Below are 144,179 nucleotides of genomic sequence, written 5' to 3'. Positions count from 1 at the left end.
AGGTGTTGGTGTGCCCCAGAGGAATGCCATTCATTTATGACATGCTGGGGAAAAAAGTACTGGGCAGCCCAATGCTTAAATCACATGTGGGACCTGATCAAGTACAGGTTGAACCTCCCTGGTCCGGTACCCTTGGGACCTGACTGCTCCCAGATGAGGGAATTTGCCGGACAATGGGAGGTCCCTGACACCAGCCCCTCAGCTTGCTACTCTTCCCCACTGCCAGCGCTTTTGGCCTGGCCGGGCTGCCTACTGGTTAGCCCCAACCCCTGCTCTGGTGCCAACCTGGCGGCACACTGCCTGATTGGGCTGTAGCAGCTCCAGTCCCTCTGCCACCAGGCCTGATTAAATGGGCGAGAGGGGAGGGAGCAGGAAAGCCATTTGGCTCAGGCCTCAGGAAACAAAGAGGCCTCAAATTTTGACATTTTTCTACCAAGTCCTTTTCATTTATTATACACCTTGCAGTTATAACAGAGACAACAAAGGAAGCTATATATACCTGCAAAAAATAGATTTAAATAATTGTGGGACTTCGGGCCTTTGCCAATGTTTTGGTCACATCCAAGTTTTCATCTGCATGACTGGAGACTGGAGTAGCTCTGTGATTAGTGATTCTACGTTATGAAGTGTCACTTACAGTCTTTGCATAGTTTAGAGGTTTTGAAAATTGTAATTAATTCTGTCACTGTAAAGTGATTTTGCTCGGTCTGAGGGTGAGTTTAACCTTTAAATTAGATGTTTATCTCTGCATAGGAGATTTTCATATTCCTGTTTTGTTTTATGTGGCTTCATATACAATAATCATATCGGGCTCAACTATAAGCTATCTCTTTATCCAGTTTTAGATTCACCTTTAAAAGCTTTTGTGTGATAATGAACTTTAAATTCTAGTTGTTTAATAAACTTAAGATCTAATCTGGTAATCTCCCCATGTTCATATTCATAATAACACACCAGAGGAATGTAAGAATAGGAATATGTTAGCAGTTGAAATTTCAAGACTTTGAAATAGGGCTATAATGGCCGTAGTAAATAACACCCCCAAACCGTTATTATATAATATTAATTGCAAAGTATATACAAGTGTTTCTCAACCTTTTTTTAAAAAGTACCCCTTTTAAAAATATATATATAAGTACCCCCAGTACCTACAGTATTCAGACACACAAAAATTTTTCTACCATTTCTTTAAACAACTTAATCGTAGCTGGGTGGGTGTTTTTGGGTGTAAAAAGTACAAAACCAATAAAGCACTGTAAAACTTAAAACAAAAATTCATTTTTCTCCAAATTTCAGTTGTGTTGGTGTACCCCCTAGACTTCTCTTGAGTACCCCTAAGGTACTCATACCACTGGACGAGAAACACTGGTATATATGTTTAACATTTTGTATAATCAATAGCCTTTAGCGAATTAATTTATTGTGTATTACTATTTCTTAAAAGAACCCCTTTATAAAAATGAAGCAAAGATTTGAAAATGATGCAAGAGACAGCAAAAGCAACAGAGTGAAACAGTAGTTAAGAGTTTAAAGCCAATAACATAATTTCTCATAGAAAATACGCATAAGCAGTACAATTGAAGACTTACCCTTGAGTAAAATAAACACAGAAATTGATAACTGGAAAAACTCCTTGAGCACATATTGAATGTCATTCTTTTTCTTTCTGAACAGGGATTGGCTTTGTTTGGTTCCAGTCAATGTATCGGTGACCCTACAAACAGAAACTTTCTTGGTATACTTGAGCTTCTTAGCAAGTATGACCCACTTTTATCAGGCCATATTAAGCATGTTCGTGAATCACAAGAGAGTGGAAAATGCATGCAAATCCATTATCTGTCTATCAGAATACAAAACGAGTTTATTGACCTGTGTGGAATGTTTCTGCAAACAACAATTCTTGAAGAGATATGACATGCAAAGTACTTTTCAGTTATTATTGATGCAACTCCAGACTGTTCTCATAAAGAACAGATGACCTTGGTTATTCAATACATTAAAATTGCAGGAAGTTCAAAGGTTTCAATTGAAGAACAATTCATTTTATTTGATAATTTCACACACACACACACAAAACTGGAAAAGAAATTGCTGCTCGTGAATTAGAAATTCTGGAAGGCTTCAAATTAAATTTTCATGTCTGCTTTGGCCAGGCCTATGAAAATGGCTCCAAGGTTGGGAAGTACAATGGAGTGAAAACAGTCCTCGTGCAAAATCCATACTGTTTTTTCTCCAGTTGTTGCAACCACACTCTAAATCTTGTCAGCATTGATTGCTCTGAATCATGCAAGGAAGCAATCGCATACTTTGGAACAATCCAGCAATTGTACAACCACTTCAGTAGCAGTCCTCAAAAGTTGGAAATTCTGAAGCAACAGCTGCCCGTTTCCATTCACGGCATGTTGACAACAAAATGGCCAGCACAGATTGATGGCATTAAACCAGCTGCATAGAATTTGTACTCTGTGTGAAAGGCTTTAAGTGAGCTTGAATCTCTTACTCTCATAGCACAGGCTCGTACTGAACTTAAGAAAATTCAGAAGTAAACATCCAAATTTGAATACATTTTAATGTTGTCCATGTGGCATTTAATGTTGTCCATTTTAATGTTGTCCATGGGGTTGTGTGAAACTGCTAAAAATGATCCACGAAACTAATCTTTTATAATTAAAGCACAATGCTACATTAGATGTTGAGAGGGATAACATTGAACGACTTCTTAAAGATATCATTGTAGTTGAAATCAATATATTTGAAAATGTAGATAAACATCTAAAATACTTAATAAATTTCAGTTGGTATTATATTGTTTAACAGTGCAATTAACTGTGATTAATTTAAAATCATAATACATTTTTAATTAATTACATGAGTAAACTGAGATTAATCATCAGTCCTACTTTAAAATAATGTGAGATTTTTTTAATTTCCTTTTGTTAACAAATTTGATAAAGCAGCACAGTATTTCTGCTGTATTTGATGATCCATGCAGTAGTAAAAACAGTCTGAAGCATGGGCCTGGTGTAAGGCCTGAGGCCTGAACCAAAGTGAGCCAAAGATGTACTGCAAGTAACAGTCAGGCCCTGATAAAAGCAGATGCTTACCTGTAAGACAGTGTCTGGGACACAAACTTGGCATCATTATTGCTAGTGCTGCTAAAACACACTAAGCACATCCCAGCAGGACAATACAAAGATGCCCCAACCTAGTACATGATAAAGTGGTTTGACAAAAGTGATGAATAGTGACATTTTGTCTGAAAGATCAGGAGTGAAAGGTTTGACCTCCCTGGTCCAGCACCCTCGGAACCTAACTGGTTCGGGATGAGAGACTTTGCTGGATCAGGAAAGGTCATTTCTGCCCCCCTTCTCCCTCCCTGACCACCAGTTCCCCCATCCGTGGCCTGGCTGCCAGCCTCCCAGCTGCTCCCGCTTGTCGCTGGCCATTCCGCATGCAGAGCTCCTGTCCCCACAGTGGCAGCCCCACCACCGCACACACAGCCCCGCTGCCAGGCTCCTAGCCTCACAGGATAGCCCCCCCTGCTGGGGTCTAGCTGAGCTGCTGGGTGGCAGCCCTGCTTGGGCATTAGCCTCACTGGGCAGCCCCACTGCCTCCCGGTTTCACCAGACAGCTCCACTGAACGGGAGGGGGCACTTCTGGGCTCTTTACTGTGCTGCTGGGCAGCCCCACTCCTGGGTTCCTGACCCCTCCTCCCCCAGGCAGCTCCATGGTCAGGATCCCAGCTCCATGGGGCAGCCCTACTACATCCCAGTCCCACCGCTCAGCTGTGCTGCTGGGCGGCAGTTGGGCTGCTGGGCTCCTGGTTGTGTTGCCAAGTGGTCCTGCTGCCGGCTCCCAACCCCAGAGATGGACAATTCTGCTGCCCTGGGTCAGCCTTAGGGCCAGGCACTCTGAGCCCAGGCCCAGGGTGCTGCAGTCAGGGGGGCACCATTAAGGGCTCTGACCCCACCCCTCCCCTTCGGCTTTTTTTCCTGTCAGTTGGCTTTTCTCTTCCCCTCCCCCCTGCTTCCCTGCTAGACAGCAGGCTTTTCTCCATCCCTGCCCATACAGCCCCCTCCGTGCTGGTCCCTTCTTCCTCCCCACCCCCAGGCTTCTCCCTGCCCCACCCCTGTTGCCAGCTGGAAGCTCCCGTTCCACTCAGCCCCACCCTCCTGGGGATCCCAGCGCTGTTACAGTGCCCCTGTCTGCCAGGAACAAAAGTTTGCAGCATGTGAGTGAGCCTATGGGGGCTGGGCAGCACAGGGGAAAGGGGGAGGTGACCTCAGGGAGTAGAGCCAGGCATAGGGACTTCAGGTAACAGTGTGAACCAGGCTTGAGATGGCTGTGACAGGAGTGGGGCTGGGAAGGGAAAGGAGGGGAGGCATTGTCTGGCTCAGTGAGCTAGAAGTGAATGTGGCAGGGCTGCTGGGGAGCAGTCTGGTGCCCCTGGGGGTTGCTGGGCATAAGGGGTTGTGTGATACTGGCAGGGAGGCAGTGTGGTAGGCACACTGGCAATGCAGGGCTGGAGCTGGGGGTGCAGGTGGGAGGGAAGTGCAGGGGTTGGGGGTGAAAGTGACAAAATGTTGGGGTTGGGGCACAGCATAGGAGTTAGGGTGCAGGAGAGTCAGGCGTTAATGGCAAAGGGAGCACAGGATGGGGGGTCCAGGGTGGAGGAGCCCATGGCAGCCAAGGGAAATGGAGGGGGCACCCTGCCCAGGGTAGGGGGAGCCAACATACAAGTTCACCCAGGGTGCCATTTTCCCTAAGGCCATCCCTGCCACTGCTTCCTGGTATTCCTGGGCACTTTTGTTGCCAGGCAGTAGTTTTCCAGGTGGCATCCGTGCTGCTGGGCTCTAGTCCTGCTGCCGTTCCCCCCACCCCCACTCCTCACAGTGTCACCACCAGGTCGCAGCCTTGCTGCTACCCTCTTGGTTTTGCTGCCACAGGGCAGCCCTGCAACTGGGCTCCAGCTCTGCTGCAGGGCTCCCAGCCACCAACTCTCCATGGGACTGTCTGGTCCTGAACATCTGTGGCCCTTTCAGACCCAGGGATGTTGCCAGACCAGAGTCCTGGTTAAGAGAGGCTCAACCGGTATAATGACAGGTGGTGAATAAGATTGTTTTGCCTGAAATATCAGGAGGAAAGTCCAAAGGGAGATTAAAAAAACATCCCATAAAAGGCATAAGATGATGCACAAGTTGTGTATCCCAGATTTTTGTCTAAGTCTATAATTGTTGGGATACCTCATCTTAACTCTTTGCCCAGACTAGAGGGCAGTGGATAGTCCCACCACTAACTGAGATGGCCCATTGTCAGGAGGCACACATGCACTAGCAGAACAGTAGACATCTGATCAGGGGAGCTAAAGGTTGTGCTCCATTTGACAAGAAACCTGGCCAGGTGCCTCCTTCACACCTTATCTGATTTTGTGGTCCTTGGTGGTTCTCTCAAGGTTTGCTAGGCTGGCTATCTGCACAAAGCAAGGAGAGCCCTTAGAGGGTGAACTCACACACAAATGGTTATTGGTATTTGCCAGAGAAAGATGTCTGACAGAGCTCCACATTGGTAAGAAATGTCAACACTGACACTGTATCTGATGACAGAGTCCCCATTCAGAATCAGAATGAAAAATGGACAATGAGGTGGTTTCTCCCAGGAAGTTTGCACCAGTTTTTAATGCCCATATTTAAATTGAGAATATGCAGGCAAATGAGGTGTAACCAGGAAAAAGATAGTGGAATGCTTTGGGACTTTATTCCTCTGGAATATGATTTTAGGTTCTCATTCCTTGGGCCTTCTTTTTCCTTCAGACTGTATAGTGTTTATAATGTTCTAAAGGGTTTTAATGCAATAGCTCTGACTAAATTCCCTTTAACACTGGGAGTCAAAGAACCTTGTCTTAACTGGATTTCTGCCAGCAGGGTCTCTAATCCAACCTCGTTTCCATGGAATAAATTCCCCATAAGACGTGAATGTAACCTGTTGAGACATGGCAGGCCTTTCTGTCTGTCCATCTGCCAACTGCCTCAGCCTGCAATCTGCTATGTCCCCAGCCAGGAAATAACAAGCCTCAAAGAATGGTGTCAAAGTCGTCAAATATGCTTAGAAGCAGTAAAACTACACAAAAAGTATTTTTTAATGTTCACATTGGCCACAACATAAAATTAAACATAAATAAAAAGCTCTGCATTAACCTTTAATATGTTAACAGATAAAATACCCAATTACTGTTTAACATTCACGCTGACACGTGCACACCAGTAAATGTTACAGCTAAAATCCCTCAACAGTTACAAGAATTGGAATAAGCATTTAAGTGGAGTATATAAATAGCCTCCCATATGTTCCATATGATCTCTTAAATAAATATGAACATCTAAAACATTATATTGGAGATTTCCAAACCAGCCTCAATGATGCCCTTGAACATCTGCCCAGATGTATGTACATTTTTAACTCCACCTTCCTTTGTTTATGTTTTAGTGTCGTATGACATGGTCACATCTTATTGCTCAAATAATACATTAGTAATTAAAAAAAAACATGTATACACTTGTGGCCATGGATATAGGAGCTGAGGTCCCAGACTACTGCATAAATTATACAGTACATTGGGGGTGGGGAACCTAAGGCCCCCCAGCCCCCAGCTTTCCTGGATCTGGCCCCTGAAACTCAAGGCTTCACTCCCAGCATTGGGAAACCCTTGCTGGTGCTCCAGCCTCCCTGCTGCCCCACCACAGGGCTGGAGCATACAAAATCTACCTGCCTGGGCCCCCCAGGCTCTGTTGTGCAAGGGGAATGTGGAGAGCGTCTTTCTCCTCAGTTGGAGGCCACATCAGTGAGGGTTTGTTTGTTTGCTTCTCACTTGTGTGTGGCCCCCGACTGATTTTTCTGTGGGTCAGCAGCCCCTCACCCAAAAAAGGTTCCCCTCCCCTGCAGTACAGGTTTCCTCCTACAGCCTTATATGCAAACTGTAGTATGTTCGGTCTTGTCTACACTACAGAAAATGTCCTTTGCTGACACCAGTTAGTTGGACAGGTGCTGAATCCCTGTTGCACAACAGCAGAATGAGTGAACAGAGTTATAGCACTAGACACAAAGCAGACCTTCTCCACCCTGCTCTTTGGACAATTCTGGGTTCTACTAGTTCCACACTCACCTAAGCACCAGAACAATACACATCCGCAGGATAAGCATATGTCTACACTGCGGAGTTTTTACAGAAAAACAGCTGTTTTTCAAAAAAACTTCACTTACATCCATGCTGCAATCACGTTCTTTCAAAAAAAAAACTGAAAGAACAGAGGCATTTTTCCAACATTGGTAAACCTCTTTCTATGAGGAAGAAGCCTTTTTCCTAAAGAGCTCTTTTGGAAAAAGGCGGGTGTGGACGGGGAAGAGGGAGTTCTTTCAAAAGAAGAGGAAAGAAGAAAAAGCACAGGTGGCCTGGTGGCCACTCTGACGATAGTAATCACAACTTAAATGCGAGATAAAGTCCATTTGGTGTGGACGCGATCTTTCGAAAAAGCAGATCACTTTTTCGATGTGCTTTGGCAGTGTGGATGCTCTCTTTCAGAAGAAGTTTTTTCGGAAGATGTCTTCCAGAAAAGCTTCTTCCGAAAGAAGCCTGCAGTCTAGACGTAGCATAAGATAGGCATTCCCAAGCCTGTAGGTATGTTTGGAGGCCATCTATCAAACAGGGTCCTGTTCAAAATCCAGCCAGAGGAGGAGCTGGTGCACACCTTTCAGCTCAGTGGTTAGAGTACTCACTTGGGAGCTGGGAAAATCAGGTTGAATTCCTTCTCCCTCATTGGTGAGAGACAAAGCATTTGAACACGTGGCTTCCTACCTCTCAGTTGCATGTGCTAACCACAGAGCTATGGAACACGCTGATAGAGGGCTCTCTCCTGGTGCACCTATTCCACAGTGAAAGGAAGACCATATAGAGCAGGGGGACTGCAAGTGCTTCAACCACTAGGCTATAAAATGTATCTTTCCTGCTTGATCTCTGACCCAGTGATTGTTCCACTGTGGAGAAATGTGCAAATAATCACTCTTTTTATCATTATCCACACTAGAACAGCTTCAACATGAGAGCCTGAGGGAGTCCCAGCATAGTTCAGGTATCAAATCCTGGTCTAGAAGTGGGAGACCCATTTTCGAATACTTTCTTCCCCTCCAGCAGAGAGGGGGGTAAATGAACCTGGGTTTCCCCATCCCAGACAAGTGCTCCAACGGCCTACCAACACTTGAACAGGTAACTACTCATGTGGTCCTCATTTTCAGAATGTCACCCCTGTGAAAAGTTGGGCCAGATTTTCAAAAGTGCTGCACACTCACAACTGCAAGCAAAGTTACTGGGAGCTGCAGGTGGCCTGTACCCAAAGCAGGGTTGTCTGATAAATGTAGTTTGGGTTAGGAAGCAGGGACTAATAATATTCTGCCAGCTCCGATAAAGGTAGGGAGATAAAGACATGAATGTCTGTAGTGCGCAGAAACTGTGCAGTGGAGCAGTTGCTCATTTTAAACCTTGTCCTTGTGGGTATGTCTACACTACAGAGTTAGTTCAAACTAACGAATGTTAGTTCGAACTAACTTTGATAGGGGCTACACTAGCGCGCTGCTAGTTCAAACTTAATTCGAACTAACGGAGCGCTTAGTTCAAACTAGGTAAACCTCATTTTACGAGAATTAAGCCTAGTTCGAACTAGCTAGTTCAAATTAAGGGCTGTGTAGCCCCTTAATTCGAACTAGTGGGAGGCTAGCCCTCCCCAGGTTTCCCTGGTGGCCACTCTGGCCAACACAAGGGAAACTCTATGCCCCCCTCCCGGCCCTGGACCTCTTAAAGGGGCACGGGCTGGCTACAGTGCCCGTGCCAGGTGCAAGCCTGCCAGCACCCAGCCAGCAGACCCTGCACCTGGCACGGATCGAGCCAGCCACCCGATGCCCCCCAGCCCTCCCCCTGTTCCCGGGACCAGGCTGGCGGCTCCTGGGAGCTTGCCCGGGACCGCAAGAGACGGGCACCCACCTGGGCTAGTGCGGACATCGTGGACCTCGTCCACGATCTCCGCACTAGGCACAGGAAAGTGGCCGTCTAGGGCAGGAGAGCTGCCAGCCTGGCCACCCAGGAGCAGGTGTGCATGAAAATCAAGGGGGTCCACTGAGACCCCCGACCCTGGAGTCCTGAACTTACAATGGCCGTACTGGGTCAGACCAAAGGTCCATCTAGCCCAGTAGCCTGTCTGCCGACAGCAGCCAACCCTAGGAACCCTGGAGGGGATGGACCGAAGACAGTGACCAAGCCATTTGTCTCGTGCCATCCCTCTCCAGCCTTCCACAAACCTTGGGCAGGGACACCACTCCTACCCCCTGGCTAATAGCACTCCATGGACCCAACCTCCATGACTTGATCTCACGTCCCTTTAAACTCTGTTCTAGTTGTAGCCTTCACAGCCTCCTGCAGCAAGGAGTTCCACAGGTTGACTCTTTGCTTTGTGAAGAACAACTTTCTGTTACTAGTTTGAAGCCTGCTACCCATTCCTTTCATTTAGTGTCCTCTAGTCCTTCTTTATGGGAACTAATGAAGAACTTTTCTGTATGCACCCTCTCCACCCAACTCCTGCTTTTAGAGACCTCTATCCTGTCCCCCCTCCGTCTCCTCTTTTCTAAGCTGAGAAGTCCCAGTCTCTTTAGCCTCTTTTCATCTGGGACCTGTTCCCAACCCCTGATCATTGTAGTTGCCCTCCCCTCTCCCAGCCTCTCTCTTCCCCTCTCACACCTCCTTTTCCCAGTCTCCCCCAGTTTTGTTCAATGAAGACAGATTCCATTTTTGACCACAATTGTCCTTTATTTTGTACATCAAGAAAAGGGGCTAGGGAAGGGTAAGTGGAAGGAGGTGAGGGAGGAATGGGGTACGAGCCCCCGATGGGGAGGACTGGGCTGGCTCTGCAGGCTTCTGGGGGTGGAAGCTCTCCTGCAGCCCCCCAATTACCCCCTCTCCCCAGATGGCAGCCTGCGGCAAGTGCAGCCGGGCTGATGGCTGAGTGGTGTGATGTGTCCAGTGTGGGCACTCCGGGCACTCCAAGCCAGGTCTGGTTTTCAAGCGGGGCACCCCTGAGAACTGTCTGTCCAGGGTGGGGGTCAGGTCTCTTTAAGCGCAGCCCTCGGCTAGCCTGAGACAGCATCTCCACGCTCTAAGTCCTCCTCTGATGCCCTGCCAGCACTGCTTCCGGCCATCCTTAAGCCCTGTTCAGGGTCCACTTAATGTGTACATGCTAGTTCGAATTAGCAAAACGCTAATTCGAACTAGTTTTTAGTTCTAGACGTGTTTGTTCGAATTAGCTTAGTTCGAATTAACTAATTCAAACTAAGTTAGTTCGAACTAACTCTGTAGTGTAGACATACCCTGTGACACATCATTAGGCTATACGTCAGCAGAGGAAGTTACCCTCATCAGTGTGTTATTAGATTCAATTACCCTTTTGATCACCCTCAACATTGCAAGGTCCTTTTCCAGATCAGCCAACTGGTGGCATAATTGTACTGGTCTACTTGTATTCTTATACCTTGGCATGTGTACTGTAGAACATTTTGTTGCAGTGAAGTCCTCATGAACTGGAACTACATTAGGCAGTACTTTCATTACCATCTTTGTTGAGAAGTGGGGAAGCCCCCCCATCTTTGTGTGTGTGAATGGTAAAGTGGGAACTGGTGAAAGGTAAGGTAACAAGGGTCTACTGTAGCAGGCTTATACTAAATAAGGGTACATCTCAATTAAAACTTCAACAGAGTATGTAAAAATGTGTCCAAATAATTATAAGGATAAATTTTTCTGCTATTTCAAATATCTCTTATTACCTGATCCATTTTGTTTTTCTCTAAGGCTGCTTCTGAATTCTTGTAGGAAAGCAGAAAATCTGAAATTCAATCTGTTAAGGTTACAAATGCTATCAGATTTTCTATTATAGTTACCACTTTGGTTCTGGTCTTTAAAACGTGACTAATGCTCACAGTTACCTGCATTGTATTGCCTTCTGAAGTATAAACACACAGAGACAAAAGTGCCATGTGGAAGTTGTACTGTGAACAGCAACCATACAAAATGGCACTGTGACATTTCTAAGTTTATTGTGTCTCGGTGACTGTAACAAGTTTACTCAGCTCACAAGAAAACATGTAATTGCCAGTCTCGGCAAACTCAGCTCATTATCTGAAAGTTCAACTCTGCATTTCTGGCTCCCCCATAATCTCTAGTAATAAAGATTCTGCAAGCTAAATGTGCTCAGTTACTTGTGCAATCCCATTTTTTCAAAAAATCTGCACAAGCATCAATGTTGATTTATGAGCAGAATCTGGCTAGTGGAAACTGGGAGTTGGACCAAATCCAGCAAAATACGTAAGGATGTACTTTAAATATGTACTTCCCTTTGATTTGAAGACAAAGAGGCTCCAAGTCAGTGGTACTACTCATGCACTTAAAGATAAATGTGCCCTTAAAGGCTTTACTGGATCACGGAGTTAGTGTATGTCTACACAGGAAAAACACCACTGTGGCAGTAAGTCTGAGTCCAGGTCAACAGGCTCTGGCTCATACTACAGGGTTAAAAATAGCAATGTAGATATTCAGATTCAGAAAAAGTGATGTGGAGAAAGTAAATAAGGAAAAGTTACTTATTTGTTCTCATAACACAAGAACTAGGGGCCACCAAATGGAATAAATAGGTAGCAGGTTTAAAACAAACAAAAGGAAGTACTTCTTCATACAACGCACAGTCAACCTTGCCAGAGGATGTTCATAGAATCACAGAAACAGAACACTAGAACTGAAAGGGACCTCGAGAGGTTATTGGGTCCAGTCCACTCCCCTCACAGTAGGACCCAGTACTGTCTAGACCAGTGTTTCTCAACCAGTGGTATGAGTACCCTTAGGGGTACTTGAGAGAAGTCTGGGGGGGTACGTTAACACAACTGAAATTTGGAGAATACTGAATTTTTGTTTTTAGTTTTACAGCGCTCTATTATTTTTGTACTTTTTACACCCAAACATTTCATTGCCCACCTGGCTATGATTAAGTTGTTTAAACAAATGTGTCGCAATGGCAGAAAAGAAATTGTGCATCTGAAAACTGTAGGTACTGGGGGTACTTATAATATTTTTTTTAAAAGGGGGTACAATTTTTTTATTTAAAAGAGTACTTTATAAAAAAAGGTTGAGAAACATTGGTTTAGACCATCCCTGATAGATGTCTATCTAACCTGCTCTTAAATATCTCCAGAGATGGAGATTCCACCTCTTGAGGCAATTTATTCCAGTGTTTAACCACCCTGACAGGAAGTTTTTCCTAATGTCCAGCCTAATCCTCCCTTGCTGCAGTTTAAGCCCATTGCTTCTTGTCCTATGCTCATAGGCCAAGGAGAACAATTTTTCTCTCTCCTCCTTGTGACACCCTTTTAGATACCTGAAAACCGCTGTCACATCCCCTCTAAGTCTTCTCCTTTCCATACTAAACAAACCCAATTCTTTCAGTCTTCCTTCATAGGTCATGTTCTCTAGACCTTTAATCATTCTTGTTGCTCTTCTCTGGACCTTCTCCAATTTCTCCCCATTTTTTTGAAATGTGGTGTGAAGAACTGGACACAATACTCCAACTGAGGCCTGATCAGCAAAGAGTACAGCGGAAGAATGATGTCTTGTGTCTTGCTCCCAACATTCCTGCTAATGCATCCCAGAATCATGTTTGCTTTTTTTTGCAACAGTGTTATACCATTGACTCATATTTAGTTTGTGGTCCACTATGATCCCTAGATCCCTTTCTGACGTACTCCTTTCTAGACAATCGCTTTCCATTCTGTATGTGTGAAACAGATTGTTCCTTCCTAAGGGAAGTACTTTGCATTTGTCTTTATTAAACTTCATCTTATTTACCTCCGATCATTTCTCCAGTTTGTCAAAATCATTTTGAATTCTGTTCCTGTTAAATTCTGCAGGACTTGTCCATAAAGGAGCTGTCATCATAACAGGAGGCATTTTCCTCTTGGTTTAAAATTCCATCCCAAGCCAGTAGCAGGATTGGAAGTATATGGAGCAGGAGAAGGAATCCTGGAAAACACTTTTGGTGCCTCTTGGAAAAGTTTCATCAGAAAAAAAAATGCTGTTGTCTGTTCTGTGTATGGAAATGGACATTTAATTTTGATCTCTGGGTAATAAGAGAGTGGGAAGGAAGCCGGCATTCCCATTCCTATGCAGTGAAAATCCCAAATTTTCAAATAGAAACACTATTTTCTGGAATGGAAGGAAAAATGAAACTTCCAATGTTCCTGCAAAGCAGAAATTCTGACAATTTTAGAAGTTGCCACATTTTGTTCTGACTTTTTTGGAAAACCTCTGATGGTACCTGTGGTATCGAGAGCCCCTGCAGCCACCAAGGTGAGGAACATGGCAGCCCAGATAATCTGGACACAGGACTGCCAGGCAGCTTGGAGCCTAGGAGCCCTGGCTCTGGGACAGTCATACTGATGGGCTGCCCTAGAGACATGGTTCCTGGAAGCCCTGACTCCCCTGCAGCCCACTTTGACTACGCCTACACTGCAGCAGTCCCGCGTCTTAACAGCAAGCCCATTATTTCAAAATATAACAGGCTTGCTATTTCGACATCCCTGTGAACCTCATTCCATGAGGAATAAGGGACATTTCGGAATAGCGTCTTATTTTGAAATTTGGTGCTGTGTAGATAGCACCAAATTATGAAATAAACTATTTTGAAATTAACTCGAAATAAGCTACATAATTTGCATAGATCAAATTGTGTAGGTTATTTCGAGCTATGGGTGCAGTGTAGATGCACCCCTACTGACCTACCTTGGTGTTGGGAACCCTGAGGCTATGTCTACGCTACCAGGTTATTTCAAAATAAATCATTCTGAAATAATATCTCCCAAAATAACTATTTTGAAATAAGGTTATTCCTTGTCACAAGCAGGAGTTATTATTTTGAAATAACGGGCTTGGCCATGTGGACGCTCTGCTTGTTATTTCAAACTAAGAGGAGTTATTTTGAAATAACTCCCCAGTGTAGACATGCCCTAGGAGTCCAGGCTACTGAGGAGCCTGAGAGCTGAAGTCCCCAGGGCTGGCAGGCCCCTGCCTCTCTGCCAGAATGCAGGCAGGCTATCAAAGTGAGCAAGCTGGAAGGGTTCCTGCCTGGTTTCTGCCAGAATTCCAACAAAACTGACATGGTCCTACCACACATTTTGATTTTGACTAAGTGGCATTTTCTGACAGAAGAATGTTCCAACATTTCTGATCACTTCTAGTAAATGTGCATAGCCTGTCTTCTCCATTGTAACAGCTAGTTTGTTGATGACACCGTTCAAATGAGTATGTATTCACTTTCACAGCACAAAGCTATCCATTGGGAGGTTACGGAAATGATCACTTATTTGCAGAGATGCTTTCATACATGAATCGTTTTACTCAGACAAGTAGCTCTGTTCATGCCAGTGGGACCTGGCTGGCCCAGCATTTTTATCAAGCTCTCTGTGGCTGCACAGTGAGCACAGCTCCCATTCCTCCAGCCCACGTCTGAAGTGTAGCTCATTCCTCAGCTACACGGGGAGAGCGAGTGCAGTGTACAGGTGAGCAGCTGAGGAGAGGGAAGTGTTAGTGTTGAAAATTAGGGTATTGCACCGAGCTGCTCTGGCTGCTGGGTCCGTCTCAGTGTTAGCAGCAGCTCAGGAGCATGGTGATAATGATCCCTACTTCAGAAGTTTATTTTTCTCACACATGATTAATTTAAAGGGGGGCATGTTCAAATGTACCTGAACTCTTTGGATTGTATGAATGGCAATAGTATAACTGGTCTTCCTGAGGGATAGGTTCACAAGAGGGACATAGACACCTACATGCCACTTTAGAAGCCTAAGGGCAATCTTTAGTTGTTAGTGAGATCTTCAACCCCCCTATTCAGCTGCTATCTAACCTTGCAGGTCTAAACTCCCTAGGTGCCTACGTTTCCATCAGTAAGCTCCCCTCCCTGCCTAAATTTCTGCCACTTGGCAGGTGGACAGCTGGCACATTCTGTCACCACTGAGAAGCTTGGCATTTAATTCATATCCAAGTCCTAGCTGGAATTACAAGCTACACATTCCTCTCCCATCACACCGGCAGAACCCAATCTGATAGGCATGCTCAGAGGCTTCCTAAAAACACACCTACTGGCTTTCCCCCTTCCCCAAACACAGGAGGGAAATGTGGTGTCCCCCCCCCCATAACCCTCGGGTTGGAATACTCACCAAGACCGAGGAAAGCATGCGTTCAAATCCCCACGCACTGTACCTCAGTGTTTCTCAACCTTTGTTTTTTATAAAGTAGTCCTTTTCTTGAAAAAAAAAATCATAAGGTCTCCCAGTACCTATAGTTTTCAGATGCAAATTTTTTTTCTACCATTGCAACACATTTGTTTAAACAACTTAATCGTAGCTAGGTGGGTGACGAAATGTTTGGGTGTAAAAAGTACAAAAATAATAAAGCGCTGTAAAACTTAAAACAAAAATTCAGTTTTCTCCAAATTTCAGTTGTGTTGATGGACCCCCCAAGACTTCTCTCAAGTATCCCTAAGGGTACTCGTACCACTGGTTGAGAAGCACTGCTCTGCCTGATGTAAGACAAGGATTTAAACCTAGCTTGTGCCCACGAGCACACTAAGCGCTGTGTGATAGGGTACACTGGCGTAGGTCTAGCTCTGACTCTCTTGACTGAAGCTCTCCCCATTTGTATAAAGTATTTACACATTCATTAGAGCAGAGACTAACATCTGAGTCTCCCACATGAATGTGCTAACCAGAAGACTGTAGTCATTCTGATCGTCCCTCCCAGGCCCAATTCACTTTCTCCTCCTTGGGCTTTTTCACCCTTGAGATGGACGTAGCTTAGGCTCTTAACTCCAGGGGAAGGTTCACAGCTGTGAATCCCAGGAAGAAAGGGGTGCCATTCCTCTGCCTGGTGGCAGATACCGATTGAGCATTGAGGCCTAATGTCACGCTTTGGTATTTCCTACTAGTTAGCTTAAGTGGCTCCCTGCTCATGTTGGTGGCTTTTTTAAGCACCTGTCTCTCCATCTTGTTAGTCTTTAAAGTGCGACATAGTCCTGTATTTTGTCTCTCCCCAGGCATTGTCTGAGGTCTAATGCTAGGTTATGAATTCAACTAGACAACAGGCCACCTACAGCTTAGGCCTTGTGACTCTCAAAGTCTGTATTGCGACTTCCCCTTGTGAATCTAGCCATAGTTCTCACCTCCACCCTTATTGGGGTCTGTGCTTTCTAATGAATAGAAACACAGAAATTGGAGACGAAAAAAAGACTTCCAGGTCAGCTAGATCATCCCTGTTGCAGTGACTACTTCCTCACTGCCATCTATTTGTTTTGCTTCTACTCCTTTGGTCATTGTCCCTCTAATTTGGGAAACAATTGGCTTTTACTATTTATGTCAAACTCTCTTAATAATGTGCTGATTAGCTGTGCTTTAGAATAGCACCCTTCTTTTCTAGCACGCTAGCTAGTCTCTGGAAGGGGCTCTAAGAAAGAGCAGATACTACCTCTTACTAAAATATTATAGATCTATATGTTTGAAGTAGCCCTATTTCAGGATATGAAATTAGTGCATTCCTTGATTCAGGAAAAGTATATCATCCCACAGCCTTTTGGCCAAGGAACACCGTGACAGGGAGAGCATACCCTGCACTGACGAGGCGGGGGATGAGACCCTGTGGGCGGAGAAAGTCCCACCCCTTTACCCAGATTGGGCATGCTCCAAGTGCTGGAGCAGTATGAGAGGCAGCAGAGCACCTCAGTTTGGGCTGGCCAGCGAAGAAGGACCTCTCGCTGGAGCTCCTGCATGTCAAAGCAGGCTCTTTGCTGGCCAGGCCTCTCGCGCGTATTGCCATCCAAGCAACAGGCCAAATTCCCCTTGATGGGAAAACCTTACACTATGTAACTTAAATATCAGCGAAGAACAGGAACCTAAACCAGATATGAGAAGTTCATGTAAAGGTCATGCTGGTTGTGCTGGCTGTGCCATGCCTGATAAGGCAGAAAGGGAAAAACAGGAAACCATCTCACCCTCTTTCTCCTGTCAATTAACAGACAGGGTCTGCTAGCCTATCACAAAAAGCGCACAAAAGCTTTCTCTATAAAACAGCTTCCCCTTCTATATCAAATTGAGGAATCCCGAATAAACATTGGAAGACAGAATACGAGCCAGTTCCGAGGACTAATCACCCGAGGGTCACCTCCCGCTCACCGAACCAATGAGTTCCTGTAGAGCGTAACGTATACCAAACATAATGTATACCAAATATGTTGTTGTTGTTGTAGTTTGTGTGTCTGTAAATGTAAGTATCGTTATTTGAAATTGTTTAGAGGTATTGTTAAGTAGTAGTGTTAAGAGTTTTAGATAAATGATTTGTCTAATCAGTAAGATTGATGTAAATGTAACTGTTAATTATCCCTGGTCCCTTGTTAACAACTATTGGGATTTAGAGAAACCTCAGGGAATTTTCTTTACTGTATTGCATTTTGCTTATTAGTCATTCTAATAATTATTTGTACAAATTGATAAAATAATAATTTATATGTAGAAGTCCTTTAATAAAAGTTTAAAAGATATTTAGTAATAGTTTGCCTGTTTCTGCACCTCCCTGGGACTAGCCCCATTCCCGAACCTTTTACTTTATGACACACTGCACTGCTGCAGCCAGCCACCCCGGGGTGAGAACCAGAGGCCTGGGAGACAGCCACAATGTGACCCCTGTGGGATTCCAGGGAGAAGCGGCTACTGAAGAGTCAGAAGACCCAACTATCATGTGGGACATTGATTCAAACAATATGGTAGGAAGTGACCCAGGGCAGGTGCAGGAGCGCGTTTGGGCCGGATTCCCCACTGAGGGAATGGCAGACTATACTGCTGCTTCCAGGACTCCAGGTTGGGACTCAGTGGAGCAGGGAAGGCCCAGGTCCCTCTACAAGGGCATTAGCCCTAACTGCACTGACTCAGACTAATGGGCTATACTGCCCTGGACTAGCAGCGATTTACTGACTGTGGCTAATAAGCCGTACTGCCCTGGACTGTGGGCGATCATTGACTGACTCTGGGTAGTGGGCCATATTGCCCCAAATTGAGGACTATTCACGTACGTGGGCTAGTGAGCTATATTACCCTGAACTGAGGGATATATATATATATATATATATATATATATATTGATTCTGGCCATTGGGCCACACTACCTGGTGAGCAGGGCCTCTTATAGACTCGGGGTTACCCAGAGACCGGCGAAGTCGTGCGGATTATAGAGATGGCGAACTCCCTTGGAGCCAAGGAGGTGGTGTGCACATCCCGGAATGAGGTCACCCCAGTGACAGGGAGTGCTTATGCCACCACAAACACGCTATATGCACCACCTGATTAAAGAACGAGAACACGTTTCTGAGATTTGTACCAGAAGCAACTGCTGCATACGTTCCTTTACTTTTGTCTAGCTCCACCTTGTGTCAAAGGAAAGTTATGAAACCACACCTTTGCAATGTTACCCATATTGCTTAAAATGCACGGCCACATCTTTTCTCCTTTCCCCTTCAGTACACCATTTCAGTCAGGTTTCTTCTCCTTTGATGGTTTGTAGTATGTTCCTGGAAGTTGGTGTAGTGTAACTGGAAGAGGCTGACTCAATTCCTCTGGGAGTACTCACTCACTCACTCACTCACTCACTCACTCACTCACTCACTCACTCACTCACTCCAGGTCCTGTTGTATGCCATTGTGAAAGCAATGGATGGTTTGCCATAGACTTCATTAAGTATCTGGCAATTGTGTAGCCTTCTAGAGTTGTTGTAGCAACTGACATGTCCAAGTAAGTAGTAATCGGCATTTGTAGGATGCGTCTACACTGCACGGCTTAACTCAAAATAAGCTACACAAATTGAGCTACATCACTTGCGTAGTTTATTTCGAAATTGGGAGCATTTACACAGCACTTATTTCGAAATAGAGCACTTTTCCTCCAACTTTCCTTACTCCTCATACAATAATACGTCTACACTGGCATGATTTTCCGAAAATGCTTTTAACGGAAAAGTTTTCCGTTAAAAGCATTTTCAGAAAAGCATGTCTAGATTGGCAGGATGCTTTTACGCAAAAGCACTTTTTACGGAAAAGCGTCCATGGCCAATCTAGACGCAGTTTTCCGCAAAAAAGCCCCAATCGCCATTTTCGTAATCGGGGCTTTTTTGCGGAAAACATTACTGTGCTGTTTACACTGGCCCTTTTGCGCAAAAGTCTTTTGGAAAAAGACTTTTGCCCGAACGGGAGCAGCATAGTATTTCCGGAAAAGCACTGACGATCTTACATGAGATCGTCAGTGCTTTTCCGGAAATTCAAGCGGCCAGTGTAGACAGCTGGCAAGTTTTTCCGCAAAATCATATGATTTTGCAGAAAAACTTGCCAGTCTAGACACAGCCTAAGAGTTACAGGAGTCAAAGTAAGAAGTCCTCCAGCTTGACAGTATTTTGACACTATCTGAAAATAATTGCCTGCTGTGTAGATGCAGACTAAGTTATTTCGGAATAGCACTAGTTATTTAGAAATAGTGTTGCAGCATAGATGTACCCAAAGTCTCAAAGGAGAAGAGAAAATGGCTCTCTTTTTTTGCTTATCACTGTGTTTATATTTTTATTTCAGATCACCAATCATGAGTCACATATGCAACATGAAGTGTGATTCTGCTCTGAAAAGTGACAAGGTAAAAATGGAGCAGTCTTAACTCATCAGATTTGCTTCCTCTGGGCATTTGGAGTCACAGCTGCTTCCTTTAGTGACCATGTAAATGTTTTCTGTTTGTTCCCCTGCAAACTCTACACAGCCAGCTTGCCAAAACACACAAACATCCCCACGTGTTCAGTTCAGCAGCACATAGTACTGGGAGAACCTTGGACCTGCCATTTCTACCTTGTCTCTCTAACGGCTGGGGAAACAAAGCTGGACTGGGCTCTGTCCCCAAACTTAACGTCTGGCCTGGCCTAAGCCCAGCACACTCTCCAGGGCACCACATGGGGCTGTAGCTTCCCCAGTTCCCAGGTGTGGGAGAGAGAGAACAAAATTGCCAGACTGGGCTTCCCTGCTACCAATGCCTTGGACCTAGCACCTGAAATCGTTCTCATTCTCCCCTGTGGGATAACAACCTTCTTGTGCAGCAAGTAAAGAGAGTTCTGTAGTTCAAGTAATAGTAGTCTGTGCTGCGATGCTGCAAGTTTGAGATCACTACCCATGGTGCACCAGACTGTGCATCGACACAAGTACACAAGGTGAGTACATGCAGTGCCAATGAAAACAGCCAACTCTGCACACACATGATATACTAACTGCCGCAGCTTTATGTTGACATTATGCATATTGATCAACATCAGTAGTGTAGACATGACCTAAATGTTTTATTTGCCAGACAGAAAGGAAAAAAAGTCTAATGGTGGAGAAATAATGGTGCATTCAGATCCCCTAATACAGGAAGGATGGGAAGAAGAGGGATGTTAGCAGAGACCCTGGCTTGGGACAGAAGGGAATGGGAAACACAGAGAGCCTCTGTTGTAGGTGGAGGCAGTTTAAAGGGGTCTATGAAATAGAGGCGGATAGGAGAGCAGCAAATGGGGAACTTGCGCAGGGAAAGTAGAAATGCAAGATGCCTCGGAATATGTAGAGTGCTTGACTTACAGAAGCTATGAAGTATGTCATGTCCACCACAGGTGCTGAATCTGTGGATGATCCAGGGCTGGAGAACCCCTGGGCAACATTTTGTGGAGCAAAGCACCCATTGGTGTTTGTCACATAAAAAGTCATATGTGGGGCCTGCAGCTCAGTGGGCTAAGATGGAAGTTTCTATCCTAGCTGTACACAGCAAATGCAAACAGCAGCTGGGCTTTATCAGCTTTAACCTAGGCCTTGAGCTGGGAAACTACTAAGCAGGAAACAAGTTTGACCTTGGTTCCCAGCCCGGTGGAAACACTGAGAGTGGCGTTGGGACAACTCATGGACACTCGGTAAACAACTGTAATATAACTAGTGTAGGGAATCCCATGCCCGGTGAGTCTCACCAGCGACCTAGATCTCGGAGGGTGCCCTGGATTCTTCCAGCTGGAGCCACATCCACTGTGGCCTGGTGCTTGGTGGCAGGAATGGGACTCCTCACAGACTGAAGGGGCGTAAGCATTTCTAAGTGCCTGTTGCTCTCTTATGCATTGCTCTGCATGTGCTTATTGATGTGTCACTTTGCAGTAGTTGTGTAACCATCTGACAGTATTAACTCTGTAATAATAGTGACGTAGTGAGATTAATAAAGGCAACTATCCCTAATCGACTCTGTTTTGAAGCGAATCCATAATCCTGTTTGGCTCTGCCCCTGTGAGTTGGGGTGTTAAGTGTTAAGATCTCCCCTTCTGCCACTTTCACCCCCATGCATCTTGCGTGCCAATGGCCCCACTGATCTACTCCTCCCCTGCCCTCACAGTGCCTCCAGAGTACCATGAACAGCTGATCTGGGATGTTCAGAAAGTTCTGGGAGGCAGGTGAAGTGGAGACAAGAGTGCTTGAGGGAGGAAGTGGGTCAGGGGCAGGAAAAGGCAGGGCAGTGTTGAGGACTTGAGGGGAGTGGTGGGGTGGGAGTAGAGTCTGGGGTGGGGAAAACGGGGGGTTGAGCACCCTCCCAGCTAGAGGAGAAGCCAGCACCTATGCCCCCTACAATACCTCATTTAACCTATTGGGGAACATGGGTTGGGAGAATGCTATTGCTCAAGTGGGTAGGTGACCAGGTTATGAAATGTGACACCTGCAATACATGCACATGCAAATGCCACAGGATCTTATCTAGCCACAAGTGAGTTGTTGCAGTTCAATTGTATCTTTGGGTATGTCTACACTACAGCACTAATTCGAACTAACTTAATTCGCATTAGTTAATTCGAACTAAGCTAATTCGAACTAGTGCATCTAAACCTAAAAACTAGTTCAAATTAGCATTTTGCTAATTCGAACTAGCATGTCCACATTGAGTGGGCCCTGAACCGGGGTTAAGGATGGCCGGAAGCAGTGCTGGCAGGGCATCAGAGGAGGACTTAGAGTGTGGAGCTGCTGTCTCAGGCTAGCCGAGGACTGTTCTTAAAGGGACCCGACCCCCACCCCGCCCAGACAGTCCTCAGGGGTTGTCTAACTCGATGAGGGACAGCAAAGCAGTCCTGGCTTCGAGTGCCCTGAGTGCCCACACTTGGCACATCACAGCACTCGGCCATCAACCCAGCTGCACTTGCCGCAGGCTGCCATCCGGGGAGGGGGATCAATCGGGGGGCTGCAGGAGAACTTCCACCCCGAGGAGCCCGCAGAGCCAGCCCATTCCTCCCTCACCTCCTTCCACTTACCCTTCCCTAGCCCCCCTTCCTGATGTACAAAATAAAGTACACGTGTGTTCAGAAATAGAAACTCTCTTTATTGAACAAAACTTGGGGAGACTGGGAAAAGGAGGTGGGAGAGCGGAAGAGAGAGGGTGAGAGAAGGGAGGGCAACTAAAATAATCAGGGGTTTGGAACAGGTCCCATATGAAGAGAGGCTAAAGAGACTGGGACTTCTCAGCTTAGAAAAGAGGAGACGGAGGGGGGATATGATAGAGGTCTCTAAAAGCATGAGTGGTGTGGAGAGGGTGCATAAAGATCAGTTCTTCATTAGTTCCCATAATAGAAGGACTAGAGGACACCAAATGAAATGAATCGGTAGCAGGCTTCAAACTAATAACAGAAAGTTCTTCTTCACAAAGCAAATAGTCAACCTGTGGAACTCCTTGCTGCAGGAGGCTGTGAAGGCTAGAACTACAACAGAGTTTAAAGAGAAGTGAGATAAAGTCATGGAGGTTGGGTCCATGGAGTGCTATTAGCCAGGGGGTAGAAATGGTGTCCCTGGCTTCTGTTTGTGGAAGGCTGGAGATGGATGGCACGAGACAAATGGCTTGGTCATTGTCTTCGGTCCATCCCCTCCAGGGTACCTAGTGTTGGCCGCTGTCGGCAGACAGGCTACTGGGCTAGATGGACCTTTGGTCTGACCCAGTACGGCCATTCTAAACTCAGGGCTCAGGGTAGGGGGTCTCACTGGACCACTTTGATTTTCATGCACACCTGCTCCTGGGTGGCCAGGCTGGCAGCTCTCCTGCCCTAGACGGCCACTTTCCTGTGCCTAGTGCGGAAGTCGTGGATGAGGTCCACGATGTCTGCACTAGACCAGGCGGGCACTCGCCTCTTGTGGACCTGGGCAGGCTTCCGGGAGCCGCCAGCCTGGTCCCGGGAAGAGGCGGAGGGCTGGGTGGCAGCGGGTGGCTGGTTCGTGCCGTGCCAGGTGCAGGGTCTGCTGGCTGGGTGCTGGCAGGCTTGCACCTGGCACGGGCACCGTAGCCAGCCCGTGCCCCTTTAAGGGCTTTGGGGCTGGAAGGGGGGCAGAAGAGTTTCCCTGGTGGTGCCCAGAGTGGCCACCAGGGAAAGCTGGGGAGGGCTAGCCTCCCACTAGTTCGAATTAAGTGGCTACACAGCCCTTAATTCGAACTACTTAATTCGAACTTGGTGTTAGTCCTCATGGAATGAGGTTTACCTAGTTCGAATTAAGCGCTATGCTAGTTTGAATTAAGTTCGAACTAGCGGTTTGCTAGTGTAGCGCCTATCAAAGTTAATTCGAACTAACGTTTGTTAGTTTGAATTAACTTTTTAGTGTAGACATACCCTTTCAGATGAAGAGCAATGCTTCCAAGAGCATGCCACTATAGCCCTGAGCTGGAATGGTGCTTTTGGCCTAACTTCGAAGGAAGAACTTCACTTATTGAACCATTGTTTGCAGTGATGGTGTAGCCAGGTTGGTCCCAGTATATGAGAAAGACAGGCTGAGGTAATGTCTTTTATTTGATTACCTTCCATGAGTGAGAGAGAGACGCTTTCAAGTTATCCAGGGCTCTTCTCCAGGTCACAAATCACAAACTACTGAATCATCTAATACAGTCTTCTTGAATGAGAGGAGTAAGGATATAACTATAAACCATACCGTGCCCAATGTGCATTGTGAAGCAGAAGTGCCAGTTCCTCCCAATCTCTCCCCCACTGTGTATGTTTGTTTAGTGAGGCAGTGTGAGCATCTTGAGTACATGCCAGTCTCCTTGAAGGGAAGCTGTAATCCACTGTGTTAATCCTCCAAGGAGGAGGACAGTTGCAGGCAGCATATGTGAATCCCCACACACCTAACACTAATCTTGCTATAAAACCTGGCCTGTCATTGTTCCTGCTAACAGTTACTGGAGGAATTGTTGTCGATGAGTAACATCCTCCTTCCCTTAGGTATACTTTGAAAGATTACATTGATTGAAAAATAACCTTCTTGTATCACTTTCCGTATAAAAAAGAAATGGTAACAGAGAGGGCCAGTTAGCATTAGTCCTTGTAATAACACCGTGAGATATGAACGCCTCTACAGTGTTTACTGCCTGCAGATCCTGGCAAGAACATGTTGACCTACCCCAATGGCACCCAGACAATTGTATAGTGATAGCACGTAGCGGTCCCAAATGGTTATTTTAATGGAATAAATGAGCCCAGAAAGTCAAAGGCTTTACCATGACCATCTCACTGCAAAGCCCTAAACAGGTAAGCATGGCTTGGAGGTTTGTATACAGAGACAGCAGCCTGCCTACTGACATGGCAAATACTTCACTGAAAATCTTTTCAACTTTTTATTAAAAACACAGAAGAAGAAGAAGGAAAACAATTAAAGCAACTGGAATATTGTGTTATTATACCAGGCTTGCATTTTAATAGTATCCCATTTTTCCTTTCTCTTGAGCTGCAAAGAGATTGTCTTAAGGAAAGATCCAGATGACACTTTATAGTTAGTGTTAGAGATGGTAATAACTGTTCTTTTTTTAAGGGGTGGGGGCAAGGAGTTAGTTAGTTAGTTGAGACTGTCTGGCACCCTTGTTGTTAAAGTCCAATCTTGTTTCCTTTAAAGGACAAACAACCACAAAAGGAGAGAGAAAAGAACAGCAAAAATAAAAAATGGAGCTTCTGTCTTTTATGTTGACTTTTACTTAGGGAGGCCCAAGTCCAAAAATTCCTTCTGTCTACATACAATTCAGTGTAACTCAGGCCTGGGCCCAGGACCTTGCAGGGGTGAAGAGTTCAAGATAGGGTCCCATGGAGATCCAGGCCCAAACCAACATTTTGCACTGTGGATGCAACTGGAACCTGGGACCCTCAGACTCATATCCTGAGAGACCATTGGACAAAATTCCCACCAGGGATTTGTATGCAGTAATGAAAGATGCTGGGGGAAGTGGGATAACTATATAGTTCTTTGAGAATTCATGTTATTGTGTGTGTTACAATGTAGTCCCTGCCTAGATGCATTCAGAGCTATAGGGACTCAGTTTTACATGGGGACATTAAGGGTATGTCTACACTACATGGCTCCATGGACGGAGCCATGTAGATGAGCTTTGTAGACATAGGAAAATGAAGCGGCAATTTAAATAATCGCTACTTCATTTACATAAAAATGGCTGCCGTGCAGTGCCGATCAGCTGTTTGTCGGCACAGTGCAGTAGTCTGGACGCTCTGCGGTTGACATCAAAAGCCTTTGTTGACCGCCCCGGTAAATCTCATCCCACGAGGCATAACAGGGCGGTCGACAAAGGTTTTGATGTCGACCGCGGAGCGTCCAGACTACTGCACTGTGCCGACAAACAGCTGATCGGTACAGCGTGGCAGCCATTTTGATCGCCGCTTCATTTTCCTTTGTCTACAAAGCTCATCTACATGGCTCTGTCGGCAGAGCTATGTAGTGTAGACATACCCTTAGGCTACGTCTAGACAGTGGTGCTATTTCAGGATACTGGAAGTATCCTGAAATAGCTATTCTGCATCTTTAAATGTGTCCGTTATTTCAAAATGTATTTTGAAATAATGGGCATGCTATTCCAGCATTCTGGTAACCCTCATTCCACAAGGGCTAAGGGACTTGTTGGAATAGAGCTTTATTTTGAAATGACTTCAAAATAAGCTACACAGTTTGCATAGCACAGATTTTGTAACTTATTTCGAGGTAAGGGTGCCTTGTAGATGCACCCTAACATAGCATCCAGTTGATTCTCTCATGAATTCTGATCCAATCCCAGCCGCTGATAGCCACAAACTTTTCCTTTAGTAGGAACACCAGATCAGTTGTGAACTTTTGAGCAAAAGCACATATCCCAGATGTTCCTCTGGAAGTCACCAGCCCCCTCCACTTGTTACCAGACATTTGAATTCTTTGGCAGACACAACTGGTTCACTACAGATAGCTTGGAATAAAAGCTACCTTTGCTGATTTGGAACTTCAAAGATGAATGCCAGAAAGTCTACAGCAGGCTTATGTGGTAGGCTGTGGTTCTCCCTGGGCATACCCTACCAAAAAAGGCTAAGGAGCTCTGCAATTTTTAATAATAAAGAAAAACACATCTATAAACTGTAATTTACCATTACCAGTCTAGTCTTTTCACTGGGCTAAACTGAGTTTGGTCCAAGGAGCTTCCTGAAGCTGAGCTATGCCTCAGAATATACTGCAGCTCAGTTTTACACAGTAAAGTTTACCATGCGCTGTGTGAAGAAAAGCTTCCTTTTGTTTGTTTCAAACCTGCTGCCTATTAATTTCATTTGGTGACCCTTCATTCTTATATTGTGGGAACAAGTAAATAACTTTTCCTTATTCACCTTTTCCACACCAGTCATGATTGTATAGACCTCTATCATATCCCTCCTTAAGTCTCCTCTTTTCTAAGTTGAAATAAGGCTCAGGTCCTTCACAAGAAGAGAGTCCATGAGATTCTTTTACCTGTGGATGAATGGAGCCTGCTGAGAAGCGCTGAAACATTAATGCACTGCTCTGTCTGCTTTTGGGCCCTACGAGCTCTGATAGGCCTGCAATCTTGGCAGTTTGGGCCCCCTGCAGCAGATCCCTGGGATGCAGAACTGTCACCGGCTGTCAGGTCTGTGGTGAAGTTTCCCTCATATAGAGAGGCAGACCTGCCTCTTTCCCAGCCAGCCTTGAATTAAATCAGGTTCTCGCCTTTTCTTTCCCCTCCAGACCTGATATTGGCCACAGGTATAGCAGAGCAGGGCTAGCTGGGCCCATAGTCTCTCTTTAACCCATGTTCTGTGGGTGTGAGGTTTCTCTGATCCATCATGAATCCCCCCACTCTTATGATACCATTTGGGGTACATTCCTTCCCCATTAGCTCTCCCATCTTATGAAAATAAACTGACGTTCAGGTGGGCTCCTCTGGCTCACTATGGGACATGGAAACAGAAAGGCTGGAAGGACTAGTACAATTGAATAATTTGTGGGTTAGTGTCCTCCATGTAGAGAGCCATGGTTCATGACTAAGGCAAAGCAAGTGCCCAGGAAATAATACTGAAGTGAGTCCATAGGCCACTTGTTGTCTGTTCTTCCCTTTCCATTACAAATTAGCCCTCTCCCTGGGGAGCAAGATGTTGCTAATGTAAAAGGTCAGGTGCTGGAGTACGGCATTACTTGGAATAAGACAGCCCCCCTAGCACTGCATCTGAGGCATTGATCTGCAGCAGGAATTCCAAAAGCCTCTTAATAAACCTGAGTCCACTGGATCTTCTTTGGGCTATTATTTTTGAGGAGACATGGAAAAAGGACTGCATTAGTTGAGAATGCAGGAATAAACCGGCCATAGCATCCTGCCAGGTTTAAAAAACAGCATACCTGTTTCTTGGAGGAGGGCATGGAGGAACTGGACCTTGTTTCAGCTTAGAAAAGAGGAGACTATGGGGGGGATATGATAGAGGTCTATAAAATCATGACTGGTATGGAAAAGGTGAATAAGAAAAAGTTATTTACTTGTTCCCACAATATGAGAACTAGGGGTTACCAAATGAAATTCATAGGTAGCAGGTTTGAAACAAAAGGAAGTTTTTCTTCACACAGCGCATGGTCATCCTGTGGAATTCATTGCCAGAAGAGGTTGTGAAGACTAGAACTTCAACATGGTTCTAGAAAGAACTAGATAAATTCATGGAGGATAGGTCCATCAATGGCTATTAGCCAGGATGGGTAGGAATGGGGTCTCTAGCACTTTGTTAGAAGCTGGGAATGGGTGACAGGAGAGGGATCACTTTATGATTCCCTGTTCTGTTCACTCCCTCTGGGGCATCTGGCATTGGTCACTGTTGGATCACAGGATACTGGGCTAGACAGACCTTTGGTCTGACCCAGTATGGCCGTTCTTATGTTATTCATAGTGTCATACTGTGCCTTTTCCCAAAACATACCCAAGATAGGTAGTTTTGGCCTTGCTTGGGTGACATTTAATAGGATCTGCTGTTAGTTTGGCTCCCTTAGGGCACATCTATACAGCAGGGTTAAACTTGAAATAAGCTATGGAACTTGAGCTATGCCAATAGTGTAGCTTAAGTCAAAGCCACTTATTTCGACTTTTGGCGCCGTCTACACAGCAGTTATTTCAAGATAGAGCACTCTTCCTCCGACTTCTCTTACTCCTTGAAAAATGAAGTTACAGGAGTCAGAGTAAACAGTCTTCCAGTTCTCTGTTATTTTGACATTATGTCAAAATTACTGCTTTTGTGTAAAAGCAGACTCTGTTATTTCGGAATAACAGCAGTGTAGACATAGCCTTAAGGGATTGTAATATTGCTATTACATGTTTTAGATGGTCTTGCCAGTTTTGACTGTAGATTACAATGTAATTGAGGAGTAATGGTGGTTATGGGGTCCATCAGTCATTGGAATATAGCTGGGTCCCTACGTAATCTGAAGGCATTCTCAACAGGATAAGACAAAAGGGGTGGAATCCTTTTTTCCCCAGGATTCCCGTGGTCAGATCCATGGTGGTAATATATTCCACTTCATCTGCCCCTCACATAATTCATCAATACAAGCACAGGGTACACATCACATTTTGTTGCACTATTAACTTTCCTGACATTTATGCAGAAATGAATAGTTCCATCAGGCTTAGAGACCAGCATTCCTGGGCTCCTCCAGGCACTAAATGACCCTTTGATTACTTCCAGCCCTAGCAATAATTAGAGCTCTTGCTTCATGGTTTCCTTCAGTTTCTGGGGAAAAGGTCATGGGTTTTCTCTAACTCCAGGTTTGGTCTAAATATGATGGATAATTAAATGGGTTTGCACAGGATGGGCAGAGAATGCAGCTGAGAAGGTAGTGATCAACTCCTGGATCTGGGTCCTTGATTTACGATGAGGTTGCTTCTGATTTTGATCTTCCCTGTCTCCATGGTCCTCATGGCCTGCAGTCCTAATTCGAGTTCCATTAGGTAGGGAACTATACACAGGCTTTATTTTAGCTTTCCAGCACTTTAAAAGGTTCATATGGTAGAGCTGCTGGAGTTTTCATTTGTCCGACTCTGAGATTTCCTAATTCAACAGCTCCACCTATCGTATCACCTCATTAGGGTTGCCAGGTGTCTGGTATTTGAGCTTTCTGTCTGGGAAACAAATTGAGAAAATACCGGACATATACATTTCTGGTATTTTTGAATTAAGTAAATTTTATTATCATCATGTTATGACATGACTTGTGCGCGAGTATTCTCACCCACTCTCTAGGCCTGCGTTATACGCTACTATGCCGATTCGCCGCTTGGATATGAGTATCAGTACGTAGTTGCGTACTGCCTGGCTGGTAGATGTGCTCACACTTCGTGAGTGCATCTACCAACCAGGCAATATGCAACTATGCAGTAGTGCTGAATATTTTCCTTTTATACATGTACAATTTGCGACAGTATTGTCCTTTGTCTACCTTTCATCTTTCTCGTATCTCACAGCGCTCTTTCAAGATAAGGAATATTTGGCAGCTTTATCAAAAAAGGCAGCACAATCTAATGTAAAATATACAATGTAATGTAGATTGTCGTCAATAAACCTCCCATATCATGTATATTTTTTTTGGTCTACAGATTTTTATCAAGTGTGTCCAGTATTTTTGTTGAAATTATCTGGCAACCCTACACCTCATATAGCACTAGCAGCTTTGATTCTGCAATGGCCTATAGTAAGAGAACCCGATCACCAAGTTGAAACACCAAGATGTGGGCTTTTGCAATATAGGCTGCATTCTGGGTGTGTAAGAGTTCTCTCTGGGAAGTCTAAAGCTTCAGACTTCTCTCACGGAGTAAGAACGTTCTATATCACATTATTGGCTAACGGGTTTTTTTTTTATTCCCACATTTCTTGAATTAAATCTAAAGTCCCTCATGGCTGCCGCCTCTACTGCAGTTAGAATGGTTAGAAGCTGGTGGGAACCCTGGTAACTTTTGTGAGGCAAACAGGAGGGAAGGGATCACCTGGTCCCAGTGTTCGACATCTGTAATGACAGACCTCTTCAGATACTTTTTAGTGTTTTGATTATTCGTTTCACTGAACCGTGTGTTTGGGGATGATTGAAGGATGTGCTGAGGGCCTTGATTTTTAACAACGGACACAGTTGCTGCACCATCCGGGATATAAAGTATGTTTCCTGATCCATTATGATCTGCCATGGTCTGCAGCCCAGGCAAAGATGTTCTTAAGCTTGGCACTAACCTGCTTTGGCATTCATAGATCATAGCAGTATATTCTCAGGTTACTGCACTGCATAATCCACCACGAGTATAATGAACAGGTAGCCTGCAGCACTCTTTTCTGGAGGAGCTATGTCCTTGCAGATGCAATTTCCTCATCCTTCACGAGTTACAAAGGTAACATAGTGGTAGGAGTAGACTTCTTTTTTCTCTGCCATTCATCTTTGTTGACTTTTATAAGCTATTTTACTGAACAGGCTATGTTGGATGTTTGTTACCTTGGACAATTTAGAGCACAGGGCTCTGCACAATATGACCCCATTTTGTCAAGGAGCTGTGCAAACACACACACATTCTGTACCGCAAAGAGTTTACTACCCAGTTTAAGAAGAGGTGCCAAAAGTAAGTGTCAAACAAGTCTGAAATGGGGGAGGAGATATGAGGGTACTGGAAAAGAGCACATGATTACATAGGCTGCATGCAGGCATAGCTGCATGGGTCTGAGTAATACTTCTGTTTTCTCTCTCAACCCTTAGGCTAAAGGAAACCTGTAAATCTAGCTAATACTGGATTGTCTAAATTTGTTTGGGGCATGCAAATAAGTGTACATATAATAGATTATAGGTAGGCGAAGAGGCCATTTTGAAAATTTAACAGAATGGTTTCAGTTACAGTAGTGCTGCTGTGCTAGTGGAGCATAAGGACATCTGTGCTGTGGGGACTTGACCTAGCACAATTCCAATGCCTGCCTGCAAATCTGGTATAGAACATCATTAGTATTTTTTACAGCTAGTTTGGACTGTTCAAGCAGTTGAACAGCTGCACTTTGACTGTATGTTAAAGGGAAACTATAATATGACACAATCAAAGCCTCTATGCTGCCTCACTGGGAGTCATGAGGTGCACAGGAAGAGGTAGATGCTGTAAATGGCAGGGAAGCTTTTACACACATTCGTTTAAGGAGGAGCTGTGCAGTTAGCAAGGTGACCAAGCACCCATGCTGAACTTTGGCAGGTAATAGCTGTCCGGGTTCCATACAAATGTCGTTGTTGTACAGAAAATAGTACTCACCACTAATGCACCCCAGGCACACACATCAGTGACACAAAAACAAAAGCCAGCCCTTGCAAAAACAAGCATTAACCTATTGCTACATTATTAAGTATTTTCATAAGGAGGGAAGGAAATACACTCTACATTTGTACAGAACTTTGTCCCCAGAGCTGTGGTTTTTGACCTTTTTTCATTTGCAGATCCCTAAAAAAATCAAGTGGAGGTGCAGATTCCTTTGGAAATCTTAGACATAGTGTGCAGACTCCCCAGGATCCACAGGTTGAAAACCACTGCTATAGAGCACAGGTTGTTTAAAATATTAAGACATGGAAACTTGCAGCATATCTTTGAGACGGGCATGCTTACTGGTGGGGAAACTGAGTCAGAAGAGGTGGTAAGGCCTCCATTTTCAGAACTGTCCATAAATTATCAGTGCCTCTATTTTTGGCTGCCCAACATGAATCAGCCATAATCTGATTTTTAGACATGCTGTGCTGTGAAATAGGGGAGCACTAGATACGCAGTACCCCTGAAAACAAGCTACTCTTGTCTATAATTTTGGCATCTAAGTTTTAAAAAGTTGACCTATGAGATTTACACTGATGGCTTGTTTTCCCTGCTGAGTTAACTCAAGTCTTAACTTGGTGCCCCCCACCCCCATCCCAAACTGTTTGGGTTCCATACAAATGTTGTGGTACAGGAAATAATACTAACCACAAATGCACCTCAGGCACACACATCAGTGACACAAGAAGAAAGGCCAGTCCTTGCAAAAGGCCAGCCCCAGTCACACACAAAACCCTTTATGAAGGTGGAGGTGCTTATAACTTAAGTAGCTGGGCTGTGACGGGGAATAGGCTACCACTCAAGTTTAGTGCAGGCTAATCCCTTAAAGTGCAGCTCTTCATTGACAAGTCACTCCGTGAAAATGATAATTTGGTGCTCCGGAGTTATTGGCTCTCATACAGTGCAGAGGTGTAGTAAGAGTGTTATGCGCCTGGGGACAAAGGCAAAATTTATGCGCCCCCCCAATCATTTGTTACCTGTGGGACTTTACACATTCCAACCTGCGCTGGGAGGGGAACAGGGTTTGGCTTGGACCCTCCATGCTGCCCCTGTCCGGCCAAAGTGCAGAACGTGCCGCGTGGGAAGCAGGAGCTCACTGCAAGGCGAGTGGGGCCCGGCGGTTTGGGGTGACAATTAATCGCACCCACATGGGTGGCCGAGGCCGGAGAATTGCTTGAGCTCCATGCGGGGGCAGAGCGCTATGTGCATCTGGTGTGTCCGTGCCAAGCCTGGCAGCACGATGGTGGCTCATGGTAAGTTCGGGACCCAGGACTGCGAAGGAGGCTGCCGAGGCCGGGCTGCAAAGGGACTGGGGTTAAAACTGCTGTGTGGGTCCCAGGTGGCACTGCGTTGTGAGCAGTCGCTGCAGCGTAGCCGGGGTGGGAGCTGGTCTCTGTAGAGAGCCAAGCAATGTCCTCCACTTTGCTCATGTTCTTAAGCAGAGGGATGGTACATGTAGGGGGCTCAGGGCAGAGGGTTCCGGTGTCAGAAGGCGGGTTCAGGACAGGGGGTTGGTGTTTGGAAGGGTGCGGGTGGAGTTAAGGAGTCATGCAGGGGGTTGGGTTCAGGGGCGGGCTCAGGGATGGGAGTGAGAGTGCAGGAGTCAGGGATGGCGGTGGGAGGTGAAGGGCTTGTGGCAGGGTGCTGAAAGGCAGGGGTAGCTTACCGGGGCTGGCCAGTGGTAAGTGTGATGCAGCTCTTACAGCGGATCCTCACAGGGGCAAGGGACTCCAGGAGTGGAGAGGCCTAGCTCTAGGGGTTGGCCCTCGCCTGCAACTGCGCGCCAACCGCTCCCACAGCCCAATCAGCAGCCTCCCGCTGTGTGCCGACCACAAGGCTCAAGCTGCCGTGCAGGCTCTTGCTGTGCTGAATTGCCACCCCACATGCCAGTAAAAATTGGCTCGTGTGCAGCCCGTGGCACACATGCTGGGGGTCGCCGACCCCTGCTGCAGAGGGCAAATTTAAAGCATTTCCTCTCTGCTCCCCTTCCTCTCCCACTAGCTTTGAAAACCTGGCCAGTCAGAATGTGAAATTGGGGTCTTTCCCTTTTTGACCTCCTATCTAGCTACAAAGGTTGTGAGGCCACACGAGAGCCTTGTTCACAGCTGCCTTTACAACATGGTGTTGAAATTATGTTGCATTGACATCACTGAAAGCCATCTCTGGGTTTGCACAGGTGTAACAGATTTGGCTTGATAAGCAATTCTGTTAATGATGCACAATCAGAACAAATCCAGCTCTGCCCTCATGCCACTTTTCTGGCTCTGCAAAGCTAATGGGGGGCAAACCAGTTTTCTAGCACTAACGTCAGCAGATATGATTTGACTACACACCTAGGCTTACGCTGCTTTTTTATGTTGTCAGTTATATCTGTGCACAGTGAGTGCAAAATGCTATCAAATCAGAGTTCAGAGGTAGTGCACAGATGCAGGCCTGAAAAAGTGCACGATCAATGAACAGGGAGGTGCTATCTTTATATAATAGCTTTTCTAGAACTGCATTTTGTTAGCCTTTATTTGTATTACAGTAGCATCTAGGTGCTCTCATCACAGACCAGAATCCCCTTGTGTTAAGCACTGCACAAACACAGAAAAAGACTGTCCCTGACCCCAGGGGCTTAAAATCTAAACATGAAATGAGAGAACAGATGGTTACAGAGAAGGACATACAAAGAAAACAATGAGATTGACCAATACTATGTGAAAGGCAGGGCCTTGGCATACTAGCAGCCTAACCACTATCAAATATTACGTAGATATTTAAAGCAGAAGCAGGAAAATGACTTCTGGGTAAGGTTGCCTCTATTGCTTATTTGTAAAGGACTCTGTCAGAATCTTTTCATTCTGAGGCCTCCGCTCTTTCAAATAGTTAGCCAAAGGACACTTGGATTTTCAGTGCTGTAAAGAATGCTACACTGAGAATGATGACTTCTTTTAAAAAGTACTTGAATAGTGCCCCTGTGTGAAAGCAGACATTTTGCCAACTGCTTGGCAGTCTTTTTGGTAACAGGAACAGCAGCACATAAACCGGGAGGACTTTCAGTAACCATTGCAAACCAGTAACACCATCATTATTCTGCAAATTAAAGCAGGATTGACAGACGTGTGTGTGGGGGGGAGGGATGTTATGGTGAGAATGTTCTAGCTCAGTGGTTTCCAACTTGTGGTCCATGGACAGTACTGCAGGAGGTCCATGGAAAGTTTAAAAACAAGCATTGGGCCCACTGTTTTTCTTTTCTTTTTTTTCCTCCCGCAGGCCAGTGGGGGGAGAGGGGGAAGGGAGAGGGGTGGTCTGTGAAATTTTAATAGGTTGAAAAGGGGTCTGTATACAGTACTCGAAAAAGTTGGGAACCACTGTTCTAGCTGATGCATACTGTATATGCCTTTTTATTAATCTTTGCAGCATTAGTGTATTTTCTCCCAGTTAGCAGAATTTATTACTGGTAGTGAATACTGAGTCATTTGGTGTGTGTGTCCACTTCATACTAGTGACTACTCCTGCATCTCAACAAACCACAACAGCATTTGGTGAATCTTTACAATGAAAAGTAAAAATAAGGAGGTAGCTACTCCCCCCTTTTTATTAATTCCTCAATCTAGGAGAGGTTCATAGGTTACCTCTGTTGAGCACCACTGAATTCCAGCTCCTTCAGTCAGAGGGGCTGGGCAGTTGCAGGACTCTGCCTGCACATATGTCCTTGTAGGATCTGGGCCAAAATGTATACATGTTGCAGGGTTAAGTGTCCTGATCTTATAATGCCAAGCAGCATGACTCAAAGCAGTCACGTTTGACTCTAATCCTTGTTTGACTGTAATTCTGTCTGTCCTGGTTTGTTTATTATTACTCCATGTACGGAGATTAACATGATGGGGAATAAGCCAATATACTAAAGTAGAAAAACAAAACTTAACGTGGCTGGAATCAAGAAATTACTGAGAAACAACCCTTAAGTACATAAAGGATTAGCACACTAAATTGATATTGAATTGTAAATGAGACCTGACTCCCATGTAATATCATAAACTAGGATTCTCTGATCCCCAGATGAAGCCTTGAGAAATGGAAAAGCTACCACACCTCAGTGTGCAGAACAATTGAGTTTGCTAGGCCTGATATATTGTTGAACTGCTCCCTGTGTAGCCGTTTACACCAGAGCAAGTGGAATGTAACAACTGTATCAAATCAGAACACAGTAGTGGCTCATTAGTAGCAATCTCTTGGTGCCTTTTGCTATGTTGCTCCCACAGTTATGGGGAGCATTGATAATTCATGTTAGGGAAAGTGGTCCCAGGCGAAAAGTTGCTCAGAAGTGGCAGTTGCTCTTACAAGCTGTTGCTGCAAATAAGCATCTACTGTAGTAGCATTTTTGATGTAGCACTGTAATGCTAGGGATTAGCACTCAAATGCAGTCCAGGTGCTCTTAATTCTTCTGTTTTACCATTTCCAGGTTGATCTTTTATGGTTGCTGAGGATGTATGTTTCTGGACATTACCACCTGAACTCAGATAATGGAGACATCATAGTACTTGATCCTGCAATGGCATTTACAGGCAGTCCCCGAGTTACGCGGATCCGACTTACGTCGGACCCGCAGTTACGAACGGGGCCCTTCCTCTCCCTGGTCTCCAGCAGACCAGGGAGAGGAAGCAAAGCGGCGGAACACGCGGGCAGCGGACAGGGCTGTCCGCTGCCCACGTGCTCCGCGGCTTGGCTCTGCTTTGCCCCCCCGTCCCCCTGGTCTGCAGACCAGAGGGCGGGGGGGGGGGGCAAAGCAAAGCAAAGCAGAGCCAAGCCACGGAGCCTGAGGGCAGCAGGACAGCCACGGCGCGTCTGGGCTGTCCCGCTGCCCCCCTGCTCCGCGGCTTTGCTCCGGACGCCTGTGGTACAGCAGCTGGGGCGCTGCCAGTTGGTCCCGTAGTGCCGCTCTGGGCGCTACTGGACCAACCAGGCAGCACCCCAGCTGCTCTGCCCCAGGCGTCCTGATTCAGCCACTGCTGGTCAGTTTCAGCAGCGGCTGAATCAGGACACCTGGGGCAGAGCAGCTTGGGTGCTGCTGGGTTGGTCCAGTAGCGCCGAGGAGCGGCGGCGCTACTGGACCAACCCAGCAGCACCCCAGCTGCTCTGCCCCAGGCGTCCCCAAGTCAGCCACTGCTGAAACTGACCAGTGGCTGACTACAGGAAGCCCCTGCCCCGGGCTTCCTGGAATCAGCCGCTGATGAGTTTCAGCAGCAGGTGACTTGGGGATGCCTGGGGTTCTTAAGTTGAATCTGTATGTAAGTCAGAACTGGCGTCCAGATTCAGCCGCTGTTGAAACTGATCAGTTTCAGCAGCGGCTGAATCCGGACGCCAGTTCTGACTTACATACAGATTCAACTTAAGAACAAACCTACAGTCCCTATCTTGTACGTAACCCGGGGACTGCCTGTATTCCATAAGGAATGCCACTGAAATCAACAGGACTCCCCAAATGTGTAAACTCTCTTGGTAGGATCCAGGCCATATACAGTAGAGATGCTGTAACATTTCCTTACACCAAAAGATTTGCAGACTGACATCTGGAAGGGAATCTAGGAAGACTCAGCTTAAGTTCTACTGATACAGATTCCTATGCAAGAAAGCAGCTGGAATGTTCTGCACTTGTCACCTGCCTCCACTGGATAAAATCATACCAGTTATAAAAACACTGACCATCAAAATCAGTCATTCATGTTGTATACAATATAATGTATTTTAATAAAGTCTATTAACGTAAATATATGAACTCAGGAGAGAGGATTATTCTAAGCCATGATAAATAGTCAGATCACGCTCCATACTTTCCATCAATATTTAACTTAGAAACAATCGGCTAATGGTGAACCAGCAATTAGCATGCAAAATGGAGCCCATGTGCTCTAAAGTATAGGTTTCCAATGTGTATATGCTAAGAGCTGCTTGGCACAGCAAAAGAAGAGGCTGTGTGTTTAACAAATGTCCTCATAATGAGCTCAATTGAAAAGCTTATTTAAGGTTTCTGTATTCATTCCAGACCCCTCCAGCTGTCACATTTGTCACATCAGCAGTAGGCTAATGTTTATCCAGTTCTGGTTGATAAATCAGACTATATGGGAAAAAAATTCTCACTTGTGCTATTTGTTACAGTTTGTTCAGAGTAGGCACTGAGCATAGAATCAGCTTCTAAAGAAACTATTTTTTAAATAAGCCGCTCAGATTTAAATATTCTTAAAACTACAATGTAAAGGACATTAAAAGTGTCAATTCAATAAATGTATTCGCTGAAGTCTGAGCCCACAGTGCTCCATCTCCATGAAATGATTAAAATATCAGATCTCAGAGTCTAAAACTAACTACTCTTTTTCTCAGAAGGGGGCTGGATTAGAATGTCAGATATAATCTTAGGAATCAGTTTTAGTTGAATTATGTCTGGATTCCATTCTTGATATTAAAATAGATGTCCTGTAGATAACCAGAAGCTTGTTAAATTTTTAAACTGTTTATATTAACATTTTTTCCCTTTCCTTGCCTTAGAAGATTCACAGTCATTCACACTTACAATCATTGATTTATGCATGGAGCCCAAATCTTGCAGGGTGCTAGTGAATATTCTTATATACACCAATTCAAGCCAATGGGAGTTTAGGGCTCTGAGAAGCCCTACAAAGTACTCCACTCACTGTCTTCTTTCTCCCATCCTTCCCCTCTCCCCCATTCCCTGATTTATTCTTGGATCTGGACTTTTAATACTTCAGTCATCTGAAGAAGTGGGTTTTGCCCACAAAAGCCCATGATACCATCTACATGTTTTGTTAGTCTTTAAGGTGCTACTAGACTATTCATTGTTTTTTAAGTTTTTCCAGTTACAGACTAACTCGGCTACTCCTCTGAAGCTCTTCCACACATTATTATAGTAGTTGGCCATTTTGTCTACAATATTTTCTAATTAAAATCACTTTTACTGAGCACCAAAAAATTCAACTGGTGCAGACTCACTTACCCTTTAAAAAAATATTAAAATAAGCCCAAACTAAGCTATTACATTTTAGGCTCTTATCCCATCTCAGTGCAGAGTAACTACTCTGCTTTCAAAAGGGTTGATTGTGCAGCATTTCAGCGGCATGTGGCCCATGCTACTAGCCACTGACTTCACGGGCCTTCCAAAATCAGCTACTCCAGCACCAGACAGAACAGTGATGCTAATACAACTGTCTGTGGGCCAAAAGTCTGCACACCAGAGTAACTTTACTCATTTGAGTAGTTACACTGAGTTGCAGTGGAAAGGCAGAGGGGTCCATGGCAGTGGATCCTAAAACTGTATACGCTCACACTGCGTATCACCTCCTTAAAATAGTCTTTTCCCATGTGTCTCAATCCATCTTAGTACAGGGGGATTGGTTTTGACATCCATGTAGTAACTGCCTCTCACGATATAGCATTTTGAATCTAAATTCTTTCTGCTCCCATCATGCTACAATAGGCTACTTATTTCAATTACATTACAATAATAATACCTAGCACTTATACAGCACTTTTCATCACTAAATCTCAAAGCATTTCATAATCTTTTAGGCTGCGTCTAGACTGGCAAGTTTTTCCGCAAAATTGGTCGCTTTTGCGGAAAAACTTGCCAGCTGTCTATGCTGGCCGCTTGATTTTGCGCAGAAACACTGACGTTCTACTATCCGAAATCAATGCTTCTTGTGCAAATGCTTTGACGTTTCCGTTTGGGCAAAAGCCTTTTTCTGGAAATGCTTTTGCGCAAAAGGGCCAGTGTAGACAGCTGAAAACTGTTTTGCACAAAAAAGCCCCGATGGCGAAAATGGCAATCGGGGCTTTCTTGCGCAAAACAGCGTCTAGCTTGGCACAGACGTTTTTCCACAAAAAGTGCTTTTGCGGAAAAGTGTCCGTGCCAATCTAGACGCTCTTTTCCGCAAATGCTTTTAACGGAAAAACTTTTCTGTTAAAAGCATTTGCGGAAAATCATGCCAGTCTAGACGTAGCCTTAATGTATTTAGCCTCACAACACCCCTGTGGATAGGGACGTGCTATCATGCTCATTTTACAGCCAGGGAGCTGAGAGGCATGGAAAGGCACTGTGATCCACAAGTTAAACCAGCTTCTGACCAAGTGCAGCAAACCCTTGCATTTAACTTGAATTGAACCCATGGTTTTGAACTTCCAGAAACATTTGTTATAAAAAATTTGACTCCTATTAATACACACATAATTTAGTTTACTGAGAGTGCCTTGAGATGAAGTTACTTTGCCAACTGAATCAGCCAGAAGCAAGGGTAAAACCATTTTGCCACACAATTTTTGCTCACATATATACACACACATAATCAAGAGGACTATAAGATAACACAGGTGTCCTCAAATCCTGGAAATCATAGCTCACAAAAGCAATTTAAAAAAAATTCTGAGTGTATAGAATAATATGGGCTTCGGTTTTAAAAAATATACCTCAAATCCAACCTGGGAAGTAAGTATTGCATTACAGGGCTTCCTGGCAGATCACTTGCAAGCATCTACCTTGCAACAGGTTGGGTGTCTGCATTTCATACCCAGGTAGGCCTTGGTAGGTGTTGTGAGATCAGTACAGATTGCATAAATGATCAGCATCTTACTATGTCTGCCACCTCCAATGCTGCACCCTTGTTCCTGCCTCAGTTCAGTAGAGGTAAACAGATGAGTCTTAGATAATCTTCCCCTTTTTTTCATTTTGTGGACCCCTTTGTACAAAATGTCCTTTCCTCCCTTCCCCTTTTTCCAGCCTTCCAGTTCCAAAGTTTTTCTCTGATATTATAAAATATGGAGGAAAATACCATTTGCCAGATACTGTGTTGTGGGCTGAGGGGAATCAAAAGATACAAATGAGTACAGAAAAAGAAGCACCATCGCCACTTCATGCTTTCCATCCCATCCAAATCTATGGCAGATATCTAAAGAGATCAACATAATCTACATAGCAGTAACAGGTGTTCCATTACCATCCTCACCCCACTTCCCTAGAGAATGGTCAGTGGGCATGCAGTCTTACATTACTAGGGCGTCGGGGGCCTACCAAAAGAACTCAGAGCATCTAACATTCCATGGAGTTTTCTTCCCACCCATATCGGCAGAGCAGGTAGCCTGTCTCCTGCATGGTTCACAACTACAACCTGAGGAAAGGAATACTTAAAAAGTCACACAATGACCTTGTGTGGAATTACCAGGTTTTTCTGAGAGGGCCCTATACAACTCCATTGGAATACCAATGGTTTGAGCTTCCTTGCACACCCTCAATTATAGTAAAACCTGTACAAGATACCGCCTGTGAATGACAGGGGAAGTGTCCTGTGTTAAGAGACCACCCCAAATAACAACAGGGTTCAAAAAGAACTAGATACATTCATGGAGGATAGGCCCATCAATGGCTATTAGGCAGGATGGGTAGGAATTGTGTCCCCAGCCTCTCTTTGTCCGAGACTGGGAATGGGTGACAGGAGAGGGATTGTTGGCAGCAGTTGATTGATTTATTAAGAACTGATCACATGTGCAAGTTGGACTCCATTTTAAAATCACAAGAGACTCCATCTTGGAATTATAAATTCCATTTTGTTTTTGGGACTACTGTGGAGGTAAACAAGAACTGGCTCGAACTGTTTTTATGCGCCAGAGTCCATTTTACCTCAGAATGTGCACAGCATATGCTGCTGTCAATCATCTGTTTTCCTACCACAAAAGACATAAAAGTACCTCCCACTCAAGAGTGCAGGTCTCAGTCCTTGACTGTCCAGTAACTTGTCAAGACTGACATCAGTGCTGCAGCTGGTTCCCTCACATGCTGTGGCGAAGCCCAGGGGTTCAAGTTTTGAGGATACTGGACCAGAGACAGCTGTACTACAGTGGCGCTGCGGAGCCTCTGAACCACCAAGAGTGTTTTCTCCATACCACTTATGGTGAAGGCATAGGTGTGGTATTGGGGATATGCTACATTGGGGTTCGTTGACTTCCCCCACCACCTGAAGAGCCACTCTGACTCCAGACTTGTGGTGAAGACCCAGTTCTCTTTGGACAGTGCCATCAATCCTCACCCACCCTTAACAGCAAGGAACATCTGCTTTGGGATCAGGTTACCTAGAGTTCCTCCCCTTGGCTGCTAGGGTTGCCAGGTGTCTGGTATTGACCTGGATAGTCTGGTATTTTTGTCTCCTGTCCGGTAAAAAATTTCAGAAAATACCTGACGCCTAAAATGTCCAGTATTTTCTGATATTTTTCCCTGCTAGGAGGGGAAAATACTGGACACCTGGCAACCCTAGGACACACTCAGCAACCGGGCCCAGCCCCCTGGACCTTCCCGCCGGGTCTCCTTTATCCCCCCCCCCCCCCTCCACTTACCTGGTTCTGCAGGGGCTTTTCTTGTGGCTGTAAGAAAAACAAAATGGTCTTTTTTTTTTGCTCAACAACTTTGGCCTCCCCCCCCCCCTTTTTTTTCTCAACAGAATTTTTTTCCCAGTGTTTTTTTTTGGGGGGGAGGGATGTGGTTTGGTATTTTTGGTTAAACCATCTGGCAACCCTATTGGCTGCTTGCTACTGGGTAGAAGGTCCTAGGTCCTCTCCTCACCTGCTGTGTTAACATCTTGGCCAGAGACTGAGACTGTAAAGTATTTTTAACTTACCTGTTTGTTAGGGGAACTTTCTTTTCTTCTATTTTGAGAGTGTGGGGTTGGATTTCTAATTGGTGTAAGAGGGTTGTATTGAATAGTTATATGCTGTGAACTGTTACAAATTCTTTTAATAGATTTGTTAAATTTATACATGAGTTGTGTTTTCATTGGGCAATTATCCACTGGTGATAAATACAGTGTCGGGGAACTTATTCTTCTGGGCTGTGTCTACACTGCATCCAGAAAAGGATTTAAATATCCCCCGCGGCATTTGCATTTACATGGCTGCCGCTTTTTTCCGGCTTGGGGATAAGCCGGAGAAAAGTGCCAGTCTAGACGCGATTCTCCGGAAAATAAGCCCTTTTCCGGAGGATTTCTTATTCCTACTTAAAAGTAGGTACTTGAAAAGTAGGTACTTGGTGTCAGAAACAAAACTCCACAGATCTTAGTTTTAAATTTATTCTTGTTACTGAGTTCCTGGGTAACAGGATCGCTCGATGATTCCCTGTTCTGTTCACTCCCTCTGGGACATCTGGTATTGGTCACTGTCAGCAGACAGGATACTGGGCTAGATGGTCCTTTGGCCTGACCCAGCATGACCATTCAGAAACCATGAATATTTTACTCCATCTTATTGGGATTAATATCTCACCACTTCAGGCTTGTGAATTCTAGAATGGGCAAGCTGTCTGTTATGCATGTGATCTGTTCCAATGAACCTCATGGAACAAATCATGTCTATAAAGTTAAACACGTGTGTACATGTTTACAGGATCAGAACTTTAGACTGTAAACTCCTCATGGGAGGCTATTGCGATCTTAGTTTCTTTAAACTATCTTGCTATAGTATAAAGACTATGAATGTATACATCACGTTAAAGGACTTTAGAAGTTTTCTACTCTACTAATTATAAAGCCTTTTGCATTGAAGGAGAATAAAACTGAATCAAGTGCTATATTAACATGTTAAGTACCATTTCCTTTGTCATATCAATTTCAGACAAATTGCTGTATCTAGTTTCCAGATTTGCACCCCCCCCCCATAAAGGACTATTGAGGAGCTCCAGATAATCAGTTTCATAACTACCATTAGCACCTACACTCTATTAGACAGCATTTAGTTTTGTTTTAAATGATCCAGGAATGAGAATCTAGTCACAGGATGAGAAACTATTTAAAACTTTCCATCTCTTGTGCCAAAGAACCTCAATAAACGTCTCTAGTTTAAATGTTAATTCATTGCTTAACATTTTGAATAAGAATTAAATAACAGTTCAAATGTGTTGTACCCATGGAGAGGTGCACCAAATATATACCACAGGAGTGATTTTTATTGTTACACTAGCATGCTGGCAATTCTATTCCAGGAAATTTCTAACATTCATTTTGTGTTAACAGCTGAGCATCTGGATACTTTATATTGCACTTAAAAGGCTGTTAAAATGTGTTTCTTTAATTAAAATATATCCTGCAGTAGGAGCACAGAATCCATTCCTCGGCTAGGATTTTTTAAATTTTGGACAAGGTGGTGCTATGTGTGCCAACATGGACATCCAATGTTTTCTATACTGCTTCTATACAGAGTGAATCTCTCTAAGCTTACATTATTTTTCACTGTCTTGAAAACCGCTAAAACTATGAGTAACTTTTTGCAGCACATAACTACATCTGTCTAGAATATCTAATGGATTCTGCAAATGTTGTCTATATACATTGTATTTATTGCATTGACAGCCATCAGTAGGAGTTCAGAACTACAGCCATGTTCCTAGCTTTTAACATTAGGTTTGATGAACAGTGCAGTAAGTAACGTGTCAATGAAGCATGTAATGCCATCTCATTTTCCTAGACACAGTAAATTCCAAAGCCAATACCCATATACCACCAAATAATTGAGGAAGATGTACTGGCACAGGACAATGTCAACTGTTGACTGGTCTGTTAGCATATCAGCAATGTTTTAGGGCTGAGTCTTGCCAACATGCAAATAGTAATATTAAACATGTTTTACTAGTGCCTAAAGGCAAATAAAAAATGAGGTCCCATTGTGCAATGCATTGTACACAAAAAGTAGATAGTCACTGCCACAAAATGCAAGTCCACTTATGCAGATAAGTAATTCTATTGGCTTTAACAGAACCACAGTGTGCCACTACAACAAAAGGTATGTTTTAAAAAAAATGCTGAATATGCAAATGTTAATTTGAGTGTGACATTACATTCTATGTTCTTTATGAAAATATGCTTATATGACATAACTGAAATGTACTTTATGCAAGAAAACTCATGTCAGGTACTGCTGGAAAGGTTATGATCTACTGAATATGATTATCCTATTTGTATACATGTATCATTTTTGTATCTGAAATTAGAGATATTGACTAATGTATCTGTAGTTCAACTGAGCTGCTTTGGGTGACACCCACTACTAACACTTCAGGTACAACAATGGAAAAGCCAGACAGGGCTGATGGCCCATCAGTGAGGACAATGGACTGGGAAAAGCTTGGCTTTCCTGCAGATACTCCATAGTGCCACTGACTCATGGATGCTGAGATGCTACAGAGTCAAGTGACCTAGTGATCTGACACCAACCTCCATCCTGGACTACTGAATTGTTTCCCTGTGAGGTAGTGAATCAAACCTATGGAAATTCTATATAAGGTGGGGGAGAAAGGCCTTCAGTTTGCATCTCCTCTGCCTCCCCCCTGCACCTCCGCCCAAGAGACACACTGGAAAACACCTGGAACTGAGCAAGGGAAGAACTACTGGATCCAGGCTATGATGATACTTCTGGCCTGTGAAGGACTCAACCTAACACTATCTAGGATGAGGAATTATTATTTGTAACCAATTTCTTAAGTGAATCAAGCTCAGTTTATGGACTTTGCTTTATTTTCTTAATAATCTGATTTGCTCTGTACATCTTTTACCACTTAAACTTATTTCTGATTTATAAATATAACCCAGTATATGTAATTTCTAACTGGGGAAAGGGAGAGAGGAAATTGTGCATACTTTCCTCCACATTGAAGGAGACTAATTTAATATACATTTTGGTTTGTATTCCAAGGGCAGGAGGGGGAGGAGGGTAGACACTTGAGTCCTATGGTAAATTACTTAAGCTTAGCCTCCCCAGAGCTGATCTCAGTATCTGTAACTGTTCTGTAGCTGGGTGTGGCCCTGTCTGTGGCACTGGAGGAAGTTTAAAAGCCTGACTCAGCAAGACAGGCACAAAGAGTGCCCAGGCTGGCAGAAAAAGAAGATTCAGTGGTATCTTCAGCACATTAGGTGGTATCCCAGAGGGTCCTAACCCATCACAGAGAGGATGCTTCATCTTTAAAGCAAGTACAGTTCACAAATATCTTAAGATGAAAACAGTATGGTGAAGACAACTGACAAGAAAACATCCCTGCGTAAATTTTTATTAAATTTGAATATTTTCCCAGAAGCCCAAGAAATTTACAATCTTTTTTCATGTACAAAATGGTCACATAGCCAGACAACACTTTTTGTTGGCCTTCAGAAGATTTACATGAATGCAAACAGGACAAACTTCATTTCTATGTGCAGACTCTGAGGATCCCCACCAAGGATAAATCTTACTCACAATGACCAGAATTATTATTCCACTGAGAAAATGGTACTGTGTGTTTTTTTAAAAAATTTGTTTGCAATAACCAGCCACTCATAGAAAAATGACTTTATTTAGCTTGAGGATAATGGTTTAAAATATCATTTTTAAAGCTCTCTTCCCACTACTTTTATATGCTATTTGATTTTAAATCTAAATGTACTATCAAAGCCCTGAGCAGTCCAGAACTCCCAAGGTTAGCCAGAGTAGTGACTTCAATGTTGGTTCAGGTGGCCACGTTCCTTGAAGTGGAGTTCTATAATCCTGCAGGGTACTTCAGCCTGCTGTGTATTTATATTCCTTTAAAAATTCAAGTACATTTAAAAAAATGTAGGCTAAGTATTTTTTTTTTAAATGTCATGGATGTGTGGAGATTACATGGGAGGTAACTGATGAGGCTACTAATTTTGTGGTAGTGATTTTAAACTATGCAAGCATAAAAAGAGTTATACACACAGCCAGATCTAACCTTGACTAATCAGATTACTTTAGTTAAAATGGTATATCTTATCTGTAATCACCATCTGCTTGCCTGTGATAAAAAAGACTAGAAAAAACAGCAGACATGGCATATAACAGACCATGCACAATGATGTCATACACATTTACAGTTACAGAGAGTCAACATTTTAGAACAATAACCATATACTGTATTTAAGTTAAATGGGTTTACTCAATTCTATGAAGTGCTGAGTTTGCTGAACTCTCTCAGAGGGATGCAAGGGAGCTCAGTTCCTCACAGCACTGGATTGTTTGCACCTCACTGATTTACAACATACATTATATCTTATTGCTCATTTTATTTAGAAAGGCTTCACAGTTATGAAGCCCCACAAATACCAATCATGAACACACAGATGGGTTGAGGGATGCTGCTGCATAGAACAGGCTTCCCCCTGGTTTGACATCTTTCTCCCACCTAAAGCCATGGTGCTCCAAATGCACAAAGTGTACATGAAGAGCACTAGTGAGGTGGTGTAAGTTTGGAACATGGTGTCTTGAAGGTTCAACTAGATTCCACTTTTTTCCACTACAAAAAAAGTTTTTTTTTCACTACCATGGCTAAACTGAAAGGAGAGAACTGAAAGCCTAAGAAATATAGTGACATTTTTCCTTAATTTTTTTATCACAAATGTAGTGCAGATTGCAATGATTCTATAAAAATCAGACAGTCATATATTACAAACCTCTTGAGCAAATGTAAAAATTATTCTCCCCACACCAAATAAACCAAACACAACATCTTATATGGTCCCTAATAGGTTTAACATTAATGTTATCTCTGTTTTTTGGCTATAGCAATCAGGAATGTAATCCACTCATCAGATGAATGATTTATATTTAAATCTGGCCTCGGCAGTAACAGATTTATTACACTGCTAAGCAAAACTGAACTGGTTAAATTGAATGATGCTCTTGATCAGCAAACACACAGCAGCAATGCAGAAGGTTTTCCATCTGGAATAACAGAACCTAATGAAATCTCCACTTTTATGAAACCATGGAGAATTAAAGCAAAAGCAACATATATCATTTTTAAAAGCCAGTTTTATTGATTTGGTAGTGTGAATCCTAAAAACTCTGATCTCTTCTTTCTACACTGATGCAGGTTGGCTGGCTTTTTGACAGGGCTCACTTGCGAGGCTGGTGGATGTGCTGATTGACGTGCTGTGGATGAGGAAGCTTTTCCACAGAGGGATGAGGTTTCTGGTGAGCCACCTGAGCTGCAGCTGGAGGGAAGTCTTTATCACCCTGTTAAAGAACACACTGGTAAAATACAAAGGTTTAAAGAACATACCTATCCATTCAAACTGATAGTATTTTTTAAATTAAAGCAAAAAGTGTATGTGAAAAACACTGAGTCCCTCTAATTCCGTTTTTCCTTTGCAGACACACTGCCTGCATTTCATCATGGCATTTTTTAACAAGGACTTTGTCAATGTAAAAGAAAAATCACACTTATTTCTGAAAATGTTTACCTACTGTTTTTACAAGTAGCACTTAAAATGACTGTACCTGAGAGACTAGAGCGAGAACATTTTTCCATTTTTGATTTCTGCATACATCAGCACTTTGTGCAAAGTCAGGCTGTGTCTACACTACAGCCTATGTTGGCATACCTTGGGTCACCCAGGCGTGTAAATAAACCACCTTTCTATGAGACATAAGTTACACTGATATAAGTGCTTGTACGCACAGTGCTACTGATGAGAGACATAGCTCGCACACTCACTGAAGTCATTTTATAAAGTTGATGGGAGAACTCTCTTACATCAGCATATAGTGTCTTTACCAGATGTGCTGCAGTAGCACAGCTGTACATATAGACATGGCCTCCATTTCACTGGCTCATTATGATCAGTTTCCCTATTTGTGTGGATATTTTTCACAGAGTGGCAAGGGAAAGGAAAACATTTAAAAAACAGGAGAAAGTAGTTTGTTAAACCACACAAATGAATTCTTCCAGGGGAGCTGCATACCCAGGCTACTTTCAACTCGAAGTATAAACATGGATTAGATTTCAAGTTTAATATGTCCCTTTTAAAGATGCATTGGTCCCACCTGTGCCATCATCACATAACATCTGCTCCTCAAAATCTGGCCAGTTGTACTACTACATATTTGCTGTACATTCAGCAAGAAATCAGGCAGCTACTTATTTTTCTTTGTGAGGTTATCCCTGACAACCAGTCAAAAATCAATGGAAAAAATCATTAACTTTCAAAGAGGCAGGTACTAGAGAGAGAGCATCACCATATCCCTGTCTCAGTGCTGGAGAAGAATATAATTTTCTTATGTATAGTCCAGAAACATTTTAACTTCTGTTAACTGGCCGACTGACAATGTTGTACACAGTGACTTTGTACATAACAGAAATCAGATGTCTACTTTACTTTCCCTCGATTTTACCCTAAAATAGGTGCAGCAGACTCTCTTGAGTACTCTGGGGCTGGAGCACACATGGGAAAAAATGGTGAGTGCTGACCACCGTCCTGCAGGCCCACATCAGTGCTCCAGAGCCTTCTATCGATCAGTAGGCTCCATGGAACTGCACCCCCTCAAACATCTCTGGCAGCTGTTTCACGGCATTCAGGAGGTTGGGGGTAGAGTGGGAGGAGGATGCAGTGAGCTCAGGAGGCCAAATTGGGCAGGAAGAGGCATGGCAGGAGTGAAGTGGGGGCGGGAAGAGGTTTTGGGGGAAGAGGCAGAGTGGGGGTGGGCCTGGGACAAAGCAGAGGGTCAGGCACTCCTTGGCCCTTTGGGTGCTTGTGGGCCAAAACATTTTAACTCCTGTTAATGGGCAGAATGACTATGTACAAAACAGAACATTTAAGTCTGCTTTACTTTCACTACATTTTACCCTAATTCCCCTCTATATCTAATCAAGTTTTTCTTTGCTCTTTCAGTGCCATATTGTTAATTAGATCGAGGCAAGGTGGAAGAGGTGATATCTTATTAGAACAATTTATGTTGTTGAAAGACAAACTTTCCAGCTACAGAAAGCTCCACTTCAGACCTGGGAAAGGTACACAACTAAATAAAGGGTGAAACAGACTGTTTAACATAAAGAAACACATTCAAAGAAGAAGAGTGCTGTGTGACTTGAAAGCTAGTCTGTTTCACCAACAGAAGTTCATAGAATCATAGAGCCAGAAAAGACCTCAGGAGGTCATCAAGTCCAGCTCCCTGCCCAAGGCAGGACCAATCCCAACTAAATCAACCCAGCCAGGGCTTTGTCAAGCCGAGACTTAAAAACCTCTAGGAATGGAGATTCCACCACCCTCCTAGGTAACCAATTCCAGTGCTTTACCACCCTCCTAGTGAAATTGTTTTTCCCAATATCCAACCTAGACCTCTCCCACTGTACTTTGAGACCACTGTTCCTTGTTCTGCCATCTGTCACTACTGTTAACAGCCTTTCTCTACCCTCTTTGGAACCTCCCTTCAGGAAGTTGAAGGATGCTATCAAATCCTCCCTCACTCTTCTCTTCTGCAGACTAAAAACACCCAAATCCTTCAGTCTCTCCTCATAGGTCAAGCGTTCCAGCCCCCTAATTATTTTGGTCACCCTCCACTGGACCCTCTCCAATGCGTCCATATCCTTTCTATAGCATGGCGCTCAGAACTGGATACAATACTCCAGATATGGCCTCACTATAGCCGAATAAAGGAGAATAATAACTTCTCTGGGTCTGCTGGCAATGTGTATCCTAATGCACCCTTAATATGCCATTAGCCTTCTTGGCTACAAGGGCACACTGTTGACTCATATCCAGCTTTTCATCCACTGTAATCCACAGGTCCTTTTCTGCAGAACTGCTTAGACATTCAGTCCCCAGCCTGTAACAATGCTTGGGATTATTCCATCTCAAGTGCAGGACTCTACACGTGTCCTTGCTGAACCTCATCAGATTTCTTTTGGCCCAATCCTCTAATTTGTCCAGGTCACTCTGGACCCTATCCCTGCCCTCCAGCGTATCTACCTCTCCCCCTAGCTTAGGGTATGTCTACACTACCCTCCTAGTTCGAACTAGGAGGGTAATGTAGGTATACCGCACTTGCAAATGAAGCCCGGGATTTGAATTTCCCGGGCTTCATTTGCATAAGCGGGGAGCCGCCATTTTTAAAACCCCGCTGGTTCGAACCCCGTGCAGCGCGGCTACACGGGGCACGAACTAGGTAGTTCGAACTAGGCTTCCTAGTTCGAACTACCTAGTTCGTGCCCCGTGTAGCCGCGCTGCACGGGGTTCGAACCAGCGGGGTTTTAAAAATGGCGGCTCCCCGCTTATGCAAATGAAGCCCGGGAAATTCAAATCCCGGGCTTCATTTGCAAGTGCGGTATGCCTACATTACCCCGCTAGTTCGAACTAGCGGGGTAGTGTAGACATACCCTTAATGTGTCATCTGCGAACATGCTGAGGGTGCAATCCATCCCCTCATCCAGGTCATTAATAACGATGTTGAACAAAACCAGTCCAAGAACAGATACTTGGGGCACTCCGCTAGAAACCAACTGCCAACCTAACATAGCTGTAGATCACTATCTGTTGGGCCCAACAGTCTAGCCAGCTTTCTATCCATCTTACAGTCCATTTATCCAATCCATATTCACTTAACTTGCTGGCAAGAATATTGAGGGAGACCGTATCAAAAGCTTTATTAAAGTCAAGGTATATCACATCCACTGACTTTCCCATATCCACAGAGCCAGTTACCTCATCATAGAAGCTAATCAGATTGGTCAGGCAAGATTTGCCCTTTGTGAATCCATGTTGACTATTCCTGATCACTTTTCTCTCTTCCAAGTGCTTCAAAATGGACTCCTTGAGGATCCCCTCCATGATTTTTCCAGGGACTGAGGTAAGGCTGACTGGTCTGTAATTCCCTGGATTGTCCTTTCCTTTTTTAAAGATGGGCACTACATTTTCCTTTTTCCAATCATCTGGGATCTCTCCCAATCTCCACGAGTTTTCAAAGATAATGGCCAAAGGCTCCACAATGACATCTGCCAACTCCCTCAGTACCCTCGGATGCATTCAATTCGGGCCCATGGATTTGTGTATGTTTAGCTTTTCTAAATAGTTCCTAACTTGTTCTTTCCCCACCAACGGCTGTCCACCTCCTTCCCATACTGCGTTGCCTAGTGCATTTTTCTGGGAACTGACCTTGTCTGTGAAGACAGAGGCAAAGAAAGCATTGAGTACTTCAGCTTTTCCCACATCATGTGTCACTAGGTTACCTCCCTCATCCAGTTAGGGCCCCATAATGTCTCTGATCACCCTCTTTTTGCTAATATGCCTGTAGAAACCTTTTTTGTTACCCTTCATATCCCTTTCTAGCTGCAATTCCAATTGCGCTTTCACCTTCCTAATAACTCCCCTGCATTCTCGAGCAATATATTTATACTCGTCCCTAGTCATCGGTCCAAGTTTCCACTTCTTGTAAGCTTCCTTTTTGTGTTTAAGCTCACCAAGGATGTCCCCAGTAAGCCAATCTGGTCACCTAACATTTTTGCTTTTCTTGCTGTGAATTTGAATGATTTCTTCCTGTGTCTTTAATAAAGCTTCTTTAAAATACTGCCAGCTCTCCTGGACTCCTTTCCCCTTCATGTAAGCATCACAGGGAATCCTGCCCATCAGTTCTCTGAGGGAGTCAAAGTCTGCTTTTCTGAAGTCCAGGGTGTGTATTTTGCTAAGTTGGGCCAATACAAGACATTACCACACCCACCTTGTCTAGTCTAAGAGGTCATTCAAAGTAAAGTGGCCTATTAACACCTCTTCAATCATACGGGACAAAAAAGATGTTAGTGAGTTACATATTGTTGTAAGAAGCCATGAATCCAGTATCTTTAGTTAAACTGATATTTTGTGTCTATCAAAGCTATGAATTTGTTTGTCTGTTGAAAGTGTTCTACAGATTACCCTTAAGACAAAGACTGAGAGGTCAGATAGGAAATGATGTTTTATCAGAGTGTTTGCCCATGCGTGATTTGGTGTTTATCTTTTATCATTTTTTGTGACTTAATATGAAAAAATAATAATTGTCTGGTTTCACTCACGTAGTAGTTGTTGGGATATTTAGTATACTGGAAAAGGTACACCACAAGATGCGATAGGCCCATGCAGGATCTTGAAATATGTGTTGTGGGAGCTACTGGTTTTGTGGTGTATTTGTCTTTTAGAAATTCTTCTTCATATTGGGGAGCCATTCTAATGCCCCCAACTGTTCCCATGTCTTCAACAAAGTGTTTGTTGTTACATGTAAAATTATTATGGATAAGGATGAAATGGATAAGTTTGGCGATGTTCTTGGCTGACTATCTGAGTGTTGTCCATTGTTTTAAGGAAGGCAGTGATGCCATCATTGTGAGGGACGCTGGTATATAGGAAGTTGGAATCCTTGGTGTCAAGAATGATTTTCTAAGGAGGTTGTTCATGCTAGAGACTGTGGAAAAAGTTGGTGGTGTCGTGGAGGAATCTCAGCTTACAGAGTGGTTTGAGGATGATTTTTATGGGTCCTGATATTTCTTCAATAAAAGTGCCCATGACCAGATTTGATGGGTCTGCCTGGATCCCCTTGTATGTGTATCTTGGGAAGTATTCAAAGGTCTCTGGGGTCAGAGAGTTATTGCTTGGCTTCACTAATGAAGTTATCACAGATGAAGACTAGAAAGTCACACCTTTAACCTGCCGGTTTGATCACTATCTGGTAGCTGGATTTCAGGTGCAGTATTGCTGTCCTCTCAGCAGTGGAGACTGTGGTGGATGTGATGTTTTAGGATTTCAATTATTTTTTTTCCCTGAAGCTGTCATTGTTTTTGTCTAGCATGGGGTGTCCAGTTAGATGATTCTGTGTGGGTGAAACCAATCACTGTGCTCTCGCATGAACTTTTACAGAAAAATAATACATGACAAAAATACATCACCACCTGCGGGTGAACAATTTTCACAAAACAGTCACACCATATCTCACCTCTCTGTCCTCCTCCTCAAAGGAAACCCGCATAAGATGAATCTGAGTGTTTAAATATGGCTTATTATGACATTCTGTAACTTGCTAATTCCACCTTTTTTGGCCTAAGTATAAGGCAGCGTTCACAGGCACTTCACCTTGAATGGGTTTTTAGAACATGTGTTAACAACTTTTGCTAAACAATCTGTTCCACCTTGTATTTAGCTGAGATGCTCCTGGATCTGAAGAGCTCTGTGTAGTTTGAAATCTTGTCTCTTTCACCAACAGAAGTTGATCCAATGAAAGTTATTACTCCATCACATGGCCTCTCTAATATCCTAGGTCAACACAGCTATAACAATACTGCAAACATTAGGTTAACTATAATTTTCACCATTAAATTGCTTCATTTACTCCCCTTCCACACTATTTTCTTTTGAATATATTTTCTCTGAATTGCTATTTTCTCCTCTTTTTCCCTCCTCTGCTGTCATTGATTTTTTTTTTTTTTTGGTACTTCTCCTACTTCCCTCTCACATATACTCAAGAAGGAGGCCTGAATGCAGGTTTTATTAACACATTAAATGTGACTGGTGAGTGTTTCAGAAGGCAAGGAGTTGTCAGAGTGGGTCTATTACTTTCCTACAGAAATGTATCTCTGCCATGAAGAGAACTACTCAGTTGTCCAGCTGAAAGACGTGTTTGCCAAAGTGGATCAGAGTTCAAAGAAACATTGTTTCTCTTGGTGGAGGGATAAAATTTGAGGGTAAAGACAACCACAGTAGATCTATACCGTTGGTTGCAAGCATGCTGCAGATCACCATAGTAATGTACCAAGAAGCTAACTGTTACCTAAAGAGCAAGACACAAACTAGACTCTAGACCGGGGGTGGGCCAAATCCAGAGCAGGTTGCCACACGGCCGAATCCAGGCCACCAATCCACTGGATCTGGTCTGCAGCCATCTCGCCAGAACTCTTAGCAGAAAGCGGTTCACACTTTAAACAGCCAGCTGTTCCCTGCTCTGGACTGCTGGGGAAAGAACAGGGAGGCTTCGTACACTGTCCCCGCCTCCTTTCGAGCAAAATTTCTCAGCTCCCATTGGCCAGTTTCTGGCCAACGGGAGCTGAGAAATTTTGCTTGGGGCAGGGTTAGGGGAAGGAAAAGTAACTAAGGACAGGGCTTCCCTTCTCTTTTCTTGAGACCTGGATCTTTTAGACTTGCAAAGTTCATGTCCCTTGTTTTTATGCTCAGCAATGTGAATGGTATTTGTGTGTCACCAAGGTAAAATGTCACCATTTTAGAGCTGATAAAGTGAGACTTAAGCTTCTAAATTGTAATACAAATGTTTTTGGCTGTTAAAAAAAAACCCACAACCCAAATAATCAAAACCAAAACTTTTCTGGATGAAATCCTCAAAGGCACAGTAATGCTGATATTTATACAAGGGAAGGCCAGCACATCTATATTGGTGAAATACATACCCGGTCTCATTCTGATGCCAGCACTTTTCTGCTACTCTAGTTCAAAGATCTGAGCAAACGGCAGCTGCCCCTTCCTGGCACTTCAGATTTTGTGGCTAATCCCCTTTCCCAATGTGGATCCATACCAGGGTGTCTACAAGGGGTAGACAAATTATGGCCCATGGGCCTCATCTGGCTCATCAGCCATTTTAAGTAGCCCTCAAGCTCCTGCTGGGGAGTGAGGACTGGGGCTTGCCCAGCTCTGGATGAAGAATTTACTCACCCAGTGCAATAACAATGGTTATTTCAGATGTGTACTCCACTCAGGTGTCGGTGCATCCTCACATCGGCGATCAGAGATTTTTAGCCTAGCAGTGCCTTCCCGCACCGTGAGTGCACAGCAACCGTCTCTTAGCTGTGCGCACAGTGTGAGTGTCCCTCTGTTTCTTTTCTACTGGAAATCTTCTAACAGAGACCAAAGTACAGGGGAGGAAGGGATGATAGTGGAGCACCCACAGGGACACACATCTCGAAGAACCATCATTATAGTATAGGGTGAGTAACTTCTTCTCCTTTGAATGGTGTCCCTGTGGGTGCTCTACTCAGGTGACTGAAGAGCAATACCCACAGTATTGGGGGTGGGTCTGTGGCATTATCTGCCAGAAGAAGCAAGGATGGCATTGCTCACAGACGCGGTAGGTACTGGTCCTTGCTGTAATGCATAATTTTGTGCAAAATTATGCAAGGAAGATCATGTAGCCATTCTGCAGATATTGGCTAGTGGCATATTGTATAAGAAGGTTGTGAATGCAGCCATCGCTCTGGTAGAATGTGCAGTGACTGACTGCGGTGCCTCTTTGTATCTGAGTCTGTAGCAGGTGTTTATGCAAGTTGCTATCCATATGGATATGCATTTTTTGGAGACAGCATCTCCCTTGGTAGGGCCGGATGTGGATATAAAAAATCTTCTTGATTTTCTAAAGCGCTTAGTCCTATTTAGGTGGAATGTGAGTGCCCTTCTTGTACCAAGAGGGTGTAATATCGCCTACCTACGGAAGTTTTGTGGTTTGGGATGGTAAGTGGTTAAGTAAATGGGCTAGTTGATATGGAAGTCAGAAATGACCTTTGGTAAAAACTTAGGATGGGTTCTAAGGATAATCTTACCCTTGGTGAAGAGTGTGTAGGGTGGGCCCAACATAAGGGATGCGATTTCCCCTATCTTTCTTGCTGATGTTATAGTGACAAAGAAGGACACCTGGCTTAAAGGTTTGAAAGGTGGTCTTGTTAATGAGTCAAACACAAGGTTTAGGTCTCATGCTGGAACAAGCACATATATGGGGGGGCTGTACTTTTTATAGGCTGGCTAGTAACTGCTTGGTAATGGGATAAGTGAACACAGATACGTCATATACCAGCTCATGGAAAACAGTGATGGCCAAGAGATGAACTTTTATGGAGCTGATGGAGAGCCACATGTCACTGAGATCTATTAAGTATTCTAGCACGGTAGGTATTGAGGAGTGGTTGTAGATGGTGCTGACTGCACCATTCCTGAAACCTCTTCCATTTGTTTTGATAGGTGTATCTTGTGGAAGGGCAGTGACTGCTGAGGAGGATCTGTTTCACTCTCTGGAAGCAGGTAAGTTCAACATTCTGGAACCATGGAGAAGTGAGGTGGCAAGCTGCAGGTTCTGAGGATTTGGGTGGTATGTTCGCCTGTTGTTTTGAGTTAATGATTGGGAAGTGATGGAAAATTGAATAGGTTTGGTGACTGACAGGTAATGGAGGTAAGGAAACCAATGCTGCCTGGGCCAATATGGCCCTATTAGGATGACTTTCAATCGATCCTCTCAGGTCTTGAAGATTACCCTGGGGATCAGGAATTGGAGGGAATGCATATAAAAGAGGATCTGTCCATGGTATGGTGAACGCATCCCCTGAAGTGCCCAGCTTGTAGGCATCTCATGTGTAGTCTTGCTAGGGACACCACGAAGGTTGTGACTGTCTTGTGTCCTAAGGCCTGTAGGCATGTCCAGACAGTTGTCACCGGGGCCTGTAGAATGGTTTGTACAATGCTGCACACAGCTCACGGAGTGTTTGAAAATGGATCAGGGAGAATGCCCCGGCCACCGTAGAATCTAGTACTGCTTCAATGAATTCTATTCTCTGAGTAGGATCCAGAGTAGATTTCTGTATGTTTATTAAAAGCCCAAAACAGGTAAAAACATCTTGAGTAAGGGCTGTCATAATCACAGTATGTTGTTAAGAGGACCCCTTGATTAAGCAACCTTTGAGATATGGGAATATGGTGACTCCCTGATTTCTGAGGAAGGCTGTGACTATGACTTGGAGAAAATGTATTGTGCTGTCAATAGTCTAAAAGGGAGGACATGATTTTGGTAATGTTTTGTGCCCACCTGGAATCAGAGGAGCCTCCTGTGGTCCAGATGTACTGTTATATGAAAGTACGTGTCTTGAAGGTCAAGAGATGAAGACCAGTCCTTCTCGTCCAGTGCCAGGATGATGGTTCCAGAGTTACCATCATGAACTTGTTGTTGCTTATACACTTGTTGAGCTTTCTGTGATCTAAGACTGGCCTCCATCCCCTGGTCTTTTTCGATATGAGGAAACAGTTGGAATAGAACCATCTTCCATGAAACTCTGTGGCACTCACCCTATGGCTCCTATGATGAGCAATTTTTGAGCTTCTGCTTGTAGAAGGGACTTGTGAGAGGGGAACCTGAAGAGGAATAGGGAAGGAAGATGGGAAGGGGATATAAATAAGAAGGGAAAGGTGTAGCCAGTTCTTATCATCTTGAGGATGCACCAGTCCGTAGCGATGAGAGCTCTTTGGTAGTAAAAGGGCCTCAAACAATGATGGAACATGTGGATGGTACACACCGGATGTTCAGGGTGCTCACTCATGCCCTTGACCAAACCCCTTCAAATATGTTGCTTAGCAGCAGTAGATAGGGACGCTGACGCCTGAGCATGCTGCACCCTTGTTCTATTTGGCTGTTGCTTGAGCCTGTTGTCAAATGGCCTCTGATGCTGCTTTTCGTAGGAGGTGTCTCTTGTCCTCTGATATGGGGTGTATCTCCTCCTCTTATTGGGCAGCGAGTACATTCTGGCATGTGTCTGGAGGACTGTGCGTGAATTTTTCATGCAGCGGAGTACCTCATCTGATTTAGCCATGAATAGTTGAGCTCTATCAAAGGGCCGATACTCCAACTTAATTTGCAATTCCCTCAGAACACTAGATGACTACAGACAAGAAGCTTGGCGCATAACAATCACTGTTTCAGTTGATCGGGCCACCGTATCTGCTACATCCATCTATGTTGGAGTGTCTTCCGACAATGGACTGGTCCTCTTTCATAATGGACACAGTTGTGGCCTCTTTCATTCTGGTAGGTTACTGAGCAGCTCCTGAAGCCTAGTGTATTTAGAATAATTGTAATTAGCCAGGAGGGCTCTGTAGTTAAGAGATCCTAAGCTGGAGTGTAGCAGATGAATAGACTTTCCTCCCAAAAATATCAAGCCTTTTGTGCTCCTTGTCCCGGGGTGTTGATTAGTACTATGGTTGTCTAGATCGGTGACAGACAGAATCAACAACTAAAGAGTTTGGCTGGGCATGAGAAAAGAGAAAATACTTTGTCCCAGTGAAGGACATGGATTTTCTATTGACCCAGCGGTTGGTGGGTGGTATAGAGCCTGGCATTTGCCATATGGCTTCCAATGGCTCCATACTGGCCTCATTTATAGGTAGTGCAAACTTACAATATGTGGAAGGTTGTAAAATTCTTACCTGCTTGTGCTGGTTTTCTTGCACTTCTTGTAAGGGTATGTCTTGAGACTGTGCTACACTTTTGAATAATTCCTGAAATTGTTTCAGTTCATCTGCTAGAGGAGAAGAGGATGGGAACACTGCTTCATTGGGGGAGGACGAGGATTGCTGAAGTGGAAACTACTGTCTGAATCCGACTGTGGTAAGTCATCGTCCTCCTCTACAGGACCAGTTTAAGTAGTAGCTGACGGTGATGGTGGAGGATGGGTGGAGCGGATTGAGTAGTCTGTGGGGGGGACTTTGCTGGGGTATGTGTCAGGGTAGCTGCAGTCGAGCAATGAGATCGGTGCCAATGAGATGGTGGCGGGTGGTATTGGGCCCATGGTTTCCAGGGTGGTTACTGAAGTTGATATTGTTTAGGTGGGTACGACCATGAGTGATTGACCCAAAGGTATTAAGGATGATGGTATGAAGGCCTGTGCCTGCTTGGGTGCCAAGAGCTCACTGAAGCCATTGGTGATGAGTGCTGGGAGGAAAAACATCTGTCCTGCCCGGTGCCAGGTCCAGTACCCGGAGATGACAGCATCGGGGAGAATGAACTATTTTCGGAGGGATGCTGGAGTGCACTAGGTTCCTAAATCCTAGAGGAATGTGGAGGTGTCTTATTCATTGATCAGGAGGGAACTGGCAATAGTGATGGTTGGTGCCAGGGCTTAGGTCCACTCAACTTAAATCCACTCTGCTGCGGTGCCGAGGAATACTTGAGTGCTGCTGGGCGCCGAGACTGGTGATTGCACTGTCATGGTGTCCTTCAGCACCGGTGGAAGCAGCATCTTTGTGGGTGCCAGCGCTGTCAATGCCCTTTTCGGTTCCAGCTCGGCAACTGTTGTCAGAACCAGCTTTTGTTTATGAGCCATGCTGGATGTTGACGAACATGCAGCATGTGAAGTACATGGCACAGCTTGCAAGGAGCGTGCCGGAGAGGCCCGGGACTTATGGGAATCCCTTATGGGTGACAAGTTAGCCCTTTTTTTCAGGGTTGTGTTCCCAGGGAGCCGTTGTCTTGGCTTCTGGCGGCTGTAGAGATTTCTGCTAGAGCAAGCTTTTAAACCTCATCACCCGGTCCTTCTTTGCCCTGGCAGTCATACTTTGACAATGTGGGCACTTTTGCGCCACCTGGCTTTCACCTAAGTACTTCATACAGAAGGCATGACTGCTTGAAGCAGGCATCAAGTCTCTACAGGAGTCACAATTTTAAAAACCAGGAGAACCTGGCATAATGCTTAATTGGGGCGAAGAACTTAGAGTGGAAAATAAACAAGAGGAAAAACTGGACAGTAACTTTAAAAAAAAAACACAGTAGCTAACTACTAACATTAAGCTGAGTAAAATTATGAACAATTACATTTTCATCTCTCTCCTCAGCTGAGGAGAGCACTGCTGGAAACTGTCTACTGCTGAGGATGGTAGAAAAGGAACTAAGTTAGTTCGAATTAGCGCATCTAGACTTAAAAACTAGTTCGAATTAGCGTTTTGCTAATTCGAACTAGCATGTCCACACTGAGTGGACCCTGAACTGAGGTTAAGGATGGCCGGAAGCAGTGCCGGCAGGGCATCAGGTTAGGACTTAGAGCGTGGAGCTGCTGTCTCAGGCTAGCCAAGGGCTGTGCTTAAAGGGTCCCGACTCCCACCCCGAACAGACAGTTCTCAGGGGTGCCCCACTTGCAAAGCAGTCCTGGCTTGGAGTGCCCTGAGTGCCCACACTCGGCACATCACAGCACTCGGCCATCAGCCCGGCTGCACTTGCCGCAGGCTGCCATCCGGAGGGGGGGTCAATCAAGGGGCTTCAGGAGAGCTTCCACCCCGAGGAGCCTGCAGAGCCACCCCAGTCCTCCCCATCGGGGGCTCGTACCCCATTCCTCCCTCACCTCCTTCCACTTACCCATCCCTAGCCCCCCTTCCTGATGTACAAAATAAAGGACACATGTGGTCAAAAATAGAAACTCTGTTTATTGAACAAAACTGGAGGAGACTGGGAAAAGAAGGTGGGAGAGGGGAAGACAGAGGGTGGGAGAGGGAAGGGCAACTAAAATAATCAAGGGTTTGGAACAGGTCCCATATGAAGAGAGGCTAAAGAGACTGGGACTTTTCAGCTTAGAAAAGAGGAGACGGAGAGGGGATATTATAGAGGTCTATAAAAACATGAGTGGTGTGGAGAGGGTGCATAAAGAAAAGTTCTTCATTAGTTCCCATAAGAGAAGGACTAGAAGACACCAAATGAAATGAATGGGTAGCGGGCTTCAAACTAACAACAGAAAGTTCTTCTTCACAAAGCAAATAGTCAACCTGTGGAACTCCTTGCTGCAGGAGGCTGTGAAGGCTAGAATTATAACAGAGTTTAAAGAGAAGTGAGATAAAGTCATGGAGGTTGGGTCCATGGAGTGCTATTAGCCAGGGGGTAGAAATGGTGTCCCTGCTCTCTGTTTGTGGAAGGCTGGAGATGGATGGCACGAGACAAATGGCTTGGTCATTGTCTTCGGTCCATCCCCTCCAGGGTCCCTAGTGTTGGCCGCTGTCGGCAGACAGGCTACTGAGCTAGATGGACCTTTGGTCTGACCCAGTATGGCCGTTCTAAGCTCAGGGCTCAGGGTTGGGGGTCTCACTGGACCACCTTGATTTTCATGCACACCTGCTCCTGGGTGGCCAGGCTGGCAGCTCTCCTGCCCTAGACGGCCACTTTCCTGTGCCTAGTGCGGAGGTTGTGGGTGAGGTCCACGATGTCTGCACTGGACCAGGCGGGCGCCCGCCTCTTGCGGACCTGGGCAGGCTCCCGGGAGCCGCCAGCCTGGTCCCGGGAAGAGGCGGAGGGCTGGGGGGCAGCGGGTGGCTGCCTTGAGCCGTGCCAGGTGCAGGGTCTGCTGGCTGGGTGCTGGCAGGCTTGCACCTGGCACGGGCACCATAGCCAGCCCGTGCCCCTTTAAGGGTTCCGGAGCTGGGAGGGGGGCAGACGAGTTTCCCTGGTGGTGCCCAGAGAGGCCGCCAGGGAAAGCTGGGGAGGGCTAGCCTCCCACTAGTTCGAATTAAGGGGCTACACAGCCCTTAATTCGAACTAGTTAATTCAAACTAGGCATTAGTCCTCGTAGAATGAGGTTTACCTAGTTCGAATTAAGCGCTCCGCTAGTTCAAATTAAGTTCGAACTAGCAGATCGCTAGTGTAGCGCCTATCAAAGTTAATTCGAACTAACGTCTGTTAGTTCGAATTAACTTTGTAGTGTAGACATACCCTGGCTGCCTGCCACTATGTGCGCCTCTGATCATAGAGGCAGCAGCTCGGGGTGGCAGCAGCCCCCGTCCCCCTCGCTGCTGCACTGGGGGGGAGGGGTAGGTAGCACTGCAGAGCCAGTGCTGGGGGGAAACCAGCTTTTAAGCCAGCTCCCCCTGACACCAGCTCCTGCCTTGAGGCAACAAGGGGGGGGGGATGCGAATAGTTGACTAGATTAACGGATAAGCCTAGGCTTTATCAGTTAATTATCTACTCACCTCACTTGTTCACATCCATAGCTCCCACACCCCAACTGTGTGAGCATTCATGGCCCTTCATATGATTTCTGTACCCTGAGGTGGCCATTGGGCCAAAAAATTTGTCCATTCCTGATTTATGGCCTACTCCAATATCCCAATTGTCACTATCAGGTTGGGTTGCCATAGCAACCTTTCACAGTTCACACTGAGTGTGCTTGACCTCTCCACTGGCACTCACTGAAGTTCCAAAGTGGGACTTAAGTCTTGCAGTGGACTTTGTTGTGGTCAGGTACACATCAGGAGCAAATTCTTTCTAACCAATTCTGAAGCAATTATTCACAGCAGCTGGACCATAAATGGATCTCTGGCTCCAGTCCCACAAAATAAATAAAACTTACCAATTGAACACTACAGTCCAATAAGGGAGTGTGCAGTCTGGGTCAAACAAAACATGACTGTAGCAAATTTATTTACACTAATTTAAGCAAAGAGTTTAATCGACACGTAGGCTGCATCTACACTGCAGGACTTAGCTACACTAAGTCAATTGTGTAGCTTATTTCGAAATTAAGAGAAGCTACACAGCACTTATTTTGAGATAGAGCACTCTTCACCTGACTTTCCTTATTCCTCGTACAATGAGGGTTAAAGGAGCCAGAGTAAGAAGTCCTCCAGCTTGACAATATTTTGACACTATTTCAAAATAACTGCCTGCTGTGTAGATGCGGACTAAGTTATTTTGGAATAATGCTAGTTATTTCAAAATAGTGTTGCAGTGTAGACGTACCCTTAGTATTACCTTACCACATGGTGATAATATGGTTGATACAAGCTTGGGTATATAGGGAAGTTATGTTACATTCCATACATTGACATTTATAGAGAGTTTGGGCACAAATTATTTTTACATTCATGGCAAGTTTGTTAATCACATCATGCTGATATTCCTGCCTTAGCTCTGTTATAGTTATAGGAAGCAATTAATACACATATTTATCATTTTTGAGGCAGTCATTACCCACCCTCATCCCCACTCTAGAACTTTGTCTAGCACGTAGTAGAAAAAAGTTCACCCACAAAAAACTAAACCTGTGAAAGCCTTACATCAGTGGGCACACAAATATTCCCATTGACTTTGATGGACATTTTACATGAACAGGTGCGCTCATATTTGTGAGTAAGGGTTGCAACTGTATTCCTATGTAGATGCACAGTGATGGAGCTAATAACGGTAATGTCGTTAACTGCACTGTTAAACTCAGTTATTCAGAATTCTCATTACTTGATTCCATCTATGCATTTCCCCACAATATAATTTTAGTTATATGCTTATGTCTGAGATACAATAAGGATGCCAGTATTTTCAACACATCACATGCCCACGGTCACACTGTGCAGCTGGATCTATATGGATGCATTCTTGTGTGGAGTTCACCTGACTTTAGCAGATGTCCACCTATATGGATCAAGTAAGAATATGGCCTATATGTAACAAGTTTTGCATCAAAGTTATAGGAGAAAATCCAACAGTTTCACATTTTTAAACTCACGAACTAAAACATTAGAAAAAAATTCAATAGATCTATTCACCTAAAATCTAATAAAATACTCAAGTAGGTTTAAATAAAATATAAATATAAACTCCAATCAATTTGAATATGAAAGGAAAGGGAAAATATCAGAATTAAGAATCTTTTTCTCATCAGCAATGAAGTGGAAAGGCCTTCCTTTTAATCAAATGACTGAAAATAAATTAACGTGTAAACTTACTCTTGCAATGACACCAGAGATGAACACCGTTGGTTTAGGTGGGCTGCAAAATAAGAAAGATTAAAGTTATTTAATTGATGTTTTTAACTTTACTTCTCCTCATGGGAAAAAATAACATAGGTACAACAGAAGTAAGACTTTGTCAACTTAATGTAAGATAATCCTGGGTGTTCTTGGCAACTAATGGATGCTTGAAATAGAATAGACAAATTCTCCCTTCAACCTTGTTTTGCTACAGTAATTAGTCCATTAAAGCCCAAAACACCAATGGAACTTTTCTTTGGCTGCTGTCTCTTCAAATTAATTGATGGACACTTACAGATTAATTCAACAATACAGTTTGCTTATTTGAAGTTAGGGGACTTTTGTTTATAGTGGTTTGCAAATCCTTAGTTTACACATCAAAGCTACTAGCAGTATTTTTAGACTTTCTGTATTTCTGCTGCAAAATAAACTAGTAGTTAGGGTTTATTGCTGCTATAATGCAGAATAAAAACAGGTTGAAAGTTTATGCTTGGTAGTCTAGTGAGCCTCAGAAAAAGCAAATACCCAAAACCCATTATCAGAAACATTTATAACATTACCATTCCAAATATAAAGCTATAGAAACATATCTGTTATAAACAAAACATGACATTCTAAGCAGCAAATTTGGCTCTTGCTTTTCCCACATACAAATTCTCATTCACCTTTATTTAAAGCAGAGTTTGACTCCAATTCTTTTCTGCATGTGAGAACTTTACAAAATATACTCTCTCAAGTGCTAAAATGAACTAAGCAATCAGATGATTCATCATAAGAATATTGCACAGAACTTTAATACTTCACAACTCTTTGCAAACTTTAATTAATCCTATAGATCGGGGTCTGTAACCTATGGCTCTTGTGCCAAATATGGCTCAGTATTGAATCAAATATGACTCTTTTGTCATTCTCAAAGTGCATGCAACTTTTAAAATTAAAATGAAAAATTAATTCAAAAATTTAAAAATGTGTAATTACTCATGTATGTTGAATGCATTCATGAAGCTGAATTTGACCAGTTATAATGTAAACTTCAAAGAAGTGTGCAAAAAATTACAGCAGCAGAAGTCCCATTAAATAAAGTCTGTGAGTACAATATTTTATTTATGCTATTATTAATCATCATGTCAATTATCAATAATATTAAGTTGTGTATTTTCAGTCATGCAAGTGGGCGTTCTTACAAGACACTTTGTTGACCACTTGTTCTGAATTTTGATGTAGTTCGGCTATTTGACTTGAAAAGGTTGCTGACCCCTGCTATAGATGATCAGAGGACATACACAGACAGTAAACAGAATAAATTTTTAACCATAAGCAATGATTTAATTAATTCTTAACCATACACTAAAACAGTATTATATCACTATCTTATCTGAACACTTTGTTCTTTTTATAACAGCATAAATAATGCCTTATAGAAAACTAAAAATAGTAAATACGAAAGGGAAAAAAAAGTTTGAGGGGAAAATAATAGGGAAATGTCAGGTAGTAAGACAAATCCATTTGAAAGCACTAATACCTTCTGTAATAGCAGAAGAATATATACTAAGTTCGTCTCTTTTAATATTTTTAATAGGCAAGTATCTGTAACCTGATATTTTAATTTCACACTCGCTGTGCTGGTGAATGGAGGTTACATACAACACAGATATGGTGAATTTCAGAGCAGTATTCAAAAAGATTTCATTTAAAAACTCTATGGAGAAACTCTCATTAAAGATTTCAAGACATGTTAAAGGAAATGAATAGTAAACAAAGAAAAATGAATGGCAAATGGTTCTTTAATAATATACAAAACCTTGTTTTAAATCTCACTTTCTAGAAACAGTTGTTTGCCATGACACTTTTGAATAGGTTACATAATGGCAAATCTGTTTCTGATGTACTTTTCTTACATTCTTACATTCACTATGTTCTGATGATGCATTCAAATGCAGGCTTTAGTTTCTTAGAAAAAGTTTGTGTGTATTGGACCCACTATGCTTTGTCAACCTGTCACCATAAACCATTATGCTTCCTGTTGCTTTTTTTTAAAGGGGGCGGGGACTTGGCTAGGAGCAACACTTCTGATTAAATAAAGGAAATTTTTAACATAAAAAATGTTTTAAAACACCTCTTATTGCAAACTCTAGTCTAGAAAGCGTTTGGAAACTCTGGTCTTGTGTGTCACATAGTATTTAAAGAATACATGGCCCCTTGAACTAATTGAGAGCTCATTCTAGTTTTTTACTCTTATTTTTCATTTGATTGCTTTCTGTCTTCTTGCTCTTGCCAAAGAAATTACACTGAAGATTATGTAAGACTTTAAAATCACCTTCCTAATCAATTAAGGTCAAGAGCAGTTTGAGGATGGCATTTCAGATGGTATAGCAGAACTAATTAATGAGACAGTTGAGACAAAAAATAGGAATACTCATTTCCTGATATTCTCAGATTTAATTCACCTGGCTTCTACCTCTAGCTCTGCACATATACCCTGGAGCTGTTGCTGATCCTAGCTGCATTGGCCAGAATGAGGGCGTAATTGCCTACCATAAACTTCAGCTAAATCACAAAAATCCTTAACGCTAACTTTAGTATAGACAGCTACATTAACAAATCCTGTAGAACTACTGCAACCAAAAGAGGAAAAATCCCAATGGTAAAATGCAATTGTTTTAATTTTTATTTCCACAGTAAAGATCCATACAGAATAGATTTTAAACTTACATATACCAGTCTTTTGTCCTCTGTCAGCAGCCTCTTAATTTTTCTCATCTAGAGCATACATATTTGTTTTTCCCAAGATTAAATATTTGAGGAAAATTGTAAGAGCACCCACTCACAAGATTTGGTGGCCACACTCTGCAGCCACCATAGAGAAGGTTCTCCAAACCTTCCAGCCCAGAGTTCATCTGTGCTCACTGATGTCAGGGTGCAAAACTTCAGATCTCAATCCTGTCCTACCCTTCTGGAATTTTGCAAAACCAACAACAAAAAACTGGTGAGATATTCAAGCCATCTAGCTCAGCCTTCAAAAGTTATTTGGAAGTGTATTATAAAACAAGAGTTAACTGTCTTCAATTTTAGCGTAGTGCCAATTTAAAGGTCTCATAAATACTACTTCACAGAGGTGTTTTGAATGTACCAGGTTGCCGCCTTTGATTCTGACATTGTCTAAGAAAATAAATTGAGATGATTAAACACATACTGAGATGATTAAAAACACATTTTCCAGCAAACAAAGTAAGAATAACAACAAGCACACTGCTCATCAGTTGGCCTGAAATACTTTCTGATTTGCTTATAATGTATTTGGGTTATTAATTTCAGGACACAAAAGTAATAATTAGCCTGGCTGACTACCAGAGGGAAATATTCTGCTTGATTGCACACAGACATTCCTTATCTGAGATTCTACGACACACTATGCTGTTGAGGTTGTTTGTATGCCAACCAAAACCACATTCTGAAACCTGCAAAATGATCCACAAGATGGCACTGTTGAACCTCCTAGTGTTGTGTACTATAAAAAAGTTTTAAGAAATGGCAAATAAAGCTTCCTCTAAGAAAAAAAGCAAAAAACAAAACAGACAACCCAGTATACAGACAACCCAGTATACATAAGTACTTACTTACACATTATACTATACTATAGTTGGAAAACAATTGTATTGCTCCATGTGAATTTGAAAAAAAACCTATGTGAAATCTCCAACCACCTCAAATTGTTTCCCTGTTCTGTACAGCAAATGAATGAAGTTTTACAAGCCTTGAAAAGTTCCCAAAATCTTATGTATATATTTTAACAATAATTAGTTTTGTTATTCATATACAAGTAAATTGGATGTTCTAATCAGAAATAATTAAGTATTTTGCCTTTTCTATACATTTAAAGTATTTAGTCCTGCTCTTGCTTCATTAATTAAGGCTCAGCCTGGTCATTTTAACATACAAGTGAGTCCCAGGGAATTCAGTGATGAAGTTGGCACAAGCAACAGCTGCAATATTATGTCCGCTTATTGTCTGTAGCCTTTTATGTTTTAAACGTGCTAAACACAAATTTTATTTCAATGGTGACAACATTGAAAGGAAAATCTCATCAATGGAAATAAAAGGCTTATCAGCCAGAGAATTAGCCACAGACATTAAAACAGAGAGCAGCTAGGTAACAGCTAGGTAAACTGGGTCAATACCAACTGTGCCACTATCTATTTGGATTCCTGTCTAAACTTCACCCTCTGATCAGTTGGCATTTTATAAGTTTATATCGTCCTCCATTATACTCCTTTGAACAATGGAATGCAAAGTTCTTCCTCTCCACTGTGTACCCTTGCTTCAAACATGGAAGATTCCTGACTATTATGAAGAGAAGTCTCCACTAGCTTAACTTTCCAACGTCCTCCATGTTTTATATAGTTGGCTGTCTGTGCACAGCTCTAGGGTGTACCTCTGCTGTTACTCAAAGCTTTCTATATCAACTGTGAAATGAAACCAACACAAATGTAAAATATTGATGTTCTTGTAAATTCCACTGTGCTACTGTTAGCCCTGGAAAGAAAAAGGCACTGGAGCTGTCTGCAGACTCAGAAAGACAGACTTGTATCACTTCACATTCAAAAGGCATCTCTGAAATGCCTACATGCCCAGAACTTTGTGCCTTCTATTGTTCCTCAGTCTCCAGAGAAAGTTTCCAATTTGCCAGCGAACTTTTTGGAGGGATAAAGGTTTGATGCTTTTTCATCCTTTCTTTTTTAAAATATTAAAGATTGTCTTGTGGTTCACCCCCACCCACCAAAATCATGAATGTTTATGCTTATTTTCCATTTGTGAAACATCAGGTCCTGGCTTCTTTCTTTAAAAAGAGAGTCAGAATCACAAGTCCTGATGTTTTCATTCTCAACACACACTAGACTTCATTTTCTACATGGAAAAGCGCTCAAGTTGACAACAGAAAGCAGAAACCTTTCACTCTCTTTCAGTCACCTCTAAGGCGAGCCACTGGAATGGCAAGTAGTCGACTCTTCATTCCTTTCCCAACCACAAATGTCTACGATTCCTAACAGCATCACCTGGGTCACTTTTTTCTTTTCTACTACACTCCTGAGTTTAATATATAGGGCCAATACTTGATATAAAAATCAACTGAAAAACTTCCACTGATTCTAGTAAGACCAGCTTTTGGAAGTTAGAAAGTATAACATTAACAATGGAAATATCAGAAGAATAAAAATGAGCAGCAAAGGGATTTACAACATTCAGAGGATTTTTAACTGAAGTCTTAATCTGGGGTGGAAACAGTTTCTAGCCCCTTAAATATTTATGAAAACTATGACAATGAATAATGCTTAAGGTATAACTCTCCTGTCCAGGATAGTGAGATAACACCACCTATTTACTACATTAGTATTAAAATCAAAGCTAATTACAATCACTTATATGTCAATAAAGATAATCATTTAGTGCTAACTGCTGCAACAAAAAGTTGCTGAATTTTCTAGTTAAATTAAGGTGCATCACATCTGTCATATTCCAGCAATATGATTATCTGAATTAGGGATGTGAAAGGCTAACTTTAATGAGTGATGCTTACCCGTTCCAGTTACCAGGGAAGGGAGAGACTGGAGAAGCTCCAGCCTGGCGGTAATGAGTCGTAATGGGCGGGGTGGAGCTCCAGCCAGGCTCTACTGGCCTCTTAGTTCATCCCTCGTTTAATCGGTTAACTGGTTAAACATCACGTTTAACCCATTAAAATCTGAACACATGTGCTTGTACCAGAAGCTAATACATGTGCTAATACAGTTCACTTTAATATGTATAATGGAATTTTGTAACCTTAGGGCATTTGGTCTTGTGCTCATTCTGTTACCTATCTCTCCCCTTGGTGACACTGCTAGAAGATTACAGTTTTCTCCATGTCACTGACCCCTTTATAGCTCTTATGTTCATTCCTGAGTTTCTTTCAGGAATGCATGTCAGTAGTGTTTCCCAGTTCAAGCAGTCAAAACCTAATCTTATCTCATATAAAACAGCAGGAATATTTATTAGTAGTTTACAGATGGGAGGGAACAGAAAATGATTATTGAAGTAATGGATCAGTCCTCAAAAGTTAATAATTAAATCCAAGATAAAATTATAGATTTTACCTCATCTTCTCATCTCTTGACTATAGAGAAACTTGACTATAGTGTTCTAGAATACCTTAGAAGTGGTATTTCTAAGGCTTCAGCTGTGATATGTCTCCAGCAATAATATGGAGTCTGCTTAAACATGGGCCTAGTTCTAGCACACTCAACCTTTGATGGAAAAATCAGGGTCAATCAACAAAAATGCAATGTTCTCTTTTTCTTCTTTCCAACATCTAGTGAGTTTAGATTAGCAACAATTCCTTTAAGAAGCCTGCCTGGTTTCCTTGCTTAACTCAAAAGGACCTCCCTTTCATCTGATGTACAATTAGATATATAAACTCAGTTCCATACATTTTAACAGTTCTTCTATTTGCTAATGATCTAAGCCATCACTTTTATAGAATGTCATTAATATGCAAATGCAGAGATTCCTCCTGGTACAGTAGATCATTTGTACTCTGCACAATTTATCTGTGTAATGGAGTCCCAGTACATCAAAGAGTAATTGAGCTATAGAATATTAAGAATCATAAATATAGATAATAAAACGATTAAAAATGGAAATACTACTTGTCACGATAAGTTAAGATATAGCAAGAAGGCACACCGACTATGTGCATTCGTAAAGGTGCTGGTGTATGGCTCCAATAATCTGGGAGAACATGTCTACACACCCACTGATATATATTGGTAGCAAAATAGGGCTTACTAATTTTAAATTTCACTTTTAGAAAAAGCATTTATAAACATAATGAAACCTTATAACAATTCTTGAAATGTTAAATACGCTTTCCCTATTTCTTAGTATGTTTGTTTAGACTACGTCTTCCCCTGTCAGGGTAAGAACTATCAGGAACATCTATCTCAGTGGTTCCCAAACTGTGGAAAATGCCTACAGAGGAAAGTACTGGGGGCACACAACCAAGTTAGGCTGCACAGGACATGACAAGGGAGTGCCACATTTCCAGTCCTACTCCTCCCCAAACGCAGTCAGCCCCCAGTCCTGCTCTGCCTCTCTAAATCAACTCAGATACCAGGCACAGCTGCACTCCCAACCCTGCTCTGCCCCATGTTCAGCTATGTCCTCATTCTCTCTGCACACCCTGATATTCCCACATCCCCAGTTTTCCCATGTCCCCAGTTTCATATCCAGCCCTGCAGTCAGCCCAAGCTCACCTGCTGAGGCAATCTTGGTTGTGCTATAATGTGTGTGTGTGTGTGTGGGGGGGGGGGGGCAGAGCAGGGCAGACAACTTCACCACTAGAAGGGTGGCGAAGCACTGGAATGGGTTACCTAGGGAGGGGGTGGAATCTCCATCCTTAGAAGTTTTAAAGTTCCAGTTTGACAAAGACCTGGCTAGAATGATTTAGTTGGAACTGGTATGCTTTTAGCAGGGGATTGGACTCGATTACCGCCTGAGGTCTCTTCCAACTCTATGACTCTATGATTCTGTTAAGGGGGGGGGGGGCACAACTGGATGTTTTCAAAACACTGACTGAGCTGAAAGACCTCTTTCAAGTTTCTCAGTACTGAATAGTTCCAGTTTAGTTTTTAGCAAAAGCAAGTGGCTGGAGGTCCCTTACTACCTCTGAAAATGAAGCACAATTAATTTGAAAGGGGGAACTGAGGAAAATGAAAAAAAAAAAACCACAGTTTTTAAAACTGATTCTCCTCTCCCTGCTTCCTTCCTGTTAATATTTTTCTCTTTTAACTGCCCAGCTATGCAAACTCCTACCTACCCCATTTAACATGATAAGCACAAGGTGTGTTGTTCTTTCTGTGACATTACTGAGCCATATACCACTTGAAACTGGTATATTATCATCAAAAGGTCCATTTGGCCAATGAGAATGTGGCTTTAGACAATGAATGTCCCCAGTTAGACTACTTAGTATTTCTGAATAATCATCGTTGTGATTTGCAGTATCATCATCTGGTATCATAATTCCAGAACATGAATTTGCTATCAGGAGCAACCTAAGTTTCACTGAAGATAAGAAAATGCACAAGTGAATGTGAGATGGTAGGTACTTGCTGGTATAGCTGAGGTATTCATTAGTGGAATCACATGGTCTTAGAAAACAAGAACAATAACCAAAATCTTTTCTATGTGGGACACTAGCTTTCTTCATCCACCTTAAAGGTGTGGGTGTTTTTTTTCTAGGGTGAACAAAATCTGAATCAGCAGACTGGACAAATCTGTACAGACATTGCCAACATTCCCTGCACATATCCACTACCCTTGGATAAAAGCAATACCAATAGTATGGCACACTGAAGAAGAGGCAAATGCCTAACACAAATGTTTAAGGAACAGAATTTCCCAAGAGAACATGACAAATTCTAGGGTCACAGATGAGAGAAATGCACCAGTGAAAGGAAAAAGAAACCTCTGAGAAAAGGCTTGTGCCCTCCACATGACCTATTTTACAATATATAACATAAATCTTAAAAAGGAAAGAATGAAATAAATTACTTGTTCATTTAACCAAATCAGATACTATTACACGGATTATTAAGATGAAACTGAGTTTAAAACATTTAATAGCAAAACTCAATATAAAGCAACCCTAACATTTGCACAATGCTGGGATCCTAAGAAAATCTTTTAAGACTGAACAAATAAGTTAGGTCACTACAGACATATAGGACAACATAAATAGGATACATAAGAGCTTTTATATGTTTTCCACTTGGATTCACCAGTAATTATAATTCTTCTTCCACAGTCTTTCTGAGATGGCATTGTTATGATCTGGTATTTAGGAATCATTCTACCAGCAGGCAAGTTGGCATATCCTCCCCAAATCAAATATACAGATAACGAATGGATAGATTAGTTATCTTCACCAATAAAGGGGAGAAAATACTAGGTGTAAAGAGGACAGTCCTAATGTAATAAAAGACCAACCATTTTCTGATTTTCACCCTCTGCTTTCATGGAATAATTTTATATTAACCAACATGGCATTCCTATTATTCACAGTACATTCAAAGGAAAAGCAGACCTCCTGTGTATACTTGCTCTGAAAACTTGCTGTTATGACATTAAAATTGACAGAAGGGTATTGGCTTCCTGTCATATTTATTTAAAATCTTTATAGAAAAGAAACCTATGGAGATATATTCTAGGCACCCAGATGACAGCAACACTATCGCTGCAACATAACAGCCATCTGCAAACTAAGGTTTAATTTCATTTTTATCTATCAGGGGGCTCTCCTCAAACCACACTCAGATGAAGGGAATAAGGGGAATTTACACAAATTTTACAGGCAAATTTTTAGTTGTATGTTTCTTTTTACTCCTGTAACATTTCAAGTAAGTATGGCATTTTAAGGATCCCCTAGCATTACTTGGAAAAAGTAAAAATTATATTTTAAATTATGAGTCATATGGGACAAAAACTTTTTTCTAAAGCGCAGCTGGAAAGTGTAAACGGCTTTGGTGACACAACTATACATAGAAGAAAATTAAGAATTTAGAAGACCCAGAGGGTACACTATAATTTAATGGTTGGTTCAGTCTTGAAGCACCATCTATGAATGGAAATGGGATAAGCTAGCTCTCTCTCGTACCATCACTTCTCTTTTCCCAGGCTCACTCTGGGAACAGTATCTCGGCAGTGACTGGGTAGGAAGTAGGCAGATAGATGCACATAGAGTAAGGCAAACTGGGGGATGAAAGGCATTCGATTTCTTTAATTTAGCTGGTAAAGGTCTTACAGCCCTAGGCTGTATTGCTTTTCTGTATCTCTGCCTCTGCAGTGGAACACATACACCCTTTAAAGAAGGCACTAGTAGCACATCTTTTATTTTGGGTGTGCACATCCTACACTCAAAACTCCGGTCACCTGAAGAAGTGGGCTGTGCCCACGAAAGCTCATGATACCATCTACATGTTTTGTTAGTCTATAAAGTGCTACCAGACCATTTGTTGTTTTTTAAGTTTATCTTCAATGGAGTAACCCAACCAGGGAGTCGGAGGCTGGAAAAAGGTAAGAGATCCAGAACTGGCAGAGAAATCCTGGCCCCCTGCAGATTCACTATGATTTGTGTGGTCTTGGAGCATATTTCACAGGATGACATACTCTCATCCCCCTTTCCCTAACAAAATAACATGAGAAATTCCCTGAGAGACATTCCATAGGGTTATCTTCTCCTTTAATCTTTTCCCACTGTGATTCAGGGTAGTGATCCTTGATCTATTGATGTTTTAATTCACCTGGAAGATGAAACTAAATAGAGCATTACAGGCATTATTTCCTACTAGCAACATTCAGTTTTTCCTAATTAAGGACAAGTGTATTTGCAAAGTACTTGTGAAGGAAGCCTCCCACAATGAATGGACTTAGGATGACAGAACTATTTGTAATGAACCCACTCAAATCTCCACCATCAAAGTTAACATTAGCCATTGCTCTGTGTGTGTGTGCATTTCTCTCTCTCCCTCTCTCTCTCTCAGAAGTTTTTTCTTTTTTTTCCCCCCCACTCGTCATTATTGTTGGCACTTGCCATTTATTGATATGCATTTTCTTCTCCATCTTTTTTGTTTCAGAATCCTAGGATGAGGGCTAAGGCGCTTTCCATCTCCACTACTCTCAATAGTCTCATATCTCAGTGACAAACAAGCTCTTGAGTCCATGACACGCTCTTCCATTCAGGCTGAGAAGTGGAAGAAAGAAACTGCTTCCTTCCTCCTAGGTTTTATACTATGCTCCTAACTTCTTTTGTCCAGGGAAGTGAAAGGCCAAATATCATTTCACTCTGCTGCAGCCACCACTGGGAATGTATTATGTGCAGATATACCAGTCAAAACTTCTGCTATAGGACTCTCCCACATGGCTTCATTTGAAATATATGAGGCTTCATCTGAAATATATAAGGAGGCACTAGAGGATACAGGAGTCCTCTGATCTTTAGCCAGATTTAACTCTTTGGCAGATACCAAAGTGTGCCTAAATGAACTAGAAAGCCCAGTTCCACACATTAAATATCCAACAACACAAGCACATATGCATACAGCCAGAACGCAGCAACATATTTCCAATATTAGTTTTGCCATAAACTTGCAAATGGAGATTTCAGTGCGCCTTGGACCTCTAGAGAGCTGGCTAGCCAAACCAAAGATACATGAAGAAACATTAAATTACTTTATTTAAAGCTGCGAGGTACTGAACATGTTGGCTCTACATCTGCATTCATAATACACTAGGCTTAAGAGTGTGTGTGAACCTGCAGAAGAATCATCTACCAGTTCTTAAATTACATTAAGATTGCTGTATCCATAATGTATAGTTTCAGCTTCTGCAGAGTCCATTATGAAAGTCAGGATTCTGACAAAAGCAAAATTGCAGAGAACTGTATGATGAATTAAATGCCAGTGATACCGCTGCTAAAATATTACATTATGGAATTTGTTCACTGTTTCACCTATGAATCCTGTGTAAACAAAACAAATTATGAGTACTACTTAACTACAGCGTGTTTTGAGCCAAAGACAACTCAAAGCATGGAAACTATTTCACATGTACAGCACAATCTGTTGGTTCTCCCACGAACATATTGCAGGGTGATTAAAGCAGGATACCAGGAATGGGTCACTCCTGGATTTTATTCATAGCTATGCCACAGATTCAATGTATGATTGTAGACATTTAGGCCACACCTACACTGGCCAGTCTTGCGCAAGAACATATGAAAATGAGGCGCAGCGATAAATATCACCATGCCTCATTTGCATACTTAATGAGCCGCCATTTTGCACAAAAGGCTTCTGAGCAATAAGGAGCAGTCTACACTGCCCCTTCTTGCGCAAAACCCCCATCTTGCATAAGAGCCGTTCTGCTGCTTGTTGTCAGGCAGAACGGCTCTTGCGCAAGAGGGGGGTTTTGTGCAAGGGGCAGTGTAGACTGCTCCTTCTTGCACAAAAGCCCCTTGTGCAAAATAGTGGCTCGTTAAGTATGCAAATGAGGCATGGCAATATTCATCACGGTGCCTCATTTGCATATGTTCTTGCGCAACATAGGCCAGTGTAGCCTTAATGTGTTGGTTTACTCATTGCAAAATAGGTGAGATAGTACTTTACATCATCTTACAGTATCCCAAAGGTAAAAAATTGTCTGTAAAGAGCTTTGGGTTCCACAGATGTAAATTGTTAGATATGCAAAGTCTTACTGGTCCAATCCTGAGGTCCTCACTCAGTTTGTTCTCACTCCTGGAGTTTGCTTGATCAAAAAACTGTGTAAGATCAAAGGCCCAATTACGACCTTGAAATCTGTGCAAAGGGAGAACACTTCCTGCATGTATCTCATCCCTCTCACCCAGAAAGGGAGGTAGGTCAATTACATCCACAGAAGCCTTCTCCTTTCTCCTTAGACCAGTGGTCTCCAACCAGTAGATCGGGATTTACCAGATCTTGGAGCCTCTGTCAGGGGATCCTGACTGGTCTGGCCAGGAAGCTCTTCTCAAATGCTGGCACTTCAGTTGCCCCTCCCCCCACTGTTGTGCGGCTTCTGCCTTCTGCCTTGAGGCTGCCCCCTGGGAGCCTCCAGCTTGTTGTGCAGGTTGTGGGGGGGTGGAGGGGAAGAAGAGGAAGAGTGCTGATGTCAGGGTGTCCTTCCTCCCTCCACTTCTGTACCCTGTCTCCACACAGAGAAAAGGGGATGGAGGGAGCTTGGCAAAGTAATCTCTGTCACTCTCACACATAGTGTGCTTATCTGTCATTCTCACAAACACACACTGCCCTTCACTCTCATTTCCCGACCCAACACATACATGGGGGGTTGTTGTTACTTATTTTAATGCTGGCAAAGTGGGTTAGTTTTGGTTTTGACTGGTCTGCGCATTTCATAATTTTCATTTCTGTCTTACGCTTACATTTAATTGTTCCAGTAGTGAGTTCTCAAATGCCTAACCCCTCGTGGCTGGAGTCATTATCCCTGTGGTAATTGCTGCTCCTGGACGTGGTTGGCATGGCCCTGCAGCCCCTAGAAAAGGCAGAGCAGGGGGTCTCCGTGTGCCGTCCTTGCCTGCAGACACCACTTGTGCAGCTCCCATTGATCAATAACAGGGAACTGTGGCCAGCAGAAGCTGTGGGCTCAGTGCCTGAAGATGAGGGGCAGCATGTGACACCAGGAAGCCACTGCTGTACACGCCAGTTGCTTTCAGGAGTGGTGCAGGGCCAGGCCAGGAGTAATCCTGCCTTAACCCCACTGTTCCATCACCTGGAAGCTGTCTCAGTTAAACAGTGCCCAGCCAGAACCTATCCCAGCCCTGAAACTCCTCCTGCACCAAATCTCCTGTCCCAGACGTGAGTGGGGATGAAGGGGGCAGGGGCAGATCAATGGGCTGAGGGGGAACAGGGATGTGTGAGGCGAGGGCAGGAGGAGGATGCAGGAAGTGCTAAAGGAAGGTTGGGGGGGGATTTATGGGGCAGATGGGAGCAGGGGTGCAATGGAGAGAAACTCTGAGGGGGAGGATCACAGGGAGGAAAAAGGGGGGTGCTGGAAGGGGAGGCTGGAAGCAAGAGCAGCCTGACTGGGAAAGGGAGAGACACAGGGCCTGGAGGAGACAAGGAGATATAATGGCAGCTCCCCCATCCCATGGGGCAGGGAGAGGGGGGAGCTCACAGGTGATTGGGGGTAGCACTCGGGGGCACCAGCTTCTGTGCCCCTGACAAAATTTCAGTTGCTAAATAGGGTGCCCCACATGCCTCCTGCCCCGTGGGTGCCCCTCAGTGCACCTCCCTCCCTTTGCAGGCACCAGTTGCCCTTGCAGGAAGGCTGCCCCACTCAGCAGCCAGAGGGGAATTCTTTCTTTGAATTTTTGTTAGTGTTGAAGATATCTGCAAACTCTGATCCGTTATGGACTGGTAACATTTTATTTGCATAATGAATATGTAAATAAAATGTTGCCAGTCCACCAAAAGTTTGAGAATGGGTTTGCCGGTCCATGGTATAAAAAACATTGAGAACCATTGATCCACAAAGTTTATAGGCTAGACTCCCTCTTTCTCATCTCATGTCACAACAGAAGAATATACTTCAGGAGGAAACTCTGCAAGAGGAACTTCAAGTAGTTTCTAAACTTCTGCTTGCTATTGCTACAAAAGGGCAGAATAGTCTTGGGTAAAGACCTCGGATATCCAACCTGCAGATATCCAATTTGACTGAACTGTAGTTGCCTCCTACATTACCTCCTGTGATTTTACAGAAAGCTCAGGTAATTGGCAGGAGGCGAATTCTTCTTCTCACTAGGCAATCAAGATCCAGAATTTCCCATTCTTCATTTCGCCAAATGTCATCTCAGTGCAATTCTTAGCATGAGGCAGCTTCACAGACAGGGATTCCCCTATATTAAGGTGTGATGCCCTTGTCTTCAGGATGAAGTGATCTGAATTGCTTGATTTAAAAATATATTTAGTTTAGAATAGGCTGAAACTTTGTAAAACCAATTTTTGAATTTGTGATAAAAATGCCACTATTGGTAAAGTACATGACAATTTTAGAAAGGGAAGAGACCCTGACTTGGCAACTAGTTAAGCAGGAATACTGTTTTACTTATATGCAGGGTTCGACAAATTGCTGTTTCTACTCCCCCGTAGCGAGTAGATTTCAGCCAAGTGCCCTGTTCACCGGTGGCGAGCGCATGCGCAATGCGTGTCTTGCGCATGCGCAGTGCGGAGCTGGTGAGTAGATTTCGCCGCCGTTTGTCAAGCCCTGTTTATATGAATAGTCTTATTGTTTTTAACAGGATTCCTCATGTGCTTAAAGTTAAGCGTGTGTATAAATGTTTGCAGCATCGGGGATAAAATTGTATAGTTTATTAAAAACATCTAGGAAAAAAACTTTATTAAAAAAACACACAGCTTCAGAAGTTTCAGAGGGGTAGCCATGTTAGTATGTAACACTACTTCAGAGTTATTTACACTTTCAATACATTAACAAAGTTGTTGTGAATTTTTTTTATACACAGGCCAGAGTTTCAAAAATAAGAATGTATATCAACTAAAGCTAGTCAAAAATGTCAATGCGTTGAACGCCAAATGTTTTGCAACAACTGTCCCAGCTCAATCCGTTTTTGTGGAATTGCAGACCAGGTGATTCCCACACAACCCTTCTAACCAGACAGGCTTCCCTCAGAACTCTGCCCTCTCTGTTTTCCTGGAAGTCTGGGCTTCCAGCTCCAGGGCGCACCCACATTGCAACACTGGGTTGGGTAATAGTGAAACTGACAAGAACTGACAAGAATCATGTCCATTTCACTAAGTAGCTGCCTGGATCCCAAAGAGCATATGTTGTTTCCAAAATACATTTCAGTTTCCAAATCAACATTTTTTCTGAATCTTTGGTTCATAGGATATTTTTAAATTTTTGGTTTTGGTCCAAATAAGAACAAAAACAAATATCAAAATGTAAAAACTTACCATTAACTAGAAAATCCAACTGTTGCCTAGCTCTACTTTTAAGCCCTTCCTGAGGCACCTAAGGTGGGAGTTTCGAAAGCATCTATGTGATTTAAGAGTACAAGTTCTACTGATTTCAAACTGCAAAACTTTTGGAGGAATGCAATTTTATTAAAACATATCTGCTTTATTCATTTTTGAAAGCTTAGTTCATTGGAGATGAATGTTAGTTGCAAATACTATATTTAACATTTTTACATTTTACAGTTTAGTTTCATTCATACAGTATGGAGCGTAATGAGAAAGTGGGCTTGTTTTTTACAGCATACCTGAAAATGTTAAATGAGAAACTTATAAACAAAAAAACAAAAAATACACCATGCAACACACCTGAAATTCTACCAAAAATTAGGAAATGAAAAAATGTACAGAAAACCACTTTAGCAATAAGACCAGAAAATGGGGAAAAAGAACTAGCAATATATAAATAAAAATTTCAATTTAAAATAAAAAAAAATGACAAATAATTTTAAGGTTTTTTATATCCTTATATTATCCTCCCTTATCTTAAAGCTTGTTTATTTTAAGAATAGCAGAACTGCTCTGAAAATTCATACAAATGTTCATTAAAAAGACATATACACAAAATAGAATTGCAATTGCCAAGACTCATGGCTCATTTAGTTTAGTGTCCTGTCATTGCGCCTGATTCTGTAAGATGCTCCCTTGCTCTGATCCAATGAAGCACTTAGACACCCAACTTTAAACCAGTGAAAAATAGTCTTGCAGCACCTTAGACACTAATATAAAATGTAGATGGTATCATGTGAGCTTTCATGGGCACAACCCGCCCCGAAAGCTCATGATACCATCTACATCGGGGCGAGCAAAAGGGCCTCTGCGGGCTGCATCTGGCCCGCCAAGTGAGTTGACCCAGCCCGGGGAGGCCCTGCAGTAAGGGACTGGGGTACAGAGGAAAGTATGGAGTCTGGAAGGGAGTGAGTGAAGGAGGCAGTTGTGACCTGGGTTAGGGAACCAGATGCAGGAGTTTTGGTTGTGACCTTGGGCAAGAGGAGGTCATGATCTGGTGAAGGCTACTAGTGTACAGGAGAGGGTGGCAGGGATTGTGACTTGGGACAGGGTGCAGGGACAGAAGGGGGTTGTGACTTGGGGCAGGGAACTGGGGTGCAGGAGCTTGGGTTGTAACCTAGGGCAGGGGATTGAGAGAAGATATGGGGCCAGATGATTTGGGATATGTAGGGCAAAGAGTTGGGGTATCAGAGGCAGGCTCTGGCTGGAAGCCTTACCTACTTGATTCCCAGCCAGCAGCCTTTCAAGCAGACTCCCTGCCTGCCCATCCCCGCCCCGGCTACAAGGGCCATGTAGGTTTTGAACGGCTACACTCCTAGGGAGCGGCGGAGGAGGGTTCTTCACTATTAACAGGCAGTTCCCATTGGCCAGAAACCAGACAATGGGATTGTGCTGGGGGCGGGAGCAGAGTGTGAAGCAACACACTCCCCTCCCCCAGGCTCACAGCTGTCAAAGAGAAGTGGCCACAGTAGCCCCTTTTCTGAGCAGTGGGGGGAAGGCACGTAGAGCAAGTAGGCAATCTGCCTGAGGCATCCTGCTGCATCCAAGGGCTGGATCTGGCAGATTGATAGGCTAGATCCAGCCCGCAGAAGATATTTTGCCCAGACCTGCTGTAATACGCCACTCCTATGTATCAGTATCAAGTTGGTTGCCTTTCAGTTTCATTGACTAGCCTCTTGTACTCTGAGGTAAAGTAAATAGTAGTATCAAATCCATTCTCTCTACTCCATTTATTGCAAAGGTTGGGAACCTATTTTGGATTGGGGGTCACTGACCTACCAAAAAATCAGTTGGGTGCTGCACACAAGTGAAAAGCAAAAAAAAAAACCAAAAGCAAACTCTCACTGATGTGTCCCAACTTAGAAGGACACTCCCTACATGCCCCTTGCACACCAGAGCCCATGGGGGCCCAGACTAATAGAAAGGGTGTGCTCTAGCCCTGTGGAGGGGCTGGAGTGCCAGCAGGGGCTCCCCAATGCTGGGGGGTAGCCCTGAGCCTCGAGGGCCATATCCAGGCAAGCAAGAGGCCGTATCCACCTCCCAGGCCTTGGGTTCCCCACCAGATATATCTTTTAGCATAGTTCTATTATGACACACTGATTTATCTTCTCTCTCACCTATTAGAGCAAAAAGGCAGATTCCCAGTTCAGACATCTCTCCATGCCTCTATCTGGCTGCTTGCCCATCTGTGAGTCACTTCTAGACCTTTTTTCTTTTCAAATACAGGCTATGGTCATGCAGGAGATCACTGGGGGCCATGCACTTAATTAGCAGAGCCATGTAGGCCTGCTCACTGCATTCTGGCTATGGCCACAGTTGGCCTGGAAGATGGCAATGGGATGAGGTGTGGGATGTGGTGGGGGGTGGTAATGGGGGAGTGTGCAGGGCCGTGGTGACTCCCTGAGCCATGGGAGCAGAGGTGAGGCACCTCTCCCACTGCCCAAGGCCCAGAGCTACTGTGTGAGAAAGGGCTAAAGGAGTCTTCTCACCTTGCCACAGCCCCAGGGAAGCCTGCCTCCATCCGACCCCTCCCCCCCTCCACTATGAACCCTTCAATTCCCCTCCTCCCCCCATCATCTCCCTCTTGGTGCACATAAAATTCCTTCTACACATCGTGGGGAAAAATTAGAGGGAACATTGTTCAACTGTATTTCTTTCTTTCTATTATAGACAATTGAGGGAGAAGTTTTAACATGTAAATGGGAGGTCATCTGTGCATAAACTAGCTATTTTTGACAAGATTTGTGTGCTTACTCTTCACCTGACTTTGTTGAGCAATGAAAATATCTCTAAAAATTGAAGAAGCCTTACTTAATAAAAGTAAGTTGGATCAAAAGGATATCTCACTTTTAAAAGGGAAGAGGAAATAATGGTCCAAATTGCTGCACCAGAATATTTTGCTATTTCAGAAGCAGAAATTCCCAAATATAACAGAATCAAATTTTACAGCAAGTTCTGAGATATATTGTCAAGCACACAGATATATACTCTGTCTTAAAAATGTCAAAGTACCAAAGCAATTATTTCCCAATGAGAGCTCTGATCCCACAGTGGCTTCTGGTGGGAAAAATTGGCAGTGCTTATTGTCATTTAAAATGAATGGAAAAACTCTTTAGCACTTTAAAGACTAACAAGATGGTTTAATAGGTGATGAGCTTTCATGGGCCAGACCCACTTCCTCAGATCATATTCTGGAAGAGAACTGGCATGACCATATATATACACCAAAGAAATACAATGAAAAAAGTGAGTGCATTATAAAACTGACAAATCAGATTTAGAACAGAAGGTGGGGTGAGGGAGAGGAAGGGAGGGAATAGCTATTTATGAGTCAATGAATGGATAATGAGGGGTTATAAGTGGGGAAGCTATCTTTGTAATGGTTAAGGTAATTAGCATCTTTGTTAAGGCCCATTCGTAAAGTGTCAAATTTAAGCATGAAATAAAGTTCTGAAGTTTCCCTCTGTAATCTGGTGTTAAAGTCTCTTTGAAGTAAGATGCATGTAGTCAGGTCAGTAAGACTACATCCAGGTAGGCTGAAATGAAAAGCAACTGGTTTTTCCTTGTGAAGATGTCTGATTTGTGGGCATTAATTCTTCAGCAAAGTGTCTGAGAAGTCTGTCGAATATACATAGCAGAAGGACACTGTTGGCACATGATGGCATAAATTATATTTCTGGATGAACAGGAATATTTGTTCTTGATCATATAACTGACATGGTTAGGTCCAGTGATGGTGTCACCAGAGTAAATATGTGGACAAAGTTGGCAAGGGGGTGTGTTTCAAGGGAAAAGTTCCAGGGTTGGTGGTATGTGGTATGTCCTGTGGTTGTTGGTAAGAATCTTTCTGAGGTTAGGTGGTTGTCTATAGGAGACTATGGGTCTGTCCCCCAGAGCCTCTCGGAGTGTAGTATACCATTCCAGTATGTTGTAGGCTACTGATAATGCATTGGAGGGGTTTAAGTTGGGGGCTATGACAAGGATATGACAAGTGGTGTTCTACTGTTGGTTTTCTTGGGCCTATCTTGAAGTAGATGGTTTCTGGGTATTCGTCTGGCTCTTTCAATTTGTTTTTTTATTTCCCCTAGTAGGTAATTGAGATTTACAAATGTATTTTCATTGAGATTTTCATTGTATTCCTTTGGTATATATGGTCATGCCAATTCTCTTCCAGAATATGATCTGAGGAAGTGGATCTGGCTCACGAAAGCTCATCACCTATTAAACCATTTTGTTAGTCTTTAAAGTGCTACAGTTTTTCCTTTTGTTTTAGCAAGATCAGACTGACATGGCTACCTCTCTATTATTGTTGTCATTTAGTTATTCCAATTTTAACAGAGTAAAAGGGTCTCCATCTCTCACCCATGCTTCCTCAGTAGGGGAAAAAAGAGCAGATGAAAATGAAAACTGAATACAGCTACAAGAAAATCAGAAAATGATCTAGTGAAAATTGGGGGTTAATGGTATATTCACTTCTCAGCTACCATGTTGATTAGGAAAATGTGTTCCTAGCAAAACACAAGTTATGCTGCATCTCAGAGAAAATAAAGGACACGTTTTCTTTATTCATCTCATTCACTCGGACACACACTAACTGGTGTCAAGTGTTTGTGATAAAAAAATTAAGGGCATATAATGACACTGCTCGAGAGATTTAATTCCAATGCTGTGTAGTTCAAAACAAAATCACAGAGTTTTTGTTAAATTACCACAATATTTTTTTGTTCAAAAACATGCCCTCCACCCTATAAAGGGGACCAAAAAGGAATATAAGCGAGGGCTGGTTATTTCCAGACTATTGACAACAACCATATTTGTGTAAATTGGATTATCTGATCAGCTAATGTTTTTGAAGTCAATGTAATATTGGAACAAGCTGCAAGTCCTCTGTTTATCCATGGAACAGGCATTGAAAGTGTGGGCCAATTCAAATAGCACTGCTGTTGCTTATTAACCCTATTTTAGATTAAAGAACATAACAGCTAGCAAACTGGGTCAGACCATGATCCATCTTGCTCATTAACCTATATCTGAAAATGGCCAGTATTAGGAATGTCAATGTGTAGTCAACTAGTCGATTAACCGATAAGCCTAGGCCAGTGGTCTCCAACCTTTTTATACCCAAGATCACTTTTTAAATCTCCGAACACGCAAAGATCTACCGCCCCGCCCCTTCCTTGAAGCCACACCCTCTCTATTCTCCTCCTGTCCATTACTTGCTATCCCCAGCCCTTACTTACACACTCTGATAAACAGTTTATTTTTAAATTATGCAATGTATAAAATTAAAATCACGTGTTTATAGTTATGAAATAAATGGTCTGGTTTTTATTAATGCTATTTAAATCTAAAATGAAGCATTTATAATTATACATTTTGTGGGGACAAGAGTTCTGCGGCGGGAGGCAGGGAAGAGGGAACAGGGTGCTGGGAGGGCAGAGGACAGGGTTCTGCAGCAGGAGACAGAGTGCCAGTGGGGACAGGTTTCTGCAGCTGGGGACAGGGAGCCAATGGGGACAGGAATAGGGACAGAATTCTGTGGCTGGGGACAGGGGAATGGGGACAGAGTTCAGGGAGTGGGGACAGGGGAGTAGGGACAGAGTTCTGTGGCTGGGGACAGGGGAGTGGGGAGAGCGTTCGGGGAGTGGGGACAGGGGAGTGGGGAGAGCGTTCTGTGGCTGGGGACGGGGAGAGCGTTCGGGGAGTGGGGAGAGCGTTCTGTGGCTGGGGACGGGGAGAGCGTTCGGGGAGTGGGGACAGCGTTCTGTAGCTGGGGACAGAATTCTGTGGCTGGGGACAGGGGAGTGGGGACAGTGTTCGGGGAGTGGGGATAAGGGAGTGGGGACAAAGTTCTGCAGCTGGGGACAGGGGAGTAGGGACAGAGTTCAGGGAGTGGGGACAGAGTTCTGTGGCTAGGGACAGGGGAGTGGGGACAGTTCAGGGAGTGGGGACAGCGTTCTGTAGCTGGGAACAGGAGTGGGGACAGAGTTCTGTGGCTGGGAAGTGGGGGCTGGGGAGTGAGGTGTCAGTGGAGACAGAGAGTCCCCTGCATCTGCCTCCTCCCAGGTTCTCCCTCCCCCCCCCCCCCCCGAGGGAAACCAGCTGTAGTCAGAATGTACAAAACAGGGCAACAGTCACCCGTCTTACACTCCTGGTTTCTAGGAGTCAGAGATTTAGGGTCATCTTGAGCATAGGACTGCATCTGAGACTATTGCAGCTAATAGACTTATTCTCTATTAACTTTTTCAGTTCTTTTTTAAAATTGAGGGTTTTTTTTTAAACACCCAGTTACGCTTTTGGTCAATACTATATAGTAATAAATTCCACGGATTAACTATGCACTTTGTGGAAAAAATACTCTATTTTAAATATGCTGCCTATTAATTTCATTGGGTAAACCCCTAGTTTTCATATTGTGTGAAACAGCAAACACTTCTTCAGTTTCTACACAGCAGTGTTATTTTGGAATAACCTCACTTATTCCAAAATAATGCTGCTGGGTAGACATAGTCTTAGTCTCTTTTTTAAGTCAAAGAATCCTAATCTTTTAAATTTCTCCTTGTATGGAAGCTGTTCCATATCCTTGATCAACTTTGTTGCCATTCTGCCAACCTTCTCCCAGTTCCACTACAATCTTTTAGAAATTGCATGACCAAAATGTGGGTCAGACCAAAGGGTTTGACAGTGGAGGGGTCCCCTAGAGAGAGAACTTATATCCCTGCCTTCTGGAGCAAAGGGAGAGAGGGTGTTGGGAGAGGTGTGTGTGGTGCAGCAGACACCACTTGTGGAGGAGAATGCTACTGTGGTAACTCCACTACTCCCCCATACAGGTTCCCATGTAGGGGATTAGTGTCCTCCACCTTGCCATGCTTGCCCGGGAACGCATGCTGCCCGAAAGTGTGGGCATGAGCCTGTGCTATGTGTTTCCATGACCCCAGCCTCCTTAGTGGTGGCTTGTCGTGGGAAGGTGTCCCACCACAGAGTTTGGAACAAGGTAGGCCTGCCTCTGCAGGAACCTTTTGAGAACATGCGAACGGCCATACTGGATCAGACCTAAGGTCCATCTAGCCTCGTATCCTGTCTGCCGACAGTGGCCAATACCAGATGCCCCAGAGGGAGGGATTACAATAAGTAATCCTCATGTGATTTCTCCTGTCACCCATTTCCAGACAAAACTGAGGCTAGAGACACCGTTCCTACCCATCCTGGCTAATAGATTCATGGAGGTTAGGTCCATCAGTGGTTATCTAGATCTTTTTTGAACCCTGTTAAAGTCCTGGTCTTCACCGCATCCTCTGGCAAGGAGTTCCACAGATTGACTCTGCACTGAGTGAAGAAAAACTTCCTTTTGTTTGTTTTAAACCTGCTACCTATTAATTTCATTTGGTGACCCCTATATTGTGGGAATAAGTAAATAACTTTTCCTTATTCACATTTTCCATAGCAGTCATGATTTTATGGACCTCTATCATGTCCCCACAATATACTTAGAGCCCTGCACGGATACAAGTTTCTATGTGTGGACGCAGATATCCTCAGAGAGAGATCATTATTCACTGATCCACAGCACACTATTCCTAGGAGACGCAGCAGCCAAAGCACAAGAAAGTGGTGCTGCCGCGACCAGAAGCCAGCTCCCTGTGCTGGCAGCTCCTCCCTGCCATTTTATTTTGAAATAAAAAGTTGTAATTTCCCTCAGAAAAATGTGCAGCACAAAGGTCTGACTGAACTGTAAGCAGCTGCAGCGGCAGATCAAACTGGAGGAAGTTTGTGTAGGCAGGGCATTTCTCTACTGTCACTGACCAACAGGTCTGGTTCTTCTGCAAGGTCCAAGCAGGCTGAAGTGTAACCTTATAGTCTTGTAGGTAATTAGTTATAATAAATGTATGTTATAGTACAGCAGACTTCCGATAATCTGGCATCTTTGGGACCTAAGGGGTGCTGGATTATTGGCTATGCCGGAGAATCAGGAGGTACTTCGGCAGCGGGGCTGTGAGGTGTCCGGTGGGGGGTGGGAAAGAGAGAGTTGGGCGGGGAATGGCGCAGCGTGGGGCAAACCAGGTGCTGGTGAGGGGCAGCGCTGCAGGACCAACCCGGCAGCACCCCAGCTGCTCTGCCCCATGGCTTCCCCAAGTCCGCCGCTGGTTAGTTTCAGAAGTGGACTTGAGAAAGCAGCGCAGAGCAACTCCAATTGTCCAGCTGGCCGACGCACTGCTGGGTTCCAGTTGGTGCCAGACTTTTGGGAGTGCCGGACCACTGGAGTTTTACTGGATAAGATTTTGACTACAAGATGTAGGCCTCAGACAAGCACAAGGCAGATTTATTAACTTAGCTCCAGCTCTGTTTAAAGTTAGCATGTTCTGGTGTTAAAATGAAGGGAGCGAATACTGTAATGCATAGGGATGTCAGTATTAGGTGAAGTCTTGTAATAGATAGAAAGATGTTTAATGTTGAAAGACTTTGAGACTTTGCTAGCTAAAGTGGCTAGAAGTACCCTTTGTTCTATGCTGCAATTATGTAAAAGCATTGTTTGTGTGAATGGGAGAAAGAATATCTAAAGAGAGATAAGAGTAAATGCCAGTGTGTACCCAGATGGCCAGAGACTCAGAAGCACCAAATAATTATCAGCTAAGCTAAAGCACACTGAAGAAGAAGACTAGACAGGCAGATTGACTAGCTCTGAAGTTAGTGGCAATCGCCCCTTGATAGGGAACTGATGACAACTCTCGCCAGAAGACAACACCCAGGAGGGGTAATCAGCGACTTGTCGGCACACACAGGCTGCTTTGTTACAATAATAATATATGGAGATATACCTCTCACATAGAACTGGAAGGAACCTTGAAAGGTCATTGAGTACAGTCCCTTGCCTTCTCAGCAGGACCAAGTACCATACCTGACAGATTTGCCCCAGATCCCTAAATGGCCCCCTCAAGGATTGAACTCACAATCCTGGGTTTATCAGGCCAATGCTCAAACCACTGAGGTCTCTCTCCCCCGCCCCCACTGTACTGATACATTATCAATAAATGCAGTGTGTTGCCTTATCTCCCTTAAAAAGATGCCATGTGTTTCTATTAAGCATAACAGAAGTACCCATTGTACTTTAAAGTACCCAATGGTTCCGGGGACTTTTAGTAGGAGGAAGAAATAATCTGTTTGAAGATTTTTGTAAGAATGCAACAAAAGTTAAGAAAATCCATCAATGAGGATATTTTGTTTAAAAAAAAAACTAAGTTCAAGCATTTAAAATGTGCAAGTTTTGTTTCATTTGCTAAACACACAGAAAATAAACCATGGTGGGTTTAGATTGTACTTTCATTTCTTCGTTTCTTAACCTGTAGGCAGAGCAAAGCACTAAGATAATCAACACAGGTTTGAGCCAGCGTCACGACAACAGTCTGCACTTAATCCAGGGTGATATTTTTTAGGTCTTAACTACATTAGAACCACTGACAATCAAAAGCCCACATCACTCTGGTGTTTTGGCATTCTTCATTTTATCTTGCACACAACGCAGAGCATTGTGTTACTGCTGAAGTAGCAATGTCTAAGATCCCTAGTTTGAAGCGATATCAATAACATTGAGATGTTTCACAGAACTAGTCCTTGATATCGGTGTCAGTTTCCAATCAGTTTCCTTCAGCCTTTGCTTTGATCAAAAGTGACCCTGCTGTCCTTTTAATACCTAGAGCAAAATAAGCTTGCAATTAAGACTTTAAAGTTCAAGTGATCCTGATACAATCTAATTTGACAAAACATGTAAATTAATACTTCAGTTCTAAATCTTGATCAGTTTAGTAAGTTAGTACAGTTCTCTGTTGCAGATACATCACAGAAGCTACAGAGCATTTAACAAGGATGGAAAAATATACAAGCATGAACAGAATTTTAAAAGGTAAGCATTCCATCAGCAATATAAGTTACAATATTTGTTACATTTGCAGAAATAGAGTGCAAAAGTAGACACTTGACTTTAGCCCTTTTTAAAAATACATTTGACAAAGAGCAAGAAAAGATAATTTTTACTTAAAAGTAAGTGGGGGTGGTGGTTATTAAAAAGAGAGAGACCCTTAGCGTGCACATCTCAGTACCCTGCCACAGTTAAATAAAACAGTAAGATATTTAGCATAAAAATGATTTTTTTACCAATGTATTTATCATTTTCCCAGCTCTAAGCCTGTCAGATGTAACAATTAGTTTGATGATTTCAAATTAGACCTGACAGGCAGTCCCTTGATAAATGAACATGTATTAGTTTTACAGACTCCTTTTTCTTCAAAACAGCTTTCTAACCAATTACACATGTTTCTAGCCTCCTAACCCTGCCAGCTGTTCATCTTTCTTCCTGGCTGTACAAGAGCCTTTACTATGAACACAACCAATCTGAATGACGATGATGAGACATGCATGAGAGGAAGTAAAAGATCATTCCTTTATCACCCTTAAAAAAAGAGAGAGAAGGAGCTGATAATTGTCTTCATGAAGACTATTGGATGAGAATGACAATGTTGCTTGAGTAACACCTGAAATCTAATATATGTGATATTCACTGCCTCCGCAGACACATATTTCACACCTGGTCCATGCAGAATGATCATTATTTGCTGCAACCCCTTTAGGCCTGCAGATTGCAGAGTGTCTATAGTTCCAAATATCAATCACAGATGCCGCACAGCTAAGGCAGCCAATGTTTAATGTACCAAAAAATTCTTACATAGTTTCATGGTTCTAGCCATTGCTGCAGGAAATTTCTTGCCAAGAGAAGGACAGTTGTCTTTCAGCAGCTCATGACCTTAAAAGTCACTGCCAAAGAAATGCAGACAGATATGGTTTGCACATCTAAAGCCTCACTGTCACAGGAGTTTCCATGCTACATCAGGCCAGTGGTCTATCTTGTCCCAGGATTCTAATAGTGGCCATTACAAGATGCCTCAAGAAAGGTACAGGAAGCTCAGCAGCAAGTTGGTGTGGAATAATCTGGTACAGTAATGGGAAATTTTTCCTGATCAGTCAGCTGGGGATTGGCTTGTACCCTGAAAAGGGTAGCTATGCGTGTGCGATGGAAGGGGAGGGGGGAGTGAAATTATGGATAATCAATCTTTTAATCATTCTCAAATCTTGGATTTAACAATATCATGCCTTGATAGTTCTCAGGTAATCTACGCACTGTTTAAGTACTTTGTTTTTCTTTGCTTTGTTGAAAATACAAGCACCCAGTGGTTTGAATATCTGTCTGCTAAATTTAAAAAATATAAACAAAGGGATGCACATAAACTCACTCCCTCTTTCCCTGCTTTAGAGAAGAAAGGGGAAACAATGGGCCTCCATGCATGTTTCAAATTTGGGTTCTGGCTGATCAAGGGAGCGGGAACAATTTCCAAACCAAAGCTATTCATACACTTCCCTCATTTATACTGAGGGATATCCAGCTCAAATGCCTCTGCTGCTGTCAAATGTGGCAGTATGTCAACTAATCAAATATCCAAAACCAGTTAGGGCTTTACAGGCTAAAAACATGGAATTCCTCATGGAAACTTATTAGAAGCTAGTGCAGATCACAAAGCGCTGGTGTACTTGGACTCCCAACAGGCAACTCCATTTAAAGAGAAGGCTGCAACATCTTGCAGTAAGTTCAGTCCCTGAATGGGGGTCTCAAGGTGTAACCTTATGTGGCACATACTACAACAATCTAATCTTATGGTGCTAAAGGCATAGATATTCGTGGTAGTGTCTCGTGTCTCTTCTTTGGAGAGGAAAGGGCAAGACAAGTGTTCCAGGTGCAGAAAGAATAAAACACTCTTGGCTACAGCAGCAGCAAAGGTATCCAGGAGCAGCTCAGAATCTAATACCACCAATACACACATGTTTTATACATGGTCACACTGACTCCCTCAATGTAGTGCACAAGCACAACTCCTGCCAACTCTTCTGGCTTGTTCCCTTTGCCCATCTATATTCTTGTCCGGACTGAGATGAGAATTCTCATTCAAGACCTAGTCTAATCACAAAGTCATCTGTTCCACAGTTCTGTCTGGGTCAGACCTGGAGAGAAAATATTATTTTGCATAGATGTTTGTGTGACTTGGTTTCCCTGTTCAATTTTGTATTGCTATGTGCCTTAATGTATTGGGCTAAATAATAGGAGTCTGTAAAGTGTCTGTTAAAAATACTTGAGAGGTAAAACAATAACAGATAAAACAGCTTCAAAGGAGTTAAGATAACAGGAAGTTACTCATCTTCAGGCAGTGGTTCTTCGAGATGTGAACAGTGGGTACACTTTTGGGGAATATGCGCCTAGAGTATAAATATGGGCCACGGGGACCACTCGAAGAACAACAATTGTTTTAGGTAACCTTCTTCTCATCAATTGTGGGGGAAGGCTACTTACCTGGTTCTATCCATGCTAGGCTATTTTACTTTTCCCAAATCAAAGTCTGAAATCAAAGGTCACCTAATATCTCAAAGACTATAGAAAACAGAGGGAGATTGTTGGGGTAAACTAACACTAGGGATGTAAAATCCTGTTTAGTTGGTTAACCGGTTAAATGCAGTGTTTAACTGGTTAACCAATTAAAGGGGAAATAGGTGGGGAGGGCTACGGTGGGAAGGGTCACTCCAGCCCAAAGAGCAAGGAGGGTGGGCTGCCAGCTCCCAGCCCAGCATGGGGAACCATGGAGAGGGGGGGGGGTTGCATCAGTCTTCTGCCTGCAACAGGCCACAGACAGCTCCTGGGTACCAATTAACCGTTCACATTCCTAGCTAAAACCGAGGGAGTATGCTTGGAGAAACCAGGAGGACCCAAAGATGCTGTTCACCTGATGACTGACACATTACTACAAAACATTTCAACAGAAAAACTCAATTAAGTGAACATAGGGAGCAGAAAGGATTCACCACGCTCACAACCACTTAGAAGTCCTCCGTTGATACCATGGTGGAAGTGAATAAACCTTTGCTTACAACACAGCCATGACCTATGTTCTTAAAATGCTCTACAAAGCAATCAGTCAGACTTGGCCTTAGACTTCTGACACCAATGCTGTAGGCATCTTTGCTCCCTTCATCAGTCATTGGTTATACGGTGTTTCCTTATCATTTTTAAGTGGGCAGTTTGAGTGTCTCATTCTTCTATTCAGAGAAAGGATATGTAGGCCCAAATTACTATACCATTTGTTAGTCTGTATGGGTGTGTCTAGACTACAGGGATTTTTTTTTTTTTTTTTTTTTTAAAAGTGGCCTTTTTTCAAAAAATCTTTATCCGTGTCTAGACTGCTGCCGCATTCTTTCAAAAGTAAATCAAAATAATGCGGCGGTTTTTTCAACCACGGAAAACCTCGTTTTACTAGAAAGAATGCCTTTTTTTGAAAGTGCTCTTCCGAAAAAAAGTGCTATGTAATGCAAATAGCGAAGTTACTCACCTCCGGTGCAGTAACTGTCGTTCTTTGAGGTGGTGTCCCCGCGGGTGTTCCACTATGGGTGCTGGGCTTGCCCCAGCGCCGCAGACGGAGACTTGTTATTACCAGTGTCCGGCCGGACCACGCATGTGCCGCAGGCTTGCGGCTTTCGCGCTCTGTCGCGCGGTCCGGCCCCTCCATCAGTTCCTCGGAACCGCCTCGGAGTCTGTAAAAGACAAGAGCAGAGAGAGAGAGAGAGAGAGAGAGGACTCCGAAGCGGGGAGGAGGGCAGGTAGTGGAGCACCCATGGGGACACCACCTCGAAGAACGACAGTTACTGCACCGGAGGTGAGTAACTTCGCTTTCTTCTTCGGGGATGTCCCCGCGGGTGCTCCACTATGGGTGACTGCATAGCGGTAGTCGCCAAAAACGGAAGGAGGGCACGGAGACCCTATTTATCCGCCATGGAGAGCGCCGCAGTCGCCACTGCCCCATCTGAGTGAGAAAGATAGAATAATGCTTAGCGAAGGTCCCATGAGAGGACCAAATCGCCGTTCTGCAAATGTCCTTCAGAGATACGCCTCTGTGGAACACTGTAGATGTGGCCATGGCTCTAGTGGAATGAGCGTGTGGTTGGGACGGAAGGGGTAACCCTCTCGTTGCGTACGATTGCACTATGCATGCGGTCACGAGATTGGAAATTCTTTGGGAAGATAAGACATTGACCCTTTGACTTGTGTGCCAAGGAGACGAATAAATGGTCCATAAGCCTGAACGATTTAGTGCGATCTATGTAGAATGCTAAGGCCCTGCGGATGTCCAAGGAATGTAGGGCCGCGTCTTGTGGCGAGGCATGGGGCTTCGGGAAAAAAGTTGGCAAGATGACTGGTTCATTAACGTGGAAATTGGAGACAGACAATCTTGGGTAGGAACCTCGGTGTAATGTCAAGACTACTCCATCGCTACGGAAGATCGTATATGGTGGGATGGCCATCATAGTGGAAAGTTCGCTAACCCTGTGTGCAGAGGTTATTTCGAGCAGGAAAACCGTTCTCAGAGTGAGGAATTGTAAGGATACGGTCGCCAGAGGCTCAAACGGTGGCCTCATTAGGGCGTCGAGTACCACGTCCAGGCTCCACACAGGAGGGACTGGGTTGCGTGGTGGTTCCATGTTGATAAGGCCCTTGAGAAATCTTTTAGTCGTAGGATGTGCGAAGATAGAAACGCCATCTATAGGTGGTGTGAATGCTGATATTGCTGCGAGGTGCACCCTGATGGAGGCTAATGCAAGACCCTTGTTTTTTAGGTGCAGTACATAGTCCAGTACGGAGGAAATGGACGGACGTGTCGGATCGTGATGGTTCGAGCTACACCAGGAGGAGTACCTGCGCCACTTGTGAAGGTAAGTTTTCCTCGTGGTTTGTCGTCTACTTTGTACTAGGACGTGTTGGACTGCGGCAGAGCTGAGAGATTCACATGGGTTCAGCCAGTTAGGAACCATGCTGTTAGGTTCGGCTTTTGTATCTGGGGATGTTTCAGGCGTCCTCGGTCTTGTGTGTGGAGGTCGTGGAGAGGCGGAAGGCGGATCGGTGTCCGCACAGAGAGGCGGTGCAGGAATGGAAACCAGTGCTGGCGAGGCCAATCTGGGGCTATGAGGACTAGCGTAGCCCTGTCCGCCTTCAGCTTCTGAAGGACCTTGGGAATGAGAAGTATGGGGGGAAATGCATAAAGGAGTGGTCCGCGCCAAGTAACGAGGAAGGCATCCCCTAGAGATGCGCAGCCCAGGAAGTCTGCCGTCACGTTTGTGATGCCAGATAAGTAGGATGCCAAAGGAGTCACACCGTGGCGAATGCACCAATTCCAAAAGCAGATAGCTTCCGTGTATAGTGAACGGTAGGGAGCGCTGCCCTGGCGATTTACGTAGTACATGGCTACGATGTTGTCTGTAAGTATCGTGGTATTATGAATGTAGACGAGGAAGGATTTGCATGTGTTGAAAATAGCATGAAGCTCTAGGAGGTTTGTGTGTAACCTTGCTTCTTGTGGAGACCACTGGCCTTGTACCGAGAGGGAGCCCATGTGGGCCCCCCAGCCCAGTAGGAAGGCGTCTGTTGTGATTTGGTGGAGAGGCTGTTGCGGGTGAAATGGTACGCCCAACAGCAGGTTTGTGTGGCTGATCCACCATCGGAGTGATTGAAGAACGCCAGGTGGCGGTGTAACGGGCCTGTGGAGATCGTATCTGGTGTGGTGGTATACAAGGGTCAGCCAGTGCTGAAGAGCATGTAGGTGTAGTCTGGCGTATTTCACCACGTACGTTGTGGCAGCCATGTGGCCCATGAGCCTGAGACATGTGATGAGTGGGATGGTGGGGCTCACGGTGATGGTGCAAATGAGGTCCTGGATGGTTTGAAAGCTCTGCAAAGGTAGGAACGCTCTGCCGGTGAGTAAGTCCAGACGGGCCCCAATGAACTCGATGTCCTGAGTGGGATGCAAGACTGACTTCTGCTCGTTGAGGAGTCCGAGAGATCAAAAGACTTGCATCGTGAGGTCAACTATGTTTGAGCAGGCAGTCATCCAGATAAGGGAAGATGAGCACCCCTTGGCGTCGGAGAAAGGCCGTGACCACGGATAGGACCTTTGAGAATACCCTGGGGGCTGAGGATAGCCTGAAGGGGAGGACCTTGTATTGAAAATGGTCCTCCGCCACGACAAAGCGCAAGAACTTTCTGTGAGCAGGGTGAATAGGGACGTGGAAAATAGGTGTCCTGGAGGTTGAGGGCGGCAAACCAGTCCTGTGGATTTAAAATAGGGATTATGGCAGCTAGTGTTGTCATTTTGAAACGTTGTTTCCTGAGATATTTGTTCAGACGATGGAGGTCTAGGATAGGGCGCCAGCCTCCGGACCTTTTCTGGGTGAGGAAATAGAGAGAGTAAAAGCCCCTGTTCCTGAAGTCCTTTGGAACTGGCTCTATGGCACCCAGAGAGAGAAGGCGGTCGACCTCTAATGTGAGGAGGGTTTCATGAGAGGGGTCCCTGAAGAGGGATGGGGGGGTGGTTGGTGGGACGGCTATGAGAGGGATAGGATAGCCGAACTGAACGATCTCAACGGCCCTTTTGTCCGTGGTAATTTTGCCCATTGATGTAGAAAGGGTCTTAGACGGTGGTGGAATAGCTGGGTTGAACGATTCATGGTGCTGCCTGTGGCTGTCTGCTCGCCCTCGACCAACACATCAAATCTGTTGCTTGCTGTTGGACGGCATGTTCGTTCTGCCGGTTGGGTTTCGGCGTCGTTGAGGCCCCTGGCGAGAACGCTGATTGTCAAAAGGCCTCTGTTGTTGGTGCTGTTGTTGCCACTGGTGTCTAATGTAGGGGTAATCATATCTGCACTGATAGAGTACCGCCGTCTCTTAAAGGGGGGGGCGTATACATCCCTAAAGTTCGCAGGGTTGTCCGAGAGTCTTTAGAGGAGTGCAGGATTGCGTCCGTAGTCTCTGCAAAGAGCTTAACCTTGTTGAAGGGTAAGTCCTTGACTTTTGTCTGTAGTTCCTTTGGAACTCCTGTTGCTTGGAGGAAAGAGGCTCTACACATAAGAATAGCCGTAGCGGCAGAACGAGCAGCAGTATAAGCCACGTCCATGGTCATCTGGAAGGACATTCTCGCTGATGTGTAGCCCTCTTGGATGACAGATCTCAGGATCGATCTTTTTGAGTCGGGGAGACGATCCATGAGAGGAGTGAGGCATTGTGACGGGGTAGGACCGCCCCGCCACTTGCGGGCGATAACGGGGACCCCCGGGGAGCTAGATGCGGCCGCGGCAGGGCCCGGCGATCGAGGGAGCGGGGCCGGGGAGGCCGGGACGCGTCATCACGACGCGCCCGGGAACGCGGCAGAGGACGTCACTGCCGCGACGGCGGAGGGGGAGGGGGAACCCGGAAGAGCCGGGGGAGTAGAAAAGGCGCGGGGTGAGAGCGGCAAGGGGGGAGGAGAAGGAAAGCAAAGGGAGGACGGCGAGTGGGAGGCAACGGAGGGAGCAGCCCCGGAGGAGAAGGGGCCGGTCAGGGTGACCACATAGGCCGAGCGGCCTAGCGGAGTGGAGGAGGACCCAGGGCGGGTCGTGTATCCCGGGAGCAGGTGCGTTTGGGGTACTACCCCCCTGCTACCACCGAGAGGCACGCTCTCGGTGTCAGGGCCCTGGGTCGGGGTCCGGAGTGAGGGCGGGCCCGGACCCCCCACTCCGCCAAGGAGGTACGCGAGCAAGCGGTGCATTGGGCACTACCTGACTGTAAGCAAAGCAGTGGGGGCGGCGGACTGGGGCCGCACCCCGTGACAGGCATGAAAATGTATCGAAGGTATGATTGGAGAGATGTGCCGAGTAATTGGCTATTCTGAGGAGCAGAGTCGCTGAGGTGTATACCTTCCTGCCCAGAACTTCGAGCCCCCTTACGTCTTTATCAGAGCCCTGGTGTTTGAGGTGAGGGGCTCTAGATCTCTGTTGAGCTGCGTTGACTACTAAAGAGTTAGCCTGTGGATGGGCAAAGAGGAATTCCATGCCCTTTGGTGGCACAAAATATTTCTTGTCAGCTGTTTTGTTGGGGAAGGGCCGACGCTGGAGCATGCCACACCTCGTCAGCCAGTTCCAGGATGCCTTTGTCGAGAGGGATGACGAGGCGTGAACTATGTCGCGGTTGGATATTCCTAAAAAGCTTATGCTGCTTATCTTTGAGCTCTTGTAGCGGAATCTCCTGTGTAATAGCTACCCGCCTAAATAATTCTTGGAATTGACAGAGGTCGTCTGGAGGACAGCTGTTGTCGGGGTTCACTGCATCCTCCAGAGGAGATGAAACCGGAATGGAAGACCCCGAGGTATGGTGTACAAAGGGAGTATGGTCCGGCTCTGAAGAGTGGTGAGATGGTGATGTCGCATGATGCGGAGGAGTAAGGGGAGCCGGGGTTGGAGAACGCCTGCGTGCAGCGTAGTCAGAGACGGATCGTGGTCGGTAAGAATACCGGCTATGGGAATGTCGAAAGTTGTGGTCGTCATGATGGTAGGCGCCGTGGCGCGGCGAACGGTCATCATGGAAGCTGGAGCGGCTGTCGTACCGATAATGGTACGGGGAGCAGGGCGAGGAGGAGCGGAGCTGTGATGCCCTGGACGAGGCAGGAGAGGCAGAGACACGTCTGTGCTGGTGCCTGCGATGGGGAGATGCAGCAGCCAGAAACGGGGAGGGCAGTCTAGACGAGCCGTGAGGAGAGCGGCACCGATGAGAGGAGCAGCGTGGAGATCGCAGTGCCGGCAGAGGAGAGGACGGTGCCAGGGAGTCGAAGCGGGAACGGGAGCAGCTGCGGCGGCGTGGGGAATAGAAAGCAGCAGGGCTCCGGAGTGATTGGGTTGCAGCATGCGCTGAAGTGCTGGCCGCTGAATTGCTCAGCTCCTGGTGCAGCGGGGCAGGAGCGATCGGCACCGTGCCAGCCACGGAACAGGTCGGTGCCATGTAGTCCGGCACCGCGCGGATAACTCGGTGCCAGTGTCGTGGTCGGGTCCGAGGTCACGCTCGGCGCAGGAGGAGGAAGAAGCGGCTGCGCTGATGCAGGCTGGGGAGGCAGCGTCTTTGAAGACTCCCGTGGCCGCTTAGGCTTTGAAGCCGCCTGGCTTTACAATGCCAAACGTCCCAGGTGTCTCTGCCTGGCTCTCCCTGCCATTAAAGGCAGCTGGCAGGGATCTTGCTGGGGACAGGCTCATTTTCTTCTGGAGTCCCGCAGTAGGGGAGGAAGCCCGGCACTTATGAGGCTGCTGATTAGAGTCAGCCTGCTGCGGTTGTAGGGCTGAGTCAAAGAGGAGCATACGGATGCGCCTCTCCCTATCCTTCCTGGCTCTAGAGGTGAGCCTTAAGCAATGGGTACACTTTTGGGGGATGTGAGACTCCCCCAGGCAGCGGATGCATTCTGCATGGCCGTCCGAGGCTGGCATTGCCTCACGGCAAGAGCCGCATTTCTTAAACCCGGTCCCTGACATTGCCGGCAACCTGCTGCCTCTTTTCTTTTGTTTTCGAACAGTAAGTGGTTGTTGAAGCTAATAGCCTGGTAACGACTCTGCCCAGGTATCTTTGTTGTTTTATCTTAACAGTCTGTTTATTTTTTTATTTTTAGGTAAACGGAGCTATGTAGCGTGAAGCTGACAGGAGAACAGCTGAGAGGCGGGAGGTAAGAGCGGTCTCTGCTTTTACTCCGGATAGCTTTTTTTTTTGTCCTTCCTCTCTTGAAAAAAACCTTTTTTTTTTTTTAAAGTTTTTGGGGAAAGAGAGGGGAGAGGGAGAAGAAGGGAATTTTACATACAAAAGGGAGAACTAGAAGCAGTCTAGTTCTGAGGCGGTGAAGTGAGGAGCGCAATTAGAAGCGTCTGCAGCCTGAGGCGGTGAAGAGGAACTGGCAGAGGGGCCAGACCGCGCGACAGAAAGAGCGCGAAAGCTGCGAGCCTGCGACACATGTGTGGTCCGGCCGGACACTGCTAATGACAAGTCTCTGTCTGCGGCGCCGGGGCAAGCTCAGCACCCATAACGGAGCACCCGCAGGGACATCCCCGAAGAAGAATGTGCTTTTTTGAAAGAGAACATCCACATTGCTTGGGTGCTCTCTTTTGAAAAAGCAGCTTGCTTTTTCAAAAGTACTGGTTGTAGTTTAGATGCTCTTTTTTGAAAGAGGCTTGCTGCAGTCCAGACCAGTGTTTCTCAACCTTTTTTGCTCATGGCCCCCTTTTGAGCCTCATTTACCTCTGAGGCCCCCCTCATAGCCGCTGTTAGTTGGGAAAAAAAAGGTACATAATTTACCTAATGTTCCGTTTTTTTCCATGTGGCCCCCTAGAGGTAGGGCATGGTCCCTGGGGAGAAATATGGCCCACGGTTGAGACCTGCTGGTCTAGACGTAGCCTATATGTCCGCAATTCACCGTTCATTTAATAACTAAGTTTCTTGAAATAGTTTCTTCTAAGGGATTGTTTCAAAGTCCTTTGAAAAATATAAATCAGTCAAGGGCAGAGTTTCAGGAAGGCAGGGGAGGCAGCAGCCATGCGCCACAGGATGTGGCTTGCTTTTCTTCCTGTTCACTAGACTATCAGGGAGCAAGGGGAATAAGTACTTCCATTCTGTAAATGCCTCTCACTCCTGGCTGGTGAAGAGAGGGGACAAAGGAGTAAATCACGGAATACAAGTACTTTCCCCTTACTCCCTGGTAGTCCAGGGAACGGGAAGGAAAGCAAGCCGTGTCCTGGTGCAACTTGTAGTACTGAATGCATCCAAAATAACACACTGTGCCACATGTGGGCCGCAATGGAAAAATCACTAATATAAACAATCCAAGAGTTTCTTCCTCTTCTCATTTGATGACAAGTTCAAAGTATTCTAATAGATCAGAAAGGCATGATTTTCATTTACAGAAACTGCTTTGTCCTTGTCATATAGTTTTTCTTCTTGTAATGGCTATTAATTATCATTTGGTTTTCATGGTGTAGAAGTAAGGCTTAGTGGTCTGATTTCCAAGATCACCTCAAACACTTAAAAGGTGGGGGAAGGGACAATGTTTGATACCTTCCAATACAGTAGTTGATGTTTATGAGAGGCTGCACATTTTAAATAACCGTTCCAGCAATTTTTAGTTAAGTTCTTTCCCAACTCTTAGAAAAATAGAATGTGGTCTTTACTTCTCCACTTGCTATTTTTCCTCTAACCCCTAGTCCTGACACCTCAATCACCGATAGCGTTTTCGGTTTGTCACTGGAAAAAAAACACAGGGTTGGGTTAAGGTTCCCTCTGTGATAAGGACGGCTCCTCAAAAAATGAAGTTTTTTGTTTAGGAGACTGACTAAAGCCTATAATTTTTTTAAAAAACATTATTTAATATTTTGGAAACCAAGAAATTCCTACAGGAATAACAGAAAAAATAACCTGCATTTATATTGTAATCCTAGTCTAATGGGTTTACCCTTATAGTGCTTTGGTATCAAATAAGAGATGGAGGCGGTAAAAGAATCTTTGAATTTTCATTGTATTTCTTCTAAACTGAGCATTTTTACAATGGATCAAGCATCCAGAATGCTGCCTGGAGTGTGATAAAGTTATTTAAAACTTCCATGAGATCATGTCTGGGCAAGCTTTAAGATAGTGAAGCATAACAATGAATAAGGCTGTTACCGTACTTAAATATAATTGCTTACAATCCACTCATATAAAAAGAGCTCAGAAATGGGCGTGCCTTGAACTGGACAGAGATTTATCTCTAGGTCACCAGCTCAAATCAAGCTGGAGTCAGGTTCATATAGGACAGCTTTTTGAGGGGCTCTGACCTTGGTGGTCTCAGTCCTGTTCCCAAGGTGCACAGTAGTACACATTTCAGACATAATTATCACATTTTCATTATTTATCACCCCTGTGGAGAGCCTCAGCAGAAAGCAACGGATGAATGGGCATGGAGAATTAGCTCTCTTATCACTCCAGCTAATGTCTCTAATTCACCACGGAGGCACACATAGCGTGAAGAAACTTGCTTTGTCACTTGCTGTGGTGAAACAGTGGGCTTCAATCTCCAGAGCTATGCCATCTGGGAAGATGTACTTGGACTAAGCTCCGTCTGTGGCATTAATGAGACAATGGACTTTCCTCAGCAGCACCCTATCTACCATGCAGCCCAGGGGTAGAGAATCTTTTTTGGGACAGGGACCACTGACCCAGAGGAAAAAAAAAAAAAATCAGTCAGTGGCCAAACAAGTGAGAAGCGAAAAAAACAACAATCCCCAACTAAGAAGGAAAGACACTCCCTACATTACCCTTGCACACCAGAACACGGGGGGAGGGAAGGCTAACCTAGTAGATTTTGTGCACTGCAGACTCGGGGAATGGAGCACCAGCGTGCACTTCCCAATGCTGCATTTGGCCCCTGAGCCTGAGGTTCCCCATCCCTGATGTAGCCACATGATTTCCATGCCCCAGAATAACCCACCTGAAATGTTGGCATCCCTCTCATGCAGCTTGCTTCCTCCTGACTAACCCCCACCCCTAGACCCAGAAAGAGTCCTGCATCTCTCACCTGCTTCGGCAGCTGCAGCCCAGCTAAGGCTGCTATCCTGAGGCAGACAAGGTCTGATTCTTGCCACAGCCCAGACAGGAGTCAGGATGCCACAAACTAACTTCCCATTCCCACCTCCCTGCACAGATGCCAGCACCCTCACCCCACTTTCCCCCACCAGTCCCAGAGTCCTGCCCATCAGAGCTGCAGGCACAGACAGCTGCAGCTCAACTAGGAGTCAGAATGCATACAACAAACCCACTCCTCCGTCCACCTCACCAACATCAGCACCTATTCATCCCCTATTTTCCCACCTATCCCATGCAGCCTGCCCCCCCCCCCCCCCGAGCCCAGCCCAGAGTTTGGGAGAAAGTCCTGAGTTTCTCACTGGCAGCAAGATGGTGTAATCAGAGTAGTCTCTCTCTTTTCTCTTGGCTGCCATGAGATGGAACACCCCAAACTCCAGGCTCCTCCCCTCTTGCCCCCCCCAGCCACTTACTCTCTCCCTCCCTCCTTATGTCCCCTACCTACCAGCTGGGAGAAGTGGCTCCTTCATCCCCAGCAGGGAGTTGCTGCAGCTGGGTAGAGGTGCCTCTCCCCCACCCAGGAAGCTCCAAGCTTGGCAACCCTGGGTAAGCATCATTAAACAGCTGAGTGGCCATGCTGCCATGCAGCTTAGTGGGAACCTTGGTTTCAGGGATCTCCTGAGTCTTATTTTTACATTCTAAGTAATAATGTCATGTAAGGTTTCTATTGAAATGTGGATACACTATGCATACCGGCCATCTTGCATATATTGAAAGTTATGTTCTTAAACCTTTGAAGAATAAGGCAGGTCATCCAGTTGTAACATACTTAAAGTCAAGTTCACCAGACAGGAGTGCCTTACCTCTTTGGCTGACCACTATGTATCTTAGAACAGAAATTTATTTGTATAGTGAGTCAAATACTAATGAAGGGATTGTTAATTTCTTCTCCGGATGAAATTAACAAAGAGGTGAACATCAAGGGAGGGAACTCTGGGGACAAGGGAAGAATAAAAGCCTAGTCTAATATAACAAGGGTCCAGAAAGATGTGTTGCCATCCTTCAGCTGGGGAGATAAGTTATCACCAGACTTGACCTTGTGACAAGAGCTTCTCAGGTAGGTTCCTTCCAAGCGGTGCAGCAAGCTAGCAAGTGCCCCACACTTCAGGTGTCTCTCTCCTACTGCTGCACTGCTCCGGACCTCCGCCTTGGTGCTCCTAGACAGCTGCTCTCAGAACCCGTCTGGGTCTAATAAAACATCCTGGGACCAACATAGCTATAATTACAGGGTATACAAAAGAGTATCTTGCTACTTAAGTTTAGGCTTTAGAATAAATGTCATGTTATTATTTTATATGTCACTCTGTTTCCATTAAACTTATTTGCCTTTTCTTGAATACCTATTCTTTGGTAAATAAATGTATTTTCACTATAAATGTATCTGTTTTATGTTAAGAAAAGCAGTGGAAGTCATAAGCTGGTCTGTAGTATTTCTTTGGGAGTAGCAGATCTGTGAATTCTGTGAATGTCCAATGGATCAGGGTCTGGGCATTGCTGAAAGATGTTCAAAGGATTCAGAGACTAGAGTGCGCCAACCACTAATGTAAAAAAAGAGAGACAGTTGAGCCTGCATATACTGAGAGAGGGATACTTGTGCTGCCTGTGGCTGATCCCTTGGAGACAGACAAGGCTGTCTCGTGCTAAAGACAAGCAGTAACGAGATGCCTTGCAATCCTGGATACGTGGTTAAGTGTCACAGAATGGCTCATTACTGAACCCATGCCTTCACTACTGGGAAGATCAACATTGCGGTGATTGATCTTCCAGAGTTCGATTTAGCGGGTCTAATAAAGACCCACTGAATCAAACACTGAGGGTGCCTACATCTACGCCAGTACTCCTCGATTGGTAAGGAGTAAAGGAAGTCAACAGGAGTATTTGCTCTCAACAACCTCTTGCTGCAGAGATGCCGCTGAAGGTTGAATTAAGGTATAGTGACTCCAGCTATGCCATTAATACAGCTGGGCTATGTCTACACTGCCCCTTCTCGCGCAAGAAAAACCCTCTTGCATAACACCGTTCTTCCTGAAAAGTAATAGGTGTAACGGCATTGCGTAAGAGGGTTTTTCTTGTGCAAAAAGGGGCAGTGTAGATGCTCCTTGTTGCACAAGAGCCTCCTCTGAAAAAAAATGGAGGCTCATTAGGTATGCAAATGAGGCTCAGCAATATTCCACGCTTAGCCTCATTTGCATATTACTTGCACAACAAGCCATGAGCGAAGACATAGCCCTGGAGTTGTATATCTTAATTCAGCTTTCTATGTAAGTATAGACAAAGCCTGAACATGGAAAAAAAAATCACAAGGGGTGGGAATCCCAAATAGTAAATAACCAGAACTACATCCTGTATTGGGTTCTCTCTAGCTGGCTTCCATCCAATGAAATGTCACATCTTTCTTTGAGTTATGGGGAGAAAGTGAAAAATTATTTCAGAATGTAAAGAACCAACATTAAACTTTCAAATAAACAATGAACATTTGCTTCTTGGCCTCTATCCAAATATCGACTAGACTCAAAAGTAGAACTAGAACTATGCTAATAGTCTAACATGTGGTATTTAAATTTTTCATTTATTTTCAATTTCTGAATCCTGTACTGAAAAAGGCGTGTGCACACACAAAATCCTTCTTTCACATACTTCAACTATAGCAAACTCCATTTTACAACACATTATACATTTCCTTCCTTTTCTGTATTTGAAAAGTTTCAATGTATTTTTCCTCACAAATATATAGTGCATTTAGCAGGTGATGAATCAATTAACAGTGCAACTCCCCATTTTGTTTTACCTTACCTTTTTTAATTTGATTTCCTTTTTCTCAAACTGTCATTAGAAAATTTATTAATCCAAATCACTCAGATAAATTTCATTTTCTTCCCCTTGCTTTAGGCACTTGCTTTTCATTCTTTTCTTCTATACATTTACTCAGACTCTTGCTTTTCATGTTTAAACCAAATGTGTACTTGCACCCTAAATATACAGAAGCCATAAAAGATTTAATCATATCAAATTTATGCTAAACATTAAAGATAATGAACACAAACTTAATCAATTGCCAACAGCCACAATGTTAAAACGTGTTGCTGTTAGTTCCACACTTAGATTCTAGCAATTATTTGTTAAGCATTCACACTTTACAAAAAATAGAAAGTGGAACTTTAAAATCGATAGTCAAGGTTATTTAGAACTGTAAAGAGCACGAGAGACAACTTTTCTCCAACATGAAGCAATATTAAACATGTAGCAACAAAACATGTTAGGACTAGTTTGTTTCCTATTACAGATATTGTTGCTGGAAAGGAGGGATTTTCTAAATTGAGAGTATTTCTTGAACTTCTTTTTAGTTGAAGATTCTAAACTAAAGTTTCAGAAACCAAGCCTAGAGAGAGGTTCCTTTCTGCTTACAATTCCCTAAACTTAGTGTGTCAGGGTCACGTAGGAGTAATTAGACTTTTATCCTTTTGTTCAAGAAACCCTGGGAGATTAAAGCTGTTAATAACACGTTCAATAGTTTGTGAATCCAGGAATGGAAAACACTAATAAACACCATTGAATTTTCTTTCAAATATTCATACAATCCCCTAATGGTACCAGATACGTTGAACAGGCCTAACAACAAGAGGCCCAGATCTCTATCTATTAGACAACTGATACCAGAAGAGCTGTGCTCACCTACATAAGCTGAGGACTTGGCCTGGAAACCCCACTTACAGCAGATCTAAGAAGAAAAACTAACTTAGAATTCAAGATATATTGTGTAGTGCCCCACTAGCTAGCTCTTATTTTATGGTTCCAGTTTAATAAACCCTTTTAGCTTACTAACAATATTTTCAGCCCATCTTAGAAACATCTGAAACTACTGCAGAAGTTCACTGCAGGCTCATCCTGGCTCATTTCTAGAACTAACTGAAACGTTAATTAGTATGTCAGTTGGCAAACAAGTTTAAGCTACACCAAAGTCTGTTGAAGGCTTTCCCTAGATTTGACATGGAGGCTCAGAAGAGAGATTCAGTGTTTTGAGCACAAGGTAGAGATGCTAAATTTAGATTAAGTAACTAATGAAATAGTCAATGGAAATTCCATTGACTATTCGATTAATCTATAATGGTGCCACACATTCCTCCCTCCCGCCTCTCCTCCCCCCCCAAAATACTGTAATTATTGATCTGGAACAATTCCACTTTGTACTTCTGGTTACTACCTCCTGGGCTCTTGCTACAGTTCAAAAGTGGAAGCCCTGCAGGGAGCGTAAGATCAGCAGGGACACCTTCACTGGGAGTCTTGTACATTTCAAAAACAAAAAACAAACAAACAAACAAAAAAGAAGCCTGGCAAAGAGAGCTGGGCCAGCAGGGATTCCGCTGAAGCTCTTGTACATTTCAAAGGCAGAATCGCAGCAGAAGCAGTGCGAGCAGAGATTGCTTCAGTTCCCATTCACGCTGTTTCCCACTATGCCTCTATCTTCCCCTGAGCCCCGTTGAGACGGTGCTGGGGGGAACCAGCTTTTAAGCAGGCTCCCCCCAGCATCAGCTCCTGCTCCCCCTGTTGCTGCCGCCTCTCTCAGATAGAGGCAGCAAGGGAGGGAAGGGGGAAGAGTGACTAGACGCATCACCAGGTGACTATCTGATAAGCTTCTGTTTATCGGATAGTTGACTAGTCTCTTACAACCCTAGCACAATGTACCATTTTGTTTCCCCGACTTCTGTGCTGAGACAAAATGCACAAGCAGTAGCTGTGTACCATAGAGAAGAAAAAAGAAGAAACCTGAAACAAGAGCTCACAAAACCAAGCATTTAAAAGATTTGTTTTGCTAAAGGTTACTTCAAATGCTGTAAACTTCTGCATAAAACTTTTATATATGCTGTTTGTGCATTCCTCACTGGGTACAAACTCTGTTCCCAGGTGGTAGTGTGAAGTGTTTACAAGAGGGTTATGAATTCTAGATGGGTATAATTAGTACTTTCTGAACCTGAGCATACATAGTCTACTAACCAAGCAAATGAATCAGGGTCCCGCCACCTCCCATCCACACACAAGAACATGTAACATGAATTTAATGGTGCTTTCAACCCAGGCTCGCTGGCATGGATAAGTGTATAGGCTGGGTTTCACTTTCCCACAAGATAGTAAGCCTACCACAATATAGTGAAGACAAGCCACCTGACTTGAGTGCTGATTGTTCTTCTGGGCACATGAAGGGAGTAGTGTCAAGGCACTGAAGGAGGGACAAGTTCTCCCATAGAAGGAAAGAATCATACCTGAGTGTACAGCAGCACCAAGAATGAAGGGTCATGTCTCGAACTCTGAGACACACTTGGGGTGTGCAACACCAATGAGGACATAGTAACTCAGGAGTGGCTTTGCAGCGTGGTTGCTCATGGCTGGTTTAACCCTTGTGCCAATCATCCATTCTAACACAGCAGTGAAGACAGCTCTTTAGAGAGTCTTACTGAAGCCACACATTCTCTCCCTCTCCCCCCAAAAAATACTATAATTACTGATCTCAAACAATTCCACTTTGTACTTTCAGTTACAAAAAAACCCACTTGAGATGTTGGTATTGAACACAGTTCAGCAGGTAAAAAGAAAAACTGTCATTACTGCTTAGATGTTGGACAAAAAATTATCACTATGGGTTTTACTGGCTAGGAGGGAAAAAGCAGATGCTTCTATGCACTGCAGCAGGAAATAAGGAAAATATTCAATGAAATAGTCCTTTGCTAGTACAGGCCGTCTCAGTCAAATTAGGACAAAGTGATTCTATCAAGAAGGAAGCAAAAAGCTACATGAGTTAACGGATCCCTTTAGAAGCCGAAAGTATCAGTTACAAGTCCCTCCTACTCTCTTATTTCATGGAAAAGTGATTTTTTAAAAAATAAAGCAGCAGCAGCATCTGGTTCCTTGGCATCTGTTCCAAGTACATATTCATACACACAGGTTTGGAAGAGCCTCTAGACTTGCAGAATGTTTAGGTAATGAAGATGATTTTGGCTTGACTTATTCATTTGGATGCCATTTTATTAGACTTTTGGATTAGGAGAATTTTTTGCATTATAAGAAGTCTGTAAATCTCAGAAAAGCATTTGTCTATGCTTTTTTTTATGCCGTACACTGGTAGAGAAACCTTTACACCATGTTCACTAAAATGGCGTAGTGGTAAACAGAAGTACATTACAAAGGTGCCAAGCCATAAAACTGAGCATATTATTATTTGTATTAACAAGAACATGCAATTTCTCAATAAATAAGATCTCTCCCTGCCTCCTTGTGCATCTTCTCTTTTGCTTCATGTCATTTTTTCCTCTTGCTCTTCTCTGCACAACACTAATTTGATTTTTAAGTCTAACTTTCCTTATAATCTTTCTTATTCCAACTTGACATCAGCCTTCCAGCTAATTTAATATAGTGCTGAATATCTTTAAGGAGATAATTTGGTTCTTACTCAAATCAATGGAAAAGCTTCCATCAACTTCAGTAGGTGAAAAATTAGACCCTTATTCTTTATATTCTTCTCACACATGCCTTTAGTATACATTTGATTAGCTGTCAGAGATGTAAGCGAGTAGTTGACTACTCGCATTTCCCCTCTCCCTTGCTGTTTGTGTAACACAGGCTACAAGGGGGAGGGGAAGCAGGACCCAGCACTGTCTCTGTGGTGCCACCTAGCCACCGCCCCCCGGCTCATTGCGAGCAGAGGCTGCTCCTCATCCTACCAGGCAGCTGTGACCCTGTGTGAACATGGGCTGCTGCCAGAGCAGCCTCTATTCGCGGCTAGCCCTAGCCACTGCGGCCTGGGGCTACTTCGTAGCAGCAGCCCTTAGCAACAAACAAAGGCTGCTTCAGCAGCAGCCCCTGTCTGCAGGTGGTCCTAGCTCCTCTCTGTGGACAGGGGCTGTCGGACCTCATGCGAGCCAGGACTGAGGAAGCCCGGCTCAGTCCAGGCTAAAGCTGGGTCCAGGACCTACCCCCACTGCAGCTCTGCAGTTTAAATCTAGTAGGACCTGGGCTGCCTGCCAGTGATCTCTATAACATTTTCTATCCTTAGGTGGGCTGAATTTTCTTTTGGGCAGGTTGAAATTTCTTATGTGCACCACGAATATTGAGACAATGTGTGTGTGGATGTGCATCATCAATACACACACACACACACACACACACTTACACTTACTTTTAAGCAGCCCATACGTGTGGAAAAAAATATATTAAAACAAGGGATAGTTAAAAGAGCAATACACACGATATTTAATTTGAAATTAAATAAAAAAGAAAATTAACGCTACCCTTGAAGTATATGTATCAACCTTTAGAGAAGTAGCAAGTACTAGCTTGAGCTATTAAAGACCTGGCCTTAACGCAATACTAATTACAGTAGAGTCCCAATTATCCGACCTAAACGGGACCGACAGGTGGTCGGATTAATGAAAATGTCGGATAATAGGGATTACCTGTATAGTAGTTGATTCGAGTGGCCTGGCCCCTTGCCTCCCTGCAGCCCCCCAGCGTGGGCGGAGAAAATGGCCCCACTTGCTGCCCCGTCGCTCCGGGCGCAGCTGCTGCTGCTCCTGCCAGCGGTACTCAGTCCCCATTCCTGCCTGGCCCATTCCCTCCCTGCAGTCCCCGGGGCGACGGGGCAGCCAGCAGGGCCATTCTCCCGGCCCACGCCCGGGGGCTGCAGGGAAGGAAGGGGCCAGGCAGAAATGGGGACTGAGTGGCGCCTGCAGGAGCAGTAGCAGCAGGGACGTCAGCAGATGGGGAAGGAGAAACGGGCCAAGTCACATGGAAGGCTTCCGGGGGCAGTGCGGGGTTTTAGTTTTGCTTTCAGGAGCTGGCTATGTCGGATAAAGCAGAATGTCAGATGAGCGAAGGTTGGATAATACAGACTCTACTGTAATACATGGCCTACTGTAATACAGATTTTTAAAAATCATTCAGTTCAGAGTTTTAGATATCTGTAACACTCTACAAAACATTCTGTTAAAATAATAAAGAAAAATATTATTTTAAGCCATTACCACCTTATGCAAACTTTGTTTGAAATGCAATCATGCAAATGGCCTGGCACACACACTTCCCTTGCAACCTGCTCCCTCCCTCAACCGTCCGTCAGAGGACTGCAGCTAGTCAGATACCCCAAACAAACTGCCCCTTGCCTCCACCTCACTGTACAGATGCCAGCACACAACCACTCTCTTTTTCCCCCACCTATCCCTATTCATTCAGACCCTTATCTCCCTCTTCCCAGAAGGCATGAGTACAGAGTTTCTACCTCTCTCTCCTCCTGCAGAGGGACGCTCTAAACTTTCTTCCTCTCTGACTCCTCCTCAGCCACTTCATTACTCCCTCCCTTCCCATCCCCCCAGCCACTAACTGTCTCTGTATCTCCCTTTTTACTGGCTCTTTGTGCTACTCAATTCAAGCAGGCAGCTAGCTCCATTTAGTTGCTTGCTCAGTGAGATGCCTCTCCCCTCTTAAATCAGCTGAGCTCCTTGCCTGCCTGGGACCTTCGAACTTCTGAGTGGAGCTCAGAACAATGCTGCGCAAGCGCACTGCTTATAGGGAGCTTTGTAGGGTTGCCAGGTGTCCAGTTTTGAACCGGACAGTCCGGTATTTCAGCTTCCTGTCCGGAAAACAAATTGAGAAAATACCGGACAAATAAAATGTCCAGTATTTTCGAATTAGGTAAGCTTTATTATCATTAGGAGTATCAGTACGTAGTTGCGTACTGCCTGGCTGGTAGACATGCTCACACTGTGTGTGTTTACCAGCTAGGCAGTACAGCATTACACGAGGGCGGGAGCGGGCCCAAGGCGGGAGGGAATCCCCGGGGCCGTACTCGCCCACGCTCCCTGCCGGGATCTCTGCATGTGCCTGGGTCAGCCCCACTCCCAACCAGCCGATTCTCCCCTCCCCACTCCACCTCCCCCCCCCGCCCTCCCCCGGCAAGCCCTGCTCCCCCAGACCTCCTCCCGGCCAGCCCTGTTTCTTGCTGGGCGGTCCCTCCCCCACCCCCGATCTCCCCCGTCCAGCCCCGCTGCTTCCGCCAGCCCTTCTTCCCGCTGGCTGGTGCCCCCCGTATCTTCCCCGGCCAGCCCCGCTTCCCACCGGCCGGTTCCCCCCCCTTCCCAGCCAGCCACGCTCCCCTCCCAGCTGCCCTCCACCCCCATCTGAAATCAAGTGTGTCTGGGTTTTTTTTTAAGCCACCTGGTAACCCTAGAGCTTTGTTACCTGTGCACCTGGCTTCTACTACATTTAAACTGTAGAGCACAGTGGGGATAACTCCTGGAACAGGCACAAACCAGGGCTGAGCGTCTTCCCTTATCATTTAATCAATTCAAATTGTATTGACTACACTATTAGCCAGTTACCCACTTCTTAGTTGTCATTATTAAAAAAAGACTATGGGAATACTGAAAGTGGGATTTTTATATTATATATATATACACACACACGCACTCACCTTATATGACAGTTCTCCATTTATAATGTTTAGGGCTTCCTCTAGCAAATATTTTAACTGTCTCACATCCATTCCTGGACATTTTTTCTTTTAAACTCACCTATCGAGGGCTTTAAACTAGGTTCGACGGGGACAGGTGAGCAAAGCCCACGGATAGGTGGAGAACATGGAGACCTGGGAGATAGGTCGGATATGGGAGGGAGCATGGGCTACAATGGCAGAGACAAAGGAAGGTCAGGGCAAAACTGGGAGGCAAGGTCAAATCAGGATCTTAGATGCCTATCTACAAATGCAAGAAGTGTGGGAAACAAGCAAGAAGAACTGGAAGTGCTAATAAATAAGTACAATTATGACACTGTTGGCATCACAGAAACTTGGTGGGATAATACACATGATTGGAATGTTTTTATAGAAGGGTACAGCTTGCTCAGGAAGGATAGACAGGGAAAAAAGAGAGGAGGTGTTGCCTTATACATTAAAAATGAACACACTTGGAGTGAGGTGGAGGTGGGCATAGGAGATGGAAATGTTGAGTCTCTGGGTTAGGCTAAAAGGAATTAAAAACAAAGATGATGTCATGCTAGGAGTCTACTACAGGCCACCTACCCAGGTGCAAGAAGTGGATGAGACTTTTTCTAAACAACTAACAAAATCATCCAAAGCCCAAGATTTGGTGGTGTTGGGGGACTTCAACTATCCAGATATATGTTGGGAAAATAACACTGCGGGGCACAGACTATCCAATAAGTTCTTGGACTGCATTAGAGACAACTTTTTATTTCAGAATGTTGAAAAAGCTACTGGGGGGAAGCTGTTCTAGATTTGATCCTAACAAATAGGGAGGAACTGGTTGAGAATTTGAAAGTGGAAGGCAGGTTGGGTGAAAGTGATCATGAAATCATAGAGTTCACAATTCTAAAGAAGGGTAGAAGGGAGAACAGCAAAATAGAGACAATGGATTTCAGGAAGGCAGATTTTGGTAAGCTCAGAGAGCTAATAGGTAAAGTCCCATGGGAATTGAGACTGAGAGGAAAAACAACTGAGGAGAGTTGGCAGGTTTTCAAAGGGACATTGTTAAGGGCCCAAAAGCAAGCTATTCCGATGTGTCGGAAAGATAGAAAATATGGCAAAAGACCGCCTTGGCTTAACCACGAGATCTTGAATGATCTAAAAATAAAAAAGGAGTCATATAAAAAATGGAAAGTAGGACAAATTACAAAGGATGAATATAGGCAAACAGCCCAGGAATGCAGGGGCAAGATTAGAAAGGCAAAGGCACAGAATGAGCTCAAACTAGCTATAGGAATAAAGGGAAACAAGAAGACTTTTTATAAATACATTAGAAGCAAGAGGAAGACCAAGGAGAGGGTAGGCCCACTGGTCAGTGAGGAGGGAGAAACAGTACCAGGAAACTTGGAAATGGCAGAGATGGTCAATGACTCCTTTGTTTCGGTCTTTACCGAGAAGTCTGTAGGAATGCCTAACATAGTGAATGCTAGTGGAAAGGGGGTAATTTTAGAAGGTAAAATAAAAAAAGAACAAGTTAAAAATCACCTAGAAAATTTAGATGCCTGCAAGTCACCAGGGCCTGATGAAATGCATCCTAGAATACTCAAGGAGCTGATAGAGGAGGTATCTGAGCCCCTAGCTATCATCTTTGGAAAATCATGGGAGACAGGAGAGATTCCAGAGGACTGGAAATGGGCAAATATAGTGCCCATCTATAAAAAGGGAAATAAGAACAATCAAGGAAACTACAGACCAGTTAGTTTAACTTCTGTGCCAGGGAAGATAATGGAGCAAATAATGAAGGAAATCATCTGTAAACACTTGGAAAGTGGTAAGGTGATAGGGAACAGCCAGCATGGATTTGTAAAGAACAAATCATGTCAAACCAATCTGATAGCTTTCTTTGATAGGATAACGAGCCTTGTGGATAAGGGAGAAGCGGTGGATGTGGTATACCTAGGCTTTAGTAAGGCATTTGAAATGGTCTCGCATGATATTCTTATCAACAAATTAGGTAAATACAACTTAGATGGGGCTACTATAAGGTACGTGCATAACTGGCTGGATAACCGTACTCAGAGAGTACTTATTAATGGTTCACAATCCTGCTAGAAAGGCATAACAAGTGGGGTTCCGCAGGGGTCTGTTTTGGGACTGGCTCTGTTCAATATCTTCATCAACGATTTAGATATTGGTATAGAAAGTACGCTTATTAAGTTTGCAGATGATACCAAGCTGGGAGGGGTTGCGACTAACCTGGAGGATAGGGTCAGAATTCAAAATGACCTGGATGAATTGGAGAAATGGTCTGAGATAAATAGGATGAAGTTTAATAAAGACAAATGAAAAGTGCTCCACTTAGGAAGGAACAATCCGTTTCACACATACAGAATGGGAAGCGACTGTCTAGGAAGGAGTACGGCAGAAAGGGATCTAGGGGTTATAGTGGATCACAAATTAAATATGAGTCAGCAGTGTGATGCTGTTGCAAAGAAAGCAAACATGATTCTGGGATGTATTAACAGGTGTGTTGTGAGTAAGACATGAAAAGTCATTCTTCCGCTCTATTCTGCGCTGGTTAGGCCTCAATTGGAGTATTGTGTCCAGTTCTGGGCATCGCATTTCAAGAAAGATGTGGAAAAATTGGAGAGGGTCCAGAGAAGAGCAACGAAAATGATTAAAGGTCTAGAGAACATGACCTATGAGGGAAGGCTGAAGGAATTAGGTTTGTTTAGTTTAGAAAAGAGAAGATTGAGGGGGGACATGATAGCAGTTTTCAGATATCTAAAAGAGTGTCGTAAGGAGGAGGGAGAAAACTTGTTCATCTTGGCCTCTGAGGATAGAACAAGAAGCAATGGGCTTAAACTGCAGCAAGGGAGGTTTAGGTTGGACATTAGGAAAAAGTTTCTAACTGTCAGGGTGGTCAAACACTGGAATAAATTGCCCAGGAAAATTGTTGAATCCCCATCTCTGGAGATATTTAAAAGTAGGTTAGATAAATATCTATCAGGGATGGTCTGGACAGTATTTGGTCCTGCAATGAGGGCAGGGGACTGGACTCGATGACCTCTCGAGGTGGTCCCTTCCAGTCCTACTATTCTATGATTCACAACTTCTTTACTCTCTATTTATAGAAGTTCTGTATTTTAGTCAATATGTGATAAAAAATACTTTAAAAGTAAACTGGCATGCATGCACTTACTCTAATACCTCACTAGCACAACCTCTTCAGTAGAGATAAAAAAATCAACTTCATGTGGCTTAGTTCAGTCTAACTTCCTAGTGCAGACCAGGCCTAAATACGCTGCAATGGTACTTGGCAATCACTAGCAGCAAAAGGGAAAAAAAAGATGCCAACTTTACTTCCATTTAATTCCTACAAGTTCTGATGAATCAAAATGGGAGAAAAAGGGAGAAAAGGAAAAAAAAATTGACCTTTATGAGTGTAAATAGTAGCAGTCTGCACTTGGAAGGAAAAATGACACCTGCTTTCCACGCTGCTTCTCAACTGAGACAACAGATGTACTATAATTAAAGTATTGAGATTTAGTAAGTTATATTGACAGACAAATGAAGGATGCCAGGGTACCTTAAGCAATTCCTCTCTCACCCCAAAACTGAGCAAGCGCAGAGGCAGACACTTCTGACATATGGACAGCCATATGCTTCACTGTATGCCTATGCTTTTAATTCACTACCTGACAGATTTTAAAGCATCTTTTGAAGTAGTTTCATTTTGCAAGATCAATAGAATCATGGCCAATTCCCAGATCTTAAATGGAATTAATTCCGCACAATTCATACTTTCTAATGCACAAGAAGAAATCAGAAATGACACTAGATTCACAATTCCAAAGCAGGTTTGCTCTCAAGTCAGTGAAGATTTTGTAGCCTCAGAAATATTCTATGCAATAAAGACTATTAGATATACTACTGGAGGGAACATTTTTATCAAATCTGTTTGTCTACGCATATCTAAAAACTACCAGCATTAATGCTTGGTAATTAAATCACTGCAATAGCCCACTTTCTACCACAGATAAAAGCAAGGAGAAAGAATAAAATATCCAAGCATTTAATCCAAGAAGTCTTCACTGTTTATTCTATTTGGTTCAAGGACAACACGTAGCAGTTACTGCTAAGAACTCTGAGTACTAAATCTCATTGTTGCTTCCACTTCTTGAGGTCCTACAAGAATAGTTAATGAAACTCTCAGGTAAAACTGAATGACCTGCTATCATTTCAAATTATCTGTCCTTCAAAAGCATTTACTGCATTAAAGTTCAAGGTGTTGGCAGGTGAGTCCCATTGTCACAATCAAGCATGCATGTTTATGAAGTCCAGTGCTATTGTAATAACCTTTTCATCTAAGTAGTTTTAAAAAATTACCCATGTAGTTTCTGTTAGGGATATTAAAAGTTGGTTAAATAGGTAACCGTATAACTGCTGAAATTCTCAGTGGTTACACTCTGTGGCCTCCTCGGTATAAAGCTTAAATAAGTATAAATAAGCTTTATACTGCAAAGTTCACAGTGAAGCCTCCTCCCTGAGAGCCAGGCTGCCAGCCCTTTTGTCCTAGCTAAAAATCGAACTCCAAAAGATCAATCGTGGCAGTGGCGATGTTTTGTTTAGTGTACAGAAGGCCTCAGGGTATGTCTACACTACCAATGGAGCAATGCTGTAGTGATTGATCCACTGGGGCAGGGCGATTTATCAAGACCAGTGAAGACCTACTAAATCAACTACCGAATGTGCTCCCATCAACTCCAATGTGCTCCCATCAACTACCAGAATGAGAAGCTTAAGGTAAGGGAAAGGGAAATTAGGGATGTAAGCAACTAGTTGACTATCCAATAAGACTAGTCTTATTGAGTAGTTGAGCCACTACTGACTAGTCACTCCCTGCCCCTTGCTATCTCGGTATCAGAGGCATCAAGGGGGTGGGGAGAGCAGGAGCTGATGCTGGGTGGAGCAGGCTTAAAAATCAGTCCCCCCAGCACCGTCTCTGTGGGGAAGCAGGGGCGCAGCAGGGGAAATGGTGTGAGCGGGGACAAAAGCAGTCCCTGCTCATGCAGGCTCCCGACTGCTGCGCCTCTCTCCCTTTAAAATGTATAAGAGCCGCAGGTGGCTCTTGTATATTTCAAATGTAGAGGCACAGCGGGATAGTGAGCAGCCCCCTTATCGACTAATCAAGTCAATGGAAATTCCATCGATGACTCGATTACTTGATTAATCTGAATTTAACATCCCTAAGGGAGATCATATCATAAGATACGTGAGGATTGCTTGTAGTGACAGCATGGTCAAGACAATAAACAAAGAGGGAAAAGTTTAACTAAGTCTTTTCCAAGCTTTGCAAAAAACCCTAAGTTACCTATAAATTAATTTTGCAATTCTAAAAATCCTTAATGGCTTTTGTTCTGTTCATGATCAGTTACGGTTATTCAGATCTATTTTGAAAGGCAAATCTGATTATAAAATTAAAGTCTTCACTATATACATAATTCATATGTTTGCACAAAATACAATAGTTTTCCATATTCTCTCATCAGTGCCTGACTCTAGTGCTCATGCAAACATTATTAATTTCAGTGTCAATAATAAGTTTCTAGGACAATGAAACGTGAACAGAAAGTAATCAAGTCACTCATCTAATGACTGAAGAATAACTTAAGTTGAATGGAAGAAATACAATTGGGCAAACTGAGAACAAACCATCCCCCTCAATTTCTAGATATGGAGATTGAAAATGACAACCAGCAGGGACTGGAAGGCACACCGATGATTGGGGGAAAAGGGGCTTGAGTGGCATTATCTCCTGTTCCCCAGAACACACATGGGCATGGGCACCAGCAGTTCACAAGTTTAAGCGGGAGAGCAGGGATTGGCTGGAATGGAGGGCAGAGTCAGAGTCACTCTCAGGTGCAGCAGAATGATATAAAACAGATAATGTAATTACAGCGGAAGCAGCAACAATTTCATAGTGCCCTGTTCGCCTTTGTTACCCAGCTGCAGCTAAAGGTCCTGCTGCTTGAACTCATGTACCTATCCAGCAGCATGCCAGCACCAGACTATGATGGAGTCAATACATCTTTTCCTTGTAGATGCACAGGTTTCCCTCATGTCGCTATAGCCCTAGCACATCCTGTCTAGACAAGCCAAATAGCAATAGCACCCACCCCCTCAGATTAATGCCATGCTACTCCAGATTGTAATTCACAGTGCTTCCTACTGAACTATCACCTTCCTGCTAGCATTTTCACAGTAGGGCTCAATCTATTTAAAAGGAAATTCAAACTGATACATATTTTCAAAACAATCTTGAAACTACCTTTCCCTAAACATTTCTTTGAGGTCACAATCACAGGATGAGTCATTAACTTACTTTACAGAAAGACAATAGGGAGACAGACTTCCATAGCTAATGTGGTCAGAGAGCTGAAACAACTGATCTTGTGAGACTGGTACTTTTTATCCCCGTACTTAAGATGGACGTTCTACAGGTTGCTAGGCTTTCTATCTTCTGGTAAACACACACAAAAAATTCCCTTTGCCCTGCTTTACAATGTTAGGACGAGTCTAGTTATATTTATACCTTTTTACAGTAATGTTTTGCAATGAAAAGAATCACTAAAGGCAACCTCATTGCAAGGAATCAGCCAGACAGCTAGATCAAAACAGAGGCTCAGAGGTCACCATTATCAAAATGGAATAGCAAAAACTTTCCATTTGGATCTAAAACAGGCAGGACCATCCAGCAACAGGTTCAGGATGACATGGTACAGAGAATAAAGTCAAATGAACAGCAGGTTATATACCTCACAGGAATAGTATGCCTTTCAAAGCCAAAAAACATTTGACACAGGGGAGGAAAGAATTATTTTTTCCCCTGCTTTCCTAAAATTTCACTGACAAACCTGCTACAACCTGGTTTTCTCCAGACAGAATTTAGAGATGACTAATCTGGTAAAAGGTGGGCTATTCATTTTTTTCCCTACCTTTCATTCAGATTTACTAATTCAAACTCTTTCTTCACACAAATTCCTTGATTTTAAGTCACAGTGATAAGTGGAAAGAAAAAGTTCTTATCATGTTTTTATTCCTGAAGACACTGCATTTTTTTAGGACTGTATTAGCTATTACAGCACAGAAAAAAGTAGCTCTGTTTTTTTGGCACTTTTACTAAATACTGAAAGCAGTGCTGTCAATCAGCATAAAGGGAATTTGGGTAAAATTGGGTTCAGTTATAAAGGAAAAATAGCTGGCATCATAAATGATTATTTTACATATTTTAAGCCTAAAAGGCAATTACAATGTTCAAATTTGAATGCCAAATAAAATAAATCCTCCTTAAATGTTTTGTGCATTACAGTAAACTTCCGATAATCTGGCATCTTTAGGACCCAGGGGGTGCTGGATTATCAGATATGCTGGAGTACCGTAAGTGGGGTTATGAGGAGCCTGGGGTGGGGGTGGGGGGGTCGGTGGAGAACTGCGCAGGGTGGGAGAGGGCGGCACTGCAGGACCAACCTGGCAGCACCCCAGCTGCTCTGCCCCGGCTTCCCCAAGTCAGCCGCTGGTCAGTTTCAGCAGCGGCTGACCTGGGGAAGCCAGGGGCAGAGCAGCTCTAACTGTCTGGAGCACTTCCGGGTTCCAGTTGGTGCAGGACTATCAGGAGTGCCGGACCACTGGATGCCGGATCACTGGAGTTTTACTGCAGTTACTTTAAATATTTTTAATATACAATAATGAAAAAATGTTTTGCTGATTTTTCAGTAAAATGAGGCAAGGACTCCAATAAATATGGGAAAATACACAATTGTTTTCCACAATCTCCCACTACAATCAACGAAAGTCTTATAGCAGGTGAGTCCAGCTCCAAAAACATCAAGTTATTCAGAAGCCCATAACTCCTCAAATATTTGCTGTCTCTCACCCCAAAGTTCAAGACAGTAATGAACAGCTGGTATTGTAAGCCACATCAGCTCTGGGATGGATGAAAGGAAAACAAAACCCGTGGCTTGGTGTACAGTGAATTAAAAAGCAAGAAATTTGAATTAGTACAGCATCACTCACTTCAAAGAAGACCATAGGTTTGATGTTTTTCACATTCGAGGCTCTGTGGTTTTGGCCCATGACTAGATGGGGAAAGGAATCAGAAGACTGGTGCATTGTATGGCATAATTCCCCTCCAAACTAAGTTTGCCAACTTCCAGTTCACAAAACCGAACCAAACACCCTAGCCCTGTGTGTCTCCCTCTCCCCCCAATTCCATCTCCCTCAGTGGCTCCCTTTCCACTACTCTCACTGTCACTGGGCTGGGGCAAGAGTTTGGGGTGTGGGAAGGTGAGGCCTCTAAATGGGGGTTCAGGCTTCAGGTGCAAGAGGGGGTTTAGGGCTGGTGCAGGTAATTGGGGTGCAAGGAGAAATGAACATTTCAGGGGAAGGGGGAAGGTGCTGCGGGGAGGGGGGGAGGTAGAAATGAGGGATTAAAGGTATAGGAGGAGGCTCCAGGTCAGCAGCATTAATGCAGGCTGCCTGCCTGCCCTGGGGTGAGGGGTGGGAGGCTCTGCAATACACTGCTCTCCTGCAAGCACTGCCCCTACCTCCCACTGGCTGGTTGAAGTGCAGAGCCTGTGCCAAGTGTGGCAGGGGCAGCATGTGGAGCCCTGTAACTTCTGCCCTCCACCTATGAGTTGGAACTGCTGGCCACTTCTGGAGTGCAGTGCCGTGCCCCAGGACAGGCAGGCAGCCTGCCTTGGCACCACTGGCCTAGGGCACTGGCAGCAAGAATGTTAATGGTCTGGTCAGCAGCGCTGACTATAGCTGCCAGCATTCTTTTTCAACTGGGTGTTCCAGAAAATTGGTCACCCTATTCCAAACCAGACACTTGGTCACCATACTCCAAATCCATGCTGTTTCTTCTCCTAAGAATAACCAAACACACATTGTCTGTTTTATTTTAAATTGACCCCTTGCTTCCCACTCATATACCTGCAAGGCAGAGTGGATTAGGCCAGACATGGAAGGAAATCAGCAGAAGCATAGCTTGGTACTCTATGGGGCACAGACAGTATGTCTAATTGAAGCCCAGGGCTGGCCTGTGTCCAATGATCCAGGTTGTTTAATTGCCACATACGTTAGAGATAAGGCTGAAACCCAGGCTCTAGGACTCTGTGGGGGTCCCAGTGCTCAGTCTGAGCCCATATGTCTACATTCCAGTTAAATAGCCCCTTTAGCCTGAGCTCCACAAGACCAAGTCATCTGAGGGGTAACTCAGAAGCAGAGGGCATGTGTCCAGACTTATTTGGCCATATAGCTCGCAGATTTCCCAACACATCTTAGGCAAACCATCAATTAGAAGGCCCTTGTCTCAGATTTAGGCTCTGTCTATACTACAAAGTTTTGACATCAAAATTCCTTTTGGTGACAAAACAGCAAGGGCATACACAGACTTTTTGCTTTTCCCCTCCATATACTGTTGACAAAGAGCTAGCGTACACTCTGCTGTTTGTTTTGCTGACAGAACTGGTTTCCACAAGCATCCCACTATGCCTGCCCTGATGGCTCTGCTCAGATTTGATCTCTGCTGCTCTATAGGCAAGAGCCACTCTCCTTTCAAAGATCCAGTGAGCTGCTCCATTTGGGTAACAAAGGGCAAATCATTGGAATGCTCCTGTTCTACCCTTCACTAGCAGACTGCTGTTGCAGGGGGAGGGGTACACACTGCTGCGCTATTTTGACGTTCCTCACTACAGAGAGCCCATAGAGCTATAAATGATAGCCTCTTCAGCTGCTGCGAATGGTTATGAGAGAACAGAGGGGGAATCCCAAGAGGGGCAAGGATCATCTCTGCCTTCCTACAACACTGCACTGTGGGATACATACCCAAAGTGCATTGTTCACATTATCTATGATGGTGCCCCCAGTGTGGACATGATCTGTGGATAGAGCGCAAATGTGAACATCAGGAGGTGATTTTTATGACAAAACTTGGTATTGTGAACATACCCTTAATTGGAAGAGGAAAGGGAATCAGAGAAAAAGGGGCCACATTCACCTCACAGGATGATTTACAGGCAGTTCTGCAAGGTGAAAATAGCTGTTTTTCCAATACGATCCTGCATTTCTATTTTTAAATTGGAATACAAACAACGCCAGATTACAAGCAACTGTAGATAGCATCAAGGCCCAACTCAAACAAACATGTTTTACCCAGACTCTTAAAATAAACAAACCCAAGCTAATGTTTAAAGAAACAGAAATTAGCTGTACAAATATGCATAAAAACCATATATGGACTTCAGACTGCTTACCTGCTGCTTTCCCACTCTTCATCATCCTTATCTTTCTCTTCTTTGGCATCTGAAGTGTGGGGGTGTTTCTGCACAATTCTCATCCCACCAGCTTTCACTAGAATGAAAATAAGAGTAATGATTCAAATCAATTGAACTGAAGGTGAACTAGTAAAAATAAGGACCCATTTCCACAAAATTTAAGAATCAGAACTGTATAACTCCAAACAAGCTTGAGATTATCTGCAGGTACAGGATCTGAGTAGTAGCTGGTTACATCTCACTACTCAGCACGTTGTATTGCCATCTCTCACCCAATGAACTGGCCACTCAAAGCACCTCTTATTATTTCCATAACTCCTTGCTTCAATGTCTGTCTCTACTAGCCTGTAGCAACAGGAGGCAGCTATGGAAGTCTGGGACTATCATACTGAACAAGAAAAGCAGTGTCTTTTGCAAAACAGCACACATGAAAGCTTAATTTCATATAAACTAATACTGCTCCAGATTACATCAACAGTGCTAGAAAGCTGCACTTTCGCTATTCCACACTAAACATATACAAAAATCAAACCTTTTTTTTAAAAAAATGTAATAGCATTACCAGTTAGGGATGTTAGATAGAGGGTAACAGAATAGTCAACTAACTGCATGAATTCTTAGTGGTTAGTCAAATATTCTACAGTCCCCGAGATTGCCAGTGCAATCCAGCCCCACTCCCAGGGAGGCCCCTGCCACTCTGATACAGAAATAGCTGCACAGAGGCAGCAGTGCAAGATGCCAGGAGGTAGCCAGTCTATGAGGGGAGCCAGTTTAAAAACCAGCTCTCCTAAAAGGCCAGCTGTAGCTAGTAGAGGCAGTAGCGCAGGGTGGCAGAAGCCCACTTCCGCGGGAGGTCTGAGCTCCCCGCAGACAGAAGCTGCTGGGGGGGTGGGAGGGGACTGCCCTAAAACAGCCCTGTCTGTGGGGAGCTCCAAATCTCCATGAACAGGGGCTGCTGCCGCAAAGCAACCTCTGCCCTTAGAGAGCCAGGGGTAGAGGCTGCTTCGTGGGAAGCGGGGAGGGGGCGCGAGGTGGAGGTGTCACCGCCAAGCCAGTGCAGGGGGAGGAACTGTCTTTTAAACCTGCTCAAAACCCAGTTCTCCCCAGCACTGGCTCCTGTTTCCCCACCACCACCACCAAGAGAGGTAGCAAGAGGGGATGTGACTAGATTAACTTAGATGTGACTAGATTAACAATAAATTTAGGCTTACCAGTAGTTGACAAGTTAACTACTTGTTCATATCCCTAATACCAATACAAATGTAAAGACACTGTCAATTCACCTTTGACAGTAACTTTTGCATTTGTAAATACAAGCATTAGCCAGACAGGCCAACTCTTACAAATTTATCACGAGAGATGTGATTTCTAAGTGAAATTAAGCCAAAATTGTGTCTAACAGAATTCATGTTAGTACGAGACACAGGACAACACTAATTGTCACATGAATGCACTCTGGGTATGGGCAATGGGAGCAAGGAAATCAGGAAACTGAACTAAAAATCACAATATAATCTTTTTAAAACATCATAATTTTTTGGGGGGAAGGGGGGGAGGACAACAGGATTGATTCACAATTGTTGATCTCTTGGCAGTGTTGATCACCAAACCTCAAACCCAAGACAAGTTCTCTGATTATTTACTTTTAGTCCCAAAAAAACCCAAAAAAACCTCTTGAAAGTGCAACTCAGTTCACTGTTCATCCAGAGAAAACTGCAAAACAGAAACCAGGCTCTGCCTGGGTAATCAATAGAAGCTTACATATCTGCAGATACACGTGGACAGGGGAGTGGATACCCATGCAAGGGCCCCTCCCTGCCCATTCCAACCAGCCACCAGGCGGGCTGGCAGGGGGAGAGAAGTTAGCGCCAGGGCACAGCCAGCAGGGAAAGGATGCAACAAGCTCCATCCTAAAATCTTCCTGCAGGAGATGCCAAGTGCTGCTCCTGCCTGCCCTTCTTCCCCCACTGCCTGGTGAGCCCTGGCCTCAGGTCCCTGCTGCCACTTACCTCCAGTGCCTGGCGGAGGTTGTTAAATCCTTTTAAATTTTGTTTAACCTGTTAATAATGTTTAACCAGTTAACTGATTAAGGGAGGGTTCAGGGGGAGCAGCCCCCTGTCATGGGCAGGGGCTGCTTCAGCCCCCACCAGTAACCATTCACATCTTTAGTCCCTGCTACCACTTACTCCCAGTCCCTGCTTTCAAGCTGCCTGCCTCTTTCCTGCACAACCTTGCCCATTCGTTGTTCATCTGTGCTCCCAGCACCCTCCCGTCCAGATGGTTTATTGTGCGGATGCATGTAAAATCCAAATCACAGATTAGATTATGAGCTCAGCCTGGTGGATGTGGATCGGATGCAGATAAACATTTTTGTGTCCCCACAGGGCTTTAGTAATCAGGACGACTCGAGTAGCTCCCTGATTTGGGGCCTAAAATAAAAGTAAAATTGATTTTTCTTTAAATTTTTAGCTTTAACATTCTGTGGTAATATTGATAACTGGTAAAAATCTACTAGGTTACAATAAGACAAAAAACATTTCAGGTGGCAGTGCCTCTTAAGAAAACAAGTTCAAATTATGTTACAATCAATGATTCTACAACAGAACTATTTAAGAGACAGAACACAAAACTCCATGCTAGCAAAAAGATTCACCTCAGACTTTTTGGTTGTGTTTCAAGTTGATACAGCTTCTATGAAAGAGTTTGTTTGAACATTTCAGAGATGCCCACGATCTGAATAAAGCCCACTCAATCAGCCTTATTAGCATCACACTACAATTAACAGATTTTTTTCCTTTTCTCCCCCTCCTCTTCTTTTTCTGATATGAATTCTAGGTTCCCGTTTTTTCCACTCCAGCTCATTTGAAGTGGGTTTTGCCCATGAATGCTTATGATCAGGGCTCGACAAATAATGCAATCTACTCGCCTGTGGCGAGTAGATTACAACCCAGAAGAGCTGGGTTCGGGCGATTTGTGCATGCGCAGAACAAACTGAGCACGCACAGATCACCGGACAGCGAGGCTGGCGAGCGGGGCTTGCCGCAGTTCGGCGAGCCCTGCTCATGATGCTATATATATTTTTTTTTTGTTAGTCTCTAAGGTGTCACAGGACTACTCATTGTGAATAAATATAATGACAATCACCCTAAGAGATTGGCAACATTATGAAAAGCTTCCAATGCCAATATCTATGATGCTCTTATTCTGAGGACAAAGAGATTACGAAGTTTGTATCGTTGCAAGTAATACTGGAAATAAACCAAAATGCCTATCGGTGCACAGAATTTTCCATAAATTAGAATTGCGAGAAAGATATATTCATATGCTGTTCTTACAAAGCACATGTTTGGGAGGGTAATACAAAAATTTTAGTTTTTATCCTCACACAAATCAGTTTGTTTAAAGAATGTATTTGGTTGATATTAACCATTTAAAAAAATATTAAGACAAATCAAAATGTTTAAAAATACCCTAATTTAACAATGGAGAACAATTTAAGAGACACTTACAAGGCAAAACTAAAGCAAGCACGATTGGCAATGTATTTAATAATCTAACATTTACTATTTCTCAAAATCTGTATTAAGAATTCTTAGCTTACCTTTAAAAAGCACAAAATATATAAAATACTAAAATAGTGAATGCTCTTTATCAGATATAAAGAAGTTTTTATTAGGGAATGAAAAAAATTACAAGAGAAACTCCTGCTAATCTTTCATGATGCAAACTATTAAAGACTATTTGCTTGCATTAGTAAATAGCATCAGGGTCTATGAAACACCATCCAGCATTGACATCTCCATTTTACTTTGTTTATAAAGACTATTAGCCCCGTTAATACTTCCTCGAATGGTTTTAAAGGTAGGAATTTATACAAATAGAAAAAAGGTACAATAAAAACAGGACGGTAGTTAAATTTTGAGGAACCACAGAACAGGAAGCATGACAGCATATTTTTGACATAAAACAAGTATTATCAAAGCTTATTGCTTTGTATGTTATTTCTTGTCTAAACTACAGTTCAGGAGAACAAAAGTAAATATAGCTGCTAGCAAGAATACCTGAGAAACTAATAAAACAACAAATGGTCTAGGAGCACTTTATAGACTAACAAAACATGTAGATGGTATTATGAGCTTTCGTGGGCACAACCCACTTCTTCAGATGACCGGAGTTATGAGTAGGGGAAATGAGAACTCGAAATAAATAGGAAAAGGGGGTGGGGGAGAGAAAGATGCTCTGTCTCCCACCACCCTTCCCCCTTCTTTTTTCTTAAAGTATCTGGAGAAAGGATGCTAAACCTGAGCAGATAAAAATCAAAGTCAGTAGACAGATTGCTAAGGTAGGAAGGATACCATTCAGAAAGCTGTTAGCACCTTCAATGATAAAGACTCCACCATCCAGTATCTCGATTGAGCCCATTAGCATGTGAATTGAAATTGTATATGTATTGTAATTCCAAGCTTTCCCTGTGGATTTGGTTTGAGGAGCTGGCCTTTGAGAAGACCGCCACCTGAAGATCTGTTAGATTATGGTTAGGTAAGCAGAAATGTTCTCCCACTGGCTTATGAGTATTTCCTATGGCTGTGTCTAGACTGGCCAGTTTTTCCAGAAAATCAGCCACTTTTCCGGAAAAACTTGCCAGCTGTCTACACTGGCCACTTGAATTTCCGCAAAAGCACTGACGATCTCATGTAAGATTGTCAGTGTTCTTGCGGAAATACTATGCTGCTCCCGTTCGGGCAAAATTACTTTTGCGCAAAAGGGCCAGTGTAGACAGCTCAGCTTTGTTTTCCGCAAAAAAGCCCCGATCGCGAAAATGGCGATCGGGGCTTTTTTGCGGAAAAGCGCGACTAGATTGGCATGGACGCTTTCCCGCAAAAAGTGCTTTTGCAGAAAAGCGTCCGTGCCAATCTAGACTTTTTTTCCGAAAATGCTTTTAACGGAAAACTTTTCAGTTAAAAGCATTTCCGGAAAATCATTCCAGTCTAGACGTAGCCCTTATGTATATCCAATTTGTGTCCACTGATTCTTTCCTGCAGAGAATGTCCAGTTTGACCATCATATATAGTAGAGGGTGACTGTTGGCATTTGATAGCGTAGATCAAATTACTAGACAAGCAGTCAAATGACGCTTTGATTTTGTGGCTCATGTTGTTTGCTCCAGTGATGAATTCATCAGTGTAGACATGTGGGCAGAGTTGGCATCTTTTTTGGTTGCAGGGCCAGCTTCCTGGAGGCTTATGATGTGGTTGTGTGTCATGGTTACCAGAAAGAATACATTTCAGGTTAGGGGGTTGTCTGTAAGCAAGAATAGGTTTTTCTCCTAAGGCCTCTGAGAGTGAGGGATCATTTTCCAAGATGGGTTGTAGATGGTGTATAATGCGTTGGAGGGGTCTGAGTTGTGGACTGTAAGTAACAACAAGAGGAGTTCTGTTATTTTCTCTTTTGGGTCTGTCTTGAAGTAGTTCACGTCTGGGTACTTTTTTGGCTCTGTCAATTTGTTTTTTCACTTCCCCAGGTGGGTATTTCAGTTTTATGAATGCTCTGTAAAGATCCTGTAAGTGATTGTCTCTGTCTGTGGGGTCAGAGCAAATCCAATTGTATCACAGGGCTTGGCTGTATACAATTGACTGAAAAATGTGTCCGGGATGGTAGCTGGAAGCATGAAGGTAAGTGTAGCAGTAAGGGTACGTCTACACTACAGCGCTAGTTCGAACTAACTTAGTTCGAATTAGTTAATTCGAACTAAGCTAGTTCGAACTAACGCGTCTAGAACTAAAAACTAGTTCGAACTAGCGTTTTGCTAGTTCGAACTAGTAAGTCCACATTGAGTGGACTCTGAACAGGGCTTAAGGATGGCCGGAAGCAGTGCCGGCAGGGCATAAAAGGAGGACTTAGAGCATGGAGATGCTGTCTCAGGCTAGCCGAGGGCTGCGCTTAAAGGGTCCCGACCCCCACCCCGGACACACAGTTCTAAGGGGTGCCCCGCTTCCAAAGAAGTTCTGGCTTGGAGTGCCCTGAGTGCCCACACTGGGCACATCACACCATCGGCCATCAGCCCGGCTGCACTTGCCGCAGGCTGCCATCTGGGGAGAGGGAGTAATTGGGGGGCTGCAGGAGAGCTTCCACCCCCAGAAGCCCGCAGAGCCAGCCCAGTCCTCCCCATCGGGGGCTCGTACCCCATTCCTCCCTCACCTCCTTCCACTTACCCTTCCCTAGCCCCTCTTCTTATTGATGTACAAAATAAAGATAACGTTTCTTCCAACATTGACTCTGTCTTTATTGAAAAAAACTGGGGGACACTGGGAAAAGGAGGTGGGAGAGGGGAAGAGAAAGGCTGGGAGAGGGGAGGGCAACTAACATGATCAGGGGTTGGGAACAGGTCCCAGATGAAGAAAGGCTACAGAGACTGGGACTGTTCAGCTTAGAAAAGAGGAGACGGAGTGGGGACAGGATAGAGGTCTCTAAAAGCAGGGGTTGGGTGGAGAGGGTGCATTCAGAAAAGTTCTTCCTGAGTTCCCATAAAGAAGGACTAGAGGACACCAAAGGAAAGGAATGGGTAGCAGGCTTGAAACTAGTAAGAGAAAGTTGTTGTTCTTGACAAAGCAAATAGTTAACCTGTGGAACTCCTTGCTGCAGGAGGCTGTGAAGGCTACAACTAGAACAGAGTTTAAAGGGAAGTGAGATAAAGTGATGGAGGTTGGGTCCATGGAGTCCTATTAGCCAGAGGGTAGGAGTGGTGTCCCTGCCCAAAGTTTGTGGAAGGCTGGAGAGGGATGGCACGAGACAAATGGCTTGGTCATTATCTTCGGTCCATCCCCTCCAGGGTCCCTAGGGTTGGCCGCTGTTGGCAGACAGGCTACTGGGCTAGATGGACCTTTGGTCTGACCCAGTACGGCCATTGTAAGCTCAGGGCTCAGTGTCGGGGGTCTCAGTGGACCCCCTTGATTTTCATGCACACCTGGTCCTGGGTGGCCAGGCTGGCAGCTCTCCTGCCCTAGACAGCCACTTTCCTGTGCCTAGTGCGGAGATCGTGGACGAGGTCCACGATGTCCGCACTAGCCCAGGAAGGTGCCCGCCTCTTGCGGTCCAGGGCAAGCTCCCGGGAGCCGCCAGCCTGGTCCCGGCAAGAGGGGGTGGGCTGGGGGGCATCGGGTGGGTGGCTCTGTGCCGTGCCAGATGCAGGGTCTGCTAGCTGGGTGCTGGCAGGCTTGCACCTGGCACGGGCACCGTAGCCAGCCCGTGCCCCTTTAAGGGGTCCGGGGCCGGGAGGGGGGCATAGAGTTTCCCTGGTGTTGGCCAGAGTGGCCACCAGGGAAACCTGGGGAGGGCTAGCCTCCCACTAGTTCGAACTAAAGGGCTACACAGCCCTTAGTTCGAACTAGCTAGTTCGAACTAGGCGTTAGTCCTCGTAAAATGAGGTTTACCTAGTTCGAACTAAGCGCTCCGCTAGTTCGATTCAAATTCGAACTAGCGGAGCGCTAGTGTAGCACCTATTAAAGTTAGTTCGAACTAACGTCCGTTAGTTCGAACTAACTTTGTAGTGTAGACATACCCTAAGTGGGTTTCCGATATAGGGTGGTTGAAAGTTGTCTATTATTTAGCTTTACTGTAGCATCCAGGAAGTGGATTTCCCTTATGGACTGGTCCAAGCTAGCCATGAGGGCTGAGGGACTTTCTGGCTGCTGGCAAGTCCCGCAATCTGAAGGATTTTTGGCTGGCAGCATGGAGCCTCTCAGCTCCCATGGCTGGGAGCTAAGAGTCTCCACACCAGCAGCCAGTAAGTCCTTCAACCAGCACTGCTTCCCAAGCCACAGGAAGCAATATGGATTGAAGGATGCGCTGGCTGTGAGAGGCTCCATACATTTATTTTAATTTTTATTTTAAACTTTCCACCGACCCCCTATAGTATCATCACAGACCACAGGTTGGGAACCACTTGTTTAGGCAAAGCCCTCGGGAAGAGAGGGGGACATTTATTGGATCTCTCAAACCAGTACAGATTCTAGTTTTGTTCACCATTACTCAGTGGATGGGCTTGTTATATAGCTGTAGGCCACTTATTGAAGTTCGAGACTATAATGCTCACACATTTTGATTCTTCTTCTTGATAACTGCCAGAGACTCCCCAGTCATCCCAACTACATTACTCCTCACAGCTTACAGCATTTTAGGGATATTAGCAAATGGCTGTTTTTGTAAACGTGTAACCATGGAATTTTTCAACAGCAGGCAAGGGAGCTTGTGCTCACGAGAAGCCTACTTTTAAGCCAGCTCCTCACAAGCACAGGCTCTCGCTTGCTCCCCCAGTCCCTGATACAGAGGCAGCAGTGTGGATGGGGGAGGAGCCAGTATGCACAGGGAGCCAGCCTTGAAACCTGGCTCGCCACAATCACTGGCTCCCGCCCCTTCTTCTCCCTGCCACCCCGGCACTGCTGCCTCTGTGGGAGGCTGGGCAAGGTGTGAGGGCAGATAGCCAGCTTAAAAGCTGGCTCCTCACAGGCACTGACACCTGCTTTCTCCCCCTTGTGTCCTCTGACAAACGTAGCAAGGGGGACAAGGCTGCATGTAGCTATTAGGATTAACGACTACACACTAATATTCCTACTACATTTAGATTACTGATATTCTAAATTGGGCCTGATCTTGTATTCACTGAGCACCTATACATCTGAATGAAGTCACTGTGAACCAAGGAACTTTACTGTTGGCCCCGAACACTTAACATTCAATATTTTCCCTTTCTAGTACCCTTAACTATTTATTCTATGTATTTAAAATAAACAATACAGTAATGATTCTGGCCCAAGGTTAAATTAGACTGACATTAGGAAAAAAAAACACACTTTGTATGTTTTAGGACAGCCTTTCAGTTAATATTGAGAGAAAAACTAAAGCTTTGGAAACTTATGAAAATGTTACTAGATATATACCTTTCCTGTTTACTAAATTCCTTTTATTGTTTCATGTCCATATTCTAGTGGGCAGTTCGAATTTTAAAAATGTACTAAAACATGAAAACAGTATTTTTATTTATTAGCAGTTTCAAAGATACACTGTACTCACCACCCAATTTTTTCATGTATCCTGCTGAGGTTAAAAGAAATGAGTAACTATGCTCTTTACAGCAAGTACTAGATGTGTCAACCAGATTCAAATATAGATACACTAACCTTACTGACAGTAGCAACATTAGATATCGAGTAATTGAATAATTGTGTACTAGCATGAAATATTAGCCATTACACGGTTATTAGATAATCCACAGGGGTAGGACTAGCAGACAGCGTGCTCCCAAGGAGCCTGCCACTCTGCGCTGCCGCATCGGTATCTGGGATGTTAAATAACGGTTATTCAGCTAATCGAGTAGTCAATGGAATTTCTATCAACTACTTAATTAGTCAGCAAGGGAGGGTTTCATTACCCCTACTACATTTAAACTGCAGAGCCATAGTGGGGTTAGCCCCCAGGGGTGGTGTGAAGCAGGACTAAGCAGACTCCTACTACGTTTAAAATGCAGCAGGCTCTTACTACGTTTAAAACGCAGAGCTGCAGCAGGGTTAGCTCCCAGGGCCAGCGCAAATGGGGACTGCTTAGTCCCAGCTTGTGCTGGCCCCAAAAGCTACCCCCACTGCTACTACATTTAAAATGCAGAGCTGCAGCGGGTTTAGCTCTTTGGGGGCAGCATGCAGGCTCTGGGACACTGCAGCTCTGCCCCACTTTCCCCACACTGTGGAGCAGGGATGTTAAATTTTAATTAATCAACTAATTGATTAGTCAATGGAATTTTCATTGACTACTCAATTAGTCAATAAGAGGGGGCACTTGCTATCCCGCTGCACCTCTTCCTTTGAAATGTACTCAGCTCTTGTACATTTCAAAGGGAGAGGCAAAGCAGTAGGGATGCCTCTGCCTCCCCTGGCCCCCGCACAGAGACGTGGGGGGGAACCAGCTGTTAAGTCGGCTCCCCCCAGCACTGGCTCCTGCCCCCAACTTTGCTGCCTCTCTCTGACAGAGGCAGCAGGGGTGAGGGGGAAGCAACTAGTTGAGTGACTACTTGATTATCTGATAATCTTATGCTTATTGGGTTGTCAACTAGTCACTTACATCCCTACCACAGAGTCAGTGCTGGCGGGAGAGAACCATCTTTTAAGCCTGGGCTCATCAGTTAATCACAATTACACTCAGCCTTCTTCCTCCCCCCACCATCCTCTGCTGCCCCTGTATCAGGGACAGCAACACAGAGAGGAGGGGGCAGGTATGAGTCAGTGCTTATAGGGAGCCAGCTTAAAATCCAGCTCCCTGCACACACAGGTTCCCATGGAGCCACTTCCTCTCTTCACCCCCACATGTGTAAGCGTGTGTAACGGCTGAAATGTTCAGCATTTACATTTACCAAAATGAACATGTTTTAACATCCCTAGTTATGCACTGAATGAGCATAACTTTTATTTGTAGATACTCCACATGACACCAAGATACACAGACTCTTCTTCTCAACCTGTGTACTACGCACATTTTTAACATCAGCTTCAATTAAGCTTTTAAATATTATTTGTATTAACCTAGCCCCTTCCCTCTCTCCCCTCTAGCCTCTGCCATTTATTGGGGCTGGAGACATTGGCTGCTGTCATGTACAGCTGTGCAAAAATGGGTAAAAGTACTACTAAGAACCTGGCAGTGTTTCTCACTCAGTTTACACAGCTGCAAATGAAAAAAAAAAAAGCAGTGAAGAAACAGAGCCCGTGTTTCCCAGCTTTCAGGTAACTTAACGCTAATAGCAGGCTGCTTCTGGGGCCTCCTCTATCCCTTGCCATGGGTGTTCCTGCACGAGGGTAAACATGTCCCTCACCAGGAAAAGTTCACCCATGCTCAGTAGCTAAGCTGCAAAGCCGCGCAGCCCGGGCCGAGCCAGGCATCGCTTGCCGATTCGAAACTTCGCTGGGGAAGGGAGGCAAGCGAGCGGCGCCGGGCTGGCGCAGGCGGGGCTGGTTTCTAGCTGGGGCTCGCTGAGCGCACACGCCGCCGCTGACGGTTTGACCGGGGGCCGCGGCTGCGCGGGACGAGCCGATCCGGAGACCTGAGCGTCTCCGCCCCGAGGCGGCCGCTCCCCGCGCGCTCCGCCCCTCCCCCCGCGCGCTCCGCGAAGCGGCCCGCGGCGCCTTTGCTGCCGGGGGAGGGGCAGCGCCCGGCGGGACACCGAGGTGCCAGCGCTGCCTGGGGACGTGGCCGCCGCCGCCGCCGCCTCACAAAGTCCCGCCGCCGCCGCCGCCGGACGCGCTCTGGCCGCAGGGCAGCGACCTGCGCAGGCAGCAGAAGCGGCCCCCCCCCGGCGCTCCCCGCCCACGCGCGCTGTACCGGCAGGGGGGTGCCCGGCCCGGGTCTCGGCTCGCTCCTTGTCGGGCGAAGACATCGCGCTCGGCGCCCCACGTCCGGATAACACAAGGCCCCGCCCCCCTCCCCCAGGCCCCGCCCGGCCCGGCCCGCGCTCGGCTCCGCGCTGCCAACGTGGCCGGCGGCGTTTGCAGCGAGGGGCGGGGCCCGCGGCGGCGCGTGCTTACCCGCCCCACGCGCCCCCTCCCCCTCCAGGCTGCCGCGGGGCTCGGGCGCCGGGGAGCCGCTCGGGGCTAGATCCCTGCCGGGCTCCACTGCGCTGGGAGCAGCTGGGAAAACCCGCGCTGAGCTGCACCCAGTACCGCTGTCCTGCCCGTATCGCCCCCCCCCCCACAGTCCCCCCCGGTCGGGCGCCGTGGGGCTCGCAGGGCGCTTTCCCGCTGCAGATGACGTAGAAGGAGATTTTGGTCCAGAGATGGTGTCAACACGGTGGTCTTGTAAATTAATCCCCTCTCCCCCCGCTAGTTTACGTTCCCCCCCCCACACACACACACAGGCATCCACGCTTCAGCCACACAGACCTGCCACCAGGGCTACCACAGGTTTGACCTTAATAATCTAGTGCCTGAGCAGCTCAATGTAATGTGACGTTGGCACAGTAAGACCAAGACTTATACTAAGCAGTTCAGTTGCTCTAGTTAAATGACTCCAGTGCCTGAAGCAATGTAGTTAAGCCAATCTAACCCTAACTGGGCAGTGCTAGCTCACCAAGTGACTTTTTCTGCCAGCCTAGCTACTGCCTCTTAGGGGCTGGATTAATTACAAGGGATGGGCCAGAACCCATCCTACAACTGTAGTGTATGGCTACACTTAAATGTTTCAGTTAAATATAGACATTCCTTTAGGTTATGTATCTGCTACAAGCACTGCTACTCCAGTGGCACTGCTGTAGCATAGACAGTACCGTGACAGAAGTATTTTTTCCATCATAGTAAATCTACCCCCTTGAGAGACATTAATGAAGTTGATGAAAGCATTTTTCCACTGCCTTAGCTGTAACTATCATGGGAGTTAGACTGACATACTACAGGCACTCCGCTGGTAGGCAAGATATCAGACTGCCTTCCCATCAACTCCCCCAAGGATAAGAATGTAAGAACCACAATACTGGGTCAGACCGAAGGTCCATCTAGCCCTGTATCCTGTCTTCCAATAGAGGCCAATGCTAAGTGCCCCCAGAGGGAATGAGCAGAACAGGTAATCATCAAGGCTATGTCTGCACTGTACTCTAAACTAGAGATAAGATACGCAATTTGTGCTATGCAAATTGTATACTTATTTGGAGCTTATTTCAAAATAGGCTATTTCGAAATTTGATGCTGTCTACACAGCACCAAATTTCAAAATAAAGTGTTATTTCGAGACATCCCTTAAGCCTTGTGGAATGAGGTTTACCGGGATGCCAAAATAGCACGCCCATTATTTTGAATAGCAGGTGGCTTGTGAAGATGCAGGGGAATTATTTGTATCCCAACATAACTTGGGTGTGTAGACATACCCCAAGTGAGCCCATCCCTGTCACCCATTCCCCTACTGACAGAGGCTAGTTACACCATTCCTACCCATCCTGGCTAATAGCCATGGATGGACCTATATATTCCATTAATGTATATAGCTCTTTTTAAAATCATGTTAAAGTCCTGGCCTTCACAACATCCTCTGGCAAGCAATTCCACAGGCTGACTGTGTGTTGTGTGAAGGTTTATTTGTTTTAAACAGCTACCTATTCATTTTATTTGGTGACCCCTAGTTCTTGTAATGGGAACAAGTAAATAACTTTTCCTTTTGCACTTTCTCCACAACAGTTGTGATTCTATAGACTAGTGTTTTTCGACCAGTGGTACAAGTTCCCCTTAGGGGTACTCAAGAGACATCTCGGGTACATCAACACAACTGAACTTTGGAGAAAATGGAATTTTTAAGTTTTACGGCTCTTTATTATTTTTGTACTTTTTATACCCAAAAATGTCATCGCCCACCTGGCTATGATTAAGTTGTTTAAATAAATGTGTTGCAATTGTAGAAAAATTTTTTGTCTGAAAACTAGGTACTGGGGGTGCTTATAATTTTTTTTAAAGGGGTATTTTATCAAAAAAAAAGTTGAGAAACACTGCTATAGACCTCTATCGTATCCCCCCCCTTAGTGTCCTCTTTTCTAAGCTGAAAAGTCCCAGTCTTTTTAATCTCTCTTCATATCGTAGCCATTCCAAACCCCTAAACATTTTTGTAGCCCCTTTCTGAACTTTTTCCAATGCTAAGATATCTTTTTTGAGAGGAGGCGACCACATCTGTGTTCAGGATGTAGGTGTACCATGGTTTTATATAGAGGCAATAGGATATTCTTTGTCTTATTCTCTATCCCTTTTAAAATTATTCCTAACATTCTGTTTGCTTTTTTGACTGCTGCTGCACATTAAGTGGATGTTTTTAGAGAACTATCCACAATGACTCCATGATCTCTCTCTCTTGACTCATAATAGCTAAGTTAGTTCCCATCATTTTGTACATATAGTTGGAATTATGTTTTCCAATATGCAATATTTTGTATTTGTCAACATTAAAATTTATTTGCCATTTTGTTGCCCAGTCTCCTCATTTTGTTAGATCCTTTTGAAGCTCTTTACAGTCTGCTTTGGTCTTAAACTTGAGCAGTTTAGTATCATCTGCAAGTTTTGCCATTTCACTGTTTACCCCTTTCTCCAGATCATTTATGAATATGTTGAATAGGATTGGTCTCAGTATAGATCCCTGCAGGACACCACTAGCTAAAGCTTGATATACCTCAGGCTGTTAAATGGTGCTGTGTTGTTTTTTTTTTAACTTAAAATCTAAATAAAGAGATCTTGAGCCTTCTGTGTCTGTTCTCTTAATTTCCTAGATATTTCAAAATATCTTATTTCGAAATAACGCATCTAGACACAGAATGCATTTTGAAATAGTGTTTTGCTGTTTTGAAATAGCGTGTCCACACTGATTGGACACTGAATTGCATTTAAGGGCAGCTGAAACCGGTTCCAGCAGGGCATCAGGTCAGGAGTTACTTTGTGTGGCTGCTGCCTGAGGCTATCTGAGGCCTGTGCTTAAAGGGACCCCCCCGGACAGCCGGTTCTCAGGTTTCCCTGCTTGCTTGCCTACCTCACTGAAGGAAAGCAAAGCATTTTTTTTCTCTGTATGCTCTGGTTGCCCTCACTCGGGACACCACGGCACTCTGAACCATGGAGCCGGAGCTTCCCAGGGCACTCTGGTGCTTCTTTTGGATGTGTTGCTGCAAGCCTGGCAGCACTTTCTGGAGGCTGCTTCGCAGCATCTGCTGCAGCCTACCCCCAGGCCGTCATCTGGACCCTCCTAGGGTACGTAGAGGAGCAGCTACAGCTCCTGGATGCCAGCGTGCCCTGTTGCATCTGGCATCTGGACACCAGCAGCAACTGGTAGGACCACATTGTCCTGGAGCTCTGGGGAGACCAACAATGGACCCAGAACTTTAAGATGAAGAAGGACACCTTCTTTGAGCTCTGTGAGTGGCTCGCCCCTGCTCTGCAGTGACAGGACACGCACATGAGGCCCGCCATTCCCTTCCAGAAGCGTGTAGCCATCGCCCTCTGGAAGCTCTCCATGCCGGATAGCTACCGATCTGTGGGGAACCAGTTCGGCCTGGAGAGATCCACCGTCAGAGCAGTGCTCAGGCAGGTGTCGTACCTCGGTGTTCTGTACCTCAGTACCTTTGGTGGTCTGAACTGTCAGTCTCAGCATCGTCTGGTTAGGGTCATCCTGGCACGCTCCTGACAAGACCTCTACTCCGTCAGTGATGATAAACTTTCGGCTGCGTGTGTAACAATTGGTACTTCCTTTATCTAGAGTGTTAGACCCCCATGCACTTGGTTCAACACAGGAGATCTCTGAGAGGCCCCGGAAACGACAGATGCAGGCAAGGTTTGAAATCATTTGAGCAGGTTTATTGTCAAATGCAAAGCTCTACCAATTGGTAACAGAGATCAGTACAATGTTACACCACTGGGCACTATGGCCCACGTTGACAAGGTACCAACACCGGGCAGGCCTATTACCATATATCAGATATTAACAGCAGTTAGTCAGAGTTAAGCTACTGTGCATTCTGTAAGTTTAGGCAATGACACCTGCTGTGCAGGCGCCTAGTGCGCCCCCTACCCCCAAGGTCGGCCAGAGAGCACCCTTTGCAGAGTCCTTTTATAGATAGGTACAAACAACTTTCATCATTTCTTTATGTACCAGGTTGCCACCCTCTGTTGCCTAGTTACCACCCCTTGCCTTATGGAAGGGGGGCTTACTTACTATCCTTCAATTCCGACCTGGTCCTGAACCTAGGTCAGTATGTGCATTAGTTTTTGGGGAGTCTTTGTACCAAGACAGTTCTTATTAAGATGTTCTGCTACTCCCCTTTGGCTTACAGTTTGTACTCAGTGCCTCCCTGTGTCCTTCCTTGCTCGACCTACCTTATACAATTACACATTTATCAGTAGGACCTCTTCCTGTGTTACTGAACCAAAGCCTTGCTCACTAGATTGCAGGCCTGTTGCTGTTTTCATGTTACAGGTCTCTATTTAGGCCTGCTGACTCCATGTTACTGACCTTCAACTTACTAGAGCAGGTATGGCAATCTCTGGCCATTGTGCCAGGAAGGGGGGGGGGGGTGCAAGGAAGGAATGGGCTACCCTAGGGGAAAGAGGGGGAGGTGGTGAAAGTCCCCTCCCTGGAGGAGGGGTTGTTCTGTCCCGTCTGCACAAAGGACCAGGATTCTGGGGGAGGGGGATAGGGTGTCGCTCCTGGGGAGTGGGGGCACGGGACAGTGGCGGGAAAGGAGCACTCTCAGCCACCCTGGCACCCCAGTGGCTCTCGGTTTTCTGTGTACCTCTGCAGGTGGTCAAGGCCATCAACAGAGTGCTGCTCCACAGAGTCATCCGCCTCACTGATGTTGATGCCGTCATTAAGGGGTTTGGCACCCTGGGCTTCCCCAACTGTGGGGGGGCTATCGATGGGACACACATCCCCATCCATGCCCCGGACAACCAGGCCTCCGTCTACATCAACCAGAAGGGATACTTCTCGGTCATCCTGCAGGCTGTGTCTGTCCACTTCGTGGACATCAGTGTGGGCTGGTCCTGCAGAGCACACAACGCATGGGTTTACCGCAACTCCTCCATGTGCCAGAAGCTGCACACTGGGACTTTCTTTCCTGTCCACCACATCAGAGTCGGGGATGTGGACATGCCTGTGTGCCTGGTGGGGGATGCGGCGTATCCTCTACAACCCTGGCTCACAAAGCCCTACATGGGACACCTCAACCCCTCCCAACAGGCCTTTAATGCCAGGCTCAGTAGGGCCTGCATTGTGGTGGAGGGTGCCTTCGGCCAGCTGAAGGCCTGTTTTAGATGCCTCCTCACCTGCCTGGACCTCTCCAAGCGGAATATTCCGCACATGGTGGCAGCGTGCTGCATGTTGCACAATTTGTGCAAGAGGAAGGGGGAGGCTTTCCTGCCAGGCTAGATGACAGAGGCTGAGCACTTAGCCACCCTATACATGTAGCCCCGTATGGCTGCCAGCCAGGAGACCCATTGGGGGGCTGGCCGTATCCAGGAGGACCTGCGGGAGAGCTTCCACCCAGAGGAGGACTAACAGTTTCCCTGGTGTGCCCCACTGGGGGCTCGTGTCTCATTCCTCCCTCAACATCCTTCCACTTACCCCTCCCTAACCCCCCTTCCTTATGTACAATAAAGGACATGTGTTATCATGAAAACAAACTCTCTTTATTGAACAAAAGGGGTGGGAGTGAAGGGGGAAGCAAGGGGGAGGAGAAGCTCAGAGCTGAAAGTGGGGAGTGTATGGAGGAAGAGGCGGGAGGAGGAGAAGGAGTGGGAGGAGGAGCAGTAGCTGGGGAGGCAGCAGGAGCTGGAGCAGCAGAAGACAGCACTCTCTGCACCAGGGTCTGCAGGTGGTTGCAGATGGCACGGCCCTAGGAAAGTAGCTCTCACCAGCTCTCCCACCAGAGCTGCAGGTCTTCATACATCCAGTAGTCCAGGGTTCGGTGCAGGGCTCGTGGTGCCCCCAGGTGCTACTGCTGGTACTCATCCTGGTTACGGCTCAACCTGCTGAGTGCCTATGTGCAGGAGGATGTCCCAGGCGGGGTGGTGCGCACTGCACTTGCAGCTGCTGCGGCTGTGGAGAAACAAGAGAAGTGGTCAGTTATCCCTGGGGACACAGTGGGTGAAGCCCAGCCCCCCCTCTGCAAGGCGAGGACGACAGGTCTCCGCACCATCAGAGCCGATGTGCTTGCACACAGGCCATGTTCGGGATGTCCTGCTATTCCCGGGAATAGGAGCTGGCCTGGGACTGCACCCATGCCCCTGTGCTGTATACAGTGTGGCGGGGGACATGTGCTGTGCTTCTGTGTAGAGGGGGCTTGTGGCCGGAGGGCGTCCTGCTGTGTCCCACCCTGGGGTCAGGAGCATGTCTTGTGTCTTCACAAATATGTGTGGGTAACAGGCCAAGGTCCCTGTGTGGCAGCCAGCTTGGACCACATGCCCAGGGGTGGCATGGCACGTGCTCACATGTGCACAGGTTGCTGCATGATCCGTGGTCAGCCAGGCCCACGCGTGCAGTCCCTGGTCTCCCTTTTTCCGCCCCCTCCGCATAAGGGGACAATGATAGCAGTCACATGCTGTTGCCTTCCCAGCCTCGGACAACACCGGTGACAGGCCCACTGGGACAGCTCGGGGGTCCTGGGTGCGCAGCACACTCCTTCCGGTCTCTTGCGGCTCCTGACCCTCCTCCTCCTCCTCCTCTGTGCCCTGGTCAGGGCCCTCTGCCCCAGGGTCGATGACCACCTGGGGGGCATGGACCATCCAACCCCTCAGGATGCAGTGCAGGTCATCAAAATAGGGGCAGGTGTCTGGGTCTGTCACTGGCTGGGAGCTGCCCCCTGTGGCCCTGGCATAGGCCTGCCGCAGCTACTTGATTTTTATCTGAACCTGCTCCTGGGTTTGGATATGGTCTTTGGTGGCCAGGCTGGCAGCCATCCGGCCATAGATAGACGCATTTCTCTGTCTAGTGCGGAGATCATGGATGTTGGAGGCATCCCCCAAATCTCAATCAGGTCCATGATCTCCGCACTGGACCAGGAAGGCGCCCGCCTTTTCCAGCCCCTGACAGGCTCCTGGGAGCTGGGGGACTGGCCCGGGGGAGCAGTGGAAGTCTGGCTGCCAGAGGCTTGCTGGCTCATATTGGGGCAGCAAAGACTGACTTTGGGCTGGCAGGCCTGGAGGTGGCACAGAGACCGTGGCCAGAGTCTACCCCTTTTAGGGCTCCAGGGAGGGGAGGAAGAGAGGTGTTTTCCTGGTTGGGGCCAGAGTGGCCAGCAGGGCACCCTGGGAAAGGCTGGAGGCCTCCTATTTTGAAATAAGCATCTACACCATGCTTATTTTGAAATAGCAATTTCGAAATTGGCACTATTCCTCGTGGAATGAGGTTTACCAATTTCAAAATAAGCCCTCTGCTATTTTGAATTAATTTCAAAATAGCAGTTGGCTTGTGTAGATGCTAGTAAAGTTATTTCGAAATAATGGCTGTTATTTCGAAATAACTTTGCTGCGTAGACATACCCCCAGTCTCATCATTAGGAGTTAACATTTGACTTGCAGCAGTTTAAATACTTTATCATAGTTATGGGCATTTCCTTTCTCTTTCTCGCCTCCTTATTTAACTGACATTGGTTCCCTCTCTATCAAGTGGAGGGAGCTGTGGGACTAACCTAAGGCAATCAGGAAGCATTTTCAGAATAACAGTGATGATATTTTTATTCTCCGAGCCCTGTGTAATGCCTGGAGCAAAGATTCTTTTTTTTTTTCTTTCTTTTTTTAACCTATTTTCCAGATGTGGTTTCTCATCAGGCCTGCTAATTCTCAGGTTGAGAAAAAAAAATCCTTTTTTATCATTCATTTCAACAGTTTCTGTCTTTAGCACACTCTTTAAGGCAGATGATGTCTAGCATGACACCTGAAACATCATTGGCAGTAAGGAATAGCCTCAAATGATGTCAAAGTTTGCTGGCGTGAAGCCTCAATGTTACTGCTGTGCTACTTTGTCACATGGAAGTCTGTCTGAACCAGTGAAGCTTCCCCTCCCATTTCCCTTTTGTTTGCTATTTGAATCCATGCTTGACAATCCAAAAATGTATGTATTTTACATACATATGTAATTACTGTTCATATATTTGTGTGTCATGCCCAGCATCTCGCTGGATTTTCCTCTACTCTTTGTTCTCTGCACCTCCGTGCACAGGGAGCTGCAGTGGAATAGTGCTCTGCACAGTGCCAGGTGGACCTTCTGCTTTGCACGGAACCCCTGAAATCCTGCGGTGCAGGGGAACTACACAATTTCTTTTCCCGTAGGATTTCCTATGCTACATCTGAATGGCAGAGAGTGTCTCTATGGTTTCAAAAGCTACATTTACACTTGTAGTACAGGCTTGTCCATAACACCAGCAATTGCCTCCTGCCAGCGTGCCACAGAGCACAAGAAATGCAGCTCAGTTGACAATGATTAAAGTACCAGCAGCTCCTGAGCACTCTGTCAATTCTAGTGCTTAGTACCACCAAAGGAGTTGGAACAGACAACTAATTAAGGCACAGGCTTGCAGTTAAATCATTTTCATTGCCAGTTCAGCAGCACCTATTTGAATAGGTAAACAGTAGTTATCCATTTCTCAGGTAATTTTGCTAGCATAGACAAGATTTTGACTAGAAAACTTTTGAAATGACATCACAAGTCAATCAAGTAAATCACAGAACCAATGAAAAAAGGAAGAAAATTTGTATCTGTTTAAAACTTCACTTTTGTTTGTTTTAAAATTCATGTTTGTGATTAGAGAGCATTTTAGAACATTAGCATTTTTGTTAGTTTCCACCCAACAACATGCTTTCATTTATGATGGGACAACACACAGTACACATCTACTATATATTCGAGAGAGCGTGCATCTGTCTCTGTGTCTGTCCATCTATCTGTGAGTCTGTTTGTTCAAGAACTCCTCCTAAACAGCAAGAACTAAAGCCATCAGATTTGGTCTCCCAACATCCTGGAGAGCTGTGAAGCAGCAGCCAGCTTGACAGTACGGCCCCTGCTGCCCCATCCTGGCCCAAGGCAGCAGGCAGCAGCCAGGCAGAGTGGCCCCTGCTACACAAGGCCAGCCTCAGAGAGCAGCCAGTGGCTGAGCAGTGTGGCTTTTACCATCCCATGCCGGCCCCAGGGAGCTGTAGGTGGTTATTCCCTTCCCGAGCCCCTCTCTCATACCTCACAACCTGCTGCCCTGACTCTTGCACCACTCTCACCTCCTGATCTGAACCCCTTTCCTGCTCCGACCCTGACTGTGGCATCCCCCCACTCTTCCAGCCCTCTGCCATGAGCTCCCCTTTTTCCCAAGCTCCTGCCCTAACTCGTGCATCCATCACAGCCCTCTAAAGGATCTGAGCAACACCTAGGAAATCTTCTAGTTTCAGATATTTAGGAGATCCTCCAGCAAAATCAATAGACTCAATATTACAAGGATTTCTAAAGTGAAAAAGAAAACAACGAATCACCCTAAGGATGTTAACTAGCAGTTAATTGATTAGTCAAGTAGTCGATGGAATTTCCTGACCCATGCTCCATGCTGTGCTGCCGATTTGAAATGCCACGCAGAGCCAGGGTTAGCTGGGGACTCCCCAGCTGATCCCGGGTTCCACAGAAATACTGCACTGGAGCCCAGGATCAGCTGGGAAGTCCCCAGCTGACCCTGGGCTCCACATGCACAGCACCACACAGCTTATCCCTGGCTCAGCTGTGCGGCGCTGCCGCTTTCAAGTACCCTCTTTCCCCCCATTGCTGCCTCTATCAGGGTACGTCTAGACTACATGCCTCTGTCGCCAGAGGCATGTAGATTAGGCTACCAGACATAGGAAAATGAAGTGGCGATTTAAATAATCGCCGCTTCATTTAAATTTACATGGCTGCCGTGCTGAGCCGACAAACAGCTGATCAGCTGTTTGTCGGCTCAGCGCGATAGTCTGGACGCACGGGTGTCGACATCAAAGGTATTTGTCGACCACCCAGGTAAACCTCATCCCAGGAGGTATACCTGGGTGGTCAACAAATACCTTTGATGTCGACACCCGTGCGTCCAGACTACCGCGCTGAGCCGACAAACAGCTGATTAGCTGTTTGTCGGCTCAGCACGGCAGCCATGTAAATTTAAATGAAGCGGCAATTATTTAAATCGCCGCTTCATTTTCCTATGTCTGGTAGCCTAATCTACATGCCTCTGGCGACAGAGGCATGTAGTCTAGACGTACCCTCAGATAGAGGCAGCAAGGGGCAGGGGGATCAACTAGTCGACTGACTATCCAATAACCATTTGCTTATCAGATAGTTGACTAGTCTTTAACATCCCTAAACCACCCAGCTTTTAGGCCTTCTTCACGTATCATGAAGAAATAAAAAAAGGGCACGTACCTAATTCCCAAAAAATGTCTTGTAGGTGATCGAAGAGCTAAGTTTTTAAACAACGTATATTATGAGGAAACTGTGTGCAAAACTGCATGGATGAAAACATTTATATTTAGTTTCAATTGGCCCTTTGCTCACAGTACCTCTTCTGAAAATAATCCCTTTTTTCCTGTTTAAGTTCTTAAGTGTGTGCTTTCCTGCCTAAAGTGTATTCATTTTTTTAAAGTATTCAAGTC

At 44.7% G+C, this 144,179-nt stretch overlaps 1 protein-coding gene across 1 annotated transcript; it reads right to left on the bottom strand.

Annotated features, from left to right (window-relative positions):
* Positions 1 to 45,844: 45,844 nt before the first annotated feature.
* DAP (death associated protein) lies at positions 45,845 to 133,536 on the bottom strand. Its single transcript, XM_075921471.2, has 4 exons — positions 133,393 to 133,536; positions 122,011 to 122,107; positions 64,063 to 64,105; positions 45,845 to 47,821 (listed from the first exon to the last, which is right to left on the bottom strand). Exons 1-4 carry the CDS (start codon positions 133,445 to 133,447, stop codon positions 47,702 to 47,704), a joined length of 315 nt encoding a protein of 104 aa, XP_075777586.1. The 5' UTR covers positions 133,448 to 133,536; the 3' UTR covers positions 45,845 to 47,701.
* Positions 133,537 to 144,179: the final 10,643 nt, after the last annotated feature.

Source organism: Pelodiscus sinensis, chromosome 2 (genome assembly GCF_052426305.1).
Source record: "Pelodiscus sinensis isolate ZL-2025 chromosome 2, ASM5242630v1, whole genome shotgun sequence".
NCBI classification, from domain to species: Eukaryota; Metazoa; Chordata; order Testudines; family Trionychidae; genus Pelodiscus; species Pelodiscus sinensis.
The sequence above is the reverse complement of the archived record's forward strand: the minus strand, read 5'-3'. Positions and strand labels throughout refer to the sequence as shown.

Coding starts and splice junctions, on each gene's coding strand:
- DAP (XM_075921471.2), bottom strand. CDS start 133,447: ATGTCTTCGCCCGACAAGGAGCGAGCCGAGACCCGGGCCGGGCACCCC. Junction 64,106..122,010: donor GAAGAGTGGGAAAGCAGCAG/GTAAGCAGTCTG, acceptor CTTATTTTGCAG/CCCACCTAAACCAACGGTGT. Junction 47,822..64,062: donor TCTCTGGTGTCATTGCAAGA/GTAAGTTTACAC, acceptor GTTCTTTAACAG/GGTGATAAAGACTTCCCTCC.